This window comes from Lithobates pipiens, unplaced genomic scaffold, assembly GCF_037356315.1.
Source record: "Lithobates pipiens isolate NorthernLeopardFrog02 unplaced genomic scaffold, aLitPip1_a1.2 Scaffold_8, whole genome shotgun sequence".
Lineage (NCBI taxonomy): Eukaryota > Metazoa > Chordata > Amphibia > Anura > Ranidae > Lithobates > Lithobates pipiens.
The window spans coordinates 288,498,779-288,613,031 of NW_027507903.1; the positions used below are offsets into that span (position 1 = coordinate 288,498,779).

The 114,253-nt window shown below is 46.1% G+C and overlaps 2 protein-coding genes across 8 annotated transcripts; one reads left to right on the forward strand and one right to left on the reverse strand.

Moving 5' to 3' along the window:
• Positions 1 to 6,311: 6,311 nt before the first annotated feature.
• BRD8 (bromodomain containing 8) lies at positions 6,312 to 65,293 on the reverse strand. Of its 7 annotated transcripts, none has more exons than XM_077472360.1 (22): positions 65,180 to 65,293; positions 64,937 to 65,033; positions 53,817 to 53,886; positions 46,621 to 46,670; positions 45,547 to 45,669; positions 42,915 to 42,995; positions 42,759 to 42,823; positions 39,749 to 39,885; positions 39,453 to 39,668; positions 39,193 to 39,334; positions 38,723 to 38,779; positions 38,244 to 38,509; positions 30,647 to 31,039; positions 29,554 to 29,641; positions 29,427 to 29,467; positions 29,119 to 29,339; positions 28,703 to 28,795; positions 28,144 to 28,212; positions 26,701 to 26,878; positions 26,387 to 26,491; positions 9,696 to 9,740; positions 6,312 to 9,176 (listed from the first exon to the last, which is right to left on the reverse strand). In XM_077472360.1, the coding sequence occupies exons 1-22, from the start codon at positions 65,196 to 65,198 to the stop codon at positions 9,117 to 9,119; spliced, it is 2,616 nt and encodes an 871-aa protein (XP_077328486.1). In that variant the 5' UTR covers positions 65,199 to 65,293; the 3' UTR covers positions 6,312 to 9,116. The 7 variants fall into 7 exon arrangements, with proteins under 7 accessions (XP_077328486.1, XP_077328485.1, XP_077328488.1 ...); XM_077472359.1 differs by having other exon boundaries at positions 38,723 to 38,899; XM_077472362.1 differs by lacking the exon at positions 39,453 to 39,668 and having other exon boundaries at positions 38,723 to 38,899.
• A 4,152-nt stretch (positions 65,294 to 69,445) lies between these two features.
• NHP2 (NHP2 ribonucleoprotein) lies at positions 69,446 to 82,988 on the forward strand. The gene is given in 5 exon segments (XM_077472368.1): positions 69,446 to 69,735; positions 71,689 to 71,732; positions 71,734 to 71,759; positions 74,399 to 74,504; positions 82,654 to 82,988. Coding segments are annotated over 5 exon segments (471 nt in total). The 5' UTR covers positions 69,446 to 69,566; the 3' UTR covers positions 82,780 to 82,988.
• The last annotated feature ends 31,265 nt before the right edge of the window (positions 82,989 to 114,253 follow it).

Sequence of the window (114,253 nt, forward strand, 5' to 3'; positions counted from 1 at the left end):
TTTAATTTTGCTCTTATGCCTTGATTGCCATAGTTTATGAGAGAGGATGACGGTCTTATCCCTGTCTTCTGGATCTATGGAAGTACCCATCTTCCTTTCTCACGTTATTGCATACTTAGGCCAGGATGAACCTGCTGGATCAGAATATTCTAAAGTTCCAAGAATATGTGTAGGGGTGGAAAGTTGTACAAAAATTGTACTGTGGAATGCAATGTTCGCACCAGTCGTCGATGGGATGTTTTAGTCCATACCCCAACTGTAAGTCAAAAAATTGCTGGGGGAATGTCAGATTGTCAAAGAGTAGCGTCATGGGACCCATGTAAAAAGAAATAGGCAGGTGGAAGAGAGTGCAGTCCCAGACCATCAACGGTTGTTTCATGATGGATGGATCTATCCACCTAGGGCTTGTAGGTGGAATATTTCTTCATGTAGTGGCAGAACTACTAGGGTTGCAAAGGTCTCACTTGCAACTGGGCCTGGGTGTTCAGCAACAGTGGGAGGCCCCAAGACAGCAGACAGGACATGTGAAAGGGACATGTGACTGCTACAGCACATGTAAAAGGGTCCCGCTGCAGGCCCATAAGCTCTGGTTCACACTACTGCAATTTCTATGCGACTTGTGACTTCTAGATGACACAAAGTGAAAGCACATTGATTTCAATGGGTGCCATCTTAATTGCAGTGACTTGAGTCACTGTGCCAAATAATATTGTTCTTGCGCTACTTTTGGGTGACACAGGTGTGGCTCGACTCCCATAGTCTTTATCTTTGTGATTCTGCAGCGATTTTCTGAGGCTTTTTTTTAACCCTATATTCCAATACCATTCAGTTTTCTGCCCATCCCTACTGATGAAGACCCCTTTCACACTGGGGCCACCCGTGCATTAGCGGCGCTTTACCGCTGTTTAAGCTGTGCTTTTTGGCCACTAGTGGGGCACTTTTAACCCCCAAAGAAGTGGTTAAAAACTCCTGTGTTGTGACGCTTGCAAAGTGCTTTTCATGCATTCTTAACAATAGGCAGGGGCATTTTGGGAGCGCTGCCCTCCTAAGCATTGTCGTCTCTCAAGAATTGTCACCCTAAGATTTGCGACCTCCCAAGGAAATGGTCAAGGTGGACAGCACATTGTACAGTTATTTTTACAGTGTGAGTAGTGTAGGAGAAATGGCTGCAAAGAGAATGGAAAATGCTCAGGACAACAAATCCCTCACACTTTTGTAATTTTTGTGTATAGCTTGTGTGTAAATTTGCTGTCCCCTCAAAATAACACACAGCCATTAATGTCTATAGCGCTGGCAACATAAGTAAAAATGTTCAAATTTGCCCAATTAGCCATTTTGCCTCCCTGGTGTCATGTGACTTATTAATGTTACAAGGTCTGAGGTGTGAATGGGGAGCAGGTGTGTTAAATTTGGTGTTATCACTCTCTCATACTGGTCACTGGAAGTTCAACATGGCACTTCATGACAAAGAACTCTCTGAGGATCTGAAAAAAAAAAAAATTGTTGCTCTACATAAAGATGGCCTAGCCCTAGGCTATAAGAAGATTGCCAAGACCCTGAAACTGAGCTGCAGCACGGTGGACTAAGACCATACTGTGGTTTAACAGGACAGGTTCCACTCAGAACAGGCCTCACCATAGAAATTGTGTGCAAGTGCTCAGCATCATATGCAGAGGCTGTCTTTGGGGAAGACGAATGAGTGCTGCCAGCATTGCTGCAGAGGTTGAAGGGGTGGGGGGGGGTCATCCTGTCAGTGCTCAGACCATACACTACACACAGCATCAAACTGGTCTGCATGGCTGTAATCCCAGAAGGAAGCCTCTACTAAAGATGATGCACAAAAACCTCTTTTGATGAGACCAAGATAAACTTATTTGGTTCAGATGGTGTCAAGCGTGTGGCGGCAATCAGGTGAGATGTACAAACAAAAGTGTGTCTTGCCTACAGTCAAGCATGAAGGTGGGAGTGTCATGGTCTGGGGATGCATGAGTGCTGCCGGCACTAAGGAAATACAGTTCATTGGGGGAACCAGGAATGGCAACATGTACTGTGACATACTGAAGCAGAGCTTAATCCCTTCCCTTCCGAGACTGGGCAGCCTTCCAACATAACGACCCAAAACACACCACCAAGACAACCAATGCCTTGTTAAAAAAGCTGAGGGTAAAGGTGATGGACTGGCCAAGCCTGTCTGATGTAAACCCTATTGAGCATCTGTGGAGCATCCTCAAACAGAAAGTGGATGAGTGCAAGGTCTCCAACATCCACCAGCTTCATGATGTCGTCATGGAAGAGTACCCCAGTGGCAATCTGTGAAGCTCTGGTGAACTCCATGCCCAAGAGGGTTAAGGCAGTGTTGGAAAATAATGGTGGCCAAACAAAATATTGGCACTTTGGACCCAATTTGGATATTTTCACTTAATGGTGTACTCAATTTTGTTGCCAGCATTTTAGACATTAAGGGCTGTGTGGTTATTTTGAGGGGGTGGCAAATTTACATAGTTATACAAGCTGTACACTCACTATTTTACATTGTAGGAGAGTGTAATTTCTTCAGTGTTGTCACATGAAAAGACATAATAAAATATTTACAAAAATGTGAGGGGTATACTCACTTTTGTGAGATACTGTACTTTGACAGTCTTTCGGTTCATGGACTGGACCAGCACCAGATCTTCAGTACAGCCATTATACCACCTGGAGCGGTATTGCAGCCTCTTTTTATCTTACCAGCTGGTGGCCTAGGCTTCATTACGTAGGGCAGTGATGGGGAACTTTAGCACCCCAGATGTTTTGGAACTACATTTCCCATAATGCTACACTACACTGCAAAGTGCAGGAGTATCATAGGAAATGTAGTTCCAAAACATCTGGGGTGCCAAGGTTCGCCATCACTGGCCTAGGGCAAATTAGAAATCTTTATTTTTTCTACTTTTTATAGGATGATGCCCAAAGCAGCTCCAAAGAGACATTCACAATAAAATTAAATGCAAAATAGATGCTTTTTGCATAACTGATTCATAGACCACCACTATAACCAAGGAATTCTCAGCATGTTCACTTATAGGAAGCTCACGCAGGAAATAAAACAGGTAAAATCAACCCTTCTACGCAATTGTGTGGGGCTGTCAGTGTGATCAGTGTGAATAAAAGCTGTATCCTTTAAAAAGAGGAGTCCAGCATGGGCTTCTCCTAAAGCCTCATACACACGATCGGACTTCCATCAGACTTCCGTGGATTTTGTTCTGAAGGGTGTTGGCCATGAACTTGTTCTGCATACACATGGCAGAACATTTTCAGCCAACTTTCACCAAATCACGTGGTTTTTCAGCTCTTTACCGCCACCCTTTGGGCAACTTCTGCTATTGTTGTCTGATCTTTAGTATCGGTGCTGAGCATGCGTGTTTGTCCTATGGACTTGTGTACAAAAGATGGGATTAGCCTCCAGTGGACATTTGTTGCCGGAAAGTTTGAGAGCATGCACAGCGAACATCTGTCCATTGAAAAACCGAAAACTATTGTCCGATGGAGCATACACACAGTTGGATTGTCCGATAAAAACAGGTCTGTCGGACCGTTGTTGTCAAAAAGTCAGATCGTGTTTATGGGCCCTAAGGGTCACAGGAGTGCAAAAAAAAAAAAAACAACAGGGTTTTAGAATGAGCCTCCAATTCCTACTGCTGAATCTATAGTGGGGGGAAACTGTCTTTTAACAAAGTCCTCCTCAAACCTGAACAGGGCTGCTAGGTGTTTGCAAAGAGTGAATATCTTGTAAATGGTAAATGCGAACAGCTGGTGCTCTGAAAATGTCTCAGCAGTCTTGGGGACTCTAAAAGAGCCTAGACTTGGACAGAACTAATAGACGCAGCAAGATGATTCCTTGAATTTTAATAAACCACATCAATAAGAGCCAAAACTGTTTCTCTATTTCTGAAAGCCAAAGACTCCTCGGGTGTAGCTCTGTTCGCTATGGATTAAAGACAGTCAGCATTGGACGGGGTCTCAGCGACTGAATGCTAACAGGCCCATTAACGCTGCTGGCAGAGTATATTCTGCAGGGTGAAAGACCTTGCATGTCTGTTACCGCTGCCTTCAAAATTACCAATCGAGGTTTCTATTTGGCCCCTAAATCCTGCACGGCAGCAGCGAAATCCTGCATGGTTAAGGTCAAGGAGGGGGCCACAACCAATAAAGCCAAGGAAGGCTCCGCAGATGGCATAGACTCAAGCAGAGGGCAACATTTCAGACTATCATTGTCAAACCCCCTAGGGGGGTAAATTGCAGGCTGTACCAGAACCATTAGTGGATCGTGAGGTTTAGGCACATAGGAATGTTCCCCATGTGGCCTGGATATGGCATGTTGCACTGCATAAAAAAAGATGGCAATGTAGCTCAGGGTACAAAGCTAGGCCTTGAATACTTGCGTATCAGGCAGTCAAGGTGACCAGCTCAAATGTAGGCTGGCAGCAGAGACAAACCGGGAATAAATTCACGTGCCACTTACAGACAGGATCAGTGGCTGGAAGGTGCTTCCTTAATGGTGAAGAGCAGAAAAGAGCATGAAGCACGCCTGACAATGCACCCAGTTGACATCAGCCCTTGATCCCACAGCACAAAACCACTTCTGTGGTAAACCAACAGAAAGCGGGAAGAAGCTCTAAATTCTCAGCCCACACCGCTGACTCACAAGGTGGGTCTTCAGTGGCATGGTGCCAACTGAGGCTTTGCCATGGCTCTTAACTTGAAAAGCCATTCGGTGGCCGATTCAGAACACACAGATCTGGAAAGCAACACAATGCAGAGCTCAGTGCCAAAGGACACATTCTGAGGCTAGCCTCCAATCATCCAGTTCAGTAAGCCCTGGGTACAGCTTCCAGACCTAGCGCTGAGGGAACATCAAACCGAAGCGCTACATATAGAGACCAGTTCAAACAGCTTGCAGAGGAAACTTCACTGAAGAAAACATATCTTGGTAGAAGAAAAAATAGCTAGCAAAAAAGTTAGACTTTTCTGAGCAGATGTCTATCCTCCTGTATACTAACCAAAATAGACATCCTGGGAGTAGAAAGTGTTATACTGAGCTGGCTCAAATTAATTTTGCTTGCTAGTGTATACACCTACAGGAAGATGTAGACACTAGCAAGAAAAATAAATGGCCATAATGTCTCAATGAACAAGATAGTGGGTTTTAAAGTCTATCTCTGATCTCTCTAGCTGTTTGTATGGTTAGTCAATTCATTCTAAAAGATCACAATACACTGTAAAAACACATGCTGTTTACTTTACATTAAAATGTCTGCATGCTATTAAGATTCTGGTAAAAAAAAGTAAGCAGTTGCGATTTCCTTGATTCTGTTGGGAAATATTTGTAAAGGCACGCGATTTTCTTTACCTTCATGCATTCCTGATTGTATTTTGCCAGCAGAGGGACATTTAAAGACAGGTTGTTGTAAAGGCAGGTTTATTTATTCTAATGCATTCTATGAATTCAGATAACAAGCCTTCTGTGTGCAGCAGCCCCCTCTCATTCCCATCTCGATTTAGTGATGTTGCACGAGACACGTCTGCCTCTCACTCCACAAATGGCTAAGACAACAGCGAAGTGCCATTGGCTCCCGCTGCTGTCAAAGTCAGCGAGCCAATGAGGAGAGAGAGGGGGCGGGGCGGGGCAGTGGCTCAGTGTCTGAACTGACACATGGAGCTGAGCTGCGGCTCAGCTTCTCCTCATGGCAAGCCGTTTACTGTGGGGGCGTCCGGCAGGAGGGAGGGCCAGGAGAGCCAGCAGGGGAACTGAGAAGAGGAGGACTGGGCTACTCTGTGGAAAACCACTGCACAAAGCAGGTAATTATAAAAAATATATATAATATATAAAAAAGCAACAGCTTGTTCTGAATATGTAAATGCTTAAAGCAGAACTAAACCCATCAATTTCCTAAAACAGTAACATTCAAGGCATGCCATGATTGAAAACGGTCACAGATGCTTGTGCTTTCAACCAAACTGTCAAGCCATGAAATGGCTGGTGTTATAACGAATCCAATGTGCATTACTATGGCAACTGCAGAAAAAACGGAGGCTAAAATTGTAGCTTCCTTGGCTGTAACAGATAGGAGGGTTTAGTTCTGCTTTAAGTGTGCATAGTCTGGGTGCAGGTTCACGTCAACAATCAACAAACATGTCTGCAGTGCATTTATTGCAATCAACGTAGCAATAAAGAACTAATAAAAATATACTTGCAGAACGGTGTAACCAAAGTGGACTTATTTAATCTGCATGTATAGTAGAAAAAACAAGCACAGTTCCCACTAAGATAGATTTTCTATGGCATATAGCCAACATGGTGCTTTTTATTTTCAATTTAATCAACATATACATTAAATATAAAAAAAATGTACTATATTACAGAACGGTTTACAGAATTCCTGAAAATACTTACAGCTATTCAATGTGTTATTTTTTTTATTTTTTATTTTTAAGGATGTTGAAATCAAAACCCAACCTAAATGGTCAGTCCACCTGAAAATGATTTCAGTTATAGGTGAAGTCTGGTTAGCCGAGTAAGCCGATAGCTTCCTAAATCTCTCTCAGAGACTCCAGTTGTGGGTATCTCTACCATATTTCCAGACTCTTTCCACCTATTCTGTGATGTTCCACTCCCACTTGTATTCTCCATAACAAACTGAAAACCAAACAAGAAAAGTAGGACACAGCAAGCATGCGAATCCAGAAACCCAAAAAGGGGGACTTCATTACCACAGTCATAAGAAGTTTAGGAAACCGTTCGATTTAATTCAGCATTAGCCAACAAAAACTTGGTTATTAGTTTTGGGTGGACTGACCCTTCAAGCTTAAGCCCATTTCATCTTCAGGGAGTAAAATACAATAGTGTGTGTGTACAGTGATGGAACAAAGTATTTGCCACACTGCAGATTTTGTACATTTGCACACTGACAAAGAAGCGATCAGTCTATAATTTTAATGGTAGGTTGATTTTAACAGTGAGAGACAGAACACCACCACAAATATCCTGAAAGGGGCATTTCAAAAAAGTTATAAATTGATATACATTTTAAATGAGTGGAATAAGTATTTTAATCCCCTATTAAAAATCGGCAAGATTTCTGGTTCCTTGGTCTTGGCCACGGTGAAGAGATTGGAATCTGATTGATTGCTTCTGTCAACAGGTGTCTTCTATACAGGTAACTAGCTGAGATTAGGAGCACGCTCTTAAAAAGGGAGTGCTTCTAATCTCAGCTGGTTACATTATATTATATATATTATATTATATTATATTATATAAAAATAAAAGACACCTGACCACAGAAGCAATCTGATTCCAATCTCTCCACCATGGCCAAGACCAAAGAGCTGTCCAAAGATGTCAGGGACAAGACTGTAGACCTACACAAGGCAGGAATGGGCTACAAGACCATCGCCAAGCAGCTTGGCGAGAGGGTGACAATAGTTGGTGCGATTAATCGCAAAATGGAAGAAACAAAAATTAACTGTTAATCTTCCCCGATCTGGGGCTCCAAGCAACATCTCACCTCGTGGAGTTTCAATGATCATGAGAATGGTGAGGAATCAGCCCAGAACTACACAGGATATCTGGTCAATGATCTCAAGGCAGCTGGGACTATAGTCACCAAGAAAACAATTGGTAACATATTACGACACGAAGGAGTGAAACCCTGCAGCGCCCCCAGGGTCCCCCTGTTCAAGAAAGCACATGTACAGACACGTCTTAAGCTTGTTAATGAACATCTAAATAATTTAGAAGAGAATGGGTGAAAGTGTTGTGGTCAGATAAGACCAAAATCGAACTCTTCGGCATCAACTCAACTCGCCGTGTTTGGAGGAGGAGGAATGTTGCCTATGGCCCCAAGAACACCATCCCCACCGTCAAACATGGAGGTGGAAACATTATGATTTGGGGTTTTTTTTTTCTAAGGGGACAGGACAATTTCACTGTGTGAAAGGGACGATGGACAGGGCAATGTACCATCAAATCTTGAGTGAGAACCTCCTTCCCTCAGCCAGGGAACTGAAAATGGGTCGTGGATGGGTATTCCAGCATGACATTGACAAAAAAAACACACGACCAAAGCAAAAAAGCACATTAAAGGTCAGAGTAGCCCAGTCAGTCTCCAGACCTTAATCCCATAGAAAATATGTGGAGGGAGTTGAAGGTTCGAGTTACCATACGTCAGCCTCAAAACCTTAATGACGTGAAGAGGATCTGCAAAGAGGAGTTAAAATCCCTCCTGAGATGTGTGCAAACCTGGTGGCCAACTACAAGAAACGTCTGACCTCTGATTGCCAACAAGAGTTTTGCCTCCAGGTACTGAGTCATGTTTTGCGAAGGGGTCAAATACTTATTTCACTCATTAAAATACAGATCAATTTATACATTTTTGAAATGCGTTTTTCTGGATTTATTTTTTTGTTATTCTGTCTCTCACTGTTAAAATAAACCTACCAATAAAATTAGACTGATAATTTCTTTGTCAGTATGCAAATGTACAAAATCAGTAGGGAATCAAATACTTTTTTCCTCATTAACTTCCAAAGACAGGCGATTTGGTGGCTTTATGTTGTACAGAAAATAGCAAAATAAATACCATGAATGCTGAATATGTAAAGAGGAATAAATAGTAAAGACAACAAGCCATCAATGGTTATCGTAATCTGTGAGCAGAGAACTACTTATGGAATGTAGAATCTATTTCACAATTCTGATTCAGTCATCCTCCATTCAAATATACAAAATCTATACAGAACAAGGAGAGTTTAGTAGATATCCTATTCTACTTTTTAATGCGTCAAATAAATGATGTGAACTGTAATCCCATTTTCAAGTGGAACCTGCATAACTTCCACTTACATAACCATAAGAAAACGCTGTTGGCATCTGTACATATCTACAGGTTATAATCAATACTGCCTGTATAGTGCCACTTCATGGGAGGACACAAAAACATATGACTGTGCTCACTATAAGACCCAGATACTGGGGTTTTACAAACTAACTTGCTTAAATAGACATCACATGATACAGTCTTCATTGGTTACAACTACTACATGATATTCCATATGATGTATAGGCCGTGGTCACTTCATTTCTTCATTTTCATATCTGCTTCAATTGCACAGCGACGACCTCTAGTACCACCATCCTGTTCAGTGGGGAAAGCAAAAAGAAACAGTGCTGTGAAAAGCAATGCAAGCATCCATTCAAGGGAATAAAGATATGTAGCCACTTCACTGTGAAAGGCTTTGCTGTGACTCACAAAAAATGTCTCACATACCTGAGATAATTCTAAGCTGGAACGTTTGCCTTCTCATCTTAGTGCTGCTGTATTAACCCTGTCTGTATTCACATTTCACTGTTCTGAAAATGTTGATTTAACTGAACTGCTACACTGTTTAATGAGTAGATCTTCTTTATCATGCACTGCACAGGAAGTTAACTGACTCTGCTACCTTGAGATTAATAGACTGAAGAAAATTCTGCATGCATGTAAGCTTGTTACAAATAAAACAAAACAACAGCTTGAAGTACAGAAAGAGGCACTAGGAAAGCACTGCTCGACAGAAGCAAAGCATAGTGAAGAAAGTCAAACAGCTCTAACTGAAGGCTACCAAATCTTGGTACATTCATTCCATCCATCACATTGCAGCTATTTAATACTTACAAAGAGAGAGAGAAGGAAGGCAGGAGAGCCCATGGGGACACTGTCCTGTTAAAGGACAAACAGAAAAACAGGTCAGATTCCACGGAGCATCTCCAACACAAAACACGGACAAGCTGACAACACAAAAGCAGAAGAGGAGCCAGGACTTTAACGTAAAGCTTAGAAGGAAAAGCAAAACTCAAGGCTTAAGAAGGCTTTTAGCCAGCACTGGCTTCTCTTGCTGCTCACATAAAAATACAATGCCACTAGCAAAACAACAATTTCATTCCAATATGATGCATATATTTTTCTTCTTTGTAACAAAACCTGAAGAAAACACTTAAAATGTACTTTGTAAGGTTGGGTACAATGATATTCCGAGTGCGAGAGCATCTGTCTCCTTTGATGTTGGGATAATTTAAGCAAATAGTAATTTCAGTTCCTAAAACCACACTTTGTACATTGATCAAGCAGGGTCTAGGCCAAGCATGACTTCAGGAACCAAAAGTCATCATTTTGATTTTGGAAGTCTACAGATTTGAGGTTCCCATGGAGCCTTAAAGGAGTTGTAAAGGTAAATATTTTTTCACCTTAATGCATTCTATGCATCAAGGTGAAAAAACATCCGACAGTGCCGGCGCCCCCAGCCCCTCCATTTTACTTACCTCACCCCTCAAGTCCCGCGCTCGCCCCGACGTTCTCTTCACCGCTCAGCCTGGCTGCAGATTGGCTGGAGTGGATGGATTGAAGGCAGCGCAGCCATTGGCTCGCGCTGGTGTCAAACACATCCAATGACGCGGCGTGCTGGGGGGTGGGGCTGTGTGATACAGTGAGTGGCTATAGCCGCCGGCTGTATCAGGGGAGCGTGCCCACAGGTGCTTCTCACCATGCGAGGGAGCTCACATGAACGTGAGAAGTACTTGTGGGAAGAAGCAGAGACAGCCGCTGAGGAACCCCAGAAGAACAGGTTCGGGGCCACTCTGTGCAAAACTAACTGCACAGTGGAGGTAAGTATAACATGTTTGTTATTTAAAAAAATATTTACTTTACAATCCCTTTAACAATTATTTGATCATACAAGCAGGCACCCTTAGGTATCTCCAGTTTTGGAACTTGAAAGCGAAAACAGCAATACTTGAAAAAAATAAAAAAAATAAAACACAAGTGCCAACATTACGTCCAAATATATTTATGGAAGAATCTAGATCATGCAATATGACCAATATCAATTAAACTGGACCCTTTGAACGGACATGCCAAAGCATTGACAGCTTCATCATATAATTTCCCTGATGCATTCATCTTATTCTGAAGTGGACCTAAACTTGATCTTATGTTCACTTTAACCCCTTGGTGACGGATGAAGTCACATGACCATGACGTAACACATAGGGCGTGAGTGGAGGCATACCGAAAGTGCCGCTGCACGCGAACAAGTTCGGCGCTTGTGGATTTTCGCAGACAAATCGGCTTTTAAAAGCGAGTTTTCAGCCGGACTAATTGTTTACATAATGGTAATACACTACGAGAGTCTTTTCTTCATCCACACATATTTGGGAGTATATGGAAGGAGGACAGCTCTAGGATCATTAGAGACCTAGTATTTCCTAATAATACTTAGAGCACTGGAATCGTACAACAGAGGACCCCTAGAGGCGATTCCATGGTATACCTCCATCCCTGGGAGATAACATATGCAGATTTAAATCATATCTAAGGTGAGAGGCCACAGAGCATGGAGGTGGCATGGGCAGAAAGGGATTACGTCAAATTACAAGGATTTCTCACTATGGTGAAGGGATAGATCACAGACAGCGATCCAAGATAATTAAAAAAATTTTGATGAAAGAAAATAGGATTTTTTGTACTCACCATAAAATCCTTTTCTCTGTAATTCACCGACCGACACAGCTCCTCTCTTAACCATTGGGTGGTTAAGCCATCCCTTTAGGAGAATACTAGGCATTACATGTTATGTAAAACACAGAACTTTCCAGTTCTGCCCAAGGGGCGGTCCCTTAGGTAACAACCCCACAGCCTGCCATGCAGTCATCAGTACGTCAACAAGCAGTATAACGTAAAGAAAAAAAACAGGAGGGGCGTGTGCTGTATCGGTCGGTGAATTACAGAGAAAAGTATTTTACGGTGAGTACAAAAAATCCTATTTTCTCTTATATTCACCGACCGACACAGCACCTCTCTTAGCCATTGGGACATCCCCAAGCAGTGCCAAATGAGGGGTGAGAAAACAACATTAAACTTCATCCACCATGGCAAGTGGGAACTAGTGTAACTTTACCCACAAAAACAGTGCGTGGGAAAAAAAAAAAAAAAAAAAAAAAAAAAAAAAAAAAAAACACCACAAAACCAGGGTACCCTCAACAGGAGGGACTACCCACAACCGCGCCAAAAACTGCGGAAATTAATACAACAGTGCATTAACATAAAAGGTACTGCATTTTTACCCAAAAAAAAAAAAAACACACAACAGGAAAAAAAGGGAATTATTGCACCACAATTGCAACTATACAGCTGCCTGCAAAACTTTGCGGCCAAAACAGGCATCAGCCGATGCACCGTTGTCTACCTTGTAGAACTTGGTAAACGTGTGGACAGACGACCAGGTCGCAGCTTTACACACTTGAGCGACAGACGCTTGGTGTCAGAAGGCCCAAGCCGTTCCGATTGCCCTTGTGGAGTGGGCCGTTACCGGAAGCTGTTGCTAAAGGCGCTGAAACCGCGCTGCAATGTACTCAGGCTCCAAGGATATGGCCGCCCCGTGTCCAGTATAAGGTTATAAAACAGTGGGAAAATGGCCGCCAGAGCACAGGGACACATGCTGTCACTAGAGAAAGCTGAAAAACGTGTTCAGGCTTCTAAAAAATGGCCACCGGCGTCCAGTATAAGGACAAATCACAGGGAAAATGGCCACTAAAGCCCAGGAGAGCATGCTTTCCGTTGCCCACACCTAAGATGGCCACTGATGCTGAAACCATGAGGGACAGAGCTGAACAAATGGCGGTGATCAGCGCTGCAAGGGACACAGGCACAGCCTCACAGGCACCTCCAGGGACATGAGAAACAGGACTCAGGCCACAGCCAGCCAGTGCAGCCCCCCCCCCCCCCACAGGTGAGAGCCCCCCCGGGAGAGCCCCTATACAGACACACACACCGCTCAGCAGCCACATGCAGCATCCCCCACGGGGGGCGCGGGGGGGCGATAGGGACAGGGAAAGAAGAGAGGGAGGTGAGGGACCCCCGAATCAACGTCCCAGGGAATGCCCAGCTGCTCAGCCCCACCGAGGCAGGGAGAGCTGTACTTACCAGTCCTGAAGAGCTGGGAGACATTCCTTCACAGATCCACTCTCTGATCAGTACAGGCTGGCTGCTGGCCTCGGCACATTGTGACACAGACATCAGTAGCCCGGTCATATGTGCCCCCCGGAGCATAAAAGTCACGACCACCTCTGGAGCTGAGGTTTCGTTGTGGCCGGCCTAGTGCGGAGCTGCTACCTGCACACACTCGATTGCCAGGCTGGGGAGACTACAAGGATAAGGGTATCCAGCCTGTCACCCAGCCGGCTGTTGATAGCAGATCACAGGATCTATCATCTTGCGCAAAAAGCCAAGCTTCTGCAGAAAAAAAGATGGACCGATGGGCCTGTCAGGATTCCTAGGTTCTTTCTCCTTCACTAGGCAAAATAAAACCGATGACTGCATGGCAGGCTGTGGGGTTCTTACCTAAGGGACCACCCCTTGGGCGGAACTGGAAAGTTCTGAGTTTTGAATAACATGTAATGCCTAGTATTCTCCTAAAGGTGGCGTAACAACCCAATGGCTAAAAGGAGCTGTGTCGGTCGGTGAATTTAAGAGAAATAATTTTTAATTAAGTGGTAGCGCGGGAGTAACATACAATATTCAAACGCTAATGGATATCTCCTGATTGTCTTTTCTTTTTTATTATCAAAAACTGTCCCAAAACAGTAAAAACACAAAAAAAAACTAAACAAATATTTTTTTTAAACTTAGCTGTATTGCTAAATTACCAGGACTTACCACCAAACAACCCAAAATAAATTCCCCTCCTCTGAAGATCACAGAGATATTACATATGTGCATGTGCCCAGGAACAATAGTGGCCATTTTACTTTTTAATCCTACCTAAAACAAACTGACACCAATTTAAAAAATAATTTAAAAAACCCTACCCAAAATATATTGACCCTGGCCTTGACCCCCAACGCTGAGCAAACCTTGATCTACATTAGATATAAAGAAAAAAAAAAAAAAGTCTACACACCACTGTTAAAAATGTCCAGCTTCTGTGATGTAAAAAAAATGAGACCAAGATAAGAAATTTCAGAACTTTTTTCCCCCTTTAATGTGACCTATAAACTGTACAACTCAGCTGAACATCAAACTAAAATCTTTTAGGTGTAAGGAAGCAAAAATAAAAAAAAATTAAATAAAATATGGTTGCATAAGCGTGCACACCCCTAAACACTCAGTGTATTTGGGTACGAGTCTATAAGCATGGTACATCTTGAATTGGCAACATTTGCCCATTGTTCAGATTGCGAGGGCATCTCCTGTGCACAGCCTTCTTCAGATCACCCCACAGATTTTCAATTGGATTCAGGTCTGGGCTCTGGCTGGGCCATTCCAAAACTTGTGCCCCTGTTCACACCTATGCGAATTAGATGCTTACACCGCATCCAATTCGCAGGACATTTTAAAATGCATTCAAATGAATGTATCTTGTTCACATATGTCTGAATTACAAGCACATTATTCTCTTTGTGAACGCATCTGATTCACAGATGCATTGCGTTCTGAACAAGAAATCTTTCCTTCTCACTCAGAGAAAATGTAGCTGGAATTCACACTGCACTGGTGTGAACCTGGGCTTAATCTTCTTCTGGTGAAGCCATTCCTTTGTGGATTTGGATGTATGCTTTGGGTCGTTGTAATGCTGAAAGATGAAGTTCCTCTTCATGTTCAGCTTTCTAGCAGAAGCCTGAAGGTTTTGTGCCAATATTAACTGGTATTTGGAACTGTTCCATAATTCCCTCTACCTTGACTTAGACCCCTGTTCCAGCTGAAGAAAAACCCCAAAAGCATGATTCTGCCACCACCAAGCTTCACTGTGGGTGTGGTGTTCTTTTAGTGATGTGCAGTGTTGTTTTTGTGCCAAACATACTTTTTTGGTCATAATTACAAAAGATAAAACACATTTTCCCCACATGTTTTTGGGAGACTTCAGATGCGTTTTTGCAAAAATTAACAAGGCTTGGGAGTTTTTCTTCATAAGAAAGGCTTCCCTCTTACCACTCTACCCCCATAGCCCAGACATACAGTGTATAGAAAAAAAAGAATCTACACACCCCTGTTAAAATGTCAGGTTTCTGTCAAGTAAAAAAAAAAAAAAAAAAAAAAAAAAAAAAAAAAAAAAAAAAAAACACACAGAAATGTCAGAACTTTTTTCACCTTTAATGTGACATACAGTGCATCCAGAAAGAATTCACAGCGCTTAATTTTTTCCACATTTTATGTTTACAGCCCTATTCCAAAATGGATTCAATTCATTATTTTCCTCAAAATTCTATAAATACCACCCCATAATGACAACGTGAAAGAAGTTTGTTTGAAATCTTTTCAAATTAAAAATAAAAGATGACAAAATTCACATGTATATAAGTATTCACAGCCTTTGTTCAATACATTGTTGAAGAACCTTTGGCACAAATGACAGCCTCAAGTCTTTTTGAGTATGATGCTACAAGCTTGGCAAACCTATTTTTTGGCAATATATTCCATTCTTTTTTGCAGGACCTCTCAAACTCCAAAGGCTGTTTTTGTAAAGCCGACAGGACTAAATTCAAAACCCAAGGGTTCAGGGGTGTCCTGACTGGAGGATTAATCCACGTTACCCCCTGAATAAAGTTACGAACCAGAGACTGAGAAGCAAGAGGACATTGAAACAATACTGATAAGGCCGAGACCTGGCCCTTGATAGTATTCAAGGCCAGCTTCATTTCCAATTCCATCTGTAGGAATTCAAGGATCCTACCTATGACATTTTCTGGGGTGCCAACCCCTGGATTACACACCAGGAGACACATGCCTTCCAAACTCTATAGTATATGATTCTGGAGGCCGGCTTCCTAGCATTAACCAAATTAGACACTACTGAAGGCGACAGCCCACGGTCCTTTAGAATGTGGGTTTCAATAGATAAACCGTTAAAATTTAGTGTTTGTAAGGTAGGATGGAATACCGGACCTTGCGCGAGAAGGTCTGGCCACAGTGGCAGGGTCCCCTACCGCCATCTTTATGATCTTGGCAAACCAAGATCTCATGGGCCACTTCCTGCTTGATCCTACGAAGAAGGAACGGAAGTAGCAGAATCGGAGGAAACGCATAGATTAGTGAAAACTGATCCCATGGAAAGACCAAGGTGTCTGTTCCGCATGCCAGCGGAATTCCCTCGTCCTTGACACAAAGTTGTCGACCTAGTTGTTGAATCTGGACGCAAACAGATCCACGTCCGGAACACCCCATCTTTGACATTGACAGAAAGATGTTGGGGTGAAGGGACCATTCTCCCGGAAACATTTGTTGGCGGCTCAAGTAGTCCGTCTGCCAGTCTTCTATCCCTTGAATGAAAATCGCAGATAGGCAAGGAATGTTGCTTTCTGCCCAAGATGGAACATGATTCAACTTTTTGGGCTGCACGACTTCTCTTGCCCCCTTGGTGATTGATGTAGGCCACAGCCGTGGCATTGTCAGATTGTCCTGTCAGGATTAAATTCTGTAGTCCGAGTGTCCAGGCCTCTAGGGCCATACGTACTGCCCGAATTTCTAGAATATAAATGGGCAAAGTCCTTTCTGACTTGGACCACTTCCCCTGGACAGATGCTTCTTCCCGGACTGCTCCCCAGCCTAGAAGGCTGGCATCCATTGTTGCCACTTTCCAGGATACTGGTAGAAAGGATTTTCCCTGCTGAAGGTTGTTGGATATCAGCCTCCAATTGAGGCTCTGACGCACCTCGGGAGATAAGCGTATTGGAAAGTCCAAAGCTTGGACCTTCTTGTTCCAAGTCGACAGAATACTGTTTTGCAGCAGTCTTGAATGAAATGTGCATAAGGAACGGCCTCGAAGTAGGCCATCATTTTTCCTAACAACTTCATGAAAAGCCGAATGGAAGTATTTTTCTTTGTTTTGATAAGCCGAATCAGTTCTTTTATGGAACTGAGCCTTCCCTGGGGTAAGAATACCTTCTTTTGAACTGTATCTATGATCAGCCCCAAGTACTACAATCTCCTTGATGGTTTTAAGGAGGATTTTTCTAGGTTGAGAATCCAGCCTAGGTATCCTAGGTAACTCACGGCTGAGGCTAAACTTTGGTTTAGACAGGTAACGGACTGATCTACTAAGAGCAGATCATCTAAGTAGGCTAGAATTGTTATACCCTAAGCCCTTAACCTGGCTAAAGGAGGGGCCAGGATCTTTGTGAGTACTCGAGGTGCAGTGGCTAGACCGAAAGGCAGAGTCACAAAATGAAAATGCAGATTTTCTACCTCGAAGCGCAGAAATTTCTGATGAGCAGGGAAAATTGGCACGATGCCTATCGATGCCAAAAATTCTCCTTCTTGTAGAATGGAGACAACCGGTCGGATTTACTCCATGCGAAAAGAACAGATATTCAAGCGCTGGTTTATATCCCCGAGATCTAAAATGGGTTTTACCTTCCAGTTTGGTTTTGGTACTGTAAAGAGGTTTGAATAAATCACTGATCCCTGCTCTTCTGTGGGAACCTCTGATATCACTTTCTGAGACAAGAGATGATCCAGAGCTAGAAAGCGAGAGACTTCCTTTTCCCTGGATTTCTGGGAACATTTGATCTCAAAAAATGAAGAGATGGAATTCTCTGAATTCTAGTTTCTAACCTAGAGAAATTGAGGAAGCCACCCATCTGTCCTGAAAAGGTTCCTGCCAGATCTTTGAAGTGTAGAAGCCTTCCACCCACCCTTCATAAAGAGGCTTTAGTACTTTGCTTTCGCGGGCTTCCTGCCCCAAGTCTTCCTCTTGAACCAGACGGTGAAGGCCATTAAGACTGCCTGGAGGCAGATGCTCCTGGCACTGGAGAAGATGCACGTTTGATGAAAAAGGTTTAAAAACTTCTTCTTTACTAGTAAAAGAGAACTTTTCCCATTAGAAATTCTTTGGATATACTTATCCAGATCATCTCCAGACAACCGTTCACCATGAAATGGGAAACTGGCCAATAGCTTTTTACATGGCGTTTCAGCTGACCAATTTTTCAACCATAGGACTCGGCGCATATGTACCAGCCCTAGCATAAGCCGTGAGGCTTGAATAATAGAATCTTTCATAGCATCGACTGAGACATAGTGATTTTGATATGCCAGCCATCTGCTGGGTCTGCTGATCAGGAATAATTGTGAGTATCTCTACAAACTGGTCCTTTCTAGATTGAGATACTCCAATCGCCACTAGTACCGGCTGAACAACTGAACCTACAAGAGCAATGTTCTTAAAAAGAAATTCCAACTTTTTATCTGTTGGATCCTTCAACATTTGCACATTGTCTACAGGACAAGTCAGGTTTTTGTTTACAGAGGATATAGCAGCATCAATTGCTGTAACCCCCCCCCCCCCCCCATTTCTTATAGAATTCCTCCTCCATAGGATAAAGTATAGAAAACATTTTTGGAGGAAAAAACTGTTTATCTGGGTGCTCCCACTCAGAATACATAAGCTTTTTTAGGCATGAATGAATAGGAAATTTTGGGGAGGCTTTAGTGATCCCAAACCAGAAGTGGGCTCATCGATTGACTGCGTTACAGGCAGTAAAAAAGTCGAGTGGGCCAACATAGTGAGGGAGTGTACCAACAGTCTCTCCTGCGAGGTTGATCCCTCCATATTAGGATCTTCGGAAGAGGAGTCATCAACCTCTTCTTGATTTTTTGAGAGAGCTTCATATTCTCTCGCCCCTTGTTCCTCAGTATGAGGGTCGTGAGCAATGGACGGGGATCTGCTATGCTTAGGCCCACTCCGGAAGGCGAATAAAGCATCAATCTTCTGTTCCCAACTTAAAATGGTAGAAGAAAAAAAACCTGAGTGAGAGATTATATGATATATATATATATATACAGGTCCTTCTCAAAAAATTAGCATATTGTGATAAAGTTCATTATTTTCTGTAATGTACTGATAAACATTAGACTTTCATATATTTTAGATTCATTACACACAACTGAAGTAGTTCAAGCCTTTTCTTGTTTTAATATTGTGATTTTGGCATACAGCTCCTGAAAACCCAAAATTCCTATCTCAAAAAATTAGCATATCATGAAAAGGTTCTCTAAACAAGCTATTAACCTAATCATCTGAATCAACTAATTAACTCTAAACACCTGCAAAAGATTCCTGAGGCTTTTAAAAACTCCCAGCCTGGTTCATTACTCAAAACTGCAATCATGGGTTAGACTGCCGACCTGACTGCTGTCCAGAAGGCCATCATTGACACCCTCAAGCAAGAGGGTAAGACATAGAAAGAAATTTCTGAACGAATAGGCTGTTCCCAGAGTGCTGTATCAAGGCACCTCAGTGGGAAGTCTGTGGGAAGGAAAAAGTGTGGCAGAAAATGCTGCACAACGAGAAGAGGTGACCGGACCCTGAAGAAGATTGTGGAGAAGGACCGATTCCAGACCTTGGAGGACCTGCGGAAGCAGTGGACTGAGTCTGGAGTAGAAACATCCAGAGCCACCGTGAACAGGCGTGTGCAGGAAATGGGCTACAGGTGCCGCATTCCCCAGGTCAAGCCACTTTTGAACCAGAAACAGCGGCAGAAGCGCCTGACCTGGGCTACAGATAAGCAGCACTGGACTGTTGCTCAGTGGTCCAAAGTACTTTTTTCGGATGAAAGCAAATTTTGCATGTCATTCGGAAATCAAGGTGCCAGAGTCTGGAGGAAGACTGGGGAGAGGGAAATGCCAAAATGCCTGAGGTCTAGTGTCAAGTACCCACAGTCAGTGATGGTCTGGGGTGCCATGTCAGCTGCTGGTGTTGGTCCTCTGTGTTTTATCAAGGGCAGGGTCAATGCAGCTAGCTATCAGGAGATTTTGAAGCACTTCATGCTTCCATCTGCTGAAAAGCTTTATGGAGATGAAGATTTCATTTTTCAGCACGACCTGGCACCTGCCAAAACCACTGGTAAATGGTTTACTGACCATGGTATTACTGTGCTCAATTGGCCTGCCAACTCTCCTGACCTGAACCCCATAGAGAATCTGTGGGATATTGGGAAGAGAACGTTGAGAGACGCAAGACCCAACACTCTGGATGAGCTTAAGACTGCTATCGAAGCATCCTGGGCCTCCATAACACCTCAGCAGTGCCACAGGCTGGTTGCCTCCATGCCATGCCGCATTGAAGCAGTCATTTCTGCAAAAGGATTCCCGACCAAGAATTGAGTGCATAACTGAACATAATTATTTGAAGGTTGACTTTTTTTGTATTAAAAACACTTTTCTTTTATTGGTCGGATGAAATATGCTAATATTTTGAGATAGGATTTTTGGGTTTTCAGGAGCTGTATGCCAAAATCATCAATATTAAAACAAGAAACGGCTTGAACTACTTCAGTTGTGTGTAATGAATCTAAAATATATGAAAGTCTAATGTTTATCAGTACATTACAGAAAATAATGAACTTTATCACAATATGCTAATTTTTTGAGAAGGACCTGTATATATATATATATATATATATATATATATATATATATATATATATATATATATATATATATATATATATGGGCTGTAGTGTCTAGAGCTGCTGCAACACCAGTCCCCCCCTGACGGCTCACTCTGACCGGCCACATCACTCTCAGAGGAGGATGCCATCTTTTTAGATATGGCTCTAGTTTGTTGTGAAACAGACCCTCTAGAACCCTTTGAAATGTTCCTTGTCCCTCTTCTGCTCATAGCCTGATACACTACCAGAAGGAATGCATACACTGCTTGGGCTATAGTCCAGCACAATTGCTGCTATTAATGCCCAGCCTGATGCAGCCGTAAAAATGTGCCAAAGGAAATGCCAGTGTCACCAAACCTGTTAATGCCACCTCTTTGCTCGTGTCCCTCCACAGCCTGCAGCAACACACAAATGTGCTTTTAAAATGTTTGCCTCCTTGTATTTGGGCGTTGGAGAACGTCAAGGCCGCTAAGCTCCGCCCCCACGTTGCCTATGGCTCTTCCCCCCTCCTTTTTAAAAAGAAGGCTTTTCCTGCGCGAGCGGCGGACTACAGGTCCTCTCGGACCTTCAGGAAGACAACAGCATGGCGCGGAGGCTACAAGCCGCCGAGCGTAGCGCTGATCATGCCAGTTTTTCTGCCCCCCCCCCCCCAAGAAACCTTTTGAGCGCTGCTTCACTCAAGAGGGGAAGACTTTCAGTACAGGAGGTGATAAGCGAGGAGAAGCCCCCCCCTTAGCTTACCGGAGGTCCTGCTGTCTGGCTGGAGGAAGAAGCCTCACAGCTCTCTGACACAGCATGCTTCTCAGTGTGAGGTGGTGAGTGCTCAATACAGCCCCCAGTGGTGACACATAGACATGACAACATTGACTGATCTTTTAAAGGAGACTTTCATAAGAAATTCAAAAAATCTCTTAGAAAACTCCCACTTAACTTTCCCACCGCAGAGTTTTCTGTGGTAAACCAACAGATCCAATCTTCACCCTTCATGGTGGGTTCCGTTAAACCTTCAGGAGCTGGGGATCCTCAGGAAACTCACAATCCGGGAAGTGCAACAGCACCCCACCAATAAAACTTTACAGCCTTACTACCAAAAAAGTACTGGATCCCGGGGTCCAGCTCTCTAAAAAGGGAAGCATTCACAGGCAAAACCTTGTTTCTTCGGATACGAGGCCCGGGTGCCATTCAATTTGGCCAGAAGAGACACCTTAAATGAATCCAGTCAGCATGGCTAGCCCCAGCAAGGATTGCTCCAGTGGAGTTCAGCACAGAAAACCTGAGTGAGTGTCTACAATTGTCCCTATCCCTGTAAATTGCATGCTCACATCGGTCCCTACCCTCAAGGAGCCCACAATCCAAGGTCCCCATTCATATACTAGGGTCAATTTTGGACAGGAGCCAATTGACCTACCTGCATGTCTTTGGGGTGTGGGAGGAAATCAGAGTACCCGGAGGAAACCCACGCAGGCACAGGGAGAACATGCAAATTCCAAGCAGGTAGTGTCATGGTTGGGATTTGAACCAGCGACCTTCTTACTGCTAGGTGAGAGTGCTAACCACTACACCACTGTGCCGCCCATATGCCGATATACTTTGTGCAAAGTGGCACAGGGTGCGCACAATGACGTATCCGTACGTCACTGCATCATTAGCAGCAAGCGGGCGCATGCACGCGGGTCCAGCGGACTCTATGTCCGCCTGTGGCCTGCAATCGTGGCACGGAGAGGCAGAAAGGGGAAATGCCTATGTAAACAAGGCATTTCCCTGTTCTGCCTAGCAACATGACATGGATGTACTGCTCCCAGTGATCTGTATCATGTTCTAGTGAGCCCATCCCCCTACAGTTAGAACACACTGAGGGAACACAACCACTTGATCGCCCCCTATTGTTTAACCCATTATAGCACTGATATCTGTATAAATGCCACTGGTCCGAAAATAGTGTCAAGTGTCCGATCTGTCCGCCGCAATGTCGCAGTCATGTCAAATCTCAGATCGCCACAATTACTAATAAAAAAATAAAATAAAAATGCTATAAATCTATCCCCCATTTTGTGGACGCGATAATTTTTGCGCAAACCAATCAATATACCAATCAATATACGCTTATTGCGATTTTTTTTAAACCAAAAATATATAGAATACATATTGGCCTAAACTGAGGAAGAAAAAAAAAAAAAAAAAAAAAAAAAAAAAAAAAAAAAAACTACAGCTGTGATCAAATACCACCAAAAGAAAGCTCTATTTGTGGGGGAAAAAAAAAAAAAAGGTCAATTTTGTTTGGGTACAACGTCGCACGACCGCGCAATTGTCAGTTAAAATGACACAGTGCCGTATCGCAAAAAAGGGCTTGGTCAAGAAGGGGGTAAATCCTTCCGGGGCTGAAGTGGTTAAACTAATACTTTGTTGAAGCACCTTTTGATTTTATTACAGCACTCAGTCTTTGTGTATGAGTCAGCATGGCACATCTTGACTTTGCAAAAACACTCCAAATCTGTCAGATTGCGAGGGCATCTCCTGTGCACAGCCCTCTTCAGATCACCCCACAGATTTTCAACTGGATTCAGGTCTGGGCCATTCCAAAACTTTAATCTTCTTCTGGTGAAGCCATTCCGTTGATTTGGATGTACGCTGTGGGTCATTGTCATGCTGAAAGATGAAGTTCTTCTTCATGTTCAGCTTTCTAGCAGAAGCCTGAAGGTTTTGTGCCAATATTAACTTGTATTTGGAACTGTTCGTAATCCTCTCTACATCCACTAAGGCCCCTGTTCCAGCTGAAGAAAAACAGCCCCAAAGCATGATGCTGCCACCACCATGCTTCACGGTGTGTATGGTGTTCTTTTGGTGATCTGCAGTGTTTTTGCACCAAACATATTTTTTGAAATTATTGCCAAAAAGTTTCAACTTGGTTTCATAAGGCCATAACACATTTCCCCACATGCTTTTGGGAGAATTCAAAGTTTTTGCTAAATTTAGCCGGGCCTGTGTGTTTTTTCTTTGCAAGAACATCTGCAACCACCTTATTTTAGTTTTTTAATTTTTACTTCCCAAACCCCCCCCCCCCCGGTCTAAAAGATTATAGTTTGCGTTTCAATTGAGTTGTACAGTTTATAGGTCACATTAAAAAGGTGGAAAAATTCTGAAATGATTTTTCTATACATCACAGAAACCTGACATTTTAACAGGGGTGTGTAGACTTCCTATATAATCACTGTATGAAGAATACGGGTATTTGTTGTCACATGTACCACACAGCGAGTAGTTTCCAGATATCCCTGCAGCTGCAATGCTGTAGGCCTCTTAGCAGCCTCCCTGACCAGTTTTCTTCTTGTCTTTTCATCAATTTTGGAGGGATGTCCAGTTCTTGGTAATGTTACTGTTGTGCCATATTTTCTCTACTTATTTTCTCTCAGTTTTTTTTTGTTTAAATAACAAACATGTTATACTTACCTCCACTGTACAGCTCATTTTGCACAGAGCGGCTCCAATCCTCCTCTTCTGGGGTCCCTCAACGGCTCTCGCAGCTCCACCTTGCATCATATAACCCCCTAGGACAGTGATGGCGAACCTTGGCACTCCATATGTTTTGGAACTACATTTCCCATGATGCTCCACTACACTGCAGAGTGCATGAGCATCATGGTAAATGTAGGTCCAAAACATCTGCAGTGCCAAGGTTCGCCATCACTGCCCTAGGAAAAGCGCTCTCCCAGGGGGTTACTGCGCAGGCGTGCTCCAGAGTCCAGCATTTGTGTCCATAGACATGAATGCCGGACTCGGCCTCGCCCACCAGGTTATTGGATTTCATTGACAGCAGCAGGAGCCAATGACTGCGCTGCTATCAATCTATCCAATCAAGGTGCAGAAAGGGGAAGCGCGTCTCCGCCGAGGGAATTACCAGGCTCAGGTAAGTGAAATGGGGGGGGGGGGGGGGGCTGGGTGGTCACTGTAGAAGTTAGGATGCATTAGGGTGAAAAAAACATTAGGGTTTACAACCCCTTTAATGAGAACTGTCTTCACCATGTTCCATGATATATCTAATGCCTTGGAAATTCTTTTGTACCCTTCTCCTCACTTTTAACAATTAGATTACTCTAATGCTTGTGAAGTTTTCTTCAGACCATGGCTTTTGCTGTAGGACACGACTAAGAAAATATCAGGAAAGACCTACTAGAACAGCTGGTATATTTGGTGTTAATCAGAGGCACTTTAAAATTATGGCAGGTGTGTACTGATGTTTATTTAACATGAGTTAGAATGTGATTGCTTAATTCTGAACACAGCTACATTCCCAGTTATAAGAGATTGTGCACACTTAAGCAACCAAATTATTTTATTTTTACTTCCCCCACCCCCCTAAAAGGCTGGGTTGGACTGCACAGGGCCTGATCACTGTTGTAGCCAATCAGAGGCTATCACAGCAATCAGGAAATGGGAGTTCCGGGTCGCGATCATTGTTACGAGACCCAGGTCTCTAGGCGAGAACTAGGTCCCTAATGCTGAGCGTGTGCCGAGCGGCGTGCTCCCAGCACAAAGACTGGTATGAATATGTGTCCTCACAGATAAAACACCCACTTCCATAAGGTTACATTTACAGTACATGTACAGTCAGCCTGTCAAGGGGTTAAAACCAGAGTGTCAGTTCACTCAAAAATGTATCCTCCCTGTCGCTAGTCAATTGCCTACTTCCTTCAATTTCACAGCCCTGCTGTAAAAGGTAAGGCTTGAGCCTCTGTAAGATCACTGGTTTAAGATAATTTACAGGGGAGTGCCAGTCTTGTTATAGAAAAAAATAAAAATATATAAGTCAGTAGATAAAATACTGTAGCTGCTGACTTTTACTAAAAAGACTCCTACCAGCCCAGGATCAAGTGCTGACTTCAGCCTGCTCTTAGCTGGTCTTTGGGTTTCCAAAGCCACCATGTGGATTGTGCGAAGCTAGCTTTAAACTTCCCATGGGCTCACAGCTGGCTCCCAACTGCACTTTCTGAATGGTCCCGCAGCCTCCCAGGACCTGGACGCATCCAAGGAGCTTGCGGGCGAGGATGGGGTTGGGTAGTAGGCACTTCAACTCGACTCGCCTAGGTGAGCCAAGTGGAAGTGGGAACAGGTGCTTGTCAAAACTAAAATTACCACTTCCTGAAAAAAGTAATATAAATAAAATTAAAAATAATAGTTTACGAGGAGAAAGGAGGAGGTGGAGGATAGGCAGTACTTGCCCCCCGTCAGGTGAAGTTCAGTTTTAAGCCTTAGCCTTCCTAGCCAAGTCATCTTGTAGCTTGACCCAGGTCTTTCACCCTATCCCCAGTCTGCTCCCTCTGTAGATGATTATAGGCAAATACCTGGGTCTATAAATACTACTGTAATGAAAGAAGGGGATAACAAGCACTACCAATTGTCTAATGTTGTGGTGATCAACCAAAGCCATTTATTGCTAATTTGGTGAATCTAATAATGGACAAAATAGGTCTTAATACTCCTTCACCCACAGATTTCCAAGGAGGAGGAACCAAACTTAAATAAAACCACACTGCTCGCGTTTGGCATGTTACACAAATCTGATGCTGCAGTGGCTCAGAGGCATCTAGTGCTTGCGGATAATATTTAATATGACAATATCAGAGCTTTAAAAGGAGATCCCAAACTAACTGCAAACATTACATAGGATTTAGATATACTTATTTTCTTTATCAAGAAGCAGGTTGTGATATAATTTGTGCAGCTCTAAAGTGGAGTGGGAGGTCACACCTGATTCCACAAAATCTAATGGCTCACCACTCTAGTACCTTCATGTAAAGATAGCAGCAATATGGATATGTTGACAACTAATCTACCTTTAAGCTCTAATCAGTAAACACTCTATGAAAGGCCTCTAGAGACTTAAAAGTACATATAGGAGCTGGCTCTTGCACATGTGTCAATTAGTACCTTTTCAGAGGCATCCTGCTTGCGTGTAGAATCTCGGCCCCTCAGGCTCTTAGCGCTTATCCCAGATTCGGATGTTTGCATAATCAGCTGTGTGGCCAAAAATTGCTATAAAAGGAAGGAAGGAAGGAAATAATACATAAAGGCGAAAAATAAAAATTAAAGTTACCATAGGCTTCAAATGCATTCAACGCCAAACCCAACTTTATGCATCACTAATGAAACAAGTCCTTTTCCACAGGCGGACAAGTAAATTAAAATTAAACTATGCAAAGAACAAAAGATTTATAGGCATATTTTGATAACCAAAGTCATACCTGAATTTGTTCCAATACATCCCTTTGCATCTCTACAGCCATGTGATAGACGTCATGATCAGAGCTGTTATACATCACAGCATTCTGGAACATAAGCATAATGTCTCTCTGAAACTCAGCTGTGGTTCGAATTATACCCGTCTCAATATTTTTCTTTATCGTAGAAAGGTCCATAGGCCTTATAGAAAAACAGAAAAGAGATTATTATTTTGCATTTCTACTTTAGATAACATGCACAATATGAATCAGATTTTTTATAAACTGGAGTAAAAAAAGGACAATAAGCATTTCCTGTGCAGAAGGGCACACAGTCTACAAGGGGAAAAGCAATACTATTCTGATTTTCCTTTGTGTCCATCCTTATAGGAGCATTTCCTCTACCTAGAGGTCTCTGATAACCTCATTGAATGCCAAATATCATGTTTCATTTTTATTCTTTTCATACATCTGAGACTAAATGCTACTGAAGTATGAAGGTTTCAATGATTAAGCCCTGTGACAGAGCAAAAAGCATTAGAATGAAAGGAGTCTGGTGGGAAACACCAGATGCTTGCAACAATGTTTTGTTTAATGGTTACACAAGCGGTAGTGTGGCCTGTGCTAGTATTGTTTGAGTAAATTCAGAAGGGGTTTATATATTAGGATCACCAGATGTTTTATAATTTGCAGGAAGTGTTCTTTATATACTTTATGCCCCAACTATTTAGGCTTTGTCTTTCATGCGTTTGCCCTTCCATGTGCTCCTTGCTGTCAAGGCCAGTTATAGATGGGGGCAGGAGCCATCTCTTTGCTACTGGTGTAAATTTGGTCAGGAGACCCACTGGGCACTTTTGCTGCCATTGTGTTATGCGTTTGGTGTTCAATGTGCTCCTGTGCCTTTAAGGAAGATTGGGCTACCTCCAGGCCCACCTACCCCTTATCTATCCATAAGAATGCATGTGCTTCCACTGTGGAGACTCAAATTTAGAAGGGTTATAACTGCAAGCGATACATTGAGTGCCGTGAAGAGGCCTTGCAGCTTATGCATGCGTTTGCAATTGTGTACTAACTAAACCAGTTTTTAAACGCATACTGTTGAACAGGTTCATTTTGTTGGTAAGTAGACTGGTTGGTGAGAAGAGTTGGGATTTTTCTCTGGTTTTGTCTTTTATACGTAGTAATACATTTTAAGAGCCTGAGTTAGGAGCAAACATGTAAAATAGCTGCAGCAAGTCATTCTTTTTTTCTGGCTCTGAATTAGGTCTCATCAATGCAAACAAATAACAGGTATATGATATTAAAAGCACATTGAAAATATCACATAACCTTCTTATAAAGCTAGCAATATACGAGGGGTAACAATCTCTCATTTTACAATCTCCCAAATTAGAATGTCATTTTAAGACAAAGGTAAAGAGCAAAAGCAATATTGATTACAGTAGTCAAATTAAGACTTGACATTACCTTTGTACAATGCTGTGATAGCCAGGAGCAATGTCATCTGTTACAGGCTGCAGGAAGACATTGGCATACCTAGATATAAACAAATACATAAACAAACAAAAAAAGAGAAAATCAAAAGGTATTTGAACTGACTGACTCCTTGTGCTGCCTTTTGCTTGCACGCTCTAGCCCTGATATACACGGACTGCAATTGGCTGATACCAGATCAAATTTATGTACCAACACTACTTGAATTTCAAATATATTTAACTGTATATTCTAGGATAAGTGGTTCATGTCTAAATTAGCCCTAGTATGTGTATGCATACATAGAAGATAAGACCTTAGATTATAAGCATCCTGGAGGGAAGGGACTGCTGTGAATGTACAATATGTAAAGTGCTGTGTAAATTGTTGGCGCTATAAAAGTCTATAATACATGTACATCTCTGTAGTGTTCAGCTTTAACGCAACAACTTGTCTGTTCGTGTATTTGTCTTGACATCAAAACTTGACTCCTCAATTTTCCTGCTCAAGAGATATTGCACATAAAAATTTTTTAGACATGGTAAATACTGACCTGTGATTGGCTGCTGCTCGCCACACCAACATTATAGCTTTTTTCCAAATCTTCTGAGCTTGGATAGCTTCTTGATCTTCACTACAGACAGAACTGAAAACACAGAATAAGACAATTTAAACAGAAACTCCACCTAAAATAGGGACATTGTGTGCCATAAAAACTCAGAGGTTCTAACCCTATCCACTCTGATAAATAAAGGATTATTGCTGTGTATGCTTCTGCTGGAAAAAATCCTGCTTGTGTCCTGTCAGAATGCCAAAATATGTATTGAGGGGAAAACTAAACAGGAACACCAATAAAAGCCAACACAGAATCTGACTCACCCCTACTGTTTTAAAAACCTAAAAAATGTTCTGGCTGTAGTTCCACTTTAACTGGCAACCTACATAATCTAGTCGGAAAATTTTACTTACAACTGAGAAGATGCTGGACTGCTAGGAATAGAATCAGCAAGAGTGTGGGACTGAAGCTGGGCATTATGAATACTAAAGCCATCATCACTCTCACTGATTGGTGGCTCATTGTCCACCTCAGACAGGTACTCTTCTCCAGCCTCTTCTTCCTTGGGCTCCTCTGGACTGCCAACTTCACTCGTGACATCTTCCTCCTCCTCTTCCTCCTCTGCTTGTGAGTCCTTCAGAGATAACATTAATTGTGTTAATACACTCCAAAGCAAAAAAATAAAAAATACTGAGCAAGCTGTAGTAGAGCATCAAAATACCTTGTTGTTACTGCTGGGTGTAGGTTCTGCTTTGACTGGTTCTGAAACAGAAACCGGAAATAAATAGCATCCACTATTAATCACACACACACACACACACCTCTAATAAATACATTTTACAACATACCACTTAGTACTGGATTATCTTCAGATCCTGTTCCTTGATCTTCTTCACTAGGAAACGCTTCATTTGGGGAATTTTCACACTGTAGTGTCTAAACACAACACAAATGAACAAAAATTTGTAACAAGAACAACCACCAAACACATCAACTGGGATTCTGTAAAATCCAACAATATATCTGTAAAAAGGGTCAATAAAAGTACCTATGTAAATAAAAACATTATAATCTAGCCTTATCACTACCCAAACTTCCTCTGCTGACTAATTTATTTAATCCTGTAGAAAAATACTGCTAAAATAGTTACTTTTAGACATTTAGCCTAAAACTGCAACACACAACAGATGGCTCAGCAACATTGTAACAATGTCAAACACTGTATCTCTGATCAAGACAAGGTACTGTTGCATATGTATTTCTGAGATTTGTATCCTACAGGATAGGTTCATCCTTTTTTTTTGTTTTATCCTCTAGCATGTTACACTTGTATTTAGTGTGTAACATGTTCAAAAGACTTCCACCTGATCGCGGGTGCAGTGCTGTGCAGACTCCTGTGGAGAAAAAATAAATGCAAAAATATGTGCATTTGTTATTTTTCACTAAATTGTATGTTACTCCTGATGTGTCTGTTGTACCATTTACTTGTGTTAAAAAATATCCTGTTCTATTTGTATTTCTTCCTTTGTGTGAAACACCTGATAATCCTGCCAGTCCCCCTGCTTTCCTTTTTTCAAAACGACTATGCCAATCATAGAAGCACATCCATCCCATAATGGTCAATTTTCTGACTTTGCCTGCCTGTCCTCCAATGGTAAAGACTTGGTCTGTCCTCTGATGGTCAAGTGCTGACACACCGCCCTGCACAGCTCTTCACTGGGAAGATCGGTGTATTGCATTTGTCTGCTTGCTGACATAACCCCTGCAGTCTTTTTTTGCCATCTTTTATGAATCTGAGATCAGATGTTATGTAATCACTTAAGAAAAAAAGGGGTCTCAGACACACGTTTTACCCTGCATGTCTACTTAGAACTGAACGAGTTGTTTTCCAATGTGAAGATTCTACTTCGCCTTTACTAGTTTCTTGATTTGGAAAAATACCTCAGTTTTAAGCTGGTGATCCGCTTCCTCTTCTTTGATTGTCTCATTTGAAGTGGTCCCTCTCATCTCATCTTCAGGCTTTTCAATCTGAAAGGTAGCACGAGGAGTGATTGAGGGCACCTCTGACTGGGCAGGCAGGACTTCAGGCTCAGGAGGTTCTGATTTTATTTCAGGAGTCATATCCATGATATTCATTAGTGTATCTGTCTGGACACAGGTTTGATCTTTGGGCCTTGGGAGAAGAGACTGTGCAATGTTCTCTGATTTTGCGGAATGATCTTGGACAGGATGATCCCAGGGCCCAGAAAGCGTTTGGGGGTCATCATTCTCTTCACAAAATGAGAGGGCTGCCTCAACTGCAGCTACATCTAGAACCTCAGGATGGTCATCCACCTGTTACAGTGAGAAAACAAGCAGAGTCATTTTTACAAGTAATTTGTCCCACGAAGACACTTTACTAGTACAGTCTAAAAAACACCCTCAAATATATAAAATGAAACATGCATAAATAATACCTGAGGACTGAATGAAAAGCATCAGATTATTCCTGGCTCGCCGACAGCGTGGATGGATTTGACTCCCTTGGCTGTCAGATTACCCAAATACCTGCATCTGGTTGGATGCAGGTGCAGTTAGCCCAACAATGTTACGATAGACTTATTTTTTTGTTTTGATTTTTATTTCAGGAAGTGACAGACTCCATAGACAAAAGTCAAATGAACAATTGAGTTGTTGAACAGAACGGTGCTGATAGGGCCATACACTGCTCGCGTTTCAGTTGAGCTAGCAGTAAATTACAGGCTTTAGATTAAAGCTGGCCATAGAGGATTCCTCCAGTCTTTAGATTAAAGAAAGCTGTAGATGAAATCCTCCCCACTGGAACATTGTATTCGTTCCACTGTCAATATACACTGATCAGGGGCAGCATATGGCCGATCGTGAAAAAAATTTCAAGCCAATTTGACAGAAGTCAATCTAAATAATTAACTTCTGATGAACAGGCATGGCCACAAATGGACTGAAATCCAGCCAGTCCCCGCTGAACTGTGTAAATTTCAATCTAGGGCCAGCTTTAACCATCTGATAAGAAATGACTCTCTGCTTTAATGAACCCCGTTCACGCTAAATGTGACTTTGAACTTGTGCTACTTCACTTGAAGTAGTAAGATTTCAAAGCCGCAGGCCAGTGTGGTTTAAGGTACGACAGAGGTCTATGCAAGTCCTGAAATCGCAAAAAATAGTGCAATAACCTTTTTTTTACAAAATCGGTGCAGCACTGCAAAGTCAGAGTCACACCGATTTGAAAACAGTTCCATTGCCGACAATAGGGTGCGACTTGTCATGCGATTTGGAATTGTCAAATTGCATGACTAATCGCACTGGTGTGAACGGGGGCTTAAAGCGATGTTCCACTTCCCCCTCCAAAAATTACAAGTCAGCAGCTACACATACTGTAGCTGCTGACTTTTAATATTAGGACACTTGCCTGTCCTGGAGTCCAGCAATGTCGGAACTGCAACCGATGTTTCCATTGGCTGTCGGTTGCTGCTGCCACCATTGCCAGTAAGGGAACCCAGGAGTAAAGCATTACAGCAGGGGGAAGGAGGAGTGGGCCGAACTCTTGATGTACCTCACCACGGCGTTGTCTAACGGAAGTAGGGACGGTGTACGTATCAAAAACAGGTACCCCCCCCCCAAAAAAAGGTGGCAAATGTGGCACCGGGAGGGGGGGGGGGGTGGGGGGTTCCGGACAGATAAGTGGAATTTCCAAATTTGGGTGGAACTCCTCTTTAAAGTAAACGCAGTATTTTTTTTATTACAATTGAGAGGGAAACTGCCTCAAATATGAAAAGAGGTTAACAAAACATCACTGATTTTGTCATTTGCTTTTATTAGACCTCAGCCAAACTGCTAAATAACCTGTCAAAAATACACATAAGTCAATTATTTTACCTACCAATATATTTGTAATTCTGCTTTTGTTTAACACAGCGCAGCTAGAATGGTGAGGTCACTATTTACTAATGCGATTCTACAGCTTCCTGACTCCAATCAGCAATGACGACTAACGTCACAGTGCAAAAACAGGACACTTTTCTTGGAGTACATCAAGGGACACAGAGCAGCCATAATTACTACTATGCGTGTTATACGCCACCTATAGGTAAACGGACACTGGCAGACCAATTAAAACAGGAAGTCCTCCCCTATATAACGCCTCCTACACAGGAAGTACCTCCATTTTGTAGCAAAGCAATGAATATCCCAAACAAGATGGGAGGGACCTCTGGGTCCCGTGATGTTCTCAAAGAAAAGCATTTTACAGGTAAGCTGTAGGATAAATCCAATTTTCTTTATCGTATATCACGGGACACAGAGCAACCATAATACTACTATGTGGGATGTCCTAAAGCAATGACCCTGAGGGGAGGGACACAATCACAGAAACTGCCACCTGAGGAGGACTTATTCTGACGCCCATAACATACTGTGGCCAAAAGGAGTATCCTCCGTGGCTTTGATATCCATCTGGTAAAATCCTGTAAATGTATGAACCAAAGACCATGTAGTGGCCTTAAAACCCCGAGCCACCGACACCCGATGGCGGATGGCCCAAGATGGGCCTCCCCCACACCTGGTAGCAAGCGCTCTCACCAAAAAGGGATGGGGACCTTGCTCTTTCAAGCCATTGGTTTGAATAATTAACTGGTGGATCCAAAGAAAACAAATAGTTAACTTGGATGCCTCCTGCCCTTCCTGGGATCTGCTAGTAGCACAAACCAGGATTCCTGACCTGCGCTGACAGTAAATCCTGACCACCTGAACTACCTCCAGAGTATGCAGCAATCTTACTCCTGCCATCTGAGGATTAGAAAAGAAGGCAAGACACTGTCTTGATTCAAGTGAAGACTAGAAACCACTCTAGGCAATAAAGATGGATGAGGACACAACATCACCTTATGATGCAAGACCAAGAACGGCTCCTTGCATGAAAGAGCGGTCAGCTCTGACACTCCACTTGCTGAGGTGATAGCAACCAAAGAAGCCACCTTTCGAGTCAAGGACTAACAATTGGTTCAAAAGGTGCCAAAAGGTGGCCTCTGCAAGGACAGTCAAGAGCAAATTCAAGTCCCAAGGACACAAGAGTGGCTTGACAGGTGGAACTGTCTGCGTTACACCTTGTATGAATCAATAAGTGAGAAATAATGGCCTCTGGAAAAAAAAAATGGATAGGGGTGAATCTGACACCTAATGGTACTTAAGGCCAATCTCCTTTCCCCTAATGATTGGAGTAGTGCGGCGATAATGGGACCCAAGATCATTAGGTCCAGCTGGACAGGAAGTGTCCAAGGCTATGTCAGTGTACCAAGGCCTCTTGGGCTTATTTGGCTAACACTATTGTCGGTGCTACCACCTCCCAGATTCAAAGATGCTGCAGTAGTTGAAACAGGAGAAGAGATCAATTAGGGAGAACTTGTCCCTAAGAGGTTGCCAATGCATCTACCCCTATTGTCAGTGGGACTCCCATCCCGGACACAACCTGTCCAACTTTTTGTAGAACTTAGAATCCAGAAGATCCATCAGGCACCGTGTGGTACCGGCATTAGCTGCCGATGACTGGAAACCCCCGTCATTACTCCTGGAATATGTGCTGGTGACAGAGAAAGCACCTGTTCTAACCCAGACAGAATGCGGTTCACCTAATATATGCCACCATAGAGGCATTGTTGGATTAAATCTACAATTTATTAGTTCAATAATCCAGAGCCAGGTGTACCGGCCAAAAGTTTCAAGATATTGCAGGGCGGTATTCTCTCCTGAGGAGATCAAGTCCACTGAACTGTAGTTGCCTTCAAACCAACTGGAGAGACCAACATGTCGTGCTTCAAAATTGCACGTGCTTGTGGAATGGCGCCAAACTTTGGTATTTAAAAATCCCCAAAAGCGACGCTTTAATTTTTTTTACTGGTTACATGTTTTGGGTTACAGAGGAGGTCTAGAGCTAGAATTATTGCTCTCGCTCCAACGTTCGCGGCGATACCTCACATGTGTGGTTTGAACACCGTTTTCATATGTGGGCGGGACTTACGTATGCGTTCGCTTCTGTGTACGAGCTCACGGGGACAGGGGCGCTTTACATGTCTTTTTTTTAATGTTAATTTTATTTTTATTTTTTTAGTTTGACACTTAAAAAAAAAAAAAATTTATGACTTTTATTCCTATTACAAGGAATGTAAACATCCCTTGTAATAGGAATATGGCACAATCGGACATATTTACAGTGAGATATGGGGTCAATAAGACCCCATATCTCACCTCAAAAAAAAAAAAAAAAAAAAATCCTGGCTTCCTAGCCAGATCGGCACAGTTAATTTGAATACAGAGGCCGGGCGTGACGTCATAACATCGCGCCCGGCCTCCGAACGATCATAGAGACTCCGGGAACGATCTGGTCCGCCAGAAATCTCTATGGTAACTTGCGGGGGCCGGCGGATCCTGTTACCGACTCACCGATGGAAGCGGTGAGTCGGTACAAGCACCGGAGGGCGGCGGGAGGCGTCCCCTCCCGCCACCCGTAAGGACGATCAAGCGGCGGAACAGCCGCTATGATCGTTCCTATGGTGCAGGGAATCGCCGGCTGAAAACGCCAATATCTGAATGATGTCTGTGGCCTCAGGCATCAGATATAACCACCGAAAGCCCATGACGTCAATAGACGTAGTAGGGGCGCCAAGTGGTTAAAGTTCACTGATATCCTGATGTTCTTTCCAACATGTGCTTATGCCACATGTATCTATGTAAAATGTGTTTATTCAAACATGCATTTAAAGCGGAGTTCCGCTTAAAGCGGTAGTAAACCCGCTGAAATTTTTTTTTTCCCAGACCTGTAAGGGAAAAGGCATAATGGAGCTAGTATGCACCACATACTAGCTCATTATGAAATACCTACCTTAGAACGAGGCCCCGACAGCTCACCCGATACACGCCGAGGGAGTTGACATGTTCCCTCGGTGCGTCTTCTGGATATCATGGCTCTGGCGCTGTGAGTGGCCAGAGCAGCGATATCATCAATTTCTTTCCGGCAGGGTCTGGCATCTGCCGGGCTTCCAGCCGAGAATCCCCTGTGCGCATGCAACTATACAACCGCTTGTAGACTAAGAGGGAACCCCCTAGCAACAGGTATTAAGAGGTGAGTAAAAAAAATAAAAAAATTCTCCACATTAATGAAATTTTTTTTTTTATGTGTGGAACTCCACTTTAAGCAACAAGTTTGCAAGCATATATAACTATGCTGCACCTGCCCAACGGCACTTGGCCCCATGCTAGTTTTGCAGGATTAGCCACGCACATAAGCATCCCATGCAGACCCTTTTCTGCTGAAGAGCAGCCTAAAAGTAAGCTCCTGCAGACCAGATGCACATTATTCTGGAGACAACACACCTTACAGTGCAATGATACCCATATAGGGGGTGTATCGATTAACAGTTGTACAGGTCCCCTGGATTAAAGTGGTTGTGAACCCTCCTGGAAAAAAAAAAAAAAGGAATATAAAAAGGCATAATGAGCTAGTATACATAGCATACTAGTTCATTAAGAATTACTTACCCGGGAACGAAGTCCCCACAGTCCTAGTCTCCCCCTCTGGCCGGCGACATCTATCCCGCAGGTTACTTCCAGGTATCGCTGCTCCGGCGCTGTGATTAGCCGGAGCCGTGATTGTCTCACTCCCGCGCGTGCTCGGGAGCAGCCGGGAACGGCACGTACGTGCCATTGCTTCATTTGGCTTAAGTGCGCATGTGCCGCATGACGTGGGCACATGCAAATACAGGGACATCTCCTAAACCGTGCAGGTTTAGGAGATATCCAGTGCAGCTACAGTTAAGCCTAATTATAGGCTTGCCTGTAGTTTAAAGTGGTTGTAAATGGTTTACAACTACTTTAAGCAGTAAGTATGCAGTATATAATGATGACTTGTCTGGCCACACATTTCTCCCATAGTAAAAACTCACACTTCAATAGTATCCATGGGCTGCTGTTATGTCTTAAGAGGCCCTGTTGAACCTGCTGTCCACATGGTAAACATGGCCGCCCCTCCACTTCCTGCCTGTATAGAAATAGGACATAACTGGCAAGCCTGCGTCCTCTAGTGGCTATAGGAGAAACAGCAGCCCACTCTCCTTAGAACACAGATCATGATTAAACAGCACACTGCCCCCAGTGGCTACTGAGAGAAGACCATTCAGATCTCTTTATCCGATTGCGGCCCACCCACCGTCAAATGAGGGAGGGATAGTGCGGCTCTCGTTCTGGAAGGACGTCATATGATGGTACCCCAGAACGCCCACTATTGCAAGGGGGCGTGCATCGATCGTGGTTACACTGTATTGCTAGGAAACGGCGCGACCCCCTCCCCCCCCGATCAATACCAGCCGGTCACATGTAAATACAGAAGACCCATGAATCAGCTCACCTCTCCTCAAACTGACAGAGTGTATGGCAAGGAGTGCCGATCAGCGGCACCCCCTCGCAGAGGAGACCTGGGCAGGAAATCAGTGCCCTGATTACAGGAAAGCCCCAGCAGTGCCCAGCAATGATGCCAATCAGTGCCCATAAGTGCAGCCTCATCAGTGTCCATCAGCGCAGCCCCATCAGCGCCCATCAGTGAAGGCAAAAAATTACTTATTTACAAAATTTACTGACAGAAGAAAAAGATTTAAAAAAAATAATTTCTTCAAAATTTATTTTTTCTTTGCAAAAAAATCAAAAAAAAAATCAAAAAAAAAAAAAAAATAAAAAAAAAAAAAATCACAGCAGTGGTTAAATACCACCATAAGAAAGCTTCATTTGTGTGAAGAAAAAAAAAAAAAAAATCAAAAATAATTTGGGTAGTGTGTTGCATGATCACGCAATTATCAAGGTATTATGAGGTAGTTTAAAAAAAAAAAAAAAAAAAAAAAAAAAAAGGAGCCCAGCCTTCACCCATCATGGCAGGCTTTGTCATAAAAGACTTTCAGGGACTGGGTCCCCCTTAATCAGGGGTCCCCTCCCCTGGACCTGTATAGCACCCTGCAAGAAAGCACCTTACTCAGAACAAACACTGCACAGGGGTCCATTACGCTGGGTCCAGCGCTGTAAGGGTGCATTACAGGCAAACCTCAAGGAATCTGCTCTCCTATCCAATGAGGCTTGGGTACCATCCTTTTTTGGCTGACAGCTTTTACGAATGAATCCAATTGAAGTCCATGATTCTTAATAGAATCGTCCAGACCTCCAAGTATGCTCCAAGAGCACATGTATCACATCAGTGACCACCACCTTACAGACAACAATGAAAAAAACTGAGGTACTTCCTGTATAGGAGGTGTTGTATAGGGGAGGACTTCCTGTTTGTTTGGTCTGCCAGTGCCCATTCAACTAGAGGTGGCATATAACCCATATAGTAATTATTATGGCTGCTCTGTGTCCTGTGATGTACGATAAAGAAATACAAGTACCTCGGCACTTGGAAAAGAATAGCTCTGCCTGTGTTGCTAAAATATAACCTATGAATTATCTTCACACACTATATCACTATCAGTGAGTGCATGTTGTTTACCTTGTCTTCAATTATTGCAATAATATCACCAACAGTTTCAAAGTCCAATTCCTCCCCAGTGTAGGATACAGCAATGTCCATCTTTTCTGCTAGATCCAAATCTCCCTTGCTCTCAGATGATTCGTCCTTATTTTGCATGCTTCCATCACTACTTGCCAAGCATTCTTTATTGATGGAGTCTATGATCATAGAAATGTCACTGCTATCCATGGACACAGTTACAGTGTGTTGATCGGAAGTAGAGTCGTTATCCTCCTGTTGGGTCACTGTAGTGTCAAACAAGATTAATCTTAGAAGATTCCAGTGATAACTAAAACCATCCAAGCAAAAATTTATTATTATGAGCTAAAGATGCACCCACTCTGATAATGTTTAAGAGAAGAAAATACGCATGACAAGGATAGATAATTATAGTTATTTCTTCCCTTTAGTGTAAAGCACATCATAAGACAAGCAGGAAGCCCAAGGCAAAGAGTTACCTGGGACAGCTGCAGTCATTGGCAGGGCTGACATCATAATAATGGTAGCCTGGGATTCTATAGGGGTCAGCAAAGATTTAGACGGAGATTCACTTGCAGCAGGAGCAGAGAAGGAAGCGAGAGATGTAGCGAAGTGTGCAGGACCAGCTTCTAGAAGCCGGGAAAGAGTGGGAGCACCTAACAGATCAAGAACAGGACGGGAAAACAGAACACAAGAGGCCAGGGACAGAAGAACATAAAAACAAGGAAGAAAAAAAAAAGAAAAGGAAAGAAAAGGGGTCAATGAACAGTGTGGGGAATATAAGAGTCCGGAACCAAGTGAAAAGGAGAGAAGGGGATTCATAAAAAAGAAAATAAGTTGATAAAGATCTAATATGATTTATGAGACAGATTAAAAAGAAAGAAATTAATATATTTAGATAGTGGATATCCGTTTCCCCACTTCCCATATCTGCAGGTGGACCACATACCCGAGGCTGCTGGAGATGCAGGAATTGTGCCTGGAACAGGGTGCATCTCACCTCCATGCAGATTGGGGAGAACTCCAACATCCATTAGGACACTTGATCCAGAAATATGATTAGACGCTAAAGCCATTTCTCCTTCATTGACCTGCAATTAGACAAAAAGATATGGCAAGAAACTTGACTACTAGTAGAGTTTCCTCCCTTGGCATAACTATGGGTAGTGTTGGGGCACCCTCTGTGAGGACCAGGGAGGGGTTCCGTACCAGCCGGGGACTCGTGGGCAACAGACTGCCTTTCTTCAGGAGCTCCGATAACAGCGGGGAGGGGGGTGGAGTTGCTTTCTGTCCCGTCTTTTTCTGGGGAGAGTCATCCATCACAGGGGTCAACGGGGATTCCAAAGGGGCAGGAGGAGGAGGGGTATCAGGAATGCCAATGAAGGAGGAGGAGACTGGGGTGCTTGGTAAAGACCCCACACTTACCTGTAAAGAAAAGATGTAATTAAACATTGAAGTTGTAAATGTAATACATGCTCAAACCCCTATGTTTCCAGAGTTCTTACCCCCACACTTCCCTCCTCTGTGCTGCTTGGTGTCAGGTCGCCAAGGCCAAACTCTCCACCGGGAGATGATGAGCCAACAGACGAACGTCCTATTGCAGATGAAGATCTTCGAGGAATGTTCTTAGCTGCCTGGCGAGCTGGAATAAAATGGAGTATGAAACACAGACCACATTACTGAACCTATATGAAAATTGACTGTGCATGCATGGTAGCCTCACACAGCCTGCACCTTTATAATCCAAATCAGCAATGGCAGCTTTCCAAAGTTTTTATCCTTACAGGTTCACTTAAAGAGTAACTCTGTTTTTGTTGAGAATAAAATAACACCCTCTGGGTGATCAATGAACATTAAAAAGGATTTTAACAAACTGTTGCAGATTCCTACCGGTTTCTACTGTGAAGGAATAGCTTTTTGTTATATGATGCCCTTTTTGCAGGAATGAATCTGAACAGGATTGACCAATTCATTATAAGCACCTAATGCACTTTTACAGTTCTGAAGGGTAAAAGTTGAAGGGTCTGCATCCCTTTAGAAGTGATTAACCCTTAGGGAGTATCTCAACAAGAAAATACATTTTTGCTGCACAGGATTCCTAAAATTTGACTTGCATCTTAATGCAGAGTTCCTCACAACAACTTTGTACAGAATGCCTCCTGGTTGCCATATTGCATTAAATTTTATAGAAAATTATAACAGCTGCAGATTGAAAAGGAAGAGTATTTAACAATAAAAAGGAGAAGTTCAGCTTTGGGAACATGTCATATGTTCTACCCATGTTTAAGGGTGGAACATATAAACACGTTGCCACTCCTGCAGCATCTCCCAGATACAGTGAATCTAGGAACCGCAAGCAGGGGATCCTCTCCCCCTGCTCGCTCTCACCATTTAAAAAAAAATGCAGCCGCATCGTTCATTCACAGAGTTCTGCGAATGGAAAACTACAAGTACCGACAGACTTTGTAGCTGTCAGGTTAACTTCCAGGGAGCTGTTTAGCGCCCTATGTAGTTCATTGTCTCTTCCTGTGAGTATGTAACTGCCTTCTTGTATGAGGTACGAGCAGACAGATACATTGACAAGCCAGCAGGAGTTCTGCATGGCACCCACAATCTGTTGATCACAGGGGCAATGCTTTCCAGGCTCCTAGCAAAAAGAAATAAAAATTATAATTTTACCGGCAAAAAGATGTGCATTTATTTTTTTTTTTTTTTTAAATAAGGTTCACTTAAATTACAATTTGGCCTGTGTGGCAACTGTATATGCTTTAAAAATGTTTTTACCCTTCAAATTAACAGACTAACCAGCCCAGATGTGGCAATATAGACCATTTGCTAACTGGATATAGTTTAGTGTAAGACTAAGGACACTTCTTTGGGTCATGCATGATGTCATGCAAATGACACACACAAAAACAGTTAACTGAACAGAGTTATGAGATCTGTAGGACCAAGTCTTTCCATCTGCTACCCACAGTGCAGATATAAAACCTTAAGACAACCTTGTTGAAAAGGGAAAAAAAAAAAAAATGCGTCTCATCACAAAAAGACCCAGTCTTCCTGGCTTTAGACCTTAATCCCTTCATGATGAAGGTAAAATAGATCCCAACACTGATACCAATTTGCAACTTTGGCATGCAGTTGTAAAACTGTGATATAGAGATATATATCAAATTACTTCATGCATCCAGGTGAATTGTATATTGTTTTTGTCAAGGACAAATGGTAAGGGATAGATCTCTTAAGAGACTCTTCACAAAGTTAATGACACACAAACCTCCTCAGGACAACACCAATATGGCTATGACTAACAAAATACAGTAAATGGACAGGTTAAATTTAATTATACAAAAAGAAAAGCATGCACCGACTCCTAGTGCAGTAATCTTTATTAAAATGGATAAAATACAAGTAAAAATTGCACTCACAATTGTAGGCACGAGGCATGTAATCCAATATATCGGCATCACGCTGTAAACACCCCTTTCCTCTCTTCATTGTTCGAATGACAGTTCAGCCATTGGATCCCAATTGGGCTTCACATTGGACCCGCACTTACACAAGCTGTCATACCACAAGCTCACAGGGAGGCAGGGGAGCGTTCCAAGCACAGAGTACAGCACCATGGGAGGATCAGCTGGGGAATCAGCGATGGATGGAGACACTGTCAAGTGAGTGACACACTGTTGCTGTGACAACATGTTTCAGAGAGCGGGGCCTCCTTTTTCAAGTCCATTGAAGGAGGCTATGCCCTCCGATATGTGTTGTCATAGCAACGTTATGTCACTCACTTTACAAGGTATCCACCCATCGCTAATCCTCCCATCCACATGATTCTGTACGCAGTGTCAGCCCCGGGCAGCTAGGAATGCTCCCCTACCCCGCTGTGAGTTTGTGGTGTGACAGCTTGTGTTAGTGCAGGTCTATGGTGCAGCCAACTTGGGAGCTGATGGCTGAACTATCATTCGGACAGTGAGGAGAGGAAAGAGGTATTTAGAGCGCCCATACATTGGATGACATGTCTCATAGATGCCTACAATTGTGAATGCAATTTTACGTGTATTTTATCCACTTATAGAGGAAGTAAACCCTCTTATCGGTTTCAGCCAAGGAAGCTACCATCTTGGTCTCTGTTTAATCTCCAACTGCCATAATGCTGCACATGTGACCAGTTATTACACCAGCCATTGGATGGTTTGACAGTATGGTTGAGAGCACAACCGATGTGACAGTTAGCATTTCTAACTTGCCGGGAACGTAACTGTTTTTTGAAACTATTAATAATCAATGGGTTTACTTCTGCTTTAATAAAGGTCAAAACACTAGGAGTCGGTGCACTCTTTTTTTCTTTTTAAGTTTCCGGTGTCCCGCTGGTTCTGAGAGCAGCAAGGCTTTCCAGGATTCAGTTCCCCAATTGTTATTGATTGCTGATCTATGGACTGGCAAAGCAGGTACCCTTGGCAGTAATGCATGTTATTTTGTTATGGTGTCTAAATGAAATAATAACTCATTAACCTTGGTAAGCAGCATCTGTAGCCTTTCTCTTCAGCTCCGCTTCCTCTTCCTCTTGTTTCTTCTTGCTAGAAGACAAAGATTTCACTGTGGTCACTTGAGGCCAATGACAACAATGTACAAAATGTAAGGGGTGGGGGGGGGGGGGGTGCATCTTACACCACAATATCATTCCACAGTTCTTCAAGTTTGCTGTCCATGTGGCCACTCTGAATCAGTTCGGCTTCCTTTTTCAACTTCCTAATAAGGGTGAACAGCATTATTAGGGACATGGATATATTAGCTCAATTTTTACCTTTACAGTATTTTAGCCCCATAATTAATTGTGCTGTATAGGGAAAAAAAAACAGGAAATAGGTGGGGGTAGCATTACACAAGGTTATCAATGAAATTCAATAACAGACAAGACTCATCGAACAAGTCGGTTACAGAGATCACATCAATGATGATCAATTGATCAATGAAATCTGGTGTGGAAAAGAAATACAGCTAGATAGAAAGATGCAATATATTAACATAGGTGCACTTCATCGATCAACCATGGTGGCCTTCCTATGCCTTCTGCTGACACCAAGTTTGTCCCCCCTAGGTCAGTGATGGCGAACCTTGGCACCCCAGATGTTTTGGAACTACATTTCCCATGATGCTCCACTACACTGCAGAGTGCATGAGCATCATGGGAAATGTAGTTCCAAAACATCTGGAGTGCCAAGGTTTGCCATCACTGCCCTAGGTCAATGTCGGTGGGGACAACTAGCTCTCCTCTAAATTATTTCGCCAAAACATCTAGCTTTGACTGGCCTTTCTATCCCCTTGTACGCCATTTGAACTAAGCAGGATAATTTATTTTCCTCTAAAAGACCTTCAGGAAAATGGAGACCAACCACTGCCTTTTGAGTGGGAACAAGACCTACAAATTCACTTCACCCCTGAAGAACAGACTAAACCTCTCAACCCCTTGTCCTTCATGTCATCCATAAGCAGCAGATAGCAAGCTTGTCATGAGATGGAACAAGTCCCCTTCAAATATCACTTTTTATCATCCCAAACCCATCAGATCAATGTCATCCCTGGGAGACATCCTGCACATTTTCTGGTCTTGCCCCAAACACAGTAATTTCTAGGATGAAGTATAACTTATCACCCAGACATCCTCCAAAGGGCCAGCCTTCTTCCTTCACCATCAGAACTTTATTCTTCTCGAATCCTAAAAATAATTATTTATTTTTAATACAGTAAAAGCTGCCTGAACTCCTATCCCTACTTTGTGGAAACAAGATGAGCCTCCAACTCCAGATTTTATGTGATAAGACCAGCACAATTGGCACATAATTGTGAAGTGGAAGGAAAATGGTTTTGAACATTTTTTAGAAATAAATATGTGAAAAGTGTGCTAAAAGTATTTTTGGGGATGTCTCTACCAGCTTTGCACATATAGAGAGTGAATTTTTTTCACTATTCTTCTTTGCAAAATACCTCCATCTCTTCAGATTTGGTGGAGAGCATCTGAACAGCAATTTTCAGTCTTGCCACAGATTCTTAATCGGATTACAGTCTGGACTTTGCCTGGGCCATTCTAACACATGAATATGCTTTGATCCAAATCATTTCATTGTAGCTCTGGCTGTATGTTTAGGGTTGTTGTCCTGCTGGTAGGTGAACCTCCGCCCCAGTCTCAAGACTTTTACAGACTCCAACAGTTTTTTTTCTAAGATTGCCCTGTATTTTGCTCGATCCATCTGCCCATTAACTCTGACCAGCTTCCCTGTCCTGGCTGAAGAAAAGCATCCCCACAACACGATGCTGACACCACCATGTTTCATGATGATGATGGGGATGGTGTGTTCAGGGAAACGTGCAGCATCAGTTTTCCGCTACACATAGAGTTTTGCTTTTAGACCAAAAAGTTAAATTTGGTCTCATCTGACCAGAGCACCTTCTTCCACATGTTTGCTGTGTCCCCCACATGGCTTCTCGCAAAAAAGCAAACGTGACTTCTTATAGCTTTCTTTCAACAATGTCTTTCTTCTTGCCACTCATCCATAAACGCTAAAATTTATGGAGTGCAGGACTAATATTTGTCCTGTAGACAGTTTCTGCCACCTGAGCTGCGGCTCTCTGCAGCTCCTTTAGAGTTACCATGGGCCTCTTGGCTGCTTCTCTGATTAATGCTCTCCTTGCCCGGCCTGTCAGGTTAGGTGGACGGCCATGTCTTGGTAGGTTTGCAGTGCTACATTCTTTCCATTTAAGGATGATGGATTGAATAGTGCTCCATGAGATGTTCAAAGCTTGGGATATTTTTTTTATAACCTAACCCTACTTTTCCACAACTTTATCCCTGACCTGTCTCTAACAAACCTTGAGGGCTTCACAGAACAGCTGTATTTATTCTGCAATTAAATTACACAAAAGGTGGACTCTATTTAGTAATTAATAAAGGCAATCTGAAGGCAATTGGTTGGTTCGACTAGATTTTAGTTAAGGGTATCAGAGTAAAGGGGGTTAAATACAAATGCATGCCCCATTTTTCAGATATTTGTAAAAAAAAAAAAAAAAATAATAATAAAAAAAAAAAAAAAAATTGAAAACCATTTCTCATTTTCCTTCCACTTCACAATTACGTGCCACTTTGTGTTGGTCTATATCATGAAATCCCAATAAAATACATTTATGTTTTTGGTTGTAACATGACAAAATTAGGAAAGTTTCAAGAGGTATGGATACTTTTTCAAGGCACTGTATATTTACATGAAAGGTTAAAAACAGGTTTAAAAACATTAAAAAAGAACACCTGTATTTCTCCTGCGTGTCTTTTATCAACTTTTTCAGTTCCTCAATTCTTTCCGCTGTCAGTTTCCGTACAATTACATCTTCTACGGTCTCCACAACCTCTCCTCGTTCCCCTCTTTTCCGTCTAGAAATGAAAAACGTAAGATGACTAGTAATCCTGTCAACCTCTACCCAACAGAGCCAAATAAAACCATTAGGCTAGGGTTACATAATTAAACCTTTTGCTACTGAGAAATTTAAACATTTGAAATTCGAATAACGCCAATAAACAGTACTAGCCTATGAATACCTAAAGAAATGTAATTGCCAGGTTAGCCCTAGTTTATTCCAGTCACGGAACCAGTACCCAGACTATAGCGACCCAAAGCAAGCAGTAACACATTTTAACCTCTTTGCTGACCAGCAACGTACCCGTAAGTCACTGGACTTTGAGTGGTTATATCAGTATACGCTGCAGCCATCATCTCGGTATTGTTTTTTTTTTATCTCAATGTCAGATTTCTTGTAAAAGCAACCCTAGCAGATATCAGGTCCATGCGATGTATGGACTGGGCAGTAAAAGGGTTAAATGTGTTGTTTAAAAGATAGTATAAGACTTGTCTAGTTTTGTTGCTTTCCAGGTATGAGCATTGAAATTTCCAAAATAAATTGTAATCTTGAAGAAGTCTTTACTTTCCTGCGATTTTTTTTTGCAGTCAGTTTACACATTGAGTTTAGATACAAGCTATTTTTTTTTACAATTTACTGTAGTCGGTCCACAGACTGAATCTAGATACAAACCAATTCTAAAAATTTTCCAACTCATTTTTTTCTTGTTTATATCAACACTATCCCGATTTCACAGTTTATTAGGTATAGGAGTGTACCCTTTAGTCCCCTATGCAGTCCTAAGGTATTAACACGGTTTTTGTATGCTGTGTTTAAAGGAGATCTAAAAATAAGATCTCACTGACCTCCCTAGCTGCATGTACTATGAAATAATTCATTCTCAAAGATCACACGGGTGAGGACAGTCCTTTCATTTCTTGCCGCATAAGGCTTTCTTTAATGTGACAGAAGAAAAATATATACTCACTTTGGGGTCTCTGTGGTCTCCAAAAGCTCTGAATACTGCGAGGCACAATGCTACACAACACAAAATTGGGTGTAATGAATACTTAAAAACAACTTACAGATCAAAACCACAATAAGACCATGGTAATAATAACAGTGAACTAAAAAGAAAATATTAAATCACATAAATCACTTTCAACAATATACTTGACTAAGGGCCTCATTCAGATTCATATCTTACTGTAAAACATGAGTTTCACCAAATTACTGAAAAGCTCGTACCGTGGCTAGTATTTTAAAATGGCACACCAATGCGGCGTCTAATCAACTGCATTGCAACACAACACATAACCATTCACTGTGGCACACTGTGCCCATAAAACGAAAAGTAGTATGTGAGTTTTTTACTGTGTTGGGGTGCAATGGCAACGTATTCAAATAAATGTCCTGCCTTAAATCTCAGTAAAAAAAAAAAAAAAAAAAAAAAAAAGTATTGTACTGCAGTTTAACTGTTTTTCTTTTCTAGTTTTTTTTACCCCCCTCTGTATTTGCACCAGGTGATCCTCTGAATAACAGAATTGGTGTCCCTTTTGCCTTTACTCATTTTTCAAATGTATCTGGGGGCAGATATGGTTGTCACACAGTCTGGACTTTAAAACATTTTTTTTTTTTTTTTATATATATTCTTTATTTTTATTTTTGACACTTTATACATATACATTTATACAACTAATGAAGGGAGCCAATTATACAATTTATTACATAGTCTCCTTGCACCCCTCCTCTTGTAAAGTACAAAATAAACCTTAACCCCCCCTCCCCCCCCCCCCGGGGCAAAAAAAAGAAAAATAAAATAAAATAAAAAAAGGGAGGAGATTGGACTTTAAAACATATCTACTTCTATTCACCTTCGTTCCATGGTGGATTGCTGAAACTAGTAGTTTACTTCTAGAGGGGATTCTGTGTTTTTTTGTTTTGTTTTTTTTACTTAAAAAGGAAGATTTCTGGCAAGATCAACACTTGTACTTGCTGAAAATGTTCTTATCTTCAAAAGTGAAAACGAATGCAGCCATCACATCAGGGCTGGTAAGCTGCAATATATTATATTTTTGTTTTCACGTTTAAATACCCTTTATTGCAATACAGGTTAATGCAAGGCATAATGTATGTAAGGCCACTTCAACATGGAGGCATTTTTGCACTAAAAATAGCACCTGTAAACTGCCTCTTCTGCGGCCCGTGTGAAAGCCCAAGTGCTTTTACACTAGGGCGGTGCGGTTGAAGGACAGGAAAAAAAAAAAAGAAAAAAAAAAAGTCCTGCAAGCAGCATCCTTGGGGAGGTGTGTACACCACTCCTAAACTGCCCCTGCCATTAAAATCAATGGCTAGCGCTGGCAAAGCACCTGCAAAGCGATTCAGCAGAGGCGCTTTTAACCCTTTTTTCGCCTCCCCCCCCCCCCCCCCCTTACCACTACTGCCCTCTCTGCCAGAGTGAAAGTAGCCTTAATGTGGGGTGGTTATTTGCACTGCGTAACAGAAATCTGACATAAGCAGTGTTTCACCCTAAAAACTGTAAATAAATACACTTTGGGCCGGTTCACACAGGGGGCGACACGACTTGCCGTGCCGCGACCTGACAAGTCGCCCCCGTTCAGTACAATGGAACCGTTCTTAGAGGAGCGACTCGAGTCGCTCCGACTCAGAAAAAAGGTTCCTGTACTACTTTTGGGCGACCTCGGGGCGACTTGCATTGACTTCTATACAGAAGTCATTTGCAAGTAGCCGCTGAAGTCGCGGCGAGGCAAGTCGTGTCGCCTCGCATCGCCCCCTGTGTGAACCGAGCCTTAAAGGCAAGTTTACCTTTTTTTCCCCTTCTAAACTCCTGCTCCCTTATGTACCAATATAGCATTCATGTACTTTTTTTTTGCAAAAATATCAAATATTTCCATAAAATCTACAAACTCGTACCTTACTGTCCTACATCCCTGATTCAAAACTTATCTATTGCTTCTGTCTTGCATCCTCACAGACTGTAGGTTACAACACAGGAAGGAGTTGACCAGCTCACCTCATTAGCACACACACTCAGCATCATCCACCCTCCCACTCCCAGCTGCACGTTTTTTTTTAAATGAAATGCAATTAGGGCTGCAACTAAAGATTATTTTCATAATCGATTAGTTGGTCGATTATTGTTTCAATTAATCGGTTAATAACCTTAAAAAAATTGTGTGCTGTAAAATTTTGTTAATATGTAACGTTTTTAAAAAAAAGGCAATTTATTTTTAAATATCTCTATGCAGTGGTAAATATAAATAACCTGCTATATGATTAGGGAGCAAAATCTCTAATCCACTCTGAGAATAACAGACAGAAGAGATATACTGTATATACTATTAAAGGGTTAATCTGGGAAGAAGAAAGAAGAAAGAAGAAAGAAGGAAGAAGGAAGAAGACAAAAAAACAATGTCTTGCTTAAAATTACATTTTTTTTGAAGACCGTTCATTTGATTTTCTAATCATTAATGGGGCCAAATCGACGTTCAATTTCAACCACAGTGACGGGAAAATTTAGAAATAGAAAACTTCTTGGTCAAAGGAATTTTCAAACAGTGTATGTGGTTTACGTTCAGAAATTACATTCATTTTAAAAACAGAATGTTAAAAACAAGCAAAAATTTCAAACAACATTCTTTCATTCAACGAATGTACAAAGATTTTTCGTCTGAAACTTGATCCGTGTGGCCAGCATAAGGCTCGGTACACACATATGCAGCTTTCTCTTGATCTGTTTCTGCAGTGCTTTTTGCTGTACATTTTGAATTTTGCGCACATGATTTTGCTGTGATTTGCGTTTTTTTGGCCAATTTGAAAGTAATATTTACAGTAGAGATCTACAGTAGCTCTTTTTGTACTATAAAGGGCTCATTTTAGTTTTTTTTAGCCCCATTATGTTACTGGCCGATTAATCGATTATGAAATTTATCAATTACTATTTTTACAATCAATTAGTTGTTTCAGACCTAGATGCAATCAAGTTCCCGCTATGCAGAGATGTGATGGGGTTTCTGTCCTCCTATGTACTTGTATGAAGATGGCCATACACAATGCAGTCTGATTATGTATTTAGTGAGAAGGGTGATCACTGATTGATTGTATTTAATGTTAAAAATGTGCAGCTGGGAGTGGAAGGGTGGATAATGCAGGGTGTGTGCTAATGAGGTGGGCTGGTCAACTCCTTCCTGTGTCATGACCTAAAGTCTGTGAGGACGTAAGACAGAAGCAATAGATATGTTTTGAATCATGGATGTAGGGCAGTGAGGTAAGTGTCTGTAGATTTTATAGAAAGCCTTTTTTTTTTTTTTTTTCAAAAAGTGCTATATTGGTGCATAAGGAAGCTGGAATTTATTTAAAAAAAAAAAAAAAAAAAAAAGTGAACTTAGCCTTTAACCACTTGCCGACCAGCTGCTGTCATTTTACCGCAGCAGGTCGGCATGATCCCGCGAGCCATCATAGCTATACCTCGGCTCGCGGGATAGCAGGTGTGCTTGTGCCACTGCACAGTGGGGGTGCCAATGCTCGTGGTCAGGGCCGTCTTTAGCGCAGGGCGAACGGGGCACCTGCCCTGGGCCCAAGTTTGTAGGGTGCCCGCACTGCTACCCGCAAATTGGGGCCCCAATGAAGGTTTTGCAGAGTGCGCAGAGGACACGGGACAGGAGGCTGTATTCCCGTGCTAGCCAGCTGAGAGGGGGCGCCACTGACGCTCTGACCCCGCCCCCGTGCAGCCTGTATGCTCAGAACAGCTGTAGTGAGAGCCAGTGGAGCTCCCGGCCCCCGATCACTGGCTCTCACTACAGCCGCTCTGTTCCAAGCATACAGGCTGCACGGGGGCGGGGTCAAAGCGTCAGCGGAGCTCCCGGCCCCGCCCCCTCCCAGCTGGCTAGCACAGGAATACAACCTCCCGTGTCCTCTGTGCACTCTGCAAAACCTTCATCGGGGCCCCAATTCACGGGTAACGGGGCCCCCTACAAAGCATCAGTGGAGCTCCGGCTGTTGTAGTGAGATCAGAGAATGGAAGCCCCGCCCACATACCTCTAAATGTATGTAGTGTGGCTTAAACCTGAGCTGTGTTTATTCAACTGTCAAGCTGTGCGTTGCTAAAAGTTCTCTGACCATCACCTGTAGCATGTCCGCAGTCTCGGGAACCTCTCCTGCGGTATGTCCGCAGTCTCGGAACCTCTCCTGCGGTATGTCCGCAGTCTCGGAACCTCTCCTGCGGTATGTCCGCAGTCTCGGAACCTCTCCTGCGGTATGTCCGCAGTCTCGGAACCTCTCCTGCGGGTATGTCCGCAGTCTCGGAACCTCTCCTGCGGTATGTCCGCAGTCTCGGAACCTCTCCTGCGGTATGTCCGCAGTCTCGGAACCTCTCCTGCGGTATGTCCGCAGTCTCGGAACCTCTCCTGCGGTATGTCCGCAGTCTCGGAACCTCTCCTGCGGTATGTCCGCAGTCTCGGAACCTCTCCTGCGGTATGTCCGCAGTCTCGGAACCTCTCCTGTAGTATGTGTATTAATGTGCCCCTTTACTTGCTCAATTATTTAGGATTGCTCCACTGCTCAGTGAGAGGTAATGATGTGTATTAGCCTGTAGCAACCAATCAGCGAACAGTAGTGATCTGCTTTAATCTCTAGCAGCCAATCAGTAAGTGGTAATGATGTGCATTAACCTTTAGCAACCAATCGGCAAGCAGAAATTATGTGTTGTAACCTCTAGCAACCAGCCAGCGAGCAGTAAGGATAGGCTGAACCTCTGGCAAACAATTGCAATCACTGCGTGATCTGCTGCAGTAATCTGATTTTGAGTCTACCTGCTATTTTTTGTATGTCTCAGAATGGAGGGGGGGCCCCAAGAAATGTTTGCCCAGGGCACAATCAAAATTAAAGACGGCCCTGCTCGTGGTCAATGGTCACGATGACCGTGGGCCATGAGTGACCGCAGGCACAAGAGGCAGAGCAGGGACGAGTGTATGTAAACACACAAATCCCTGTTCTGTGAGGCGTGACAGATCGTGAGTTCCTATAAGCTAGGAACCACGATCCGTCACTTTCTCTAGGTCAGTCCCCTCCCCCTACAGTTAGAAAACCAACAGGGAACACAGTTAACCCCTTGATCGCCCCTTAGTGTTAACTCCTTCCTTGCCAGTGACATTTCTATAGCACTTGATTGCTGTATAAATGCCAATGGTCCCAAAATGTGTCAAAAGTGTCCGATGTGTCTGCATTATGTTGCAGTCGCGATTAAAAAAAAATAAATAAATTGCAGATCGCCGCCATTACTAGTAACAAATTGAAATAATAAAAATGCTATAATTCTATCCCCTATTTTGTAGATGCTATAACTTTTGTGCTAACCAATATATGCTTATTGCGATTTTTTTTTTATCAAAAATATGTAGAATACATATCGGCCAAAACTGAGAAAAAATTTGCTTTAAAAAAAAAATAAATGGGGATATTATAGCAAAAAGTAAAAAATATTGTGTTTTTTCAAAATTGTCCCTTTTTTTTTTGTTTATAGCACAAAAAAAAAAAAAAAAAAAAAAAAAAAAAAAAAAAACTGCAGAGGCGATCAAATACCACCAAAAGAGTTCCATTTGTGGGAAAAAAAGGAACATCAATTTATTTGGGTATATCATTGCATGCCCACGTGATTGTCAGTTAAAGCGACACAGTGCCCAGTCGCAAAAAAATGGCCTGGTCATTCAGCAGCCAAAATATTCCGGGGCTGAAGTGGTAAAAGTAGTTGTAAAGGCAGAAGGTTTTTTAATCCTAAAGTGATTGTAAGGGTCAGTTTTTTTTTTTTTTTTAAATAACAAACATGTTATACTTACCTCCACTGTGCAGCTCGTTTTGCACAGAGTGGCCCCAATCCACCTGTTCTGGGGTCCCCCCACGCAGCCCTCGCGGATCCTCCCCACGTTAGATAACCCCCTAGGAGAAGTACTCTACTGAAGGGGTTACCTTGCGGCTACGCTCCTGAGTCCAGCATTTGCGTCTGACATGACTGCCGACTTGGCCCATTCCCCCCGCACCATGAGACATCAGGACATGAGACACAGTCCGGAGCAGGTGTGTTTGTTCCCATCACACAAATTTTGTGGGCTCAGGTACAAGTATAAGAGGGGCTGCTGCATCAAAAAATGTTTTTCTCCTTAATGCATAGAACGCATTAAGGTTAAAAAACGGCAAGGGTTTACAACCCCTTTAATGCATTCTATGCCCTAAGATAAAAAGCATTCTCTGTGCAGCAGCGCCCCTCAGCCTCCCTGATACTTACCTGAGTCCCATCTAGATCCAGTGATCTTGCACGAGAAACTTGGCTGTCCGGGACTCCCCTCTTTACTGGCTGAAACAGCCAGTGGCTCCCACTGCTGTCAAAGTCAGTCAACTAATGAGGAGAGAAAGGGAGTGGGCCTTGTCTGGGGCTCCATGTCTGAATAAACACATGGAGTTTTGGCTCGACTCGGGTGCCTCCATAGCAAGCCACATGCTGTGAGGGCACTCAACAGAAGGAAGAAGCCAGGAGTGCCAAAGATGGACCCGAGGAGAGGAGGATCTGGGCTGCTCTGTGCAAAACCACTACACAGAGCAGGTAAGTATGGCATGTTTGTTTTTTATAGTTAAAGAGAATCACATTATCTACAATTTATAATAACGTGTAAAAACATTCCAGTGTTGTTAATTGTAGCCACTGACAATTTCCCCCCAAAAAATGCGATTGTTAAAATTGGTCCCTATATATTTTTTTTTAGTTTTAGATTGTGGGGAAGGATTGAACCCCTCTACTGTGTTTCCCCTTTAGGGCGACTGATCCCTCTATCTGTCCTGGTGACAATTTTCATGGAGACAGAAAGGGAGCTAAAACTAGTTGTCACCAGAGCAAAAGGTGTGGATAAATTATCCAAAGTGATCAAATGGTCCAGTAACAACTGTTCAAGATTGGAAGCCCTCAAAGTTTGGAGAGTTATCTTCTCATTCCCTGTTGCATCTCTAGTACAGGAAGTGAACAGAAATATTTTCAGCGGGACACAGACAGACAAAAATGAACTGACAGGGGTTTTCCATTTGCTACTGTATACAAAGTTAAAAGACAACAGCTCCCAGTAGAAATTGCAATTTGGATAACAACAAAACGTAATTTATACACATTCATGTACTTACTTTTTGGGAGAACCAATCAGGAGGGCGCCCTGGTTCTGCAAATGGTTTGATGGCGCGGCTTACAGACACCCTAAAACATAAACATAGGAACATATTCTACTATTTCTGTGCATTTTTGTTTTTTTGAAAGTCAAGAATCTGATCTATTAACTTCAACAGAATCACATGAAGACAGCTATGGAGAACGTTACACTTTTGTAGCCGAACTCCATTTTGGAAACATTTTATTTAAAGAATATGTAAACCCAACATTTCATATTCTGATATGTGCCTGCTGTACCATATGAAAAAGAGAATCCTGTTCTCTGTGTGAAATCCCTGGTGTTCCTGACAGTCGCAATGATCAGGCTTGTGCTGCTACATTCAACCACTTTCTTTGAGCCATCTTCTGAACCCGCCCCTGCCCGTCAGGGGACAGTGAAAGGAGAACCAGAACAACGACGCACTCATCTCTCTTTCTTCTCATACAAATCTGCTGTTTGACAGCACATCAACGGATTGACTCCTTGTTCCTCTCACACTCCAGCAGGCTGATACCAGGTCAAATTCAGGTACGAACACTACTTGCATTAATATATAATATATATATATATATATATATATATATATATCTTGCAGTTGTGCCTTTTATATCTGTCTGGACTTCAGGTTTGAATATAAATAATTGAAAAGTGGTCTATAATTCCCCAGCAGTAAGGCTGGAACCAGTAATGTCTGTATAAGGGGCTCTGACAACCACCACGCAGCAGTGATGTCTGACTACTTTAGATTTATTCACATTTGTGCATGTTTTGAAAAGAGCATTTTATATATATATATATATTAGTCAAAAAGCTTATGTTTTGTTTTATGCTCACCACACATATTACAATCTAACGGTACAATCTTCTTTCGTTCTACCTACTTTCCCCTGCCAGTGTGCGACAGCACCATCCACCCTCCCCCAGTCACTATGCCCCAGTAGCGTGTGACAGCACCATCCGCCCTCCCCCTATAGTGTGTGACAGGAAGCCCCCCCCCCCCAGTCACTGTCCCCCTGCAGTATGTGACAGCCACCCCCCTCCCCCCAGTCACTGTGCTCCATGCAGTGTGTGACAGGAACCCCCCAGTCACTGTCCCCCTGCAGTGTGTGGCAGCACTACCCACCCAGTCACTGTCCCCCTACAGTGTGTGACAGCACTACCCCCCCCCCCAGTCACTGTCCCCCTACAGTGTGTGACAGCACCACTCCCCCCAGTCACTGCCCCCCTGCAGTGTGTGACAGCACCACTCCCTCCCAGTCACTGCCCCCCTGCAGTGTGTGACAGCACCACTCCCCCCCCCAGTCACTGCCCCCCTGCAGTGTGTGACAGCACCACTCCCCCCCCCCAGTCACTGCCCCCCTGCAGTGTGTGACAGCACCCACCTCCCCCCCCCAGTCACTGCCCCCCTGCAGTGTGTGACAGCACCACTCCCCCCCCAGTCACTGCCCCCCTGCAGTGTGTGACATGCACCACTCCCCCCCAGTCACTGCCCCCCCCTGCAGTAACAGCACCACTCCCCCCCCCAGTCACTGCCCCCCTGCAGTGTGTGACAGCACCACTCCCCCCCCCAGTCACTGCCCCCCTGCAGTGTGTGACAGCACCACTCCCCCCCCCCAGTCACTGCCCCCCTGCAGTGTGTGACAGCACCACTCCCCCCCCCCAGTCACTGCCCCCCTGCAGTGTGTGACAGCACCACTCCCCCCCCCCAGTCACTGCCCCCCTGCAGTGTGTGACAGCACCACTCCCCCCCCCCAGTCACTGCCCCCCTGCAGTGTGTGACAGCACCACTCCCCCCCCCCCCAGTCACTGCCCCCCTGCAGTGTGTGACAGCACCACTCCCCCCCCCAGTCACTGCCCCCCTGCAGTGTGTGACAGCACCACTCCCCCCCCCAGTCACTGCCCCCCTGCAGTGTGTGACAGCACCACTCCCCCCCCCAGTCACTGCCCCCCTGCAGTGTGTGACAGCACCACTCCCCCCCCAGTCACTGCCCCCCTGCAGTGTGTGACAGCACCACTCCCCCGTCACTGTCCCCCTACAGTGTGTGACAGCACTACCCCCCCCCCCCGTCACTGTCTCCCTACAGTGTGTGACAGCACTACCCCCCCCCCAGTCACTGCCCCCCTGCAGTGTGTGACAGCACCACTCCCCCCCCCCCAGTCACTGCCCCCCTGCAGTGTGTGACAGCACCACTCCCCCCCCCAGTCACTGCCCCCCTGCAGTGTGTGACAGCACCACTCCCCCCCCCCAGTCACTGCCCCCCTGCAGTGTGTGACAGCACCACTCCCCCCCCCCCAGTCACTGCCCCCCTGCAGTGTGTGACAGCACCACTCCCCCCCCAGTCACTGCCCCCCTGCAGTGTGTGACAGCACCACTCCCCCCCCAGTCACTGCCCCCCTGCAGTGTGTGACAGCACCACTCCCCCGTCACTGTCCCCCTACAGTGTGTGACAGCACTACCCCCCCCCGTCACTGTCTCCCTACAGTGTGTGACAGCACTACCCCCCCCCCGTCACTGTCCCCCTACAGTGTGTGACAGCACTACCCCCCCCCCGTCACTGTCCCCCTACAGTGTGTGACAGCACTACCCCCCCCCCGTCACTGTCTCCCTACAGTGTGTGACAGCACTACCCCCCCCCCGTCACTGTCCCCCTACAGTGTGTGACAGCACTACCCCCCCCCCCCGTCACTGTCCCCCTACAGTGTGTGACAGCACTACCCCCCCCCCCCCCGTCACTGTCCCCCTACAGTGTGTGACAGCACTACCCCCCCCCCCCGTCACTGTCTCCCTACAGTGTGTGACAGCACTACCCCCCCCGTCACTGTCCCCCTACAGTGTGTGACAGCACTACCCCCCCCCGTCACTGTCCCCCTACAGTGTGTGACAGCACTACCCCCCCCCCCCCGTCACTGTCCCCCTACAGTGTGTGACAGCACTACCCCCCCCCCGTCACTGTCCCCCTACAGTGTGTGACAGCACTACCCCCCCCCGTCACTGTCCCCCTACAGTGTGTGACAGCACTACCCCCCCCCCCCCCCCGTCACTGTCCCCCTACAGTGTGTGACAGCACTACCCCCCCCCCCCCCGTCACTGTCCCCCTACAGTGTGTGACAGCACTACCCCCCCCCCCGTCACTGTCCCCCTACAGTGTGACAGCACTACCCCCCCCAGTCACTGTCCCCCTACAGTGTGACAGCACTACCCCCCCAGTCACTGTCCCCCTACAGTGTGTGACAGCACTGTCCCCCCCAGTCACTGTCCCCCTACAGTGTGTGGCAGCACTACCCCCCCCCCCCCGCCCCAGTCACTGTCCCCCTACAGTGTGTGGCAGCACTACCCCCCCCCCCCCCCCGCCCCAGTCACTGTCCCCCTACAGTGTGTGGCAGCACTACCCCCCCCCCCCGCCCCAGTCACTGTCCCCCTACAGTGTGTGGCAGCACTACCCCCCCCCCCCGCCCCAGTCACTGTCCCCCTACAGTGTGTGACAGCACTACCCCCCCCCCCCCCCCGTCACTGTCCCCCTACAGTGTGTGACAGCACTACCCCCCCCCCCCCCCCGTCACTGTCCCCCAGTCACTGTCCCCCTACAGTGTGTGGCAGCACTACCCCCCCCCCCCCGTCACTGTCCCCCAGTCACTGTCCCCCTGCAGTGTGTGACGGCGCTACCCCCCCCCCAGTCACTGTCCCCCTGCAGTGTGTGACGGCGCTACCCCCCCAGTCACTGTGTGGCAGCACTACCCCCCCCCCAGTCACTATCCCCCTACAGTGTGTGGCAGCACTACCCCCCCCCCCCCAGTCACTGTCCCCCTACAGTGTGTGGCAGCACTACCCCCCCCCCCCAGTCACTGTCCCCCTACAGTGTGTGGCAGCACTACCCCCCCCCCAGTCACTGTCCCCCTACAGTGTGTGGCAGCACTACCCCCCCCCCAGTCACTGTCCCCTACAGTGTGTGGCAGCACTACCCCCCCCCCAGTCACTGTCCCCCTACAGTGTGTGGCAGCACTACCCCCCCCCCCAGTCACTGTCCCCCTACAGTGTGTGGCAGCACTACCCCCCCCCCCCCCCAGTCACTGTCCCCCTACAGTGTGTGGCAGCACTACCCCCCCCCCCCAGTCACTGTCCCCCTACAGTGTGTGGCAGCACTACCCCCCCCCCCCCCCAGTCACTGTCCCCCTACAGTGTGTGGCAGCACTACCCCCCCCCCCAGTCACTGTCCCCCTACAGTGTGTGGCAGCACTACCCCCCCCCCAGTCACTGTCCCCCTACAGTGTGTGGCAGCACTACCCCCCCCCCCCCCAGTCACTGTCCCCCTACAGTGTGACAGCACTACCCCCCCCAGTCACTGTCCCCCTACAGTGTGACAGCACTACCCCCCCAGTCACTGTCCCCCTACAGTGTGTGACAGCACTGTCCCCCCCAGTCACTGTCCCCCTACAGTGTGTGGCAGCACTACCCACCCCCCCCGCCCCAGTCACTGTCCCCCTACAGTGTGTGGCAGCACTACCCCCCCCCCCCCCGCCCCAGTCACTGTCCCCCTACAGTGTGTGGCAGCACTACCCCCCCCCCCCCCCGCCCCAGTCACTGTCCCCCTACAGTGTGTGACAGCACTACCCCCCCCCCCCCCCGTCACTGTCCCCCTACAGTGTGTGACAGCACTACCCCCCCCCCGTCACTGTCCCCCAGTCACTGTCCCCCTACAGTGTGTGGCAGCACTACCCCCCCCCCCCCCGTCACTGTCCCCCAGTCACTGTCCCCCTGCAGTGTGTGACGGCGCTACCCCCCCCCCCCCCAGTCACTGTCCCCCTGCAGTGTGTGACGGCGCTACCCCCCCAGTCACTGTGTGACAGCACCCCCCCCCCCGCCCCAGTCACTGTCCCCCTACAGTGTGTGGCAGCACTACCCCCCCCCCAGTCACTGTCCCCCTACAGTGTGTGGCAGCACTACCCCCCCCCCCAGTCACTGTCCCCCTACAGTGTGTGGCAGCACTACCCCCCCCCCCCCAGTCACTGTCCCCCTACAGTGTGTGGCAGCACTACCCCCGCCACCCCACAGTCACTGTCCCCCTACAGTGTGTAGCAGCACTACCCCCCCCCCCCAGTCACTGTCCCCCTACAGTGTGTGGCAGCACTACCCCCCCCCCCCAGTCACTGTCCCCCTACAGTGTGTGGCAGCACTACCCCCCCCCCCAGTCACTGTCCCCCTACAGTGTGTGGCAGCACTACCCCCCCCCCAGTCACTGTCCCCCTACAGTGTGTGGCAGCACTACCCCCCCCCCCCAGTCACTGTCCCCCTACAGTGTGTGGCAGCACTACCCCCCCCCCCAGTCACTGTCCCCCTACAGTGTGTGGCAGCACTACCCCCCCCCCCCAGTCACTGTCCCCCTACAGTGTGTGGCAGCACTACCCCCCCCCCCCCAGTCACTGTCCCCCTACAGTGTGTGGCAGCACTACCCCCCCCCCCCCCAGTCACTGTCCCCCTACAGTGTGTGGCAGCACTACCCCCCCCCCCAGTCACTTTCCCCCTACAGTGTGACAGCACTACCCCCCCCAGTCACTGTCCCCCTACAGTGTGACAGCACTACCCCCCCAGTCACTGTCCCCCTACAGTGTGTGACAGCACTGTCCCCCCCAGTCACTGTCCCCCTACAGTGTGTGACAGCACTACCCCCCCCCCCCCCCCCGTCACTGTCCCCCTACAGTGTGTGACAGCACTACCCCCCCCCCCCCCCCCCGTCACTGTCTCCCTACAGTGTGTGACAGCACTACCCCCCCCGTCACTGTCCCCCTACAGTGTGTGACAGCACTACCCCCCCCCCGTCACTGTCCCCCTACAGTGTGTGACAGCACTACCCCCCCCCCCCGTCACTGTCCCCCTACAGTGTGTGACAGCACTACCCCCCCCCCCCCGTCACTGTCCCCCTACAGTGTGTGACAGCACTACCCCCCCCCCCGTCACTGTCCCCCTACAGTGTGTGACAGCACTACCCCCCCCCCCCGTCACTGTCCCCCTACAGTGTGTGACAGCACTACCCCCCCCCCCCCCCGTCACTGTCCCCCTACAGTGTGTGACAGCACTACCCCCCCCCCCCGTCACTGTCCCCCTACAGTGTGACAGCACTACCCCCCCCAGTCACTGTCCCCCTACAGTGTGACAGCACTACCCCCCAGTCACTGTCCCCCTACAGTGTGTGACAGCACTGTCCCCCCCAGTCACTGTCCCCCTACAGTGTGTGGCAGCACTACCCCCCCCCCCGCCCCAGTCACTGTCCCCCTACAGTGTGTGGCAGCACTACCCCCCCCCCCCCCCCGCCCCAGTCACTGTCCCCCTACAGTGTGTGGCAGCACTACCCCCCCCCCCCGCCCCAGTCACTGTCCCCCTACAGTGTGTGGCAGCACTACCCCCCCCCCCCCGCCCCAGTCACTGTCCCCCTACAGTGTGTGACAGCACTACCCCCCCCCCCCCCGTCACTGTCCCCCTACAGTGTGTGACAGCACTACCCCCCCCCCCCCGTCACTGTCCCCCAGTCACTGTCCCCCTACAGTGTGTGGCAGCACTACCCCCCCCCCCGTCACTGTCCCCCAGTCACTGTCCCCCTGCAGTGTGTGACGGCGCTACCCCCCCCCCCAGTCACTGTCCCCCTGCAGTGTGTGACGGCGCTACCCCCCCAGTCACTGTGTGGCAGCACTACCCCCCCCCCAGTCACTATCCCCCTACAGTGTGTGGCAGCACTACCCCCCCCCCCCCCAGTCACTGTCCCCCTACAGTGTGTGGCAGCACTACCCCCCCCCCCCCCAGTCACTGTCCCCCTACAGTGTGTGGCAGCACTACCCCCCCCCCCAGTCACTGTCCCCCTACAGTGTGTGGCAGCACTACCCCCCCCCCAGTCACTGTCCCCCTACAGTGTGTGGCAGCACTACCCCCCCCCCCCCCAGTCACTGTCCCCCTACAGTGTGTGGCAGCACTACCCCCCCCCCCCCAGTCACTGTCCCCCTACAGTGTGTGGCAGCACTACCCCCCCCCCCAGTCACTGTCCCCCTACAGTGTGTGGCAGCACTACCCCCCCCCCCAGTCACTGTCCCCCTACAGTGTGTGGCAGCACTACCCCCCCCCCCCAGTCACTGTCCCCCTACAGTGTGTGACAGCACTACCCCCCCCCCCGTCACTGTCCCCCTACAGTGTGTGACAGCACTACCCCCCCCCCCCCGTCACTGTCCCCCTACAGTGTGTGACAGCACTACCCCCCCCCCCCGTCACTGTCCCCCTACAGTGTGTGACAGCACTGTCCCCCCCCCCGTCACTGTCCCCCTACAGTGTGACAGCACTACCCCCCCCAGTCACTGTCCCCCTACAGTGTGACAGCACTACCCCCCCAGTCACTGTCCCCCTACAGTGTGTGACAGCACTGTCCCCCCCAGTCACTGTCCCCCTACAGTGTGTGGCAGCACTACCCCCCCCCCCCCCGCCCCAGTCACTGTCCCCCCTACAGTGTGTGGCAGCACTACCCCCCCCCCCTGCCCCAGTCACTGTCCCCCTACAGTGTGTGGCAGCACTACCCCCCCCCCGCCCCAGTCACTGTCCCCCTACAGTGTGTGGCAGCACTACCCCCCCCCCCGCCCCAGTCACTGTCCCCCTACAGTGTGTGACAGCACTACCCCCCCCCCCCCCCGTCACTGTCCCCCTACAGTGTGTGACAGCACTACCCCCCCCCCCCCCCGTCACTGTCCCCCAGTCACTGTCCCCCTACAGTGTGTGGCAGCACTACCCCCCCCCCCCCGTCACTGTCCCCCAGTCACTGTCCCCCTGCAGTGTGTGACGGCGCTACCCCCCCCCCCCAGTCACTGTCCCCCTGCAGTGTGTGACGGCGCTACCCCCCAGTCACTGTGTGGCAGCACTACCCCCCCCCCCAGTCACTATCCCCCTACAGTGTGTGGCAGCACTACCCCCCCCCCCCCAGTCACTGTCCCCCTACAGTGTGTGGCAGCACTACCCCCCCCCCCCCAGTCACTGTCCCCCTACAGTGTGTGGCAGCACTACCCCCCCCCCCAGTCACTGTCCCCCTACAGTGTGTGGCAGCACTACCCCCCCCCCCAGTCACTGTCCCCCTACAGTGTGTGGCAGCACTACCCCCCCCCCCCCCCCCAGTCACTGTCCCCCTACAGTGTGTGGCAGCACTACCCCCCCCCCCAGTCACTGTCCCCCTACAGTGTGTGGCAGCACTACCCCCCCCCCCCCAGTCACTGTCCCCCTACAGTGTGTGGCAGCACTACCCCCCCCCCCCAGTCACTGTCCCCCTACAGTGTGTGGCAGCACTACCCCCCCCCCCCAGTCACTGTCCCCCTACAGTGTGTGGCAGCACTACCCCCCCCCCAGTCACTGTCCCCCTACAGTGTGTGGCAGCACTACCCCCCCCCCCAGTCACTGTCCCCCTACAGTGTGTGGCAGCACTACCCCCCCCCCCCAGTCACTGTCCCCCTACAGTGTGACAGCACTACCCCCCCCAGTCACTGTCCCCCTACAGTGTGACAGCACTACCCCCCCAGTCACTGTCCCCCTACAGTGTGTGACAGCACTGTCCCCCCCAGTCACTGTCCCCCTACAGTGTGTGGCAGCACTACCCACCCCCCCGCCCCAGTCACTGTCCCCCTACAGTGTGTGGCAGCACTACCCCCCCCCCCCCCCGCCCCAGTCACTGTCCCCCTACAGTGTGTGGCAGCACTACCCCCCCCCCCCCCCGCCCCAGTCACTGTCCCCCTACAGTGTGTGACAGCACTACCCCCCCCCCCCCCCGTCACTGTCCCCCTACAGTGTGTGACAGCACTACCCCCCCCCCCCCGTCACTGTCCCCCAGTCACTGTCCCCCTACAGTGTGTGGCAGCACTACCCCCCCCCCCCCGTCACTGTCCCCCAGTCACTGTCCCCCTGCAGTGTGTGACGGCGCTACCCCCCCCCCCCCAGTCACTGTCCCCCTGCAGTGTGTGACGGCGCTACCCCCCCAGTCACTGTGTGACAGCACCCCCCCCCCCGCCCCAGTCACTGTCCCCCTACAGTGTGTGGCAGCACTACCCCCCCCCAGTCACTGTCCCCCTACAGTGTGTGGCAGCACTACCCCCCCCCCAGTCACTGTCCCCCTACAGTGTGTGGCAGCACTACCCCCCCCCCCCAGTCACTGTCCCCCTACAGTGTGTGGCAGCACTACCCCCGCCACCCCACAGTCACTGTCCCCCTACAGTGTGTAGCAGCACTACCCCCCCCCCCCCAGTCACTGTCCCCCTACAGTGTGTGGCAGCACTACCCCCCCCCCCCAGTCACTGTCCCCCTACAGTGTGTGGCAGCACTACCCCCCCCCCAGTCACTGTCCCCCTACAGTGTGTGGCAGCACTACCCCCCCCCCAGTCACTGTCCCCCTACAGTGTGTGGCAGCACTACCCCCCCCCCCCAGTCACTGTCCCCCTACAGTGTGTGGCAGCACTACCCCCCCCCCCCCCAGTCACTGTCCCCCTACAGTGTGTGGCAGCACTACCCCCCCCCCCCAGTCACTGTCCCCCTACAGTGTGTGGCAGCACTACCCCCCCCCCCCCCAGTCACTGTCCCCCTACAGTGTGTGGCAGCACTACCCCCCCCCCCCCAGTCACTGTCCCCCTACAGTGTGTGGCAGCACTACCCCCCCCCCCAGTCACTTTCCCCCTACAGTGTGACAGCACTACCCCCCCCAGTCACTGTCCCCCTACAGTGTGACAGCACTACCCCCCCAGTCACTGTCCCCCTACAGTGTGTGACAGCACTGTCCCCCCCAGTCACTGTCCCCCTACAGTGTGTGGCAGCACTACCCACCCCCCCCGCCCCAGTCACTGTCCCCCTACAGTGTGTGGCAGCACTACCCCCCCCCCCCCGCCCCAGTCACTGTCCCCCTACAGTGTGTGGCAGCACTACCCCCCCCCCCGCCCCAGTCACTGTCCCCCTACAGTGTGTGACAGCACTACCCCCCCCCCCCCCCGTCACTGTCCCCCTACAGTGTGTGACAGCACTACCCCCCCCCCCCCGTCACTGTCCCCCAGTCACTGTCCCCCTACAGTGTGTGGCAGCACTACCCCCCCCCCGTCACTGTCCCCCAGTCACTGTCCCCCTGCAGTGTGTGACGGCGCTACCCCCCCCCCCCCCCCAGTCACTGTCCCCCTGCAGTGTGTGACGGCGCTACCCCCCCAGTCACTGTGTGACAGCACCCCCCCCCCCGCCCCAGTCACTGTCCCCCTACAGTGTGTGGCAGCACTACCCCCCCCCCCAGTCACTGTCCCCCTACAGTGTGTGGCAGCACTACCCCCCCCCCAGTCACTGTCCCCCTACAGTGTGTGGCAGCACTACCCCCCCCCCCCAGTCACTGTCCCCCTACAGTGTGTGGCAGCACTACCCCCGCCACCCCACAATCACTGTCCCCCTACAGTGTGTAGCAGCACTACCCCCCCCCCCCCCAGTCACTGTCCCCCTACAGTGTGTGGCAGCACTACCCCCCCCCCCCCCAGTCACTGTCCCCCTACAGTGTGTGGCAGCACTACCCCCCCCCCCCCCAGTCACTGTCCCCCTACAGTGTGTGGCAGCACTACCCCCCCCCCCCCCAGTCACTGTCCCCCTACAGTGTGTGGCAGCACTACCCCCCCCCCCCAGTCACTGTCCCCCTACAGTGTGTGGCAGCACTACCCCCCCCCCCCAGTCACTGTCCCCCTACAGTGTGTGGCAGCACTACCCCCCCCCCCCCCCAGTCACTGTCCCCCTACAGTGTGTGGCAGCACTACCCCCCCCCCCCCCCAGTCACTGTCCCCCTACAGTGTGTGGCAGCACTACCCCCCCCCCCCAGTCACTGTCCCCCTACAGTGTGTGGCAGCACTACCCCCCCCCCCCCCCCAGTCACTGTCCCCCTACAGTGTGTGGCAGCACTACCCCCCCCCCCAGTCACTGTCCCCCTACAGTGTGTGGCAGCACTACCCCCCCCCCCCCAGTCACTGTCCCCCTACAGTGTGTGGCAGCACTACCCCCCCCCCAGTCACTGTCCCCCTTCCCACAACAAGGACACAATAACAGGGGACTCCTGTGGTCACATCGCTCACCAGTTCTGGTCGCCGCTGCGCATGACTGAGGATGCGAGGCACAGCTTCTCCCGGATGGACCATGGCTCGGTGGGTCCCGCGTTCAGCAGCTTGTGCTCTAACCAGAGAACAGAAACGTGTAAACACCCAGTACAGCACATTCAGCGTCATGTCATATAACTCCTCTAAAAGAACCATACGTGTTACCCTGCAGACAATAGGATTTTATCATCACTATTTATATGCCATCGCCACAATACTTACTGCCGATCCCCGTCGCCATTTTCCTGGACACAATACAGCCTAGAAAGGAAGCGCCGTCGCGGAGGTGATGATGCGAGCAGAGAGGAGGCTGCTGGGAGTTGTAGTTTAGTGACACTGGCCATTGTGGTGAGCACGGATTAGGCCTTACTGATGGATAAGTGAGTGCTGGCCTTATAGTTCTTGCTGTAGGTCAGTTCTTACCGTGTCCATCCTAATGCTGATTTCCAAGTATGATCTTTATTGCATAGTTATATGGGTCCAGCGTCTACCAATGGAAGTATGCATGTTCCATACCTGGAAGCTTGAAATCACTGTAGTAGTTGACGCTACATAGTGCTCACAGCTCTGGTTCTGGGTTCCATGCCAAGCTGCTGCACTCTTGTATACTAAATTCAGGTGGTCGGTTACTTGGCACAACCACCATTCACAGAACGACTTGCATTCTTCTCAATGAATGTAAAGCGCTCTCTGATTGGACAAGGTGGAAACCTTGACATTACCTCCCCACCTCGTCCAACCAGAAAATACTTTCCAGGTGCCTATCCATGGCAGCATATGCATGGTTGGACAAGGGTAGAGAAACTAACTGTGCATATGCTGCCATGAATAGGCACCAGGAAAGGAAAATTATGGAAGGGTAAGTATTCCATTTTGCATTTTCTGTGAATGGCGTCTGTGCTGTGTAAGGATAAGCTCCGGCGTGTTCGCATATGCCACGTGCAGAGCCCGACAGGAAGTCGGCGCTGCGCTAATCACAGGCAGTGAGACATTGGCTAATCTCTGCAGCCGCGCATCGGGGCAATCTCTCACTGCCTGTGATTACCGCAGCGCTCCGCCAACCTCCTGGTGGGCTCTGCACGTGGCGTATGCGAACACGCCGGAGCTCATCCTTAGTGCTGAGCGAGTGACCTCATGTGCTCACAATGCCGCTTGGCCTTAAACACTTTGCTGCCCTCAACTCCTGATTCCCAAGCAGCCTGGGTATGTTTCTTAGAGATGGGACTGACCTACAATGTCTCCTATTTACACAGCTCCCAACTGTCCCTGATTAACAAGCATTGTCTCTCTTTTGGAACCAAATCTATATTTTGCTTTTTTAGTATGACGTGTACACCTCTATGAAATTCTTTTATTTAAATTATTAAAGGCAATTTTTTTAAATATGTTATACTTACCTGCTCTGTGCAATGAGTTTGCACAGAGCAGCCCCACTTCTCTTCTCGAGTGGAGGTATCATTTGAAAGGCCAAAGGGTCATAGATTGGGCAACAGGGATCCAGTGCGTCTCTTTTTTCCCATCTCAAAAAATTGGGAGGTATGCACTTACTCTTTTGTGTTTTAGATTCCATTGTTCATTAGCATAGAAACTCTCCAGTTTGATTGGCCAGCAGCTCTGGTACTCTCCAGTGGGATTGCCCAGTAGCTGTGGTATTCTCCTGTGGGATTAGCCAACAGCTGTACCCACCAGTGGGATTGTCTAGTGGCTGTGGTACCCTCCTGGAGGATTAGCTAGTGGCTGTGGTACCCTCCAGTGGGATTGGCCAGCAGCTGCAGTTACCCCCCCCTCGGTGGTATTGGCCACCGCTATGATACTCTCGAGTGGGATTGGCCAGCAGCTGTGGTACCCTCCAGTGGGATTGGCCAGCATCTATGGTACCCTCCAGTGGGATTGTCTAGTGGCTGTGGTACCCTCCTGGAGGATTAGCTAGTGGCTGCGGTACCCCCCCCCCCCCCCCGGTAATATTGGCCAACCACTGTGATACTCTCCAGTGGGATTGCCCAGCAAATGTGGTATTGGCTAACTGCTGTGATACTCTTCAGTGGGATTGTCCAGCAGCTGTGGTACCCCCTTGGTGGTATTGGCCAACCACTGTGATAATCTCCAATGGGATTGGCCAGCGGCTGTGGTACTGACAAACCGCTGTGATACTCTCAAGTGGGATTGGCCAGCAGTTGTGATACCCTCCAGTGGGAATGGCCAGCGGCTGTGGTATCCCCCTCCCCCCCCCGGTGGTATTGGCCATCCACTGTGATACTCTCCAGTGGGAATGGCCAGCGGCTGTGGTAACCCCCCCTGGTGTAATTGGCCACCAACTGCGATACTCTCCAGTGGAATTGGCCAGCGGCTGTGGTAATCTCCAGTGGGATTGGCCAGCAGCTGTGGTACCCTCCAGTGGGATTGGCTAGTGGCTGTGATACCCTCCTGTGGGATTGGCTAATGACTGAAGTACCCTCCTGTGGGATTGGCTAATGGCTGTAGTACCCTCCAGTGGTATTGGCCAGTGACTGGGGTACCCTCCAGTGGGTTTGGCCAGCGGCTGTGGTACCCTCCAGTGGTATTGGCCAACGGCTGTGGTACACTCCCCTCAGTGGTATTGGCCAACCGCTGTGATACTCTCTAGTTTGATTGGCCAGCAGCTTTGGTATTGGCCAGCAGCTGTGGTATCCTCCTGTGGGATTGGCCAACAGCTGTGGTACCCTCCAGTGGGATTGGCCAGTGGCTGTGGTACCCCACTGTGGTATTGGCCAATCACTGTGATACTCTCCAGTGGGATTGGCCAGCAGCTATGGTACCCTCCAGTGGGAATGGCCAGCAGCTGTGGTACCCCCCGGTGGGAATGGCCAGCGGCTGTGGTACCCCCCGGTGGGAATGGCCAGCGGCTGTGGTACCCCCCGGTGGGAATGGCCAGCGGCTGTGGTACCCCCCAGTGGGATTGGCCAGCGGCTGTGGTACCCCCCAGTGGGATTGGCCAGCGGCTGTGGTACCCCCCAGTGGGATTGGCCAGTGGTTCTCCTACCCCCGGGTTGTATTGGCCAACTGCTGTACTCTGCAGTGGGATTGGCCAGTGGCTGTGGTACCCTCCAGTGTGATTGGCCAGTGGCTGTGGTACCCTCCAGTGGGATTTGCAAGTAGCTATGGTACCCACCGATGGTATTGGCAAACTGCTGTGATTCTCTCCAGTCGGATTGGGCAGCGGCTGTGGTACCCTCCTGTAAGAACTGCCAGTGGCTGTGGTACCTCCCACTGGATTAGCCAGCGGCTGAGATAACCAACATTGTATTGGCCAGTGGCTGTACGCACTTTGAATGACAATTGCGCGGTCATGCTACACTGTACCCAAATTAAAAAAATTTTATAATTTTTTTCCCACAAATAGAGCTTTCTTTTGGTGGTATTTGATCACCTCTACGGTTTTTATTTTTTGCTAAACAAATAAAAAAATACCGAAAATTTTGAAAAAAAAATGTTTTTTTTTGGTTTCAGTTTCAAAACTTTATAAATAAGTAAGTTTTCTCCTTCACTGATGGGGTTACACTGATGGGCAATGATAAGGCGGCACTGATGGGCACCGATGAGGTGGCACCAATGAAGTGGCATTGATGGACACTGATATGTGGCACTGATAGGCGGCACTGATGGGCAACACGGATGGGCACTGATAGGTGGCACAGATTGGCATGGATAGGCGGCACAGATGGGCATGGGTAGGCGGCACAGATGGGCATGGGTAGGCAGCACAGATGGGCATGGGTAGGCAGCACAGATGGGCATTGATAGGTGGCATGGATGGACACTGATAGGCGGCATTGTATTATAATATACTTTACTAATGGATGCCAATCAGTGCCAAACAATAATGCATGCCAATCAGTGATGCCCATTGTGGGCACTGATTGGCATCCACTATGGGCACTGATTGGCATCCATTGTGGCACTGACTGGCATCCCTGGTGGTCTAGGGTGGCATACCTGGTGCTCGGCATCCCTGGTGGTCTGGTGGCGTCCCTGGTGGTCCAGTGTGGGCATCCTCGGGGGGGCTGTGCTGATAATCGATGAGCACAGACCCCCCCGTCAGAGGAGCAGCCGACTGGTTCTCCTCTACTCGCGTCTAACAGACGCGAGTGAGGAAAAGCCGATCACCGGCTCTTCCTATTTACACTGTGATCTTTACCGGGATCGTAGTTGCAGGGTGTCAGACTGACACCCCGCAACAACGATCGCCGCGATGCGCACCCCCCGGGGGCGCGCAGCGGCACATAATCCTGATCACGTCATATGACGTCCGACCAGGATTATAAAACCACTTTGCCACCGTCATTTTGTTATAGGGCGGACGGCAAGTGGTTAAACGGATCAGTTCAGTCAGATGAATCGATTCAAAAGAGCGATTCATTCATGAACTGGACATCACTAGCGGACAGTATTCGACAAGACACCAGGTCTGTATGTTCTACAGCGAGCAGAAAGCTCAACTCTGCCCACAGTCACGCGCTATAGGGAGCACAGACTCCTCCCCACACTGCACATCCGCCGGAAGTTGTGTTTAGCCGGAAGTAGGAGAGAAGAGTGGCGTACACGTGTGTGAGTGTAGCTGTCGATTTCCAGGATGACCAAGGTGAAGAAAGAGAAGCGGCGGGAGGCAGAAGAGGAAGCGGAGACCGCAGCCGAGGTCCCGGAGCGCTCATATGAGGAGATGCTGACCAACCTCAACCCCATCGCACAGCCGATGGCGGGACGGAAACTTACCAAGAGATTGTACAAGTGTATTAAGAAAGGTATGGAGCGGGCGGTGTGTGAGCTGCCTATGAAGGGCTTTGTTCAATATGTCTCCCTGTATAATGCACAGCTGGTTATGGTATTTTAGTGAAGCTGGGGCTCTGCTAACCCATGTACACATGGGAGAGGTTTCCAGACGTTAATCTCCCATAGGGCTAGCATTATTTCTTATTAGCTTACGTGTATTACCTTATTTTGGTCAAGAGGGGGCAGGGCTGAGCTGCCGATCTGTGTGTATGAATGGACATGTAGAGCAGCGGCTGAATAGACGTGAAGAGCTGTTTGTACACGCCCTGGAGTAAATGGCACATGTCATTGTCCCCCTCTCTCTTTGTGGGAGTTGGGATATTTCTCTGGTGCCATATCAAGGTGGAAGGAAATTAGCAGCATAGCTTTTGTGGTGCTAGATGCTGTCAGTCACCTTCCTACACGTTTATCCATGCGGCCAGGCTCTGGTCACTTGCAGAACCCTGGTGATTGTCACTTGGAATGCACTGTATCTGTTTCTTCAGTCTAATTACAGCAGTGTCAATATATTTTTGGCCAGCAGAGGCTCTTGTATAGTAGACTACCATCTCTTGATGTGATACTTGGTTACTCCTCTTCCAGCATCTACATACCGAAGCTACAGTTCTTTCTTAAAGCAGGGTTCTACCCTAAAGTGGAACTTCCGCTCATCGGAACCCCCCCCCCCCCCCCGCGTCACAGTTGGCACCTTTTGGGGGGAGGGGGGTGCAGATACCTAAGACAGCTATTTGCACCCACTAACGGGCATAGACTCCCGTGGGAATCTATGCTGTTTCCTGTCCCGGCGTGTTGTCTGCTGGGAGACACCCGAGCCCCAGAGACAGCGCGGACCATTCCCGCTGCGCGACTTGCGCAGTAGGGAACCGGGGAAGTGAAAGCCACAACGCTAAACTTCCTGATTCCCTCACTGAGAATGGCGACAGCAGCCGATCGATTGGCCTCAGCTGCCGACACCGCTGGACCCTGGGACAGGTGAGTGTCCATTTATTAAAAGTCAGCAGCTGTAGTATTTTTATAGCTATTGGCTTTTAATAATTTTTTTTCCCAGTGGAATCCCTCTTGAAAGTTCATTTTTGAAATACACCTAAAATAGGTGCCTGCTTTCCCAAATTTGACATTCAGTGATTATTCGCATCTGAAAGCACAGTGGTAAATTACATAAACTTCACAGGTGCATATTTGAGTATTAACAGCTTGTAGAGCTGCACGATTCTGGCTAAAATTAGAATCACAAATTTTTTTTTTCCTTAGAAGATCACGATTCTCACGTTGTAACATCATCTTTTGCGTTAAAACAAAAATATTGGGCTAAACTTTACTGTTTCCTTTATTTATTTTTTTTTTTTTATACATTGAAGTGTGTTTTTTTTTTTCTCCCCCAAAAAAAATGCGTTTGAAAGTCCGCTGGGCAAATACAGTGTGACATAAAATATTGCAGCAATTGACATTTTATTCCCTAGGGTCTCTGCTAAAATATAAATGTTTGGGGGTTCCAAGTAATTTTCTAGCAATTATTAGCAAAATATTGATTTAACTTAAACAAGTGTCAGAAAAAGTTTTAGACTTTAAGTTGTTAAACTTCTTCCATTTACATGTTATTTAAAAACTTGGAAGACTGGGTTTTTTTTTTTTTCCTTTACAGTTTACCTTTGATCTTAGAAGGAAGAGTTAGTTAAAATGTTTCATTTTAATAACTTGGTAGATTGCCTAGATGTTTTCTTTTGACAGCTGGGTGAGCAGATTGGTCTCTCCACTTGTTATATGAAAGAATCGGCAAACTCTGCAATAGATTGTCAGAGGGGTTGAATTGAGATCACAGCTTTTTTTTATTTATTTATTTATTTTTTTTGATTGTGCAGCTCTAACAGGTTGTCAACCATTTAATTTTCATTTTCCCCCTTTTTCCTCCCCCCCCCTCTTTTCAGCTGTCAAACATAAGAATATTCGGCGAGGTGTAAAAGAGGTGCAGGAAGTTCATCAATAAAGGAGAAAAGGGGTAAGTTAGTCGCTCACATGAGAGAATTTATTAACACTTGAGTACAAAATCTGGTGCAGCTATGCATAGAATCCAATCAGCTCCCAGGTTTTATTGTCAAAGCTTAGTTGAACAAAATTGAAGTTAGAAGCTGGCTACCATGCACAGCTGCACCAGTTGCTTGAAAGCTGCCATATTCATGGTCAGCAAAAGAACTTGCTTAACCACTTAAGGACCATAAGGATTTGCCCCCTAATGACCAGGCCATTCTTTGGCGATGCGGCACTGTCACTTTAAGTGACAATTGCACGGTTGTGTGACGCTGTACCCGAAACAAAATTGGCTTTTTTTTTTTTTTTTTTTTCATACAGCGTTTTCTTTTGGTGGTATTTTTTTTCCGGGACTGCAACATTGCGGAGCCCCACAAGGCCGCTTTGATTTAAAAAAAAAAAAAATCTAATATTGGGAAACTTCTCGCCTTACTGCTTTCACAGGGAGGGGTGGATCGGCAGCGACTGCAGCATTGGGAACATGTTACTTGTTCCACCCTAAAAATGTATGTAACATGTTCCCAAAAGGTGAACTTATACTTTGATCATATTTGTTGCCTTTTTTATTTCATTCTTTACTGGGCTTGCTGTGCCATATGCCATATTTTACCTACTGTTCCATTTGTTGAAAATCTTTTATACTAGATAACATAAAACTTAATTTTTTTTTTTTTTTTATGTGCATATTTTGAATCTGTCATGGGGGAACACTTGGAAAGCACTTTCCTCTGAAAGTGGAATAGGTAGTCAATCTGTAGCCGCCTACTTTCTGCTATTTGTACCGCTGTGACCAACTTCAAGAGTTGTGTGAGAAAGCCATCACAGAACCTGCCAGCATAAGGCCATTGGTTTTATGCTTTAGGCTACTCTCACACTGAGGCGTTTTAGTGCTAGAAATAGCACCTGAAAAAACGCCACCCCAGTGTGAAAGCCCGAGTGCTTTCATACTGGAGCAATGCGCTTGCAGGACGCTCGAAAAAGTATTGCAAGCAGCATCTTTGGTGCGGGGAGGAGCAGTGTATACGGTGCTCCTAAACCGCCCCTGCCCATTGAAATGACTGGGCAGTGCTGCCAAAGTGCCTGCAAAGCGCTTCAGCAGTGCCGCAACAGGGGTGCTTTTAACCTTTCGGCCACTCGTGGGGATTAAAAGCACCCCGCTAGTGGCCGAAAAGCCACTAGCTTTACCGCTGGGCACTTTCAGTCTGAAAGTAGCTGTAAGGAGATGGTATTGATATTGCAGGTTCAGGACATTCTCAAATATATACAGTTTGGAACTGTGCTGACATCTAATAGATTTGGCATCATTTGTCACATGCAAGTAGCTTGCATTTGTTTTACCTTTATTGCTATTTATTGGTTTGTTCATAATTTACTTAAGCTACCGTATATACTCGAGTATAGGCCGACCCGAATATAAGCCGAGGCCCCCAATTTACCCCCCAAAAAACTGGCAAACTTATTGACTCGTGTATAAGCCGAGGGTGAGACATGCCTGTCCATCCCTGTGTGTCTGTCCATCCCTGTGTGTCTGTCCATCCCTGTGTGTCTGTCCATCCCTGTGTGTCCGTCCATCCCTGTGTGTCCGTCCATCCCTGTGTGTCCGTCCATCCCTGTGTGTCCGTCCATCCCTGTGTGTCCGTCCATCCCTGTGTGTCCGTCCATCCCTGTGTGTCCGTCCATCCCTGTGTGTCCGTCCATCCATCCCTGTGTGTGTGTGTGTCCATCCATCCATCCCTGTGTGTGTGTGTCTCCATCCATCCATCCATCCATCCATCCCTGTGTGTGTGTGTCTCCATCCATCCATCCCTGTGTGTGTGTGTGTCTCCATCCATCCATCCATCCCTGTGTGTGTGTGTCCAGCCTACCTTTGTCCCGAGCCTCCGTCCCGTGCCTTGCCTCCGTCCCGTGCCGTGACTTGCCTCCTTGCCTCCGTCCCGTGTCGTGCCTTGCCTTGCCTTGCCGCCGTCCCGTCCCGTCCCGTGCCGTGCCTTCCCTTGCCTCCGTCCCGTGCCCTCTTCGTCGGCGGCCATTGTAAAGTTCAAAAGCTGCGCCGCCGCCTTCGCCTGTGATAGGCGGAACACTGAATTTCCCAGCAGCCTGTGTTCCGCCTATCACAGACGTCGTATCATCCTCGTCCGTAGTATGAGGATGATACGATGTCCGTGATAGGCGGAACACAGGCTGCTGGGAAATTCAGTGTTCCGCCTATCACAGGCGAAGGCGGAGCCGGAGGCGCGGCTTTTGAATAGAATGGCCGCTGTCTGTCTGCTCGACACGCTGATCGAGCGGGCAGACAGCGATGACTCGAGTATAAGCCGAGGGGGGCACTTTCAGCCTCAAAAAAGAGGCTGAAAATCTCGGCTTATACTCGAGTATATACGGTATGTTTGGTACTTTGTCATTATTGACCATATTTTATTGGCTGTTAGGACAGTGCTGAGTTGGCGTAAAGTTAGAATAGTGAAGCCTAAATTGAACCTTGGATGCCAGTCATCAGAACAAAGTTCTTTTACGCTGAAAGTTTAAAATTCCCATTAATGTGATCTTTCAAAGGGCTTTGCCTCTTTATTTTATTTTTTTATCTCTGTGTAATAATTTGTGATATTTCAGAATCGTTGTGCTTGCTGGAGACACCCTTCCCATTGAAGTTTATTGCCATGTTCCTGTCATGTGTGAGGATCGTGGAATTCCATACGCATACATCCCTTCCAAATCTGTAAGTAACCAACTGATGATATTTAGAAGATACAATTATTAGTTTAAAATGTGTTCTGTGGAATGCATTTCTTTTTCATACATCATGGGACAGTCGGGCTAATATTCATTACGTACTGGGTTATACTCCATCACCAGGTGATTGGACACTGATAGACCAAAGGTCTTCAGACAGGAACTGATCCCCCTCCCACACAGGAAGCACTTCAGTTTTTTACCAGTGTCTGCAAGGTGGATGTCAAGGTTAGTTTGAGCTCCAGGTCTCTAGTCTCACAAACGGTTCTTAAATGAATCGAGGGATTGACCAATCGGATCCATTTGACACAGGCTTATATGCTTAGATAAATGGTACCTGAGCCTCGCAAAGAAGACTCAAGATCCTGCGAGGTTTTGCCTGTAATGCGGCCTCCGGGTGCTGGATGCTGGGAAGTGGAATCCCTGGACACCACAGCGCTAAGGCATTTCTGCAGTGTGCTGTACAGGTCCAAGGGAGTGGACCCTAAACATGAAAAGGGTCCTCGAGTGACAGAAATCCGCCTTAATGGGTGAAGTTTGGGCTCTTCGTTTCTAGGCTGCCCTGCACTTGGATGGATAAGTGAAACCCCTTTACTTATGGGGTGTCCTAGTGATTGTAACAATTAGTCAAGCTAGTTAGAGCCTGTGTGCGGTGTCTGTACGGGGGGGGGGGGGGGGGGTTTGGGCTAGCTGGTGGGTGTTTGCAAGGTGTACCTTTTTTGCTTGTTTGGCTGTTTCTTACCTGTATGGTGGTGCATGACGGTGTGCCATTTTGCCTTGGTTCACCAGGGCGAATATGCATTTGCAAAAACGTATTACTTCGGGCACTACATCTAGTGCATCAAGGAGTGATTGTAGAGATTCCGGTATCTGAAAGGGGCACAGGGTTTTACTCAAACCTGTCTATGGTTCAGAAACCAAACTGGAACAAAAGGCACATTTTGGCCCTAATATCCCTGAACAAGTATCTACTGATACAGTCCTTTCGGATGGAGTCTGTCTGCTCAGTAGTAGCCTCACTCCAGAGGGGAGACTTTCTATTATAAAAGACGCTTTTTTACACATACCGATCTTTTAGCCTGATTAGAGGTTCCTACGTTTTGCAGGAGAGGAACGTCTCTCAATTTGTGGCTCTACCCTTCGGGCTGGCTACAGCTCCCAGGTGTTCACAAAGGTCCTAGCACCAGTACTGGGTCTTTTAAGGGCCCAAGGGATCCTTAGGTGCTCAGGTATTTGGACGACCTCCCTTCTCAGAGATCACTCATTACAGGCTCTAGAACAGAGCATAATATGCCCAGTGCGGTATTTGAAAAGCTTAGGCTTGATCATAAATACCAAAAAGTCGGCCTTGAAACCAGCTCAAAGTCTAAAGTATTTAGGTCTGATCCTAGATACGGTTCAAGCAAAAATATTCTTGCCACCTGTAAGGATCTGTGTCCTGAAGGTTCAGGTGCATCAGATTTGGGGCACCAGACAACCCTCCATTCGGCTCTTTATGAGTCTTCTAGGGAGCATGGTAGCCTCCGAGGGAAAATCCTTTCTCACGGTAACTTGTAGAGTACTGACTACAGATGCCAGTCTCTCAGGCTCACAGCTCAGGGGAAATGGTCAGGGACAGAACAGATCCTGCCCATCAACGTCCTGGAATTAAGGGAAGTACATCTGGTCCTATGGTCCTGGATGGTAGGGCAGTCCTAAAGCTCCATCGGGATTCAGTCCAACAATGTCACTGCAGTGGCCTTTATAAACCACCAAGGCAGTACCAGGAGTCATTCAGCTCTGAAGGTGAACCACATACTAGCCTGGGCAGAGGGACATGTGCCAATAATATTGGCAATCCATTTCGTGGGAGTAGAGAACTGGCAGGCAGATTATCTCAGCCACCAGCAGATCTGCCTAGGGGAATGGTCCCTACACCCAGGGGTGTTCCAGAAAATTTACCAGTGTTGGGGATGGCCAGAGTCCGACCTATTGGCATCCAGCTTCAACAACAAGCTACAGCAATTTGTGTTCCGTTCAAGGGCTTCTCTGGAAATCTGAGCAGATGCTCTGTTAGTTCCATGGAGACAGTACTCCCTGGTTTATGCGTTCCCTCCAATCCCTCTCCTTCCACATTTTTTGCGCAGGATTTGGAAAGGGGGAGGGGTTCCAGTCATTCTGGTTGTACCAGCCTGGGCCAGAAGGGCTGGTTCCCAGAGATTGAGACTGACAGTAGATGAGCCATGGACCCTTCCATGTCACCCCGATCTGCTGTCTCAAGGTCCTATATACCACCCCAATGTACAGTCTCTAAATTTGAAGTCAGGATGTTAGAGGGCCGTGGCATCTCGGGATTGGTAGTGTCTACCCTATTGAATGCTAGAAAAGCTGTCACTAGGAAAATTTTATCCTAAGGTCTGGAAAACCTTTATTGCTTGGTGTGAAGCCAGAAAATGGCATCCTCGGAAATGCGTGATCGGGAGAATTCTCTTTTCTACAGTCAGCTGTAGAAATGAGATTACCTTTTTGAGTACAATCGGAGGTTAAGTTTCGACCCTATCGGTATTATCATAAAGGCCTTTAGCCTCCCATTCACTGATCCAAACCTTTATGCAGGTGGTAACTTGCTTGCTTCCCCCCCATTAGGTCACCTTTGTGTCCTTGGGACTTAAACTTTGTGTTGTCTGTGTTACAGAAACAACCGCTTGAACCAATCAAGAAAATTCCATTAGACTTACTGTCACTCAAGCTAGACTTGATGGCCATCACCTCGGCTAGAAGCGTTTTGGTGTTGGCAGCCCTTTTGTGCAGGAAACCATACTTGATCCTTCACCACGACAGGGTCGTGTTACGACCTCTTCCATCCTTTTTGCCAAAAGTGGTGTCGGCCTTTCATTTAAATCGGGGTGTTATTTTGCCGCCTTTTTTCTGTCAGCCTCGTTCGGCGGAAGAGAGGGGACTGCATTCTTTGGACGTTGTCCGGGCAGTCAAGGTTTATTTGTCTAGATCTGGAGATCTGAGACTCAGACTCCTTTTTTGTTTTACCAAAAGGACCCAAGAAAGGGCAAGCAGCTTCCATTGCCAATTAGGTCTGTCAATTGGTCATTCAGGCCTATGGTCTGAAATGTAAAGCTCCTTCCTTTTAGGGTGCAAGCTCATTCTACCAGGTGTGTAGGAACCTCCTGGTCTTTTCGTCATCAGTTATCTGTGGCTCAGATTTGTAAGGCTGCCACCTGGTGTTCAGTGCATACATTCACAAATTTTTATCAAGTGGCTGCCGTATAAGTTCTGAACGCTATTGTTTGGCAGGGTGTCTCCCTCCCCTCAAGGCCATTTCTCTGGGACGTCCCAGTAGTTCATGAATATTAGCCCGACTCTGTGTCCCTTGATGTAATCAAAGAAAAGGATTTTAAAGGTAAGTAGGATGAAAAAATCCCCCCTTTTTTTTTTTTTTTTTTTTTTTTTTTTTTTGAGTTGGTGTTCAGAAAAACCTTTTGAATATCGCTCCATGGGAGCTGTTTTGTGTGTTTTTGGCTTTCACCGTCATTTTAATATTTATAATCCTTTTCAGTTATTCTGTTTTTAGTTAACTTGTATTTTTTGCTACTAATCTTTAAAGTGATACTAAAGGTTTCTTTGTTACTTAAAAAAAAAAAAAAGTCATACTTGCATCCACTGTGCAGCTCGTTTTGCACAGAGTGGGCCCCCGAACCTGCTCTTCCGGGGTCCTTCAGCAGCTCTCTTGGGTCCTCCCCACATTAGATAACCACCTGGGAGAAGTGCTATCCCGGGGGGGGGGGGGGGGGTTACCTTGTGGGTGCGCTCCGAAAGTCCAGCATTCTGGGTCCATAGACGTTGAATGCATGACTCTGCCCTGGTGACCGCGTCATTGGATTTGATTGACAGCAGCACGAACCTATGGCTGCGCTGCTATCAATCTATCCAATCAACAGCCGAACTCCCTAGCCAAGAGACGTGTCCCTGTGGGACAAGTTTGGAGGATCAGGTAAGTAAAATGGGACTGGGGGCCGGTCACTGCCAGGTGTTTTTTCACCATAATGCATCCTTTACAACCCCTTTAAAGGCTTGCTTGCACCTGGAAATCCTTTCCTGTGTGATTTGAGTGCAGTGTGTTTTTTAGTTTGTTCATTTGAATAGGCTGAAATTTCACTGAATCGTAACAAAAGTAGTTTATGCACTAATTTTAAAAAACGCACTGCAACCGGATTGCGTGGTAACACTGCGTTTGCTATCTGCATTTGGGGTGATGTTAACTTTGACACCAATTGCAGACACCACATGAAAGTGGTGCGATAAACACCTGGAATTATGGTTTCCCCACACATTGTTCTTTTCTTGGTAATGGTTCACTACATACAGTACATCAATGTACAGGTCTTACAATGGGAGGATGGAAATGAGGGGATTTGATAGAGGTCGACCGATATGGGTTTTTCTCTGGCCGATGCCGATATTTAGAAATCATGGTGGCCGATAGCCGATATATGATGCCGATTTTTTTTGGGCCGATATGTTAGGCCGATTTTATTTATTTATTTTTAATCCCCCTTGATCTAACACACCTTTCCCACTGGGGCGTTTTTTAAGGCGCTTTTGGGCTAAAAATAGCGCCTGTAAAGTGCCTGCAAAATGGCTCCCCTGCAGTCTGTGTGAAAGACAGAGTGCTTTCACATTGAGGCGATGCGCTGGCAGGATCTTAAAAAAAAAAAGTCCTGCAAGCAGCACGTTTGGAGTGGTGTATACCGCTTCTCCACCACTCCTGCCCATTGATATGAATGGGCACCACTGCCGAAGCGCATGCAATGCGATTTGGCAGCAGTGCTTCATGGGCGCATTTAACCTCTTCCTTGGCCGCTAGCTGGGTTATATGTGCCCCACTAGCAGCCAAATAGCACCGCTAAAATGATGGTAAAGAGCCGCTAAAACTTGCGTTTTACCATCAACGTCTGCCCGCTCCAGTGTGAAAGCAGCCTTCATAAGTGATACAGAAAATTTCTTACACTTAAAGCGGAGGTCCACCCTAAAATGGACCTTCCGCTCATCGGATTCCTCCCCCCCTCCGGCGCCACAATTGGCACCTTTCAGGGGGGAGGGGGGTGCAGTTACCTGGATAATCCAGGTAACTGCACCCACTTCCAGGCTAGCTCTCTGCGGAAAGGGGCGTACATTACGCCCCCTTCCGCAAGTGCCCCGCTGCCTGCTGGGAAACACACAGATCCCACAGGCAGCGGGGACCGTCCTCATTGCGCGGCTCGCGCATGCGCAGTAGGGAACCGGGAAATGAAGCCGAAAGGCTCCATTTCCTGATTCCCATACCCAAGATGGCGGCGGCAGCACTCGAGTGTCGATCTAGAGATCGGCTTCGGGTGCCGACATCGCGGGCGCGCTGGACAGGTAAGTGTCACTATTTTAAAAGTCAGCAGCTGCAGTATTTGTAGCTGCTGGCTTTAAAAAAAAAAAAAAAAAAAAACGCCGAGTCCCGGCGGACTCCCGCTTTAAACATTTATTAAACAAAACAAACCTCCAATCAGTTTACTTGTATGTATGATCTAGATTAAAAAAAAAAAAAAACCTATTAAATAAAAACGGGTAGTCAAAACTTTTGGACAAAAAAAAAAAAAAAAAAAAGGGCTAACTTTACTGTTTTTATTTTATTTTTATTTTTTAAATAGTGTATTTTATTCCCAAAAAAATGCATTTGAAAGACCTCTGTGCAAATGCCGTGTGACATAAAGTATTGCAACAACCGCTATTTTATTCCCTAGGATCTCTGCTAAAAAAATATATATAATTTTTGGGGGGTCTAAGTGATTTTTTGGCAGAAAATACAGGATTTTTACTTGTAAGCAACAAGTGTCAGAAAAGATTTAGTCTTTAAATGGTTAAACTGAGAACTTCTACACACAGAGATGACTTCATTCATTCAGAAGTATAAACATTGTATCATTTAGTTATTTTCTTGGCAGTCTGCCCAGAGAGGAGGAAAGGGTTGCTATGACGACTCGGGCAACTCACACTGACTTCTTACAGAAGTCATTTCAAAGTCCCGCTGTAGAATCGGCTTTTTATCAACACAATCGGCCGATGCCGATTATTTAAAAAACGGCAAATATCGGCCGATATATCTGCTGCTGTCTACGTTTCATTGGTTAAATCTTCATTCTTAAGGTTTTTCTTCAAAAGGGATGCTCTCTGTAAAGTGCTGTTTACATTTGTGATGGCTTTTACAGCGATGAAAAGGCACAGAGCTACTCTGGCTCTGTGTGCATTTTTAAAATGGAACTCCAGAACACCATGGCTATCACTTTGCCATTTTAAAATATGGAGCTTTAGTGAAGTGGTTGCCTCTTCACTGCTATGAACATAACTATACATCACGAAAATCGGAGGGTTTAAACAGGCTTCTAAAGTTTACCAGCTTCATTTATTGTAGAAAAAGTAATCAGCTGCCTGTAAACTTTTACTTTGGCCCATGTGCAACTGGAGGCAGATAAGACATCAGGGTTCTGACATAACCTGCCATTGCCTCAGTATCAGTCATTGGCAAGGACAGTTCCCAGATTTCCCTTAACAAGAAATGGTCACATAGGACTTGTGCTAGGGGGGAAAAAAATATCTGATTATCTGCATTGAGAGGAATTTTATTAATTTTTTGCTTTTGGAGTTCTGTTTTTGATACTGTAATGAACACTTGGATGTATGAACTCACTGTTACCAAATAGGCAGTTGTCATACCTCGGGGAGCATTGGCTTTCTGCATGTGCCATCTCTATTGGTACTAAACATCAAATACAGCATGCGCCGATCAGCCATAACTTTGACGGGTTAGGTGAATCACATTGAATATGTCGTTGCAATGGCATCTGAAAGTCGTGAGGATATATTGGGCAGCAAGTGAACATGTGTGAAGTGTTTGAAAACATTAAAAAAAGGGTATTGCAGTTTTGTTTATGGGATTGCGTAGCACCAGACTGGTGAGGGTTCCCATGCTGACCTGTGTCCAAAAAAATCACCTACCATGAACATGTAAGCATCAGTTCTGGACCACGGAGCAATGGAAGAAGTTGCCTGGTCTGATGAATCACATCATGTGGATGGCCAGGTTCATTTGATTTCATTACCTGAAGAAGTGATGGTGCCCAGATGCATTATGGGAAGAAGGCAAGCTGGCAAAGGCAGTGTGATGCTTTGGGCAATGTTTTGCTGGGAAACCTTGGGTCCTGCCATTCATGTGGATGTTACTTGACATGTACCACCTACCTAAATATTTTTACTGACCAAATTATACCCCTTCAAGGAAATATTTCCTGATGGCAGTAGCCTCTTTTAGCAGGATAATTCACCCTGCAAAGATGGTTCAGGAATGTCTGAACATGAGTTTCAGGTGTTATCTTGGCCTCCAAATTATCCAGATCTCAATCCAGGTTGGCATCTGTAGGACGTGATAGAAAAACCAAGTCTGGTCCATGAATGCCTTACCTCCCAACTTACAGGCATTAAAGGATCTGGTACTGAAGCCTTGTTAGATACCACAGTATACCTTCAGAGATCTAGCATGCCTTGACAAGTCTGGGCTGTTTTGCTGGCAAAAGGGGAACCTACTCAATATTGGGTGGGTGGTTATAACAATATGGCTGATTGGTGTATGTTTTGGTACTAAAAGGTTCTGTCATCAGACCATCCATTTCAACAAATTTTTTCCCATAACATATGTACATTTAAAAGGTAATTTCACATTTGCACGATGCCCTGTGGTGTTGTATAGTGGTCCATACATCTCAATACACAGCTCTGGAATGAGTATCCATCGTACAGCGCTCATTGGCTAGTGCGACCATGTCACCACACTGACCAATGAAAAGCACTGCTTTCTTCTGGGACTTTTTGCCAGAAGAATAAGCCTGATACACTTTTCATTGGTCTGCATGGTTACAACTAATGTGTTTTGATATGTTTTTGCACTATAATTTATGCATTGTGGTGCTTTTGTTTTTGTGTGGACGAAAATGTAATGCATGAAAAATGGTGTGACATGTTCAAAACTGCTCATTTAATAACATGCATGAACATAACCGAAGTGGAAAAAGGCCTTTAATGTAACAGTAATTTACCAACCTTATTCTTGTTGCTTACAGGATTTAGGTGCTGCAGCTGGCTCCAAGCGACCTACTTGTGTTATAATGGTCAAACCAAACAGTGAATATGAAGACTCGTACAATGACTGTATGGAAGATGTACAAGCATTACCATTACCTTACTGAATGACCATGATCACTTTCTGGAGGAAGAATAAAAAATCAACTTTTTTGTTTTGTATTGTACAGTTTGAGCTTCTGTTTCTGCTAGAAGTGACATTTCTGGTGTTTTTATATATACTTCAATATCTTGTCTAAGTTGACTGGTTTGATAGACATGAACTTTTGTTGACTGCAACAAATTAAACTGCCCACTGTGTATGGGCCTAAACCCACTTTTACTTGTCTTCATTATATTAAGAATGTGGATGTGCATTTGAGGCCCATTAGAAATGGAAGCACCCCTAAATCAAATGTACAACACGCTCATAGGTGTAAATTAGCCTTTTAACCCTTTCACTGTCAGGTCCATACAGACTTACAGATGTGCATGCAGGTGGCCAAGTCAGTACGGCATACGGACCTTCTTTCTCCCTCTCCTATAAGCTTATGGTCACTTCAATGACCATAAGCTTATCAGAATTGTTCAGCAGACTCTGAACAATTCTATAACTCCTATCAGCGGATTACAACCAGCTAAAAGCTATAAGTGAAAGATAAAAAAACCAAGGAAAAATTGCAAAAATGGTCTGGCCAACTGAGTGTACAAAATGGAGCACAGGGCCTGAGAGCAAAAGGGTTAAAGTGTGACGTAGCTCAAAAAGTTAACATTTTTAATGTTGTAGGGAATATTTAGGAACAATTTTGACCAGCAGCACCCTGAGAAATCAACCTTTTTGTTTTTAAATTACCCCCTGGGAAAACAACAGTGCACTTGCAGGTATGTGAGGGTGCCTGGGCCAGGGTTTTTGTTTCTCAACCAGGGTTAATACAGAGGTTGCTAGGGTTTCCTTAAGCAATTTCTGCCTCTCCGATAAGTTACCATTGATCTTTTAGCGGTCTGTAAGGGGGCAATTTTTTCCCAATGACCACAAGTGTAAGGGGCATTCCTCCCACTGATCATCACACTAATGTATCATGAGTTGTAAATATAGTAATTATGCCTCTGTGTTGAAAGGGTTGAGAAAAGGCTGGCCTAGGGCCTTCTGAGCAGACAGCTGCATATCTGGTGTCAGCTCCCCCCCTCCTATCTTTATCCAGTGATGTGCATGAGAACAGTCCCCCTCCCCTCTCTCCCCTCCTATCTATCTATCTCTCTATCTCCTATATCTCTCTATCTCCTATATCTCCACTTCTATAATGGTCAACTTGTTTGACCATCACCAGTTCTCTGCAGATTGAGAGCTGAGTAATCAGTGGTCTGATCGCTCAGCACTTGGTCAGAGGTGGCAGGGAACAGCTGCAACTGGGATCAGTGCTGCAGCCATCTAGGCAAAAATGATTTGGTTTTTATTTTAAAGCCATACTACTTTCAAGGGCAGGTTTGCCTGGAGAGAGCACAGTCTAGTCTAACACTCCCTTCCCCCCCCCCAGACTGACAATGCTGCTGTCCCCCCTTTTCTCCATCCAGATTGGGGCACCCTAATACAGGCGGTGGGTTACTGAACATATCATCAGAAGAAAACAAAGGGAGAAAAACAAATACAGCCACCACATCCAATGGTTGGTAAACTGCAATATTACATTTTTGGGTTTAATAGTGTTGCTCTTGACAAACGTAGTTGTGCTGTACAAATAGCACTTCAAATCTACCAACTGCTGCATGTGCATGAATGAGAGATCTGCACCCATGAATTGTAATTTAGATTTATCTATGCTACAATTGTGCCACAAAGAATGATCCCGGTTTACTATACAAGTTTACATGCATTACTTTGCCATTAGGGTGGCCATACGTGACCTGAAATATGCAAGTGATTCAACTGATTACCTCAATATCGTCACTTTCACCCCCCATCCTGCCCAAGCCAATTTTCAGCTTTATCAATAAACCAATGACTGCCAGTTGCTGTTTTGCAATGCTGTCATGGAATATCCATAGTTCTAATATACTTAGTACCGCCCACCTTCATGCATATTGTGATATCTCCAGGGGTGTATGCCTCATATAAAGTCCCACCTTCCTTCCTTATAAATTTTCAGCCCTCACAATTTGAATAACTATTGTGTGGTCATGCAACACTACCCAAATTAAATTTTTATTTATTTTTTGGTGGTATTTAATCACTACTGTTTGTTTTTTTGTTTTTTTCCCTGCTAAATAAACTAAAGACCAAAAATGTAAAAAAATAAATAAATAAAATGTTCTTTCGTTATGAAATTTTGCAAATATGTAATTTTTCTTCTTCACTAAGTGGGACTGTTAATCCATGTAAATGCTGTACCCTTTCAGATTGGCTCTCCTTTCCGCCACACTCTGTGAGGAAAAGAGAGACGTTAACCTGCAATACTGTTTACATGTGACCAGCTGTCATTGGACACAAATGATCACACTGTAAAGGGCTGCTGTGATTGGCCCTTAAACCTGATTGCAGACACTTTCTGATGTGTGTTTCCAGGGGGCAGGAAGTGCATTCTCGGAAGGAAGTCCAGGCACGACCTCACAGAACTGGATAATGGTACTGTAGTACTATAGCACTGTGGGCAAGTGGTTAAACTGATGTATTGTGAAAATGGAGTTGGCTCCTGAGTGACAGAAACTTGTGAAAATATCTGTTGTCATTTAGCAGATCTTCCCCTTTCTCCATAAAATCTTACTACAGATGTACTAATATCGTGTAAAAAAAAAAAAAATACTAAAATCTAAAATTGAACATGTTCATCTAATTTCAAAAGTTCCTTTCAATCCTTTTATTTATTTTTATTTTTTTTATCTACCAATGCAGCGTTTCATTGTTGTGTGTGTGTTTTTTTTTTTTTTTTTTTTTTGTTATGATGTGACAAGTGTCTTCTAGTTGTGCTACTGTGTCAGCCTGTCGCGTGTGCCCCTGGAGAAAATTATACGTGAACCATACTGACACTCGCACAGCAGGCATGGTCCACTTTTGCCACTATCGGAGCAATCGTGCAGCCAACACTGGAGGGAAGTGCATGTAGACAGAACAGGATGGAGAATATCAAAAGCACTGACATGGACAAAAAAAAAAAAAGTGTGGTGAATTTCATTAAAAATTCTATAAACAAAAAGCAAGGCAATTTGTTATAATAAATGGTGCTTTAGCAAACTAAAATCTTCCCAGTTTGGGACCACATATGTTAATCTAAAAACAGCCTTTATCTAAATCTGACAAGGAATGGGTTAGGTTATGCAGTGTTCTCGTCACATGTTTAGTAAGCAGAACCAATCAAGGTGGTTGAACCATATATTAGTATTTGATCCTGAAAGCAAAGCCACAAAATGTGTCCTAGATTTAAGGCTTTAGAGCAGCTGTAAAAAAACAACTCCTAATCTAGATGTTCTCGGAAAGAGCTGCCAGCCTGTTCTTTTAATTGATAGTTTGTACATATCCTTGGTGGGTGGTGGTTGCACTACTGTGTCATTTTCATTAATCCTTTAACAGCTGCCTGCTAAGTTTATACTGTCAGCTGCAGGCAGAGATACTGTGTAACAAGAATAAAGATCAAAGACCTTACCATCAGTCCCATTATTCCTTTTCTATCTGCAAGGCTGTGTGTAGTAAGGGGTGTCATTGGTTTGCATTATAACAGTAAATATTCTTGGGTATCTGGATTGCCTGGGGTTATTTTACTAGTTCATTGATCTGGAATACAAAGTAATCGATGACTGCCATAGAGGTGGGCAGTCTGCAAGTTAAGTGTTTTCTACTGCACAGAGTTTGAATATATGCAACATTTAGATTTTTTTAATTAAATTCAGAAGTGAATGTATGAAAATTATAATAATGCATGGTGAATATGTTGACAGTTCTACCTGAATAAAGCTTGCAAACCATGATTGTAGGCTTTATTCACAATCACATTGTAACAATATGGACTGGTTTACTAAAGGAATTTAAAATCTTCACATAATAAATGTTGTGACTATTCACCTGAATTACCCATCAGCTGCAGATGAAATAAGTAAACTGGAATTAGCCTTTCACACGATTAGATAACTGAAGTGAATATTCACATAATCTGTGTCAAGATTCCCAACTCCTTTAGTAAATCAGCCTCAATGTGTTTTGGTTAACCACTTGCTGACCAGCCGCTGCAGTTGTACTGCTGCAGAATGGCTCAGCGAAGTGACGTTATGTATCTAGGGGCACGCGCACCCTGCTTGCCCATGGAGCCAATGTGAGTGCCCAGCGGTTGTGATAGAAGCCGGTCTCCCACGATCGATCTGGGCACACGGAGAACCGGGATCTGTGTGTGTAAACACACAAATTTCGGTTCTCTGAGGGGAGAAGTAACATATCGTCTGTTCATACAGAGTATGAACAACGATCTATCTCTTCCCATACACAGTCCCCTCCCCCCTTCAGTTAGAACACACTCTAGGGAACATAGTCAACCCCTTGATTGCCCCCCTAGTGTTAACCCCTTCCCTGCCAGAGACATTTTTACAGTAATCAATGCATTTTTATAGCACTGATCTCTGTAAAAATGCCAATGGTCCCAAAAATGTGTCAAAATTGTCTGACGTGTCCACCATAATGTCGCAGTCACAATAAAAATCTCAGATCACCACCGTTACTAGTAAAAAAATAATAATAATAAAAATGCCATAAAACTATCCCCTATTTTTTTAGACGCTATAATTTTTGCGCAAACCAATCAATATAATATATATATATTTTTTACCAAAAATATGTAGAATACATATCGGTCTAAACTGAAAGAAAAAAATAGTTTTTTTAATATATTTATATATATATATATTTTTTTTTGGGGAATATTTATTATAGTAAAAAATATTGAGTTTTTTTAAATTTTTTGTTTATAGCGCAAAAAATAAAATTAAAAAAAGTAGAGGTGATCAAATACCACCAAAAGAAAGCTCTATTTGTGGGGAAAAAAGGACAACAATTTGGTTTGTGTGCAATTGTCAGTTAAAGCGACGCAGTGCCGAATTGCATAAAGTGCTCTGGTCAGGAAGGTGGGTAAAATCTTCCAGGGCTGAAGCGGTTTAAGTGGAAGGCAAGTCAAAACCAACTAAAACCGTAACCACTTGCCGACCACCCTATACAGCAGGAGCTGATCCCTCCTCCTTCATCCTAATGCAGCCTCTACCTCTCAGGTGAGCACTCCAGACCATTTCCACAGAAAAGGACTCCCTTCATCTTGATGCAGCCTCTACCTCTCAAGTGAACACTCCAGACCAGACTACAAAATGTAGCAACAAACTCAAAATATAAACAGTAAAACACATTTTTTTTTAAACCGGAGTTTAGTGTCACTTCTTTACCATCTTTCAAAAAATAAATTGGTGATTGGTCGGCTATAAGGGGGAGGAGTAGGTCGTTTTTTTTGTTTTTTTTTTTGCAACACTATACTTATTTTTCAGTAAAAATCAATACACATTTACTAGGAAATCTATTATGCTATCTATTTTTCATTAATTCATTTCTTAATTTTTTTTTCTACTTCCTTGTACTTTAACATCCTCAATGAACTCCCACACCTCTCCTTTTCCCCTTCACTTCTGTTTGTTTGTAACAAGCAGTGCACGTTAGTTTAAGTTACTGTATATACATTGCTCTATGTACACTTCAAAGCCCAGAGCCCACAACAGGAAGTCAGATCACAAAAAAAAAAATGGAGATTTGGAGGAATCTGAAACCAGAAAAAAAATCACTTTTTCGGGTTAAGAACACATACCTGAATTGGATATTTTTTTGCATCACTTCTTAACCATCTAATAAAAAAGGAGTGGGATTAGCCAGCTATTAGGGGAGGAGGAAGACAGTTTTCTTTTTGTTTTTTGCGTGACACTAAATAATATAAAATTTTTTAAATAATCCATACAGATCTACAATGTCTCTGCAATTTATTATTAATTAAATAATTTCTTATCTGTGTGTCTCAGATTCCTTGTCACAACCCATGTTAACTCATGAACCCTTTCCCCTCACTTTTATTCTAAAATAAATGTAAAAAATACCAATTTTTTTTTTTTTTTTTAAGTTAGCTTAGATAAGATAGTGATATGATAAGATGGTATGTATGTTTTTTGTTCTTGTATAGGTAAGATAGATATAATAGTCAAGGTACTTGTAAATTATTTGTCATGATTTGTCTTACTGTTTGTTTCTGATTCTTTGTCACATCCTCTGTTAACTCCTGAACCTCTCCCTTTCCCCTCACTTCTGTTTGAAAAAAAAAAAATTGTGATATGAAAAGATAGTATGTATGTTTTTTGGTCTTGTTTATAAAAAATACATTGTTTGAGGATTTGCATCATTTAATTTACAGAACACGCCCACAACTTTGAAGATTTTTTTTTTTTTTGTGAAGCAAACAACAAATAAGACAAAATAACAGAAAAAGTAAATGTGTATAACGATTCACACCCCCCCCACCCTAAAATCAATACTTTGTAGAGCCACCTTTTGCAGCTATCACAGCTTCAAGTGGTTTTGGATAAGTCTGAGCTTGCCACATCTTACCACTGGGATTTTTGCCCATTCCTCCTTGCAAAACTGCTCCAGCTCCTTCAAGTTGGATGGTTTGCACTTGTGAACAGCAATCTTTAAGTCTGACCACAGATTTTCTATTGGATTGAGGTCTGGGCTTTGACTAGGCCATTCCAACACATTTACATGTTTCCCCTTAAACGACTCAAGTGTTGCTTTAGCAGTGTGTTTGGAGTTATTGTCCTACTGGAAGGTGAACCCCCGTCCTAGCCTCAAATCACACACAGAGTGGTACAGGTTTTGCTCAAGAATATCCCTGTATTTATCACCATCCATCCCCACAGCATAATGCTGCCACCACCATGTTTCACTGTGGGTATGGTGTTCTTTGGGTGATGTGAAGTGTTGGGTTTGCGCCATAGCGTTTTCTTTAATGGCCCAAAAGTTAAATTTTAGTCTCATAAGACCAGAGCACCTTCCTCCATACATTTTGGAGTCTCCCACATGCCTTTTCGCAAACTCAAAACGTGCCATTTTGTTTTTTGCTGAAAGTAATGGCCTTCTTCTGGCCACTCTGCCATAAAGCCCAACTCTGTGGAGCATACAGCTTATTGTCATCCTATGTACAGATACTCCAGTCTTTGCTGTGGAACTCTGCAGCTCCTCCAGGGTTACGTTAAAGAGGAAGTAAAGGCAAATATATATATTTTTTTTAAAAGCACACCCTGTAAGGCAAAGGCATAATGAGCTAGTATGCATACCTTACCTAAGAACGAAGCCCCCGAAGTGGTCCTCCGTCTTCCTCTTCGCCACTGCCATGTATCCCGGAGCGACTTCCGGGTCTCACTGCTCCAGCGCTGTGATTTGCCGGAGCCGCGATGACGTCACTCGCGGCATATTGCCGCAATCTGTGGCTTGCCCCAGTGCGCTTGTGCGCCGCTGTCTACGGCGCATGCGCCGTAGACAGCGGTGGCTGTCTTCGGGTAAATATCTCCTAAACCGTACAGGTAAGCCTTAAAGCGGAGGTCCACCCTAAAGTGGACCTTCCGCTCATCGGAACCCTCCCCCCCTCCGGCGCCACAATTGGCACCTTTCAGGGGGGAGGGGGGTGCAGATACCTGTACAGTACAGGTATCTACACCCACTTCCGGGATAGCTCTCTGCGGAAAGGGGCGTAGATTACGCCCCTTTCCGCAAGTGCCCGCCCCTTTCCGCAAGTGCCCCGCTGCCTGCTGGGAAACACACAGATCCCAGAGGCAGCGGGGACCGTCCTTATTGCGCAGCGCGACTCGCGCATGCGCAGTAGGGAACCGGGAAATGAAGCCGAAAAGGCTCCATTTCCTGATTCCCATACCCAAGATGGCGGCGGCAGCACCCGAGAGACGATCTAGAGATCGGCTTCGGGTGCCAACATCGCGGGCGCGCTGGACAGGTAAGTGTCACTATTTTAAAAGTCAGCAGCTGCAGTATTTGTTTAATCTAGGCTTACCTGTAGGTCAAAGTTGGTTGTAAGGGTTTTCAACCACTTTAAGTCTCTGTGCTGTCTCTCTGATTAATGTCCTCCTTGCCCGGTCCGTGAGTTTTGGTGTGCGGCCGTCTCTTGGCAGGTTTGCTGTTGTATCATGTTCTTTCCATTTGGTTATGATAGATTTGATGGTGCTCCTAGGGATCATCAAAGATTTGGATATTTTTTGTAACCTAAACCTGACTTGTACTTCTCAACCACATTGTCCCCTACTTGTTTGGAGAGTTCCTTGGTCTTCATGGCAGTGTTTGGTTAGGATTACCCCTTGCTTAGATGTTGCAGCCTCTGAGGCCTTTCAAAAATGTGTGTATATGTAATGACAGATCATGTGACACTTAGATTGCACACAGGTGGACATCATTTCACTAATTATGTGACTTCTGAAGGTAATTGATTGCACCAGAGCTTTTTATGGGCTTCATAGCAAAGGGGATGAATATGTACGCACATGGCAATTATCATTTTTTTATTTCTAAAAAATAATTTTATGTATATATTTTTCAAATTTTACTTCGCCAACTTAGACTATTGTGTTCTGATCCATCACATATAATTCAGATTAACCTATGCCTTCCACGCTATAGCCAAATGACGTACACATCACGGACCTGAATTTCCAGGAGGCCATCATATGACAGCCTCCCATTTGCACATGCCCCTCGCTCCCCCTGCAGGGCGCGCGGTCACAGAGTCACCGACATTCGGTTGATCACAGATCCGAGTAAGGGGCCGGGGCCGGTCATATCCCCTTACCACGTGATCGCCTGCCAGCCAGTGACAGCTGATTACATGATCTAAACAAAAGCTCAGTAATCTTTTTTTTTTTCTCCTCACGCTGACATCGTGAGGAGAAAAAAAAGCCGATCACCAGCTTATCTGCAAGGGACATCGGTCCCGAAGAAGAAGAGGCAATTCTGCCTCATCTGTGCCACCAGTACCCCCTGCCAGTGTGCCACCTGCCAGTGCCCACCAGTGCCACCTATCAATGCCCACCATTGGTGGCAATCAGTGCCACCTAGCAGCGCTTGCCTATCAGTGTAACCAACCAGTGCCCATTATTGCCACCCATCAGGGCCCATCACTGCCGCCTCATCAGCATACATAAATGAAGGAGAAGAATTACCTGTTTGCAAAATGTTATAACAAAATATAAAAAAATATGCATTTTTTTTTAAATTTGGTCTTTTAAATTTTTTTTAACAAAAAATAAAAACCGTAGAGGTGATCAAATACCACCAAAAGAAAGCTCTATTTGTGGGAAAAAAATGATAAAAAATGTATTTGGGTACAGTGTTGTATGACTGCGCAATTGTCATTCAAAGTGCATCAGCGCTGAAAGCTAAAAATTGGTCTGGACAGGAGGGGGTTTAAGTGCCCAGTAAGCAAGTCGTTAAAAAACTATTGAGCTAAAGGCTGTAATGTAACAACATAGGTAAAAAGCCAAGGGTGTGAATACTTTTGCAAGGCACTGTATATAGATAGATAATATATAGATAGATTTTACAGATAAGATAGACATTCTAGTTAATTTCCTTGTAATGTAATGTCCTTCCGCCTCTTTCTGTCATCCTCCACTAACTCCCAAACCTCTCCTCTAGCCCGCCGCCCAAAACTCACAGCCCAAAATCCACAGCCTGCAGCCCAAAACCCGCAGCCCAAAACCCGCAGCCCAAAACCCAAAACCTGCAGCCCAAAACCCAAAACCTGCAGCCTAAAATCTGCAGCCCAAAACCCGCAGCCCAAAACCTGCAGCCTAAAACCCATAGCCCAAAACCCGCATCCCAAAACCCACAGCCCGCAGCCTAAAACCCACAGCCTGCAACCAAAACCCACAGCCCAAAACCCGCATCCCAAAACCCACAGCCCTCAGCCTAAAGCCCACAGCCTGCAGCCCAAAACCCGCAATCAAAAACCCACAGCCCAAAACCCACAGCCTGCAGCACAAAACCCACAGCCCAAAACCCGCAGCCCACAGCCTGCAGTCCAAAACTCACAGCCCGTAGCCCAAAGCCTGCAGCCCAAAATCCACAGCTCAAAATCTGCAGCCCAAAACCCATTTCAGGAAGTAAGATCAGAAAAAAAAAATAAATAAATGGAGATTTGGAGTCTGAGATCAGTAAAAAGTGGGGTTAAGAACACATACCTGAATTGGATATACTTTTTTAAACCAGAGTTTAGTTTAACATCTACAAAAAAAAAAGGAATGTGATTGACTGGCTATAAGGAGAGGAGAATTTTTTTTTTGTTTTTTTACACTAAACAATATCTTTTTTTTTTTCAGTTTAAATCCATACATATCCACTAGTGTCTGTTTGGAACGAGCAGTGTACATTAGTTGCAGTGGTGTACACAAAGCTATTTTTTGGGGTTAAGAACACATGCTTAAATTGAATATATTTTTTTAACCACTTTGCGCCCGCGCTATAGCCAAAAGACGGCTACAGCGTGGCGCTCAATTGCTGGTAGGGCGTCCCTGGACATCCTCCTGTTTACTTCCCCAATGTGCGCCCGCTCCCTTGGACACAGCCCACTATGCTTCAGTTATGAATAAACAGAGTGATTGAGTGTGTTCATTTAGAAAAGGAAGGCACTGGTAAATTACATATTTACTAGCCCCTTCCCCACTCTCCATCGTTAAACTTCCACCACAGCAGCTGGTGGGAGAGGAGAGGAGGAAAGCCAGCAGCAATGGGGGGGGGGGGGTGTCGGAGGGGCCAACATGGGGGGGGGAGCAAGGGCAGTAGTGATTAGGGCACATGTCGTGATTAGGGTGTTCCCAGGCACCTGGCATACCCTGTGCATGCCTATTGTGCCAACTCTGGGGCCAATGGACAACAACTGTCATTTCTGAGGAAGCCTAGCCACTGTATGTGTAAATAAGCAGTCATGAACCCACCGGCCTAAATGTGAATTTTCGACTCAGACAGCCATTGTTATTTAAATTGCAACTTAACTATCAGTTTAAACCAATTATAGTATATTCCAGGTACATCAAAACAAAACCTGTTGAAGTCTTGGTGTGTTTTCTTCCAGTTTGCTGTAGAGAAGGACCCTTGCTCTCTGAATTGAATTTACAGGTGCTGTTATTAAAGTTTATGGGGCCTAAAACTCCTGATTATCCCCCAAAAAAAGAAGCTTGTGTTCTTTTTTTTGAGCTTATGGCGACTGAGAGTACAAGTATTAACAGGGAAAATAAAAAAGAAGGGGATTCTGCATGTTGAGCATTGCCAGGCATAGGGAAACAAGCGAAAAAATGTGATCTGCATTCACACGGGTCATTTTACAGGCTTCTGTTAGTCGATAAATACTGTTCTTAACATTGAATAGTACAGTAAATATTGGACAAACGTTACAAAATATGTTCTGGGTGTAATACAGTTGCAGAACAACAGGGGGTGGAAGTGCACTTGTCAACATAGGACCTAAACTGCTTTAGTAGATGGCGAGTTCATTTGGCATAATTGATATACATGATATACATACGAGTTGCTGTCAGTGTCCCCAAATAAGAAGCCTCATCCAGACCAATTATATGTAGAAGTTTTTAGTACATACACGTGATGTCATGACAGTACAAGTAACAAAATTATTAAGGTAACTGCACCAGTGGAAGAAGGCTGTGCTGTTATAATTGTAATTGAGGTTATACGGATGAGTACAATATCTCACTTCTTGAGTATTTTTTGTTTATTATAGGTACTTATATAGCACCGTCAATTTACACATATTTATTATACAGTCACATCAGTCCCTGCCCTCAAGGAGCTTACAATCTAAGGTCTCTAAGGCTGTATTCACACATTAGCGTAGCGTTTTCAGGCAGAAAATCGCACAAATTTACTGCGTTTTCGCTGCGTTTTTTACCATGCAGGCTCACCAGTGCAAGTTTACCAGTGCCAATCAGTGCAGGCTCACCAGTGCCAATTGGTACTCACCAGTGCAGGCTCACCAGTGCCAATCAGTGCAGGCTTACCAGTGCCAATCAGTGCATGCTCACCAGTGCCAATCAGTACATGCTCACCAGTGCCCAACAGTGCAGGCTCACCAGTGCCAATAAGTGCCCATCAGTGCAGGCTTACCAATGCCAATCAGTACTCACCAGTGCCAATCAGTGCAGGTTCCCCAGTGCCAATCAGTGCAGGCTCACCAGTGCCAATCAGTGCAGGATCACCAGTGCCAATCAGTGCTCACCAATGCCAATCAGTGCTCACCCATGCCAATCAGTGCAGGCTCACCAGTGCCAATCAGTGCTCGTCAGTGCAGGCTCACCAGTGTCAATCATTGCAGGCTCACCAGTGCCAATCAGTGCCCATCAGTGCAGGCTCACCAGTGCCAATCAGTGCAGACTCACCAATGCCCATTGGTGCAGGCTCACCAGGGCCAATCAGTGTTCACCAGTTCTAATCCGTGCCAATCAGTGCAGGCTCACAAGTGCTAGTCAGTGCCCATCAGTGCAGGCTCCCCAGTGCCAAGCAGTACAGGCTCAGCAGACCAGCTCAGGGTGGCAGGAACAAACACCTCTCCATCTTCTCACACCAGCTCAGGGTGGCTAAAATTACTGGGTGGCAGACACAATTACAACCCACACCACCCACTCCCTTACCACAAGCTTACCTCAGGTGGTGGAGCACACTTCCATCGCAATCCGCAACCCCCCCAGGGCATACCTGAGGTACACACACGCGGCAGCTAGGGAGGTCTGAACTCTGGAGGACACAGCAGCAGCCGCACCACCCAGGCAGTAGTAATCAGGAAATGCGAACTCTCTGTACTCCCTGCCAGTATGCCCCCCACAGTTAGAAACACCTCCCCTTAACCCCTTGATCGCCCCCTAGTGTTAACACCTTCCCTGCCAGTGCCATTTATACAGAGATCAGTGGCTATTTTTAGCTCTGATCACTGTAATAATGTCACTGGTCCCAAAAAAGTGTAAAAAGTGTCTGATCTGTCAGCCAAAATGTTGCAGTCTCACTTAAAATGGCTGCTCATGCCCTTACTAGTAAAAAAAATAATATATCGCCTATTTTGTAGATGATATAACTTTTGTGCTAACCAATCAATATACGCGTATTGCGATTTTTTTTGTTACCAAAAACATGTAGAAGAATTAGGGCTGTGGAAATTAAAGATTAATTCCTCGATTAATTGATTCATTTTTTGATCGATCAAAATTCTTTTGATCAGTACTCACCTCTCCGCCGGCTTCCGGGTCTTCAGGGAGTTCCGTCGAGATCCGGTGATGTCAGGGACATTGACATCACTGGACTCCTCCCGCCTTCCCCAAGTGCCTCCGTCTGCTAATATTGAAGTTCTGATTGAACGTAACGTGTACGGGGAGGAGCTATGCATGACGTCACCCGCCGCTGCCCTACTGGGAACTAACATGATTGTCGGCTTTACATGCTGTGTTTTTATCATCTTTATGTGAATAGTTTGTGTTTGAACACAAAAAATGTATCTTATATTAAGCGGTGAGCATGTAGATCTTTTCTTTCTACCAATGACCTGGCGTCCTTGCTGAGATCTAAGGAGACATGAGAGAAGTTTATGGTCCATGTTAACCCTTTTGATACCCGCTTGCATGACCACCTGTTTTCACAGGGGTCCATGCCATAAGGTGAGAGTGATTAATTAGACCGGAGGTGGAGTGATTGTCACCCTACTGTGGAAAAAAAATTACTTACGTGAGTGCTACAGTTTGAATTTAAAACGTATTTGTGTGAACTGTGAAGTTAAGTCATGGATTGTGGAAACGAACTAGTGTCGGGTGATTGTATATAGTGTATGCCACATTTACCACTGACTAATGCAGAGTTGCAAGGCAAGGAGATCAGCAAAAAGTAGTTGGATCTGTATGTGCGTTATAATTAATCAAAATTTGTTGATTGATTTTAAAACAAATTAATCAAACACAAAAATTTTAATCAGTAACAGCCCTAAGAAGAATACATATTGGCCTAAACTGGTCAAAAAATTTTTTTGGGGGATATTTATTATAGCAAAAAGTTAAAAATATTGTTTTTTTTTTTTTTCATAATTGTCTGCCTTTTTTTGTTTATAGCACAAAAAAAAAAACGCAGAGGTGATCAAATACCACCAAAAGAAAGCTCTATTTGTGGGAAGAACATTACATAAATTTTGTTTGTGTACAGTGTCGCATGACCATGCAAATGTCAGTTAAAATGACACAGTGCGTATCGCAAAAAATGGCCTGGTCATTAAGGGCGTAAATCCTTCCGGGGGTGCTTATTCTATTCTTATACAAAGCTTGCATTATGCTTATAGTTAATGTTGTATGCTGGTTGCAGTAGTTCCTCTGCTCCCAATTAATTTGTTTAGATTACTGATTAATTTCCCAGCAAGGGATTCCCCTCTATTTACAGAGACCCTGTCCTGGGTAGAGGCACTGCCATCTTTATGATCAAACCCGCTCTTCCACTTAGCAAAGGTTTGAGTTCTTTTATTTACCTACAGGTTTAGCGCAGTATCCAGTTTGGGGAGGGTAATTTCTTATAACCCCCCCAAAAGAGGGCTACATTTGGAGGCACTGTCAAGATCAAAGTGGGATTAATAATGGTATGGAGGAGCAATATAATTCAAAGCAGTGTCCTCAATCTGCTCCCAAAGGGGGTAACCTGCTCCTATATGAAAAGATAGACTTATCCTGTACTTTCCTACTGGTTAATGTAAAAAATACAGCGTATCAGGTGGCTCTTCTCACAGGATGGATACTTACAGTGAACACCCTAGTGACAGGACAAGTAATATTTTAGCCAAACTGACTAAAACATTAGCACAGGGTTTACAGCACATTACAAGAAGTTAAAAGTGTTTTCTGGTAATGTTCCTGTGCCACAGAGAGTAGAACGTTTTGAAGTCTGGAAAGAGCACAATGTTTAAGGGAGTGGTTCTGTTCAGAAGAAGGCAAGCCACAGCATGTCACTGAAAGTCTATGGTCCCCAGCTGTGGGATTAATCCGCCTCCATCGAGGCACTCATGAGGGAGTAAGTGCAGTGGACTATATACAGGTTTTCTTTCTGATCTCTTTGAACCATACTATGATCACAAACAGATGGTTGATGACTACCATACGTCTCGTCAGAAAGAAGGGGAAGAGGTTTCCATTTTTATTGATCGATTTACAGTTACTCTTGCCATGTTTGGTGTATCACGCTAATATAACGGCAGTGGATGCTATGAGGACCAGTCAGTTAGGCAGCCCATTGATGATTGGATTGCCTTTCCTTCCACCACAGGTTGCAGGAAAGAAAATCCCTTGAATCTCGCAGTGCTATTGTGTTCTGCCAGCGGGGGATGGGCATGGAGATCCTTCCCGGCCACACAATGATTACACTGGTTCACACAGGTCCAGGGCGGCCGCAGTGCAGATTGCAAAAGGGTCCTGTGCGTTTTTTGGGTCAGGTTCAAGTGTGAAACAAGTTCAGGCAAAAATTCTTACTTGAATCGCACACGAACCGGTGAACAGAAAGGCACCGGACCCAGGAACAAAACCGCGGCCGCACATATGTGAACCTGGCCCTAGTGTCACTAGCGATGTCAGTGGCAGTCATTGGCAATTAGTTACAATGATTACACAGGTCCAGGGCGGCCGCAGTGCAGATTGCAAAAGGGTCCTGTGCGTTTTTTGGGTCAGGTTCAAGTGTGAAACAAGTTCAGGCAAAAATTCTTACTTGAATCGCACCTGAACCGGTGAACAGAAAGGCACCGGACCCAGGAACAAAACCGCGGCCGCACATATGTGAACCTGGCCCTAGTGTCACTAGCGATGTCAGTGGCAGTTAGTCCCCCCCCAGCGTCAGTTAGTGCCAGATTGCCCGCGGCACTATCGCAGTCCTACTACGAGTTGCTGATCACCACCATTACTAGTATAAAATAAATAAATAAAAATGTCAGAATATATACCATAGTTTATAGTTTATAATTTTCATGCAAACCAATCAATATACATTTATCGTGATATGTTTTTACCAAAGACATTTTGGCCAAAATTTATGAGGATATTTGATTTTTAAATTTTTTTTATTGAATATGTTTCATAGCAGAAAGTAGAAAATATTTGGGTACAGCGTTGCATGACCACGCATTTACCAATTAAAGTAATGCCATGCTAAATAACAAAAAATGACCTCATCACGAAGGGGTAAAACCTTCCAGAGCTCAAGTGGTTAAATTATGCACAAACTGAACTGATCCCACATGTCGGGGTCCCAAATATAGCTGGCAGTTAAGGCCCAAACCCAAATTTTTGATTTGTTACTTATAGCTCTTTGCTTATAACTAATTACCTTTTTTTTTTTGTATGGAATAAGCATGTAAAAAGTGAAAATAAAGTAATATTTAAAAAAAAAGGCCCAAACCCAAGCCAAAACTTTTTATTTTGTTTGGATAGAGCAGGAAAGGGTTTGAATCTCAGGACAGTTGATAAGTAAAACAAAAAAACATTTTTTAGTAGAGTGAGAAAGTGTTGGACATCTGACAATGTTTTTTTATTTTTTGGAAACTCTGAATTTTTCTATTAGAGAGTTATATTACATAGGAAGACAAATTACAACTGATGTATAGTCATTAGAAAAGCTCAGGTTTGATTCATTGGTAATACAAACATGTATAACATCATGTAGGTAAACTTCGGCTGAAAGATTTGGATGTCACACAATGTTTTTAGTGCTGTCTATGCTTTCCTGTTCCGCTGACACCTGTATTCTCCCCTGGACTCTCACACATCCTCTGTCATGGATAGGGAAATGGCAGAAATAATTTGCAGTCAGCCCAGCAACCAAGACACTGCACAAGATGGCAATACAGATTATCCTGCTATTTCATCTGCTCAAGTGCAATACTCAGGGGATCCAATACTTCTAGCTCGCTTTGCTGACCTGCTCCAAAGAGAATTGGCAAAAGCTATTGATAAATTGGCTTTAGACATAAAACAAGATTTCCAGGAACTGGGGAATCGGTTAGACAGCTTTGAATCCAAAGTGGATGACATGGTCCACAGAGTCTCCCATAACTCAAATATTATAACTGACTTGCAAGATTGTCTTGAAGAGGCTTACTCAAAAATCGATGACCTCGAGAATCGCAATAGGCGTTATAACTTTCGTATCCGTGGTATTCCCAAAAATGTGAAAGATATTACCTTCATCACTCATTCCCTGATGCAAGCTGCAGTACCTGATATTAATGAGATCCATATGGAAATTGATCGTATTCATAGAGCTTTGACTCCTCCTAAACCTGATGACCCTCCCCCGGGATGTTATTGTGAAACCAGACTCTTTTCAGATCAAGGAAGCAGTGATGCGTCATGCCTGAGAAAACCCAGATCTGGATTTGATGGTCTCAAGATTCAAGGCCACGATCCAAAAGAGATGATCTCTTAAACCTTTCTTACTACCATTTACCCAACGTAACATTCTCTATAGATGGAACTATCCCTTTAAGCTTCAATTTTCCTTTAACAGCAACTCCTACTCCTTTTCAACGTTTGCTAAGGGCGAAAAAATCCTACTGAAATTGGGCTTTATTTCCCACAACCCATCTTCGCGGACAAGCCTGGAACCAGTGACTGCCCTCCTCCTCTCCCCTCTTTGGTCTTCGAAGTCGGCTAAAAAATCAGCCTCGTCCTCTCGTGCACCTTAAAGAATAGGCTCCATGCTATTGAACGGACCTTTTGCCCATTGCGGAGGCTTCTCAGTGGTCCTGTTAAGGGACATTAGCCGCTGCTCCTGGCTTTTTGTTTATTTTGTTATAACACATATTAGTTGAATTTTGCTTGGGTGGCTTAAGCCGATTTTGACGTTTTTTTTGGTTAACGTCGGCTGAAGAGGGTGTCTTCCCTCCTTTTTTTTTTAGGCTCTGTCTATATTCCAGGCGGGCTGTTGGGACCAAAAATGTACCTGAATGTATCTTTGTTGCTAGGAGGTGGTTATGCGCACTCCTTATTTGAAGGACTCTTCCCATCACCTGTTTTTGGTGAAGACTCCCTCACACTCAGAGCTTTGGCTTTGGGACATTTACGTTGATTATTGATTGTAATACGCAATTGTTTTCATGTTTAACCACCCCCCAATTACCCCTGCCCCCCCAGTCACAGTGACACCAATTGCTTTTTTTTTTTTTTGCATTGGTGTCATTTGTGACTGTAATAACTGTTAGGGCAGTTAGGGTTAGCCCCCTTTAGTTCTAATGTGCCCCCCTAACCCCCCCAATAAAGGTTTAACCCCGTAATCACCCCCCCTCGCCAGTGTCACTAAGGCTGGGTTCACATTGCAGCGGTTTATGAGAACGAATGTGATTCGCACCGCACTGCAGTGCAAATCACATCCGATCTCTGTGCGATTCGAGTTCAGCCATACAGATAGTATGGCTGAATTCGTGTCGCACCCGCCGCAAATTCGCACGGGACCCTTTTTTTCACACCATGCGATCCGAGTTTGCAGATCGCACTGCGATATGCAAACTGATCTGGGGGTGTCATTAACATTTCACTGACACTCCCAGCAGTTCGCATAGGGCAGTGTGAACTGCCGCCGGGAGGCATGCGATGCGGGAACCCGCCACGGATTCGTGGCGTTCCCGCATCGCTCCAGTGTGAACCCAGCCTAATAAGCGATCATTTTTCTGATCGCTGTATTAGTGTCACAGGTGACGCTAGTTAGGCAGGTAGGTATTTAGGTTCGCCGCAGCTTTTTATAGCGCCAGGGACCCCCATATACTACCGCATAAAGCCCCCTGATTTCCCCCTAGTTAACCCTTTCACCAGTGATCACCATATAACTGTTACAGGTGACGCTGGTTGGTTAGTTATTTTTTTATAGTTTCAGGGCACCCGCCATTTATTACCTAATAAAGGTTTAACCCCCTGATCACCCGGCGGGTGTCATTTGTGACTGTAATAACTGTTAGGGCAGTTAGGGTTAGCCCCCTTTAGTTCTAAGGTACCCCCCTAACCCCCCCAATAAAGGTTTAACCCCGTGATCACCCCCCGTCGCCAGTGTCACTAAGGCTGGGTTTACATTGCAGCGGTTTATGAGAACGGATGTGATTCGCACCGCACTGCAGTGCAAATCACATCCGATCTCTGTGCGATTCGAGTTCAGCCATACAGATAGTATGGCTGAATTCGTGTCGCACCCGCCGCACCCGCCGCAATCTCGCACGGGACCCTTTTTTTGGTCTGCAGCAGAATCGGATCGCATGGGTGTTCACACCATGCTATCCGAGTTTGCAGATCGCACTGCGATATGTGAACTGATCTGGGGGTGTCATTAACATTTCACTGACACTCCCAGCAGTTCGCATAGGGCAGTGTGAACTGCCGCTGGGAGGCATGTGATGCGGGAACCCGCCGCGCATTCGTGGCGTTCCCACATTGCTCCAGTGTGAACCCAGCCTAATAAGTGATCGTTTTTCTGATCGCTGTATTAGTGTCACAGGTGACGCTAGTTAGGCAGGTAGGTATTTAGGTTCGCCGCAGCTTTTTATAGCGCCAGGGACCCCCATATACTACCGCATAAAGCCCCCTGATTGCCCCCTAGTTAACCCTTTCACCAGTGATCACCATATAACTGTTACAGGTGACGCTGGTTGGTTAGTTATTTTTTTTATAGTTTCAGGGCACCCGCCATTTATTACCTAGTCTCACTAGTGTACCCCTAAATTTAGGGGTGTCTACTTTCCAAAATGGGGTCATTTGGGGGGGGTTTGTGCCATCTTGGCATTTTATGGCCTTCAAAACTGTAACGCCCTTAGAAATCCTGAAGGCAGTGCTTGGTTTTCGGGGCCCCGTACGCGGCTAGACTCCCAAAAAGTCCCACATATGTGGTATCCCCGTACTCAGGAGAAGCAGCAGAATTTATTTTGGGGTGTCATTTCACATATGCCCATGGCATGCGTGAGCAATATATCATTTAGTGACAACTTTGTGAAAAAAAAAAAAAGTTTGTAATTTTCCCGCAACTTGTGGCAAAATATAAAATATTCCATGGACTCAACATGCCTCTCAGCAAATAGCTTGGGGTGTCTACTTTCTAAAATGGGGTCATTTGTGGGGGTTTTGTGCCATCTTGGCATTTTATGGCCTTCAAAACTGTAATAGGTAGTGAGAAGTGAAATCAAAAATTTACGCCCTTAGAAAGCCTGAAGGCGGTTCTTGGTTTTCGGGGCCCCGTACGCGGCTAGGCTCCCAAAAAGTCCCACATATGTGGTATCCCCGTACTCAGGAGAAGCAGCAGAATTTATTTTGGGGTGTCATTTCACATATGCCCATAGCATGTGTGAGCAATATATCATTTAGTGACAACTTTGTGAAAAAAAAATAAAAAAAAATTAAAGTTTGTAATTTTCCCGCAACTTGTGGCAAAATATAAAATATTCCATGGACTCAAAATGCCTCTCAGCAAATAGCTTGGGGTGTCTACTTTCTAAAATGGGGTCATTTGTGGGGGTTTTGTGCCATCTTGGCATTTTATGGCCTTCAAAACTGTAATAGGTAGTGAGAAGTGAAATCAAAAATTTACGCCCTTAGAAAGCCTGAAGGCGGTGCTTGGTTTTCGGGGCCCCGTACGCGGCTAGGCTCCCAAAAAGTCCCACATATGTGGTATCCCCGTACTCAGGAGAAGCAGCAGAATTTATTTTGGGGTGTCATTTCACATATGCCCATAGCATGTGTGAGCAATATATCATTTAGTGACAACTTTGTGTAAAAAAAAAAAAAAATTATTTTTTGTCATTATTCAATCGCTTGAGGCAAAAAAATAAAATATTCAATGGGCTCAACATGCCACTTATCAATTTCCTTAGGGTGTCTACTTTCCAAAATGGGGTCATTTGGGGGGGTTTTGTACTGCCCTGCCATTTTAGCACCTCAAGAAATGAGATAGGCAGTCGTAAACTAAAAGCTGTGTAAATTCCAGAAAACGTACCTTAGTTTGTAGATGTGACAACTTTTGCGCAAACCAATAAATATACAATTATTGACTTTGTTTTTACCAAAGACATGTGGCTGAATACATTTTGGCCTAAATGTATGACTAAAATTGAGTTTATTGGATTTTTCTAATAACAAAAAGTAGAAAATATCATTTTTTTTCAAAATTTGCGGTCTTTTTACGTTTATATCGCAAAAAATAAAAATCGCAGAGGCAATCAAATACTATCAAAAGAAAGCTCTATTTGTGGGAAGAAAAGGACGCAAATTTTGTTTCGGTACAACATTGCATGACCGCGCAATTACCAGTTAAAGCAGCGCAGTGCCAAATTGTAAAAAGACCTCTGGTCATTTACCAGCAAAATGGTCCGGTCTGAAAGTGGTTAAACTATGTCACTCGGTACCAGGAGTTTCCTGTTCCGACCGCTCTATTTTTTTTTTTACTATTGTTGCTGTGGCTCTTTCTTCTTCTCTTCTCTTTTTACTTTGGCTTTAACTCTTTCTACTATTGTTCCGTCTTGAGGGTCGCCTGGAGATTCTCATGGTGCTTCCGGCTGCTGGAAACTACAGATTGGTGGGTGAGTCTGCTTATCATTGGTTATGACTGTTTCTTATGTCTAGAGTAAGGTCTACTCCCCAAAATATCTGCCTGCTCTCCCATAATGTTCAAGTTGGATCACCTGCCAAACGGATTAAGGCCTTTACACATTACCGATCCTTGGGGGCAGACGTTGTTGCCCTCCAAGAGATACACTTTACTTCCCTATTTACCCCTCGGTATCTCCATAAGGATTATCCCCTCTGCTTTTACGCAAACGCATCGGAAAAGAAGAGGGGTGTGGCCCTTTGTTTCTCTAGGCATGTATCCTTTACAGAAACCAAAATCCTTAAAGACAAAGATGGCCGTTATCTTCTAGTGAAGGGTCACCTAGGAGAAACACTAGTGACTTTTCTTATTTACTACGCTCCCAACACAAATTTCACTCCATTTTACTCCCTCCTAAGGTCCATGGCGCTTGAATTTGAAGGCGCGGTGATTTTGGCAGGTGATTGCGACTTAGCTTTAGATCTTATTAAAGACAAATCTCACGTCACAGGACTTCAATCTCCCCCCAGGCAAAGCCACAAATTTGCACAACTTCTCTATCATTATGATTTAGTGGATGCTTGGAGGGAGGCGAATCCTACCATCAGGGACCATTCTCACTATTCAAGGTCACATGGATATTATTCTCGTATAGACCACATATTTCTCCTCTCTGGGTTGGTACCAAAGCTGGAGTCTGCCAGAATACTATCAACATCTTGGTCAGACCATGATCCAGTTATGGTTCAGCTATCGAATCTCACCAACAAACCTAAAAATTCTCATTGGCGATTAAATTAATCTCTCCTTAGCGATGAATCTCACTGTGTTGAGATCGCCAACCATATACAAGCCTACTTTGAAAATAATATGACAGGGGACACATCCCCTGCCATTAATTGGGCTGCACACAAAGCCACTATTTGGGAAGCCTTTGTTCAGTTGGCCTCTAGACTTAAAAAAGTCCACACCGAATTGATTTCTGCCAAAACCAGGGAATTTGAAACTCTTACCAAGCAACATAAACCCTCCCCATCTCCCTGCAGCAAGGGGCCCGGTCGCCATGGCGATCTTGGCGACCCCTATAATTCCGCCACTGATCACAGGACGTCACACCTTAGACCAAATTCGTAGATCTATTGCCCTGATTTCAGCAGTGCACTCTAACTGGGATAATCTCCCAACCCAGGAACTGTTGCTCCTTTCATTAGAACTTAATAAGGCCTTTGATTAGCCTAAATTGGAACTATTTTTTTGTCACCCTCGAGACTTTGGGGTTTGCCCTACATTCCTTTCCCTGTTGAAAACACTATACAGTTCTCTGTTGGCCCAAGTTTCAGTTAGAGGCCATAAGTCTTCGTTATTCCCTGTCCAGCGAGGTACTAGACATGGATGCCCGCTCTCTCCCTGATTATTTGCTCTGGCAATTGAACCCCTGGCCGCGGCGATTCGTTCTCATCCTGACATCCATGGCATCTATTGTGGCCAACAGGAACACAAATTTGCATTATTTGCCGATGATGTTCTTATGTATATCACTCAATCCCAAGTATCTTTACCCAAATTAATGTCCCTACTTGACCATTTCTCTCGACTTTGCGGCCTGACCCTAAATTCTCGAAAAACCGCAGCACTTAACATATCGTTATCCCCCGCTGAAGTACAGCTTGTTCAAAACGCATATAGCTTTAAGTGGGCCTCACATTCTCTTCCATACTTAGGAGTTCAGCTGGCCTCCCCTATAGACACATTATATACAGCAAATTACCCCCCCCCCCCTTTCAAAAAACGTAAAGAGTATCTTCGTTTCTAGGCAGAATATTCTCTTTCCTGGTTCGGCAGAATCAATTCCATAAAAATGACATTCTTATCTAGACTCCTTTACTATTTCCGGACACTACCGGTGGTGATTCTGAGAGGAGATATGCAACATTTACAAACTGAAGTCCTACGTTTCATATGGGGTAATAAGAGGCCTCGGATACAAAAGCGAACACTCTACATGCCTAAACCCATGGGGGGGCTTGGTCTTCCCAATCTACAGCTGGCTTACACCACAGCTAAAAGTTCAGCCCCCTTTGGGTCTACATAGAGGCACTTGCATGCCACCCGCTTGCAATAGTAGTCTTGATGTGGCTTCCCAACCATAAGCGCCTGCCTATTTTGTGCCCTACTTTTTCTCACTCCTTAGCTATATGGGACAAACACGCAACCGTAGGCCACTATCATCTCCCCACACACCATTAGCTCCCATTTTCTGCAACCCAGAGTTTCCACCTAGTCTTGTTCTGCAATTGTTTCAATGGTGGCTCAATAAAGGGCTGCTGAGAATTGGAGATTTTCTTAATGGGAACCAAGTATACACTACACAGTATCTCAAAGACAACTTCTCAATGCCTTCTGCTGAGATGTTTCAATGCAATCAAATCTCATCATTTGTTAAATCTAAACTTAAACAGGTGGGGGGCCCCTTACGCTTTCTACATTCAAACTGACAGGTCAAACTAGAGGATTGCAGAGATGTCGGATATCTGCCATATATTCCTCCATTACTGACCCAGGTACTAAGCTTGCTTATATGGAAATAAGGACCTGAACCTCCCCTTTGATTTGCCAGATTGGCAAGATATTGCTTATCAGCTATCCAAAATTTCCATTAATACCACCCTTTTTGAGGCCAACTACAAACGCTCTTAGCCCTTGTACACACGGTCGGAAAATCCGTCGGAATGTGTCCTATCGGACTGTGTTGTCGGATAATCAGACTGTGTGTGGTATGCATCGGACTGATTCTGTTGGAATATCCATCGGACCCAATTTTCCAACTTGTTGGAAATATTTTCCGACAAACTGGTTCCGATGGGACATACTCCGATCATGTGTAGAGAATTCCGATCGGACAAAGTGCCACGCATGCTCAGATCAAATTCCTACACCAAAGCTATTGGCTACTAGCCTGAACGTAGTCCCGTCGTAACGAAATAACGTCATCACGTTCTGAATGATCGGATTTTCCGACAACTTGGTCCGACCGTGTGTATGCAACAGTTTCGGACACAATCCGTTGGACAAAATCCGTCTGACAAAATCCAACGGATTTGGTTGGCAGAATGTCCGACCGTGTGTACAGGGGCTAACGCTGTTACCTGGTACCCACTAGAGTAGCTAAAATGCATCCTTCTTCCTCACCTAATTGTTTCTGACGCTGCGGACAGATTGAGACAATGCACCATATCTGGTGGCAATGCCCACTCGTAATCAGATTTTGGATCTTTAATTTAATCAATTCGGTGATGGGAGTAAACATCCGCTGGTCTCCGGAGAGTGCGCTTTTTCATAAATTACCAGACGGAACACCCAAAAAATCAACAAGACTAATCAACTACATATTATTGGCGGCGAGAATCACGATTGCAAGAAACTGGAGACAGTCTAGGATTCCTTTTGATCAGGTTAAAAGTAAACTTAGTTGCATTATGATCAATGATAAGCTCACTCATATTCTTAATAACAAAACCAAGATGTTTAATAAAATATGGGATCCATGGATTGACTACATTTCAATCCCGTAGGGAACTCCAGGATGACCCTCTTTCTCTCTTCTCTTTCTTCATTCCTTTTACCTCTCTCCCTTTCCTCTCTCCTCTTCTGTTCATTTCCTTTTTTTTATTTATTTATTATTTTATTCCTTGAAGTGTTTATGTACAACACAACTGCCATAGTAGGAGGCCCTACGTTTTGGTGGGTCCCGGGACCATTCCGGCAACTGCGGTCGGGGTTGCCGGTATTCAGAGTCTCCTCTACCCCCATTATTAAAATACTTTGGATAGAGTGGGACACCATTAGGGTATCTTACCAATACTATGCACACATATTAAGGCTGTTTTGTTTGATTGTTTTAACAGCTGCTGATGGGGTACTATGGTCATTTTGTTTACCTTCTGAAGTGTTGTATGATGTTCGGAAAAATGAATGTCACTATATCTAATTGTTTGGCTGTAGGGAACTTGGATATTTGTTCTTTCTTTTACTAATAAACATATTGAAATATAAAATATTGTATCTTAGAACAGGCTTCTGGAAAAATCTAAGTCAACCATATAAGCAGAAAATGACAATTCTAGGGAGTGTTCTGTACACCATATTGCATTGAATTTTACAGAAAATTACAGAGCTGCAGATTTAAAAGGAAAAGAAATTTTTAATTACAGTATGACTTGTGTCAAAATTGAATATGGTATATTATAGTATAGCCTGTGCTGCAAATTTTTTATTTATTTTTTGTGATTTTTTTTCCCCACGAAAATGGCGTTAACCTTTGAGTATAGCGCCAGCTATTCATCCAAACCTATAGCACAAATAGTTGTGTTTTATTTTTGTCATTAGGGAGATTCCTAGAGCTGAGTGCTACTTGTTCCTCTGCAGTGGATGTAGATTTATCATGTTTTGTTAGACTGATCCCAAGGAATCATGTGTCCTTTCTTGTTATATTCTCCCAGAATTCTTTATTCCCTAAAATACCATCATCTATTACTTCAGCTGTGAGGATTTAATCTCTGCTCTGCCACATGGCTGTATTTAACATTGTTGAGATTCACCAGTTTGCATAAAGTTTCCAAAAAGGTTAATGCAATAATGAGAGGGGGTTTCCATCAAAGATAGAAATCAAATGTCTTATTCATATTTTTGATGATGCTAAGTAAATATAAATACAGCAGTCTTCTTAAAACAGAAATATCTCTCTCTCTCTCTCTCTCTCTCTCTCTCTCTCTCTCTCTCTCTCTATATATATATATATATATATATATATATATATATACAGTGCTTTGAAAGAGTATTCATAATTCTTAAAATTTTCCACTTTTAGTCATGTTAATGTATTTTATTGGGATTTTATGTGATAGACCAGCACAAAGTGGCACATAATTGTGAAGTGGAAGGAAAATAATAAATGCTTTTCACAATTTTTACAAATAAATATGTGAAAAGTGTGGTATGCATTTATATTCAGCCTCCCTGAGTTAATATTTTGTAGAACTACCCTTCACTGCGGTTACAGCTGCAAGTCTTTTTGGGGCTGTCTCCAGGCCCGGACTGGCACAAAAAATAGGCCCGGGCATTTTGCATTGAGCAGCCCATGACATGTTAACCGGCCCCTTCCCCACTCTCCTCCCTGACAGATCCCCTGAGAGGGAGAGGGGGAACCCACCAGGGGAGAGGCAGAGAACACAAGGAGGAAGAGGGGGAGGTGGAGAGCACAGGGAGGCATTGGAGAGCATGTGGGGAGATGGATAGCACAGGGAGGGCGGCAGAGAGCACAGGGAGGCTGGAGGAGAGCATGGGGGGTGGCGGAGAGCACAGGGTGGTGGAGGGCATGGGGGCGGCAGAGAGCATGGGGGCGGCAGAGAGCATGGGGCGGCAGAGAGCATGGGGGGTGGCAGAGAGTATGGGGGAGGCTGCAGAGAGTATGGGGGGATGACAGAGAGCATGGGGGGAGGTGGAGTGTATGGGGGGGTGGCAGAGAGTATGGGGGAGGCGGAGAGTATGGGGGGATGACAGAGAGCATGGGGGGAGGTGGAGAATATGGGGGGATGGCAGAGAGTATGGTGGGGGGAGGTGGAGAGTATGGGGGGATGGCAGAGAACATGGGAGGAGGTGGAGATTATGGGGGATGGCAGAGAGCATGGGGGAGGTGGAGAGTATGGGGGGTGGCAGAGAGCATGGGGGGGTGGCAGAGAGTATGGGGGAGGCGGCAGAGAGTATGGGGGATGACAGAGAGCATGGGGGGAGGTGGAGAGTATGCGGGGTGGCAGAGAGTATGGGGGAGGCGGAGAGTATGGGGGGAAGGCAGAGAGCATGGGGGTAGTGGAGAGCATGGGGGGTGGCGGAGAGCATGGGGGGGTGGCGGAGAGCATGGGGGGGAGGCGGAGAGCATGGGGGGGAGGCGGAGAGCATGGGGGAGGCGGAGAGATGGGGGTGGCGGAGAGTATGGGGGAGGCGGAGAGCATGGGGGAGGCGGAGAGCATGGGGGGTGGTGGAGAGCATGGGGGGTGGCGGAGAGCATGGGGGGGGCAGAGAGCCTGGGGGGGTGGCAGAGAGCATGGGTGGAGGTGGAGAGTATGGGGGATGGCAGAGAACATGGGGGGAGGTGGAGACTATGGGGGGACGTGGAGAGCATGGGGGGGACGTGGAGAGCATGGGGGGTAGGTGGAGAGCATGGGGGGAAGGCAGATGGCATGGGGGCGGCAGAGAGCATGGGGGCGGCAGAGAGCATGGGGGGTGGCAGAGAGTATGGGGGAGGCTGCAGAGAGTATGGGGGGATGACAGAGAGCATGGGGGGAGGTGGAGTGTATGGGGGGGTGGCAGAGAGTATGGGAGAGGCGGAGAGTATGGGGGGATGACAGAGAGCATGGGGGGAGGTGGAGAGTATGGGGGATGGCAGAGAGCATGGTGGGGGGAGGTGGAGAGTATGGGGGGATGGCAGAGAACATGGGAGGAGGTGGAGATTATGGGGGATGGCAGAGAGCATGGGGGAGGTGGAGAGTATGGGGGGTGGCAGAGAGCATGGGGGGTGGCAGAGAGTATGGGGGAGGCGGCAGAGAGTATGGGGGGATGACAGAGAGCATGGGGGGAGGTGGAGAGTATGCGGGGTGGCAGAGAGTATGGGGGAGGTGGAGAGTATGGGGGGAAGACAGAGAGCATGGGGGTAGTGGAGAGCATGGGGGGTGGCGGAGAGCATGGGGGGGTGGCGGAGAGCATGGGGGGTGGCGGAGAGTATGGGGGGGAGGCGGAGAGCATGGGGGGGAGGCGGAGAGCATGGGGGGAGGCGGAGAGCATGGGGGTGGCGGAGAGTATGGGGGAGGCGGAGAGCATGGGGGAGGCAGAGAGCATGGGGGGTGGTGGAGAGCATGGGGGGTGGCGGGGAGCATGGGGGGGGCAGAGAGCATGGGGGGATGACAGAGAGCATGGGTGGAGGTGGAGAGTATGGGGGATGGCAGAGAACATGGGGGGAGGTGGAGACTATGGGGGGGCGTGGAGAGCATGGGGGGGACGTGGAGAGCATGGGGGGAAGGCAGATGGCATGGGGGAGGTGGAGAGCATGGGGGATGGCGGAGAGCATGGGGGGTGGCAGAGAGCATGGGGGGTGGCAGAGAGCATGGGGGGGGTGGCAGAGAGTGTGGCGGTGGCAGAGAGTATGGGGGGTGGCAGAGAGTATGGGGGGTGGCAGAGAGCATGGGGGGTGGCAGAGAGCATGGGGGGATGGCAGAGAGCATGGGGGGAGGCGGAGAGTATGGGGGGGGGTGGCGGAGACTATGGGGGATGGCAGAGACCATGGGAGGAGGTGGAGAGCATGGGGGGAGGTGGAGTGCATGGAGTGGTGGCAGATGGCATGGGGGGAGGTGGAGAGCATAGGGGGAGGTGGAGAGCATAGGGGGAGGTGGAGAGCATGGGGGGATGGCGGAGAGCATGGGGGTGGCAGAGAGCACTGGGGGGTCGCAGAAAGCACGGGGTGTGGCAGAGAGCATGGGAGGTGGCAGAGAGCATGGGGGTGGCAGAGAGCACGGGGGGGTGGCAGAGAGCATGGGGGTATGCGGAGAGCACGGGGGTGGCAGAGAGCATGGGGGGAGGTGGAGACTATGGGGGATGGCAGAGAGCATGGGGGGGGAGGTGGAGAGCATAGGGGGATGGCAGAGAACATGGGGGGAGGTGGAGACTATGGGGGATGGCGGAGAGCATGGGGGGGACGTGGAGAGCATGGGGGGGAGGTGGAGAGCATGGGGGGATGGCAGATGGCATGGGGGGAGGTGGAGAGCATGGGAGATGGCGGAGAGCATGGGGGGTGGCAGAGAGTATGGGGGTGGCAGAGAGCATGGGGGGTGGCAGAGAGTATGGGGGGGTGGCAGAGAGCATGGGGGATGGCAGAGAGCATGGGGGAGGTGGAGAGTATGGGGGGGTGGCGGAGATATGGGGGATGGCAGAGAGCATGGGAGGAGGTGGAGAGCATGAGGGGGAGGTGGAGAGCATGGGGGGGGGGGTGGCAGATGGCATGGGGGGAGGCGGAGAGCATAGGGGGAGGTGGAGAGCATGGGGGGATATCGGAGAGCATGGGGGGATGGCGGAGAGCATGGGGGGATGGCGGAGAGCATGGGGGTGGCAGAAAGCACTGGGGGGTGGCAGAGAGCACGGGGGGTGGCAGAGAGCATGGGAGGAGGCAGAGAGCATGGGGGGGTGGCAGAGAGCACGGGGGGTGGCAGAGAGCATGGGGGGTGTCAGAGAGCATGGGGGGAGGTGGAGACTATGGGGATGGCAGAGAGCATGGGGGGATGGTGGAGAGCATGGGGGGGTGGTGGAGAGCATGGGGGGATGGCGGAGAGCATGGGTGTGGCAGAGAGCACGGGGGGGTGGCAGAGAGCATGGGAGGAGGCAGAGAGCATGGGGGGTGGCAGAGAGCACGGGGGGTGGCAGAGAGCATGGGGGTGGCAGAGAGCATGGGGGGAGGTGGAGACTATGGGGGATGGCAGAGAGCATGGGGGGAGGTGGAGAGCATGGGGGGATGGCGGAGAGAGCATGGGGGGATGGCAGAGAGCATGGGGGGGAGGTGAAGAGCATAGGGGGAGGTGGAGAGCATGGGGGATGGCAGATGGCATGGGGGGGATGGAGAGAGCATGGGGTGGAGGTGGAGAGTATGGCAGAGAGCATGGGGGAAGGTGGAGACTATGGGGGGATGGTAGAGAACATGGGGGAAGGTGGAGAGAGCATGGGGGGATGGCAGAGAACATGGCAGGGTGGCAGAGAGTATGGGTGCGGTGGAGAGACCAGGGGAAGTAGCAGAGAGAAGCAGGACAGGAGGAGCGGTGGGGCGGCTGCATATAGAAGAATAATTCTCTCCATCTTCTTCCTGCAGTCTCTGAATGCTTCTCCTCTCCCTCTTGCAGGCATTCCGCTACTGCAGGAGGAAGATGGAGAGAATTATTCTTCTATATGCAGCCGCCCCCACCGCTCCTCCTATACAGTTTACAAGGGGGCTGAACTCACGGTTTTTCGGGCACTTCCCAAGGTGTCTGCTCTGGCTCCTCCCAGACACTGACGGCTGACCTATACGGGCGGCCGCGCAGCCGCTCAGAGGCGTCTCTTCTAGCTCCTCCCCCGGCGCCGATGGCTGAGCGGGCGGCCGCCGAGAGGCTGGATAAGCAAGGACATGCAGCCTGGCGGCCCAGGCGGCAGCGGCCCACCGGGCAAGTGCCTGGTTTGCCCTATGGCCAATCCGGGCCTGGCTGTCTCTACCAGCTTTGCACATCTAGAGTGACATTTTTTCCCATTTTTCTTTGCAAAATAGCTCAAGCTCTGTCAGGTTGGATGGAGAGGGTCTGTGAACAGCAATTTTCAAGTTTTGCCACAGATTCTCAATTGGATTTAGCTCTGGACTTTGACTGGCCCATTATTCTAAGGCCCCTTTCATAAGGGAGGATAGAATTGTGGTATTAGCTGTGGCAGCTAAATGCACACAATGCTTTCCTATGGCCCCATTCACACACTGCTTTTAGCGACAGTTTTGTTACATGCGGTTTCGTGCAGATAGAAAAAATAAAGTTGACTGCGTCCAGGAACGATTTAGCGCAGCTATCTGTACGTAACTGCAGGTAATCGCAGTGTACTATTTCTCCTGCAGATAGCAGCGGCAACAAGGAAAGAAAAACAACAGAAAGCACATCAGAAATAGCAGGATTGTTCCAACACAGCTAAACGCAGCTGCATGTAAACGCACGTAAACACAGCTTATCGCAATGTACAACTGCAAGTGAACGCTGTGTCAGGATTCTCTGAATATCAAAATAACAAAATATGCTTTTAACAGCAGCAGAACAGCCGCCTGTGTGAAAGGGGCCTTAAACAGGAATATGTTTTGACATAAACCATTTAACCACTTGACATCCGCGCTATAGCCGAATGACAGCCACATC

What these genes read in the sequence shown, in the direction of transcription:
- BRD8 (XM_077472359.1), bottom strand. An exon ending in CACCCAGCAGTAACAACAAG is followed by an intron (nt 29,340 to 29,426) that starts GTATTTTGATGC and finishes TTATCTCTGAAG; the next exon opens with GACTCACAAGCAGAGGAGGA. An exon ending in TATCACAGCATTGTACAAAG is followed by an intron (nt 26,879 to 28,143) that starts GTAATGTCAAGT and finishes TTTTTCTATAAG; the next exon opens with GCCTATGGACCTTTCTACGA.